The sequence below is a fragment of the Falco cherrug genome, chromosome 2 (genome assembly GCF_023634085.1).
Source record: "Falco cherrug isolate bFalChe1 chromosome 2, bFalChe1.pri, whole genome shotgun sequence".
Lineage (NCBI taxonomy): Eukaryota > Metazoa > Chordata > Aves > Falconiformes > Falconidae > Falco > Falco cherrug.
In genome coordinates, this window is record NC_073698.1 from 25,080,364 (window position 1) to 25,202,712 (window position 122,349).

Sequence of the window (122,349 nt, forward strand, 5' to 3'; positions counted from 1 at the left end):
TTCCAGCAGGTTTGTGAGTCAGGAAGTATGTGGACAAAGACAAAACAGGGAACATACTTGTATTTTCTAAAAGCATTTGTGCAGGTTCCTCACCAAAATGTGTTAAACAAAGTTACCATGGAATTGGAGTAAATGTCCTATTATGAGTTGGAAATCTGAAGGATGGAAACAGAGAGTACAGTTTGATGTTTACTTTCCAGGGTGGAGAAAAGTGAGCAATGCTGTCCTCCAGAAATGCTTGGGTTTACTGATGTTGTTTTAGACAACCATCTTTTATCTTCTTCAATGACCCAGAAAAGGGGGTGTACACTGAATTATGCTTGGATAGTGTTAAACTCCTTAGGGCAGTCACATGCTGTGCTTGTGGAAAGAACTCCAGAATGCCTCACAAAAGTGAATGGGTAAAAAGATAGCAGATAGGCTTTGAAGTAGATCAGTGTAAGGTAAAGCACAGCATTACCTTTCAGGCCTGGAAGTGTAAATACACAAAGTCTTGAAGTCACTGTTGCCAGCTCTGAAATCTTTGGCTCAAACTGCAGCAGCAACCAAAAAAATGCACTGAACAACAGAGATGTAAGGCATCATCAGGAAGAGTACTGAGAGCAAGACAGGAGGCAATTTGCTGCTCTGTGGGAAGTCTCAATGTACTCCTATCTTAAGTACAGCATGCAGCTCTGGTCTGCAAGGACACAACAAATTTTAAAAAGTGTTGAGAAAGATAACTAAAATGATCCAAGGGGAGAGACTGGCAGTCTGACAAAGTAGGGACTGAAAGGGTTTGGATTCTGATTGTGAGAAGACATGGATGAGAGGCACATGATCAAATTTTACTAATCAGTAAGGCCCTGTTTAAGATGAATGCAGAAATAATGTTCTTGACACAATGGGTAGTGGGCTTCTGTTATCTGCCACTGAAGTGGTCTAGAAAATACAGTGTCAGCAGGTTCAAGAAAGGATTAGATAAGTTAGTGGACAACAGGTCCATAAATTGATTCTAAAGGGACTAGACAGGTGTGTACCATCCATATACAAACCAGACATGTTGTATCCCTATCATATACAGCAGCTGTAGATGCTGGGAGCGTACAGTGAACAACACAAAGTAAACATGTCTCCCTAAATAGTATCTCTCTTTTGCTATTCTTGTTTTGTATGGAGGAATCCTATATTGGAAGAAGGATTTGCTGGAGCCAAGAAGATGCTCAATATGAGTTATGCATCTTGCTCAACTTTATTAGTTTCTAACACTACTTATATAGAGCTGATACACATGCATATTCGTAAAGCAGAAATATAATTGGCTAGTAGTCTCTAAACACGCGCGGTTCTCACACCCCTAATTATCATGACTAAAATAAGCATTCTATCCATGTAGCTAATTGTGTTGCTGTGCTTCAGCCTTGTAGTTTGTTACTCCCTATATTCCCATACCGGTCCCTATCTTTCTTGGCCCTGCACCTGCTTTCCCAGCAGCTGTAGCTTGTTACAGCCACGGCCTGTTGGCACAACATAATTACTTGGTCTCAGGATTCAAGAATAGCTCAAGGCTACCTTTCTTGTTAACTTCAGCACAGCAACCTCAGTACAGTTCTGATTACAGGCCTATTCTAATACCAGGCCTGGATTGTGCAGATCTTCAGCGATTCTAAGGCCATGCTTCTGCAGCCATTCTTCTACAATCCTACTACCTCAAAGTTTGCATTTAAGTTCCCTGCATTTGGGAAAACTGCAGGAAACAGCTGGAAATGCAAGGTGTGGGTCTCTGGGAAAACTATGTTGCTGATGGTGGTGCCGCTGCTGGTTACAAAATACAGGGCTAGACAGACTTTTGGTCTGACTAAGAAGGACATTTTCATTGTTGAGAAGATTCTGTGTATTTCTGAGTACAAAGCTTCCCTTGTCACTGTAGTCTGCTATTTTCACACATTCTTTTTTACAGAGAGAAAGCTGTGAGAAGAGTACTGCTGTGTAGGATGTTCTTGGACTGGGATGTTCATCATTGTTGCTTGAACACTAAGAGGTGAACAGTGCCTTCAACACACATTCTGTGTGAAAGATCTGATTTTTGAAGGTCTGTGGCACTGGCTTTCTCTGTATGTCATACTGTAAACAAAACATTTATTTTGTGCAAATATTTTTAATCTTTCTGAAGTATGCAGCTCCTGTAAGTAACATAGATTAGTCCTTACTTTTGCCTGTGCTTTGAGAAAGTGGCAAATCTAGTCTAGTAAAAAGGAGTCTGCTTAAAGTTACCGGTGCCCTGTGAGATGTGGCATTTCATGTGGGAGAGCCCGAGCCTGCCCCGGGGACCGTACCCAGCGCTGACTCAGACTGCTGGGCACAGCTCTGCGCTTTTAGGACTGCATCGAAGAGGGACCGGCTACTTGCTGCTCCCTGCTGCAGGCAGAGTACTGGTTCCTAAGTCTTTCCAAATTATTTTCGGAGCGAGCTCCCGCGCAACACACCTAGCTGAGCCACCACACGACCGTGTAAGGAGGTCTGAGGCGGCCGGCCAGTCAGTCGCGACACTCCGCCAGCGCCGAGGAGCGGCAGCTCCATGCTGCCTCCTGCCGCCCACGGTCAGCGGGCCTCGGCCTCGGCTTGGCGGCGCCTCCTCACGGCGCGGCCGCCCTACGGCCGCCACCAAAGGCCGCCGGTGCGCCGCAGGCCGCTGTCCACCGGCCTCCCTGGGCGGGAACGGGCCGCGGCCCGGCGGGTGACGGCGAGCGGCCCGGCCGGCGGGCGGAGCGGTGTCGGACGGGCTCCCTCCGCAGGGCCGCCCGCGCTACTGCGGCGGGGCGGCGGCAGCCGAGCGCCCCTGGCGTTCCGCGGCGCCTGCAGCCAGCGCGGCGCGGCGGGGTGCCGCGCTTCGGCGGCGGCGAAACCCAGAGCGGGGCGGAGGAGGGAGAAGAATTACCTCCGAAACGTCGATTTCTGAAACGCTGAAGAGCCTCGGTGCAGGCACGAAACGAAGGGCAGAGCGTAACCGGGGGGAGGCCTCCGCTGCACGGCACCTCGCCCTGCTTCTGGAAGCGTTCAGGGCTCCAGGCGTCCCGACCGGAGCTGAAAGCGTTAACGTGCTGCTTTATCTGCTCCGGCACTTAGACGGAGCGAAAGACTTGCATATGAAGCACTTCAGCACTCTAGTTACTTTCACAGTTACACACCTGGCGTGGCAATTTCAGTGGCTGTAGGAAGGTTCTGACTTTTCCAGCGGTCTCTAAGTCTCACCGCACAGGCGTGCGAGCGCTCCGCAGGAGGCAGGTGTGTTCCCCAGCCTAAAATTTTGTCTCTCGCTGAGCCCAGGTAGATGGCAGTGGGGGAATGGAGGGGAAATTGTTCAAGCTGCATCAAAAAAATTATAACCCGGACTGCAAGTGTGGGATCCTTCTTAATAAGAAGTAATACAAAACTGTCAGGCAAAGTATTCCACTCTCTTCTGCCTGTGCGGCAGTACTTTTGTTTTCAGGAAGAGCGGGACAAACATAATTCACCCAGAAGTGTGAACAAGGGGAGTTTGGGGGCTTGAAAAGTGAGTTCTATGTAGTAGTTCTGGCGGTTCATCCTGGCAGGACTGATGTCGCCTTTAGTAGAAGACGGGGCTATTTAATTTAGTTTAGAACCCGAATGAAAATAAGGCAAAGGTGGTTTACAGTGTGTTTAGCAAGTTCAGAAGCCGTGAGGGAACTTGCTTAAGGATTTTAGATACTAGTTACAGTGTCTTGGCTAACATGCTGGTTAAGTATGTTTCTCACACTGGACAAAGCCCTGAGTATATTTCAACAGACCCACCGAGGATGATTTATGTTTTCAAAATCATAATGCTCTAAACACTTCCATGTTCTCCTGATGTGTCATTCATAAATGTAGCATTTTATCTGTGGCGGTGAGAAGATATTACATCACTTTTCTGTTTGCATTTTCCTGTGCGGGCGGCCCTGAAACTCTTGCAGTTACTGAAGCAAAACCAAGGGGTGTGATGAGCGATTTCTGCTGGGTTTTCTGCTCTTTCTCCGCAGTTAAGCAACTTAATTCCTTACCGTTTTACAGTAATCCCCTAGTAATTCGCATTGTTTGAGGGAAAGACTTATTTCACTGATTCACGCAGTGCACATCAGCAGGTAACCGGCCGCAGTTCATCCTCCAGCCGCCCCGCCGGCCCTCTCTCGGTCCGGGCCGTCGCTTTATCTCCTGTTCACGGTCTCTGATTCTGTGAGTGCTGCAGCTTGGCGGCCGGGACTGCTGAAGTAAGGTGCTCGGCCAGCCGGGAAACCGCGCCGCCGCGTTCCCAGACCTCGTTCCTCGCTTTTGGCAAGGCTCCGCACGGCCCGGCGCGGCTGCCGGTGGTCTGCCCGCGGAGGCAGGCTCCGTCGTGGGCTTCCCCGGCTGGAGGGCGAGGGCTGGACTGGGCCTCGGGGCGCGAACACGCGTGGGGAGGGGTCGTGGCTTTTAACATCCCACCTCTCCCCCGGGCTTCGCCGCCTGGCAGCGGTGCTCCGCGGCTGCCGGCGGCGGCGGCGCGGCGGGCCGGGGCGCGCTGGCCGTGGGGCCCTGCGACCGGTGGCTCCGGCCGGTGCCCGCGCCGTGGCGGCGGCGGGGGGCCGGCAGGGGGCGCTGCTGCCCCGCTCTGGCCCCGCTCGCTTCCCTCGGCGGTTCCATTGGAGCAGCCGGAGACAAGTTGGCGCCATTTTGAAGCCGACAGGGGGACCGGGGCGAGCTGCGGAAGGGGAGGGGGTTAGAGGCGATTGGCTGCGGCTACGGCGGCAGCTCCTCTCCGAGCCCGGAGCAGCGGCAGCGCGGAGCGGACCCGCCTGGGACCAGCGAGGAGAAGCGGCTGCGGCGGGGTAAGGAGCCCGGCGCCTCGGCCACGGTTACCCGCACCGCGTACTCGCTCCATTTTCCTTTCGCTGTGGCGGGGGCGGGGGGCGCCCGCTCGGACCGAGCTCCGCGGCTAGCGCTCGAGGAGGAGCAGGAGGGGGGGCGAGACCTCCCCTTGGCCCGTGGCGGAGCCCCCCCTTCCCATCCCCCTCGCCCCTTAACGGGGCTGCTCCCCTCCCCCTTTCCTGTGGCCGGCGTCACAAATTAAATTTGCCGCCCCCCTTTTCCCTTCCCCCCCCCCCCCCCCCCCCCCCCGCACTCCCCCGCACCCCGGGCGCGGCGGGGCCCCGCGAGGGGGTGACCTTGGCTGGGTGCGCGCTGCCCCGGGGCCTGGGGGTCTCCCCCTCCCCCCCCAGGTGGCCCGGCGGGTGGTGTCGCGCGCTCCGCGCCGGTGGCTCCGGGCGGCGGGGGCGGGGGGGAGGGAAGGAGGGAGGGAGGGAGGGAGGAGGCTGCTCGCCCGTTGTGGTGAGTGATCGCGGCTCCCTCGGGTGTCCCCTCCCTGCCCCTTGCAGCCGGCCTAGTCCCCGCTCGGGCTGCGCCGGGGCTCCCGCCGCCTCGCGCGGCTGCCCGGGCTCGGCGAGGGGACACCCCCCGCCACCCCCACCTCCCCTCGCCGCCCGCTTCGGTTTTTCCGCCCTGCACTTCGCAGCGATCGTCAGCCGGGAGGAGCTGGCGGCCGTTAAGGACCTCGGTTTGGTGGGTCCCTACTTCTGCGAGCCCGTTTCTTTCATGCTGCCCCCCCACCCCCCGCTTTCTTTTTCCTTCCCACTTTGTATCAGGCTCTGTTAGAAAGCGCTCGGGAAGGAAGGGGGGCGGGGGTGGGGGGGTTTGCCGCCGCCTGGTAGGTGGAAAACTATGAATTTTACATCTGAATTGCCAGATGGGGAATGGTTAATTTATAGGTTATGTATTGTTTACGTTGAGAGCCTCTGGTCAGGATTCTAGGTCTGTAACTTCATCCTGCTGCAAATAAATCACTATCTATTCTTCAAAACAAATCAACAATTAATGATGGTGAACAATCCTGGAAAAATTAAACGGCAGCAGAGCAGCTCCTAGGGAGCTGGATTTTGCCGTGCAAGCCGCCTTCTGACTTCGGTGCTTGCCTCCTGTGCCGCTGCTTGCTGAGGGCTGTGATAATTTTGTGAGCCGTTCTGTTCTCCCGTTTAACACAACTGCTGAAGTATTCTCGTGTCTGTCTTTGTTTTGTGCTTGCTGGGTAGGTGCTGTGGCTGTAGTTGATTTCTCTTTGCTGGGGATGGAATGGAAGGGAGCATTGAAAATTTGAGTGGCTTTATAGTTGAAAGCGGGTGTCAAATCACATTTTGGGATGGAGATGAGATGACGTGCATTCCTTCGGGTTTTCGCCTTCCAAACTAGTGGAATCGTTCAGTTTTCAGATGATAGAAATTTTGCTTGGTATGTCTCGTATGCAATACAGATACGCTCTAAATATTATATATACTTATGTCAAGAGATACATTCAGCTATTTTGCATCTTTTTGAGGTATGCTATGCGCAGACCACCCTAAAAGAAAACTGATAGTGACAGACAATCAGGTAAGGTAGTTTAACGGAGGTGTGTGTATCACGTTCATCACAGGCATTTGAAAGTGTGCACTGGAGATGAACTGGAGCGCTGGAGAAAGTAGTGCAGTACTTCAGTACTCGCATGACATCTTGTGTCTGTGTTTGAAGCAAGGTTGTACTTGTATTACTGTGAGGTGGGGGTGTGTGGCGTGGTTTTGTGTGTGGTGTTTTGTTTGTTTGGGATTTTTTAATACAGTTCTTACACAGTAGTGTTGGTTGTGTGTCTCTTGCATTCCTATTGCTAGTTGCTATATGGATTGGATAAACTGTAGTTCAGCTTTTGATGAAACAGCTAAATAAATCAAATTAAAATGGAAAATCATATGTGTGTAACACTTGTATGTTCTTTTTTACCCTTGTGTGCCATATAAATATTGGGTTTAGGCTGTATCTCTCAAGCTTACTTAGGGACTTAAATTGAGCAAGTCAGCGAAGTTCATTATTAAGCTGTAATTAAAAATATAAAATCTAACAGTCATTGTTAGCATTTGGAAAAGCATAGTAATGAAATATGGGCATGACCTCAGGCGTTATCCATTTTTGGCTCTAGAACAGGAGGCTTGGTTACGTCCTGTAGATCAAAAGAGATGCATTTTCTTTTGGGATATGTTGCTGTCTACCAGGCTCTCAGGTTATGCATTTTTCCCCTCTGTCTCTTTCTTCAGTCACACAGTTTATATTCATACAGAAGAGCAAGAGATTGTATGGGCTATGTGTAGAAGCCTTTTAGTAAGGGATTTTCATTTAAAGATCTTCGGAGTAAATGTGTTTTCTTCTAGCCTGACTTTGGAAGAGGTAATAAAGGCTACTTGTTGCACAAGGAGAATTTTCATGGGAGCAATGAATAAGAAGATGTGAAGCTGAACAGTAATAGCATGCAAAGTAGGAAACGGAGGAAAATGTGATACTACAACTCATTGTTTTTCTCTACCGTTTTCATTCTAATATCCCTTTCTCTTAATATTTCTTAGTCCAAATACATACCTTTCTCTTTCTTGACACAGTCTTCCTCCCTGCCTTCTGACAAGTTTCTTTATTAGACCCTAAAAGTACTTCTTGTGTGTCGTACACTATCTTGCCACTTGTCAGTACCATACTCCCTTTAACAAGCTTCTAAAGTAACAGTGTGTTTGCTATTAGCACATAATGTCAATACTGCAACCTGAAATAATCTTTGGAAAGACCGAGAGAGTATTGGAGGCTTTCAGTTTTGAAATTGTTTGGTAAGGGAAAGCAGAGATTTATTTTTTTTTTAAAGGATGGGTTAGTGTGATGATCTTTGGTGGTGAAGTGTTATGTTGATTTACCAAATCTGTAGACCTTCTGGAGTATTTGAATAGCATTGACAGATCTTGGAAGGAATCATGCGCAGGCTTTAAGAACTGCAAAATATATGCTGTAAAAAACCCCACCAATCTTCTCCTTGCCCTCAGAGGTTGAACATCTAAAAGTTAAGACTGTGCAGATATGTAAATGATATGCCTATTGCTTTTCCATTGGTGACATCTTCAGTTGAATGTGGTCTTGCAGAAAACTTGATATTTCTGCTTAGTTTTGATACTTAAGTAAAATATATCAAAAGTGAACTGTATAAATGAAAATGAATTTCAGCAAGTTAGTGGTTTATTTCAAAATCTCTTGGAAACATTTTGGATTCTACAATAAAAAATTAATATGCATATTTACTGTAACACATCAAACTTGAAACAATTCCATGAAATACAATTAATATTTTAACTTCATTTTTAAGAATAAAAATGTTAATGCTGCCATTCTTTTTAAAAGTTATTACTGTCTGTTTCTGCATATACTGGTTTTCAACCTCTTCTAAAGTGTGAAGAAGTCTTTGAAATGGGTTCCAAGGATTAAGACCTCCATTACTTTGTCTCCATCTATGGAATTTACTTTTACACATCCCACCCTAAGCAGTGGAAAAACATTCTGCATCACTCTTCTTCTTTTATATTGCCCGGTCTTCAGCTCTGTTGTAGCAGCTCATGACAACTTTGGTATTAATACGTTTCAAGAAGTAATAATAAAAACCCAGAAAGCACGATACTTCATCAAGAGCAGATGGGCATGTTTGTACTAATCATCTTGTGTCTGTCACCATTTATATGGTAGTACCGTAACCAGGGATCAGGACCCCATCTGGGATTTTCTAATTTAGACCCTGTTCTTTAAAGATCGATTCCAGACAATACTAACTGTGTGTACTTTTTCTCTGACTTAATTAGAAATCCTGGTGGATGCTTCTGCTGCTGGAATGAGACACTTCACTTGCACGCTCTTTAATGGGCAAAAAAGACATGAAGTTAGCAGTCAAAAATGTTATTGTCTTAATTGCTTCCATTGTGTGGTCACCTAAACTACATTTTGTATCTCTTTTAAAGAGGACTAGATTCAGCTAAAACTTAATCACTTAGAAAGTAACTGTTGAGTGAGGTTTTCCACCTTTTGTGTAAATATATGCATTAGTTGTCTGCAGCTATCAAAGCAGCCTCTGGTTCTCTGTGAGACACCTGCAGTGTATCAGCATTGTAGCTCAATTCAGCATCAAGAAAGGAGGGGAGGAGAAAAAATGAAGATTTTTTTTTTTTCATAGTTATCCACACTGAGTACGTTCATGAGGAAATCTTAAAAAAAATTACATCAAAACTTTATGTAATCTTTGGGCCATCTTGAGTTTGACTGTTCACTTTGCTGCTTTGTTACTTGGATACAGAGTTTCGATGAAGACAGTAAGATTTCCAGGACATCTTTGTTTGGCATTGCAAATGTTAGATTTCTGCTTTTAACAAAAAAGAGCTGAGATGAGTTGTCAGTTATGAGAATTGAGCAGAAGATACTTCATGGAAACTTCTTACTGTATTTAGGGATTCCCCTCCAGCATTTACCTACTTAAAAAACTTGATACTTTTCTTGGGGAAGATCTACAGAGGTGCTAGGCAGCTTGCCATTACGTGTGATACTGTCTCGGATAATTATTTTGTTATTTGACAGTTCAGTATGAAGCATTGTATGTTGTTCATTATGACTTCCTGTACATAGAAACAAAGTGTGTGGAAGAGACTGAAGCTTTTTGTGCCATCAAGTTGTGAAAGCTTTTGTGTGGGACAATGTCTATGGACACTGTGTGCCACCCAGTGCTTTTCAGAGGTTTAAGAGAGGTAGATCGTGCATGCTTAATGCATGGCATATAATAAAGTTTACGTTGGGTTTTCTTCCTTTGAAAGTGTGAACTAGTCAGAATAAGGCTATAACATTTTGTGTTCCTGTTCTTTTCAAAATAGAAGAAAGTATAGATAAGCTCAATGATAAAGTCTTCAGATTTGTGAGGGAGTTTTGCAGAGGGATAGCAAGTAGGAGACACATTTTTCTTCCATTTGCCCGGCTTAGATTATGCAGTCTGTAGTTCTTGGAAGCGTTTCTGCAGCTGAGGGAATTAAGAACAGTTTTTCATGCATGTACAATTTTCGGGAGGAAATAGTCTGCGCTTGACTTGAGGTAGTGTAACTTGGGCAAGACTTTCAAAATGCTTCAAATGTTGCCTATGGTAAGCTCTCCATTAGGTTCGTACAGTGTTATATATGAGCATGTTTAGAGATACTTTTTATTTTTTAATGGGTCATTGCCCCCTTAATCTTCTCTATTACATACAAAAATGCCTTAAACCAATATTCAAATAAAAATTTCTTTGTAAAAATAGGAAACAGTTTTAATTCATTTCTGACCTCTTAAGTACATGTCATGGTGGTATTTAGTTACAATTTATATATAATTTTTTCAACTTGCTGTATTTAGGAATTGGAGCTGTGTATCAAAGTTGGCTGATGTATTTTCCAAAAGCTGGAAAATGTGAAATGAATTGACTGGGGACTGTGGGAAGGGAAAGCATATCTAGTGGTTTGGGTGATTGAATGTCACTTTGGAATACTGGAATTCTTTCTTTCTATCAGTTTCTTGTGGTCCCAGATAAGTCTGTTTAAACCAAACTCCCCACAAGAGCTTATTAGTAGAACATTGATTTCCTGGGAGACAGTTTCTAGACCCTGACTACTTCTGCATGGCTCAACAGAAGCTTTAGTTTTGGACAGTGCTGAATAACATGGTGTACTTTAAAGTTGTGCCCTAAATTTCTCTAACAGTGCAGGCAAAATTGGTGGATAGTTCTTAAATTTTAGCCTGTAACTTGGGTTACTCGTCTATAAAATGGGAAGGATACCCATATTTATAAAAAAAATTAGTGTAAGTGTTGTGAAAACAAGTTAATTATTATGGCATGCTAACGTATTACAGTGGTGAGTCCTGTACAGAAGACCAGTAGGGGATTAAGTCTCTCTGGAGCATGGTTGAAATAGGATGTAATAAGGGACACACGTGAAATTACAAGGGGAAAAGTTGAGTAGCTTTGCTTTGAATGAGAGAATTTCTGTGGTGTGGAAGAAGTTAGTGAAGGGTCAGGTAAATCAGCTCCTTTTGTGTGTATTCTCTTTAATGTTGTATAAGAGACATTAAGAGTTAGCAAACATGAGAATTAAGAACTGATTTTGCAACTATTTCCATGCTTTGCTGTTCCTTTTTAAGCAAACTTAGTAAACAAATTCACTGTATGGATGTGCTCCTGCGAGTCATTAGGTTGTAACTTTTAGCTACGTGTAGCTACTACTAATTAAATGGATGGAATGGTATTAGTAGCAGTATGTTTTTTCTCTTTTAACCAGAGGTATGAGAGTGTTTCAGTGGATGCTTGCAAGTGCTTGTTGTTGGTAGAAAAGCAATGTAATGTATGATGATTGCATGTGGTACTGCAGGCCCTGGGAAGGACTGACTTCTGCTGGATGTGCATTCCCCTCCTGCAGCAGATTTTTCTGCTCTGGTCCTTCTGTCTAGTTTGTCCTCATACCTCTTCAGGCTTCTGTTTTCAATGCTTTGTTGTCCAAGTAAATCCTACTTGCTTTCTCACCTTGTTCAACACTTAAACGTCCAGCCTTGAGGTTCCTAAACTGTGGTGTATGGAGTTTGGGGGTTTTTTTGTTTGGTTGGTTGGTTTTGTTTTTTTTTTTTTGTTTGGTTTTTGTTTGTTTTTTTTTTAACCCACATCCCCCCCCCCCTTAAATTTGTGTTTTGGTTGAATGCATTTCCCATAACCCCTAAATCCATAAAGCCCTAAATTTGTCTGATGTAGCTGCTTGTTCCCTGCAGCAGAGTTGGTAGAAGTCAGTGTGTGCATACCTCCGTTGTTTCCATGCTAAACTGAGCTTTCTGTCTTAAAGACTTAAGACGGACTGCACTTGAACTGAGAATGTGTTTGAGGTGTGGACAATTCCGGCTTTTTCTGCCAAAGAAACAGCAACATCTGGTTGTGAGCAGACAGGTGGATTAGTGATGGATTCAGTTGTCAACAGGAATTACTAGAGGCGTTTGTTAGTCTGGTTTGGCTATGTTAACCTTCTAACTTCAGGGGAATCAGGAGAGAGCAACCCATAATGTGCACGTGAACAGTTCTTGTGCAGTGGTGGAAACTCTCCGAATTATTTTATTATGATTGCATGCCTACAGTCATAGTGCAAGCAGCTATGTTTCTTCATTAATACTTCAAAGTTTACTCCTTTCAATTGGAAAACCCATCCTTTTAACAATGAGTAAAGATTAGTTTCTATTGAGTTTTTGTTTACAGTTATCTGCTATAGGTGTTACTTGTGTCCTAAATGTTTCTATTTATGGAACATAATCCAGAGGAGATTGTGTAGGGGTTTTGTTGGTGTTTTTTGTTTTGTTTTGTTTGTGTGTTTTTGGGGTTTTTTTTTTTTGGTATGTTAATGATGATGTACTTTTAATTTCTTTACTGGGTAGATTTTTGTCCTCCTTGGGGGGTGGGGTGGTCTTGTGGTATTACAAGGAAGCAATCCAGCCTGGTAAAATGAGGTGTGTGTCGTTACTATGTATCGGCACAGATCTGAGCCTGAGCAAAAGTACAACCTACACACTAGTGCACACAATGAATTTGGCTGTCACTGTGCAGTGGTATGTCATGGAATTTCTCAAGTTGGAAGGGACTCATAAGGATCATCGAGTCCAACTCCCTGCTCCCCACAGAACTACCTAAAACTAAACCGTATGACTAAGAGTGTGGTCCAGGTTACCGGGTGTGGTGCTGTGATCGCCTGGGGAGCCTGTTCCAGTGATCTAACATCCTCTCGGTGAAGAACCTTTTCCTAATGTTTGATCTAAACTTCCCCTAGTGCATCTTCATTCCATCTCCTTGTGGAGATATCATTCCTAACACAAATGATAAGCTGCAACTGAAGGGTAACTAAATATTAAACATGAATTTCAAAAGAGAAAGCAGACCAAAGAGTTTGAAAATTTAGTACGGGGAAGGTTAGTGTAGCTTAATAGTACATACACTCCTGTTTGTACCTATGCCAGGATTAAAATGCGTTAATGTGTGTAACTTTCTGAAAGAAGTGTGCAAAGAAGATAGAGCTAGGTTCCCTTCACTAGGCCCAGTGACAGGGCCAGAGGCAGTGGGCACAAACTGAATCACAGGAGGTTCCCTCTGGACACCATGCGACACATTTTCACTGTGATGATGACCAAGCAAGCACTGGTACAGGTTGCTCTGGGAGGCTGTGGAGTCTCTATGTATGGAGATGCTCAAAAGCCATCTGGATATAGTCCTCAGCAACCAGCTTTAGGTGATCCTTCTTGAGAAAGGGGGTTCGACCAGTTTGACCTCCAGAGGTCCTTCCAGTCTCAGCCATTCTGTGAAAGCATAATCCACTGGGCTAAACAATTATAAGGGAAGAATAACTGTATTAGAAGTTACAGGAGTGAACAGGTTATTGGCAGAGTTTACATGTCGGTCAAGCATAGAGATAAATGTCAAGGGTAAGTTAAGACTTTGCAGATAGAAGCATCAAAAGAATTTTCAGCTTCAACTTTTTTAAGTGATCTTATTTTTAGGCTCATGTATGATAGCAGATGACTAGACTTTGTCACTTGAAGTTTCTTCTAGTCCTGTGGTCTTAAAAAACTAATGCACTTAGCTCACCTAGTTGCGGTAAGTCTTCATCTAATTTGTGCTTTGTAATTACAGTTATGGGTTCTTCCTCTGTCTTCAGGGACACAATTATTTTTTCAGTCTATGGTTTTCTGTCACTTAGAGTTTTGTGAAAAGCAAATAAAAATGTTCTGCTTAGCTAGGGGAAAAAAAAGCCAAACTGATACAAATAGAAGTTGTCTACCCAGATGGCTTGTAAAACACCCAGTTGAATGTGATTTTGGTACTAAGATTTCTGTATGCAATCCTAATATAAATGTTTGTTTCTAATTCATATTGATTAGGAGTGGGTGTTGTGTTGATTAGCACAGCATCTGACTTTGTAGTGCAATACCCATTCTTTCTTTTAGGTCATAGGATTCAATCCATCCCACTAGTGTTTTTGTTGATCTTTAGTAATTCTGTATTGAATTATTTGTCATAGGGCGTGAGGCATTTAATTTTATGGTTTTTAATGTTACATGCAAAGTTAGGAGTGGAAGGGAGTTCTCATTTATTTATACAAATTCTGATTTGTTACTCAAGCAACGTTATATAGGTTGTCCATCTGTGAAATTTTACAAAATGTTGTTTTGCTTCTGTGGTAGCATGCTAGTATTCTTAATGTATGGGGTTTTTTTTTGTTTGGTTTTAATACTTAGAGAAAAAAAACCCCAAACCCTAACAGACTTTCATAGTAAGGCTCAAGAAGGCATTTTTTGCCAATTAAATGAAATAGTAAAATAATACCAAGTGTTGTTTCCTCGGCAATACAGTGATTAAACTTGATCTGTATGTAGTGTCTGTCTGTAGTTGTCTTCTGCATTCTGTCATGTTCCCCTTATTTTCCCCATGGCTTCCATGCCACTCTTGTATGTTTTCTTTTCTCCCCTTGTGTATAAATACTACAGATGTTAGCCTTCTGAGGTTATGTAATGCAAGATAGCTGAGATTTTTTTGCTACTTTTGTTAGTTATGCTGTTTCGAAAATAGAGTTAATGTAAAGGAAAATAGCAATTCCTGCCTCCTTCCCCCAATTCTTTTCCAGCTTTTGGAGGATAGAAACAAATAATTCGTCCGTAACTGTAGCTTCCCTGCTAAAAGAAGGCTGTGTCAGAATTATGGCCATAGACTAGTGAATCTGTGAAGTTTGGGTGTCTAGGCTGGTTGTCAGTTCTCTTGTTTTAGAGTAGCAGTCTAAGAACTTTTTATCAGCGTTTCTGGTGATTATGGTAAGAGAAGTATTTTGTAGAGTGAAAGGTCTCCTTTTTCAAGTAACCACTCATGTAGCCTACAACAGCAAGATACTAATCTCTTGTATACTGATAAGAGTTCTGTTGTATTCTATTTTCATGTTTTGCTTCAGTTACCGACTGGAAAGTTGTTCCAAAACTTTAAAAAGTAGAAGTCTGCCTCTAGTAATTGGTTTTTTCTTCGTTGTCTGAGCTGTTTATCTTTGTGTTTTTGTCTTATGGTGGTTCATTTTCTTTGGGTGAGGTCTTCATTTACAGTGATTTCTGCCCCTCTTCCAGTTAACCTTCTGACTGTCTCTTCTTGTTGCCTCTGTAGATATGCTCTCCTGATGTAATAGAGTTTACGTGCTCTTTTTCTGTTTAAATTATCTCAATGATAGCTGCTGGTAGCTGTACATAGTATTCCAAGCTGGTTCTTGCCAGTACTTTAAAATCTGTGTTAGATGTTGAAATTTTGGTTTTGTGGGGTTTTGTTTGTTTTTTGAGGTACCCTCTCTAGAATGAGTGTTAGCACTAGTGTATATTCTTGTGATTTTCTGTGTCTGGACCTAGGTATAGGACTACCCTTCGGCCCCCAGTTTTTTCCTCTTGCAGTTAACTTTTTCAGACTTGTAGTATATGTTCTTGTTTGAGGGTTCAAATGCAGTCTGTATACATACAAATATTTCAGTTTCTCTAATCTTTTCTTTCAGTGTTTTACTGCATCCATCCCTGTATGATTTCCAATTTAATGCTTACATAATAAATGGATTTGCAGTGTAAGGAAAGAGCTTATTGTTTATCACACACTGATCAAACATAAATTGTCCCAGGGTAATATGATAATCTTATAAGTTACGTCTATCCCTGTATTTAAAATTCTTACTTTAGCATGCAAATATTCTTCTGAATTCTTCAAATATTATTGATATCAAACTAGTGCAGCTGTACTGGCAGTATTACTTTTTTGCTGTACATTATTAGTGACAGTGCTGCCTTTATTTTCTTGTACTACACTTTAATTTTTAAGTACCTTTTGAAAAGGTTTTTATACCACACTGGTTCATGAATTCTCAGATGGTGTCTGTGCAGTTCCTTTGATTTGAAAAGGTGAAGTTCCTAAGTGTAGACACAGTAACTTCTGAGTATACCTGTTACCAGTTGCCACAGGAATGGAGTTTTACCTGCTGTTTCTTTGAAAATGGGTATTCAGCTGGCTTTTTAGGGTATTTCAGTATCTTCTTGATACACAATCATTCCATGCAGCAGTATTTTTTTTTTTAATTATTTTTTTCTTCCTGGTTTTAGCTGTTGAAAACAGCTTGAAACTCATTTGTTCCTTTGGCATGGACATTGCCTGTGACCAGCATGTTGGAATTGTATACATCTCCAAATCACTTCTTCTCTTAATTTGTGCCTTTCAAAACAGAGACTTAATTTATGCATTGCTTGTGTCAATTTAATATAAACTTTCATTGTCTCTGAATGTTGGCAAAATTGTATCCTGAGGGATTACAGATTGATATTGTTTGTGAAACAAGTTTTGTCATTGTATATAGGCTGGAGAATAACCTATATCCTGACTAAGTATGACACAGAGTAGTTCTGGTCCTCCAAGTATATGCACATGGCTTTTTTCACAGAAGAGTTGTTTTTTATTCCAAGTTTCCCACTGAGAGCAGTATTCCCAGATGCAGTAATAATTAGTGAGGAGGCTCATATGGATGAATTTCACTGTTTCTCCTCGGTATTGTATAGCTCAGACATACAGATAGAATGTTGTGAATGTTTCTTAACTTTCTGAAAGCCACCTGTATTGATTGTGTTGGTGTCTGTGATAGTTTCATGTGGTATTATGGAAGCAGAGTTATCCTATAGCTGATCCATGTGCTGTTGGTTCATAATCTGTGAAATGCCAAAATATGTCCAGAACGTTTATGCTTATGATCTTAACTGATACTGATAGTTCACTGAGTTACACTCTCTGATTTGCTGTATAAACAGGATTGCAAGTGTGTCCTTTGACAAATATATTTTGGGCACCAGTATGTCAGACTTCTCACCAGCACCGGAAAGGCAGGGTATCTCAAAGCCATCCCCTAAAAGTAGCCAGGTGAACATGTCAGAGTGAGGTAATGAATGAAATGAGTCTTCATTCATTAGTGGTGGACTTTAATGGGCTTTTGTGAGCTTTACAGTCTTGCTTAATTCTCCCTGAGTATCATTGTAATAATTAAATTACTATGCTTTATTCTCAAATCTTGTCAGTGTTATTTCAAAGTGTGCCTTCATGCGAAACACTTGATTTCAGTTTAATACTGATTAGTCTGAGTCTTCTGTATGAGCAACTGAGTTAACTTTCCTGGTTTTATTGCAGTCATAACATTAGCAAGAAGGGTGGGAGAAGTCTGGTTTCTTGAGTTAGTTCAATATATGTACTTTAATTTTAGTCTTCCTTAGACCATGACCATACTGTAGACTCAAGTTTGTTGGTTTTTTTTGGGACTTCATTCTTTTCTAAACTCTATTCAAATTGTCCTGCCAAGGCACAGACATAATCAATAAAGACAATTTTTTTAGGCTTTATTATTAAAATCAAGAGTCTGTAGAGAATATGTGTATCATGGCTTTTCAGAAGCTTTGGGCAGGTTTTCTTGGGGGCAAAGAATATGTTGTAATGCCCTTACGGTAAAGAGTATTCTTTTCCTAAATGGGTATTTGTATTCTAGGGGACAGGGAAACTAACATCTTTATAGGCAGCTCTGTCAGATTTGTGTTACATTGAATTGTTTGCTTCATTTGGATTTATTCTTGGATGTGGTTGAGCTATTAACACTCAACTGAAGGTGCTTTACATAGGGTATATCATATAAGTATTTCAGGTTTTTCAAAGCTGATGTGACTGATTTTTTTTTTTGTGTGTGTGTGTTTGTTTTTTTTTACTGGAGACAATCAGGAAAACTTAAGAAGTGTTAGCAGCCTGTCTAACGTAGCTAAACTTCATAGTGTGTGATAGTGACCTTTAGTATGTGAGAAGGTTTCATCCTTTGAAGGGTAAGGTGAAAAGGTCATTGACAAAAACTTAATGGCTTTTTCTCAGACTTAATGAAACATAAGCTGTTCTTTGTGCCTGCCTTTCTCCCTGCTTCTCCTCCTGGCTGGAAGAGTGTTCTTTACACAAAATCTTCTACATCTGAGGTGTACGTCCAACACTACATTTGACTTTGTGAGTGTAATGATATCCTGCATATTAACAACTCCATGCATGCATTCTTTCCCCATTTCTTCAAGGAATTGTATTTTTGTAGAGTAAAATAAATTACTATAGGACTAAGTGTATTAGGTGAAAACTGTCATGCTCCTGTCCAACTAAATTTTAAGTTCAAGCCAATTTGAATGACTTACTGTACTTTTTTGCAATATTACCATTTCTGTTATTTCACATGATTTGTGTTTGTTCTTAAGCACTCTGAGGAATGGTCATAGTCTGCTTGTTACACACTTTTTTTAAGCTTTTGTATAGTATGCTTGTGTAATATGACTACCTAACAAGCAATGAAGTGGAATGTTTTCCATAGTATTTTGCTGACAAATAGGTTGCAGACGTCTATTTTACTGACATCATATTTTGTCAGCCTATACTCTTTTCCACTTTATGAAACAAATAATGATACTTTTTTTAAAAAATAATTAACCAGTATTTCTTTGTTCAGTTATGTTTTTTGCCCCTTTTTCCTCAGCTAGAATCTTTTGCTGTAGTCTTCCAATTTTTATGTCCTTGCCGTTTCTTTTCCTGCAGCCATACACAGATAAAAGAAATTATAATTGTAGTGCCCACAGTCCATTTTACTTAGTCTTGGGTAGAAGTATGAAAGCTGAGATCCCACAATAACAGCAGGGCATGTTTTTCCTTAGGCTGTTGATTGATTTTAGTGGTGAATTCTGTTATGTAGTTTCTATTTTTTTTTTAACAGGGTTTATTTCAGTGAAAATGCTGTCTTGTAAATGGGGAAAAAAACAAGTTTTATTCTTGTCGTATTTGCTTTTAATCATGTCTGAAAAAATGCTGAAATTTACAAGGTGGGTCACTTGTATCTTGCGGAAGCTGCAAGTGTCTGCAACACCACTGGAGAGAGCTGTATGCTGAGATAAGTTGGTACTGGATAATGTCTACTTGCTTAATCTTTGGGAGGCTTTAAGTTTCAAAAAATATTATCAGCAGAGATAGGGACATGCCTGGGATCATTTCCTAACTGATGGTAATGGTGAGTACTATATTCTATGTAAGTTGCATGAGGTTTTTTTAGTGGCCATATGCTGACTTTGGTATCGTGGCTTGTCTTAATGCATTCTTTGTTTTTGTGTTAATTCTTTTCCTGAATCCTCTTGCACAGTTGCTATGTGCACATCTTTTAATTTGCCACAAAATATTTACTTAACATGTTAATAAAGAAACTTAATGCACTTTGCCATATTTTCTAATGAAAGGTTGAAAAAGTGTTTCCTAATTTAAGCTGGTGTTATTATTTACATACTGACTGTCAAAGGATTGCCGTTAATGAGACACTTGTGGTAGCACCCATTACTTTTCATGTAATTTGCCTAGCTGAGAGTGTTACTTCTGTTTTACAATGTGGTTCTTCATTCCCAAAGACCTTTAATTAGTGGCTTCTGTAAATTCTTCCTGTATCAGTCCTTACTATGAATAGTGCTGCCTTACAGAAATACGAAGCTAACATTTTCTTGGTACTGTGAATAATACTAGTGTCTTGATTTAATGATAGTGAAGTAAACAGTGTAACATAATATAATGTTTCTAAAAGAGAATGACAGTATTCACCTAGACATTATATCTGAATCAGTATGAAAAATGACTTGGATTTACATGAGTGCACTTGGTCCAACACTATAAAGTTTTCTGTTGTACTCAACAGCAGAAAAATAACTGCCAAGTTTCAGCTTGGAATGGCTTTTTATAGCAGAGTTATAACTCCTTAGCAGTAGATTTATTATGGAAATGGATTTAATTTAGTGGCACTTACATAATGAAAGTCTTTCTAACACCTAAGTCACTTGTCACCTTGATCAGTTCTTGTCAATCAGCTACACACAGCAGGAATTTATCAGGATGTAAAATTTTTCTGCAAGTGGCTTAAATCATTAATTTACTTGTGTTTTATTAATAATTCTGCTGAAGTAGAAAGATGCCTGCCTCTTCCACTGCTGTAAGTTGCTGAGTAATCTCTTCAGAATACCTTGCCGCATCTTTTGCGGAAATTACAGCTTGATGAATTTCTTCGTACATGCTACATTATTGAAGCGAAGTTAGTGCTCTCAAAGTATTTGTAATGGTTTATATTTATTCATACAAGGATGTGACCTACTGAGGATGCAAAAATAAAAAAACCCCTGGATATAAATAATCAAAATGACAAGCAGCATGTTGACAGAGGAACAGAGCTTTGTAGTGAACTCTGTATTGTAGTTTACAAGATGAAAAAGATTTTACTTCCTCGGAATTTTCTCTGAGACAATTGAGGGAAGATGTTCTTGGGGCTTCTAAACTGTCTTTGTATTCCTGATGGAATGGCCTGTGGCAATGAGAGGCCACTGGTCATACTGCTTGATTGTTGATGAATATTTGCAAATTCTTTTTGTTGGCTACACTTTCTTGGTGGAGTGATATGAACTGTGTAAACGTATTTAAGTATCTACATGTTGCCTGTTTCTTCTATGCCAGCAATTTATTAAATTCACTTAGGCTTCTGACAGCTTTGTGAATGTGAAGAAAGTGTTATTTCTAGTGGCTCATTGTAAAATGTGTTGCAAATATAGATTTGGAAGTGTAAGTATTTGTATAGGTCAAATTTATTTAAGCTTTCTTAAACTTCATGTGCATAATTTAAACATACTGATCTTGAGATGTAACTAGATAATTATGTATAATTCAGTGGAAATTCTGAAAAATAGGAGTGATGATGTTTGTGAAGTTGATCACTTTTTCTGGTGATCTTCTGTGTCTTCATGTTTGGATTCTGGAGATTTTAAAGAGGAGGCAGTAGTAAGGCAGGGGACAGACTTGCAAGGAATATAGGAGTTGATTTGCTAAAGCTTGCTTCTTCTCTTGGAAAAGATTTCTACAAAAATATCTGAAGGATTAAGATTTAAACACATGTATGGATCTCTGAAGAAATACTGTTGACTTGACTTCGTGTATGTTAAGGCATAGTTTGTTTAATGATTAGCACAGTTAATTAAATCACTGTAGGCAATGTGAACTGTCATCCAAACAAAACACAATTAAATGGAGTGTGGTTTAAGTCCTCCTTTTAGATCATTGACTTAACATCCTCTTAATGATATTTATTGACCTATTAAATATATTACGTAGGTACTTAATGTGCAAGATACCCATGTTTTATTTGCATGTGTGCAATCTGTATTTTGTACTATAGAGCAAGTAGAGTATGTGTAGTTAAACTGTTTATAGAATACGATATATACGATAAATCATATGAATACTGAATCTTTTAATATTTAATATCATGGTGTCCTTGTTTTCACTAGGATAGAGTTAATTTTCTTTTCAGTAGCTGGTACAATCCTGTGTTTTAGATTTAGTATGAGAATAGTGTTGACAACACACTGATATTTTCACTTGTTGCTGAATGTTCATACTGAGTCAAGGACTTCTCAGTTTCTCGGGCCCTGCCAGGGAGAAGGCTGGAGGAGCACGGGAAATTGGTATGGGATGCAGCCAGGGCAGCTGATGTGAACTAGCCAAAGGGATATTCCGTACCATAGAACATCATGCTCAGTATATAAAATGGGGAGAGGGGGTTGGCCAGGGCCGGGGGATCACTGCTTGGGGACTGGCTGGACATTGGTCAGCAGGTGGTGAGCAGTTGCATTGTGCATCACTTGGTGTTTTTCCTTTTAAATTTGATTCCTCTCTCCCTTTCTCTCCTTTTCATTACAGTTGTTGTTGTTACATTTTATTTTCAATTATTAAATTGTTCTTACCTCAACCCACAAGTTTGACCTTTTCCTGGTTCTCCTCCCCATCCCACTGGGAGCAGGGGTTGTGGTGGGGCAGCAAGTGACTGACTCTGTGGTACTTAGTTGCTGGCTGGGGTTAAACCACTGACTGTGCCAGTAGACTTAGCTGGAACTGAGTAGCTATTGAGTTCTGCTAATTATGTACAGAACAGCTCATCTGTAATTTTTTTATTTCAGTTTGACCAAATTTTGGCAATGGTACTTTTTACTAATTAGCTATGTTTGGAGTAATGAATTGTTCCCCATCTATGGTCTGGCTGATAATCATAATATTACATTAAATATGATCTTTTGATTTAATTTTTGTCACAGGAGGTGGATGAATAATCCATCCTATTTTAATGTCCAATAAATGCAACTTCCACTTCTGTTGCTTTTCCCATGCTTTAATTTTCTTGTTATAATTGTACAAAGAGTAAGTATTTTGTCTTCTTTCTGTTTCTTTTCTTGTACTGGTTTCTTTCACCATCCCACCTGTATAATTTAGTTTTCAATTTGTCAAACCTTTTTTATACACAACACTTCTCAGTGTACCTCTACAGACTTGCTCTTGGTTCCTGATTTCAAGTCTTTCAGGTTACAGTTGCAGCAGTGCTTCTGGAGCTTCTGTTTTTAAAAGAAGTAGTGCCTAGACATCTTAAGAAGTAGTGCCTAGACATCTTAAGTCCTACTGTATCATCTCCTTCTGTATAAGGAGTTGAATTTATATTTTAAATGGTATCTTAGCTTAAGATATGGGTGGGGTTTTTTTTGTAGTTTTTGAAGTATTGACTTAGCTTGTAGTACTGCTTATCATAACCAAAGCCTGACTGAATCATGATTTTTAGTCCTATGTGTTAGGATTAGCATCTGTTTGTTATGTATTTGTTGAAGTTTCTCGTTATATTTATCTCTTTTTTTGTTATTTTGCAACAGCAGAAGCAGCACACATCTGACCAATTAGTTAGTAAGCTTACATACTGGCTGGTGCAAAGCATCTCAGTGCCTGCTATGTTTTCTTGCCTTAAAAAAGGTAGGCATGTGAGTATTTTCCTTGCCTTCTGATTGTATATATGGAATAATGCTGCATTTCTGAAAACAAGGGGAACTTCCAAAGTTTCAGTTCTAAATTTTTTTTTTTAAAAAAAAAGTCAGCTGAGTCTCTTGTTGAATCTTGAAACTTTCATCAAATTGCCCTTTTCCAAAATGCTTGTCATCTTCCAATCTATTCCAAAAGAAGACATAGCATCTTTAAAAACAGGTTCAAAAAGCTTTTTGAAATTCAGTTACTAGGTATCACCTCACTGACTTATGGATCTTCATGCTTGAACATGTTCTAGATAAGCTAGCCTTGAGGCTGCTGTTCTTAGCTGTCAGTCTTCCTTTTCTTTGACAGAAGTTAACTGAAACAGCTGGTGTAACTGTTATGTGAAGTCACGGAGACTTTCACTTGGCTAGAATCAGGTTAAAAACAACCCCTCAGAAAAAATCCTAGATCCTACTACGTGTGCAAAATAATTATTTTGACAGACCTGGGTATGCACAGCTCTCCTGGCACGCCAGGAGAGCAGAAACTTCTAGCAGTGAGATGTGGCAAGCTAATTCAGTTTTATTTAGGTGGTGGTTGAAGTGATAACTGTTGTACAAGGAGGTAGTTTAGCACTGAATTTGTTGAATGATAGATTTTGTTTTTTCCTATTTATTTTAAATGATTCCCCCTGTATAGATAATAGTTTTAATCCTAAAAAAAACTTTCAGAAGTCATCTGCAAATTTGTATTACATAGATCACAAGTTTTTAACCTTCCTAACTAATAGGCTGTTTCATTGAACATTTTTTAAATTAATTTTTGATCCTATAAGATATGCAGTATTAATGCCTATTTGGTGTTTTCTATACTTCTGAGAGGGATAAGTTATTTTCTAACCTTGGTTTGTTGCTAGGTGCCCACCCAGCTGCTCTCTCACTACCCCCGCTCAACATAATGGGAGAGGAGATGTGATGAAAAGCTCCATGGGTCAGGATAAATACAGGGAGATCACTTTACAACAGCTGTCATAGGGAAAACAGACTTGACTTTGGAAAGATTAATTTAATTTCTTTTTGAATGAAAATAAAGCAGGATGGTGAGAAATGGGGACAAAACTAAAGATGCCTCCCCAACCCTGCTTCTTTCCAGGCTCAACTTAACTCCTTCATTTGTGACTCTTCTACCTTCTTCCTTCCCCACAGAGTGGTGCAGGGGATAAGAGAGAAGGGGTTGGGGCAGGCCACAATCCTTCAGCTTTCCCACTCTTCCCTCACACTTTTCTTCCCTGCTGCAACGTGGGCCCTAACCAAGGGATTCAGTCCTTCGCAAATGTCTCCAATGCGTGTCCTTCCCACGGGCTGCAGTTCTTCAAGAACTGCTGTAGCATGGGCCCTTCTCATGGAGTACAGTCCTTCAGGAACAGGCTGCTCCAGCATGGGTCCCCTGCGGGGTCACAGGTCCTGCCAGGAGCCTGGTCTGGTGTGGGCTTCTCTCCACAGGCTGCAATGTGGGTATCTGCTGGCATGGTCTTCCGTGGGATGCAGAACAACCTGCATCACCGTGGTCTTCTCTGTGGGCTGCAGGGGAATCTGTTTCAGTGCTTGGAGTACCTCCTCCCACTCCTTCACTAACCTTGGTGACTGCAAAGTTAGTTTCACTCACATTTTTTTCAATTCTGTCATAGCTGCTGTGCAGCATTTTTTACTGTTTCTGAATTATGTTATCACAGAGGTGACAGCAGTGTCACTGATGTCAACTTCGGCCAGGGATGAGTCTGTTTTGGAGCTGGCTGGAACTAGCTCTGTTGGCCACAGGGGCAGCTCCTGGTATTTTCCCACAGACACCATCCCTGCAGTCTCCCCTGTTACCAAAACCTTGCCATGTAAACACAATTCAGGTGATAAAATTTCAAACCCAGACCTTGGATACCACTTAGGCTCAAAATCTTGGTTGCATGTCAGTTGGACATACTAGCTGGTTAGTTCAACTTGACCATAATATATGAGATTCAGTCTTTGAATTATTTCAGAAGATGCTCCAAATAGGACTGTATCACCATGTTCTAATCAAGTTTCCACTGCAGTTAATCTTACGTGACAGCTGTCCATCACTGCAAAAGGGGAGTTTTGTTCCCCAATTCCTTTGGTTCTTGTTCCTTCACTTGAGTTAGCTTTGATGCTTGTCACATGCTTTTCAAAAATAATTAGGCTTGTATGTCTGAGTTGATGAGTTTGATTGGTCCAGCAAAGCATCTGATGCTTTTATACATTCTGGGATTGAGAGGAGCAAGACTCCCTTCTGCTGTGATAAGCTGTTAAAATTAATTTAGCTGTGATAACATCATCCCGTCTGAAAGCTAGAATGGAATATATGTGTCAAACAGCAAGAAGCGTGCACGTGGTTATGTCTTTTGTGCATTTTTGAGAAGTTCTAGGCTTACAGTCATGACGATGCATTAAGAAATAAAACAGGCATGAAGGTGGCATCATATTTTCCTGGCAGTATTGGCAAAAATTTACTTTAGTAAGTTCTGTTACATCCCAGGTTTATAATTATCTGTTTTTACTACAGCTGCAGGTATGTAGCACTTGGTTCAACTGTCGTGGATGTGTAAGTACAGAGGAGATGACAGAAACAGAGTTACATATCATGCCTGTTGAATGACATCTGATATGTTCATTCTACTCATATTTTCTTCACTTCCTACAATAAAAATGTATTGTGCTGTATGTATTCTTTACAAAAGTTACTTAAATATCGGTGGTAACTTTTTGTTTGGTAAAAGATTAGTAAAGATTAAGCAAAATCTGTAATTTAGGTTGTTACTATGAAATGTGACTGAAGAATACAAAACATGTTGGGATATTTTCTGGGGGTGGGGGATGAGTATTTTTCAAGTTCTATTTCTCCTTCAGTGTAGAAGGACCTTAGCTGGGCCAGTAAGTCTCACGGCAGGCTACACCGTCTGGTTACGGAACATGCTCCTAGCTTTTCTCTTCTTGTGGATTATAGTTGATTTTTATTCCTGATGTTAATCGTTCTGAGAAGTTCGAAGTGTATATAGATCCTCCTTGTATAGGAGGTCAGTAGGAAGAAAATGCCTGACTTGGAATTCACAGTTCAGGGAAGTGGTGACTGTGAGGAAGTGTTTCAGACTTTTAAATGAGTAAATAAAAATATCAAGGCAATGGCAAAGAAGTTTTATTTCCCTTGTTGCATCCTTGACTTGTAACTGCCCTGGTACAGTCTTTTTCTAAAGTCCTAATTATCCCAACACATGCTGTTTAGTTTTTTTCACCATCTTTTGTATTAATTGCTTTTTATGTTAAGTAAAGCTTTCAATTCAGCTATTTTCTCTGCAGCAGGAACTTTACATAGCTTAGGATGGATTTAGGTGGCAGTCTGCCTTTGTATCAGTTTAAAGGGAATGAGAAACAGAGTAAGTTGTTTTCATAAATGGAATGTAGGAAAAAGACACCCTTGCTTATCTGCAGTCTTTTGCTTGAAAACTTGGCTTTATGGTGTAGAGGAAAGACTTCCACTTGGTCTGCTCTTTTCCTGTCCAACTTCATTTTCTTCTCTGGCAGTATTGCCAAATTAAAATAAGTCATGTGTAACAGTTCAACAGCACTGCTATTTAGGCTTCTGGGGGAAATTGTGCTCTATTTAGTTGTTTGGAAAAGACAACTTCAGATGTCTGTTCTCAGTCTAAAAAGCCAAGCTGGCTAGAATTTGTTATTTCCAAGTGGTGGAAACAGTTCATACAGTAAGATAAGATTCTTGGTTGCATCTTTTCAGTGTGAAGATTAAATAACTTGCAGGAGTGAGGAGTTTTATATTTTTTTTTCTGTTGTGTACTTGAAAGTTTTATTGTAATATAGGACAGTCTATCTGAATATCAAAACCATTGTGGTCTGTTACAATAAAGAGTACAGAAAAAAATCCAAATCTTTTGTCCAGTTTTTTCTTTGTATGGGTTTTGTTGGTACACTTCTAGTTGCATTTTGTTTGTAAAAATGGGACAGATAACGTTGTTTAGCTAGTTTATGTTTACTTTGACTTCTTAATTTTTTTCCACAGTTTTAAAATTGTGAAATCATGGCTCATTCCAAGACGAGAGCCAACGATGGAAAAATCACATATCCTCCAGGAGTCAAAGAAATCTCTGATAAAATATCTAAAGAAGAGATGGTGAGAAGGCTAAAGGTTAGTAAGCAAGTAACTGTTTGCAGATTGAGGTTTCTTCTATACAGCATTTGATGATGCTATTACTGTATTTTCTATGTGAAAGGATGATTTCCTTTGGGCTTTACCTTTTCTGTGCTCAGAAGGAGGAACTTGTTGACCATCATGCCTTCTGTTCTACCACTTTCTTGAAGTGACTTGTCCAAAAATGTTTAAATGAGTTAAAAAAATCACAAATGGAAATAAACTATATTAATTTTAAAAAGTATTTAAATTTTATTTCAGTTCATACTGAAATAAAAAGTCAGTTACTGACATAAAAGTCAGTACTTTTAGAGAAGCAAATACTGGAAAACATAGAAAGAGTCATAATTTTGGAAAAAATATGGATGCCTCAGAATACATTCCTTTTATGCATTTGTGCTCTTTGGGTTGATTATAAAACCCTTTATTCTTATTATTTTAGCCTGTATCATAATGAAGGTATTCTTTGATTATATTACATATTTCTGTTTCCTGAATTTCTTGACCACTTTTTTTGGCTGAACTCTACAGGAAAGTTGGAGTGATTTGAGTGATAACTATGTTACTGTAGTTCTTTATCTACCCACGTATTCTCACAAAAAGACAGGCCTGTTAGTATTGTGCAGAAGCAATGCCTGCAACTTGGGCTTGCCCTGTGGAAAAGGAGGGAACAGATGTGGGAGAGGAACCTTAAGTATTCTAACAGCTGGAAGGGCTTAATTTGGAGTTTATTTTCATAAGAATTAGTCTTAAGCCAGTTGGAACTACTAGTAAATGAACAAAACCCCAATAAAACTCCAAAGCACAAGGCTTCCTTGTGCCCTTCCCACAGTAACCTGTCTGTGCTTTGGGAACTGGGCTGCTAGACTGTAGTTGATATGCTGCATTCTATTATGTTGAATAGAAGGAAGGCATTTATGACGTCATGTATGAGTGACCCCTAACAGAAGAAATAATTAGTTAGTGCTTGCTTTTTTCAGCTTGTGAAACTGCACACAGTTCTTACACTTCTTTTCCCTATAATTTCATTTTTCGCCTTGAATCCCTGGTCCTTTCTGCCATCTTGACCTGTCTTGCTGGAGAAGTGTATTTTGCAGGACGTCCTGTGTTTCTTGTCAGCTATTGATTCTGGCTGTGCATTCAGGTAGACAGGCAGGGGAAAAACCGCATAGTGTTTCTTTTATGAAGGATCAGATGGTCTAGGCTACACAAGTGTATTGACCTACAGTTCCAGGTGTTAAAGAGCAGCAGTTGATAAATAAGTGAACTATTAGTCTCTTAATTTCCATGACTGCCAAATTCATATAAGTATTGGGGAAGAAGCAGCTTTCAGTGGATTTTATTTTGATTTACATGAGCAGGTAGTTTGGTGTTTGTTGGTGACAAATGTATTCATATAAATACAAATTATTTGGAAATCTGAGAAAAAAATGGAAAACATGCACAGTGAATTTCTGTATTAGCATAACTTACCTGGAGATGGTGTGGATCAGAAATGTATAAAATTTCCCAAGTTATAGTAGATTTGGAAAGGAGATAGAAACTAAATGGTCGGTCATGAAGTAGCACTGAAGACAGAAAAAAGGTGATAAACACTTGGAAATGATTAATAGCGTGAGAAAACTATTTTTTCCACAGATTTTTGTAATACACAAGAACCAAGGCATCATCTAATGAAATATATTAACTTTAGGCCAGCAGTCTAATAACATAATTTTTCATAGGTTATAACTAAGCACCAAAGCTTATTGTAGAAAGATGTAGTGAAAATTGAATGGGTTAGGAAATACAGACCACATCTGGAAGATGAAGTATTCGTCATGGCAATCTGTGTGCAATTTTAGGCTCAGGATTCCTCTAACCTATTGCTTTGTGGGAAGCTACAAAGTTACGCAGTGAGAACTAGCTTGGTTTTCTACGTTTTACCTTAAGCACTGTGACAGATTGCTCTGGAGACAAGATGACTGATTTTTGTTGTCCTGACCAGTATGGAAGTTCATGTTGTCAGGGAAGAGAAACTGAAGGTTCGTTTCTAGAGTAGACAAAAATCATAACTTGTTGCAAGTACTCTTGTGACACCTGTATATTTATTCATTACCTTGTTGGTTATGTAAGTCTAAGTATTTTCCATAGAAATGAAAACAATTCTGATTTTTAAATTACTTTTGGTAGTGTGTAAGAGTACCAGTGCACTTGAAATGATTCATCTGCTGTCTGCCTGGGAAGGACTTCATTTTTCTTGCAATGGAACTTATGTGTGTATCTAAGTTGCTAGTTTTCTGTACCTTTTAGTAAAGGATTCTTATATGGTTAAAAACTTCACTGCTGCGTGATCCTAATTATGCAAAGTCCTTTATTTTTTTAATTAAGTATGATTTATTTCTACCTGACTTAAGTATAGTAAATTTTTTGGGCAAAAACCCCAAACAAACAAACTACAGCAAAGTGAAAGAATTTGTAGTGTTTTAGGGCTGTGGGGGTTTGGGTTTTTTGTGAGGAACTTTACTGATATTGTTATTGTAGAAAAATATCCTTTCTTGCCCTGGTGAAATGGATGAGAGTTTTGACTTTAATTCACAAGACTGTATAATTAAGACTTTATTTACATTTTGTTAATTTTAACAAGAGTCAAACTCCTTAAAATAACTCTGCCTTTGTGATTCCAATAAGAAATTGGAAAAAAAATGTAATTACTTCTTGTCAATAGGTTTTTCTTCTCCAAACATTTCTTTAAATACAAGAAGCCTTGCCAGCTAGCAGTTACTAATTATGGCTTTTCTTGCTTTTGTTCTGTTTAGGGTGTTAAATACTTGGTGTCCAAGACTTTTTTTTTTTTTTTTTCTTCCATAACTTCAGTGTACTGGCTCTTAATAATAATAATGGCCATTTTAGTCCTGTTGGGTAGCATGCATGCTGCTGGGCTGCATTGGATTTATATATGCTTCTGCTGAAAGTGCATGCTCTGCTTCTGGGCAGCACAAACTTGTCCTCAGAGCAGTAGTAGAGAACAACTTGAAATTGAAAGAGAATAGAGGGAAAATAAATTGTAACCCTGAGTACTTCAGGGACAGATAAATATTTTAAATAAAGTTTAGCTGTTTTCTCAGTTTTTCAGTTTATGGCTGTAACAGTGAATGCAGTTGTAGTTTTTGAATTGGCAAATGATTATATGGTTTCTCAAAAAGATATGTAAAGTACTACAGCTAGGCTTTCAGTAGTTCTGCTGACACTGTGTCTTGGAACAATTGGTAGAGGATGTTACTAGGTCCATCTGTACCCAGAAAAATAAGATGCTGGTTACTCAAATGAGTACTGCTGCATTGCTAATAATGCTTTGATAGAAGCTGCACAAAATCAGAAAAGGAACTTTAAGTAAGGACCCTGTTACACAAAGTATTTTATTTTATGTACTAATGTCTGTCTTTTTAGATGGTTGTGAAAACTTTCATGGATATGGACCAGGACTCTGAAGAAGAAAAGGAGCTCTACCTAAATCTGGCTTTACATCTTGCTTCAGACTTTTTCCTCAAACATCCTGATAAGGATGTACGTTTGTTGGTAGCATGTTGTCTTGCTGATATTTTCCGAATTTATGCCCCTGAAGCTCCATACACTTCACCAGATAAACTAAAGGTAAATTGAATTTATCTTTTTTTCCACACCAGGTTTTAAAACTGAATGATTGATACAATTGATTGACTTTTTTTTTTTCCTCCCTTTATTTCTGGTTCAGCCTACACAATCTGAAGTTTTTATTTGATTCTGGGATAGGGATGTTTGATCAGGTCAAGTGTTCATCATTGGAATCGATATGTAGTACAACTTTCAGTATCTTGTAGAGTTTTGGATTTATATTGAAAATAAATATTCAACTGTCATTGGGATTTGCAGGTAGTGGTCTGTTACTTTAAAAATACTGATATGTCTGTAGCTTTTATCATAATCTCTTCCAAGATAGCTAATTCCTTCAATTGGGAAAATACCTCTGCTGTTTCCAATTGAGCTACCAAGAGATGATTACTGTATTTTTATAGATAAAGGCTTTATTGAAATAAAGAAAAAGTATTTTTGTACAGAGGATAATGATGCCTGATGTGAATTGGAAACGCTACAATTATAAACATCACTGATCCCACTAGATGGAGATGGTTGATAAAGAAATGCCAGGTTTGAAAAGGTGGTACAGATCTGCCCCATCTGTTTCAGAAAAATTAAATTTTTGATTGTTTGGTGTTTTTTCTTTTTTACTTTTTAACAAAAACTAGAAATCTAACTTTTTTTCCAGCTTACAGCTTACGAAATCAAATTACTTCCCTTACGCAGTCTGAATCTGGAGTGATGAACTGAGTCTTACAGAAAATCTTGCAGGGGAAACCACTGAAAAATGCATACTTGTTCTGTCTCCCTGATTTAAGACTGTGTAGGGCCTTTTTTGTTTCATTTTGCAGTTTTTGGGGTTTTTTCTACAGTAGGATAAAAAGATGGTTGTGGTGGAAGGTGTATCTGTTATCACTCAAGAAGAAATCACTCAATTTCTGATCTAGTGATTGCACCATAAGTGTTTTGTAAGTGGGACAAATGGTATGCTTTCAGCTGTAGTACATCCTTTGTTACCAGACATACTGGAGAGACACCCAGGGATTTCTGTTAGATATATTTTCTTATTTCTGAATTGTTGCACCTCTGAATAGATACTTACCTAGTTATCTTATTGATTGCACCATCTTCAACTGGCGACAAACATGAGGCTTCTCTCTGTGCTATATGTATTTCAGTCTTGTTTGAGACATCCTGATATCTACTTCAGTTTTGAGTATCTTTTTTCCTTTGCTTGTTAGGCTTAGAGGTTTGGGGTTTTTTTTCCTCTTTCTGAATTTGGCTAACAGATTATAATGGTCCTCTTATAGAATTTGATTTATCAAATGCTACTAAGTTTCAAATGTTATAGTATATAATATTGGAAGGCTTACGTTACTCATACTTGCAATGTAAGCATACTACTACTACTTGGACAGAGCTCTGAACAGACTAGGAATTTTCACTGTCAGCATTCAGTTCTGAATTCTGAAATCTGCACGGTTTGTTAATGCAGATTTCTGAACACATTTTGAGAAATAAAGACAGGACAAACAATAGAGACTTTGCCTTGGGCTATTGAGGTAGGTTTTTGCAAACCCATTTCTGCTGAAGGCAGCTTTTTTGGTTGCAGGACAAGCTCTGGTACAAAGTCAGAGTTTCCTCCACTTTATGAGAGAGGTAAGAGGAAGAATGCTTCCTCTTGAGTTGTATCTTGGCACTATTTTTACTCAGCATTTAATATTAGATCCATGTTGAGTCTTTTCTAGTATGTTTAGCACCAAAGTTAAAGATGGCAAAGGGAAGTGTTGAGAAGGATAATTTCTTGAGAGGAGAAAACTTAAAGAGTTTTTGCCGTTGCTTGAGACTCTTTGAATCTCTCTAACTTACGTATTGTGTGAGGTACTGAGAGAAGGGCTCAGAATTTCAGGTTTCCCTCTTTTATGTGTATCTGCAGTGTAAATCTTACCTTCCTCACTGAGTGTTGAAAGAGTTTTGACGACAGTGATGGAAAATGCCACAAGTAGGCTAAAAGCAGGACTGGAGCAAAATTGCTCTTCTGGGATCTGGGAACATCTAACTTCAAGGCCCTCTCAGTCTGGAGAAAGCCTAGAGCCTAGATCTGATTTTCTGTGGGGAAGATGTTCTAATCACTGCTGTTTGTCAAAGAAAACAACTTGGACAAAGGGACTGTGTCTGACTCAGCTGAAATGGAGACTTTTAAGGGTGTATATGGTAGCATACCTCAACTGTTTGGATTCGTTCTGTGGTGAAACCCCTGGCTGTGATGGTTACTGAAGCTGTTACATGGCTAATTGGTATTGATACAACCATCCACAGAAACACTGAATGTTCTTCCTGAAGTTGAAGTGTAAGCTCTCTTGTTTTTAGAGTCTGGGTATTAATGTAGACTTGCTTTATGGAGTCTGGTGTGAAACCATATTGTCCTATTTGTGACAGTGTTGCAATTTCTTAGTTGCAGCTACAGTTTATTTTATCTGGTGTTTGGCATTTATAAATGCATATTGAAATAGTATATTCTGTGCGCTCAAAAAAGGGAAAAACTTTGGGTCATATTACACTAGATACTAAAAATCCGTGAATACTTTTGAGTTGGGTCTGTCTTGCTTCCTTTAAAAGAGGAATAGGAAAAGATAAACAAAATGAGGAGTTAACTGCTCTTTTTTTCAGATGATGCCATTATTTATGAAGCATTGAGATGCTAGACATATTGTACACATGCTACTCATCACTGTATCAGATCTGAACGCAGACATTAATAAGTACTTTGTAAATAGGAAGCTTGGTTTTGGTCTCAATAGGGTCTTCGAATCACATGCAGTAAGTGCGTGCTGCATACTAAGCCGGAGGATAGAAAGTAAAGATACTTTCTTTAGTTTTGGTTTTGATTTTTTTTTTTACTTTTTAGTCTTTTAGTTAAAGTCTTTCTTCAGATACTCTTAAGAGATTCATCTGTACAAGTAAAGTTTAACAGAATAATTATACCTAGGGCATGAGTTCTAAGATGAAGTAGTCTTTCTATTTGGCATTGGTCATTCTCTTGGATGCTCCCTTTCTTCTTTAATTGCATCTAATCCTTCACTGAGATTCAGTTTGTATGTCTTGTAGATTTTATGGCATCTTCTGCTATATCAGTTTCAGAGATGATGGAACTCATTTTGGGTGGGTTCATGGCCTGCTAGTGGTTCAGGCACTAGCAGGGGATTATTTGGACTGGCTTTTGCCTGTGGACTGAATGCTCTTTAGTGGTTGGAGTCTGTTAGATGTGTCCGTTGAACTGTATTTTTGGATTTAATTTCAACTAAAGAGTCTAGCTTGGGTGCTATGTAAATGATCAGAAGCATGAACCAGTGGTTCTTCTGATTATCCTTAAGACTTCAAAGGCACAATTGATCCAAATTTAAACGTTAATGTAGCGGTATCTCAGAACAGTGTGCTTGCTCTGCATTTTTGCCAAGAGATGATGATGTTGAGTGTAATCTAATTCTTGTTTTTACCTAGAACCACAGTGAGTGCTCAGCTTAATGATTAGGGCTGTATTTTGTGGTTGTAGCATTAGAAGAAAGGAACATCATCCTTATCTTTTGTCCATCTCCTTATTCTTGGGGGCAGGGCTGGGGGATGAGAGGAAATGTTCCTTTGAAAACATAGAAGAGCTTTCTAGACTATTTCTAGGATAGCTTTTTCAGGTGTTTATTATGGCAACTTTATACCTTTTTATTTGAGTTAAACTTAGATTGTTAGATGAAATATTACAGATATTGTGGTTGTGAACACTGTGTCTGGTCATATGTACTTCTGAATCTTTTGATTTAATATAGTAGTTAATGAATTTCCAGCTGTTAATTATCGGAATGTAAAAAGCATTTTAAAAAGGCACCTTCCTGTGTGTTTCCAATCTGTTCATAATCGACTGTTGCTTATAACCTATATGAATTTACTCTGTGTGAGACTTTTTCTGAGTAAGTCTTCTGGTGATGAGAATTGATAAAAGAAGCAGGAGAAACATGGTTTATTGGTTTTTGCAAGAGATGCGATCTGTGTCAGTAGCATGATAACTGAGAAATGCACGAACAATACACTGTAAACATATAACGCTTGTTGGAAAGCTGCAGTTTCCTACTGCAGTTTTCCCTTCTGTTGAAACCTATTGCAGTATGAGGTAGAAATGTAAAATTCATTGTCCTTCTGAATAATCGTTTGACTACTGCAGCATGTCAGCCAGTTGCAGCTCTGTTTGTCAAGCTGAGCATTTTTCTTTGGAAAATAAAACCTTTTGCTTCCTTAAAAAAAAGTTACTTTCTCAACCCTTTGAGGAAACATGAGGCATTTTAAAATTACTCCTTGACATTCTCTATAATGTTTTTGTAGATAGTCTTCTTTTGGACCGTGAAGTAGCGTGTCTGTTACTGCTGCATATTTTGTAGTGAGTGAATACTACTAGTAAATTTAAAAGTTAGTTATTTTAAATTTGAAAGCTTCATTGCATTTGCTTAAATAGCTATCACTTCTTTCTTTTCAGGATATATTTATGTTCATAACAAGGCAACTTAAAGGTTTAGAAGATACAAAAAGCCCCCAGTTTAATCGGTATTTTTATTTGCTTGAGGTAAGCTTCATAATTTTTTCATAATAACTGTGAAATGTAATTTTTCAACTTTATCTTGTATTAACTATTTATTTTTTTCCCTCCCCTGTTCAACACAGAACATTGCTTGGGTCAAGTCTTACAACATATGCTTTGAGTTAGAAGACAGCAATGAAATTTTTACACAGTTGTACAGAACACTGTTTTCAGTAATAAAGTAAGTGTTGTCACCCCTTATTAATTATGTTATTGTGTGGTTGAGGTCAGAAGTTTCTAACCTAGCTGTTTGGTCCATTGTGTGACTTCTAGCATCAACGAGCTTAGTTTTGTAATTCAGCTTAACTGAAGGTAGCAGTATAAATATAACAAGCTGTCAGTTTTGCCTGTTTTAATTAAACAGACACACTGCAAATCATCTTTTTTTTCCTTAAAAAGAATTACTTTGGTTGTCTTTTTACTGTGTTTATTTGATTCCATTCTTGAATGGTGCAATAGGCAGTTCTAAGGAATTTGGAGGATAATTGCTAGAAAAATAAGAGCCAGAAAATAGTGGACACGGGAAGGTACTGCTAGAGATCATCTAGTCTGTCCCCCTTGCTCAAATCAGGTTAGGTAGAGCAGATTGCCCAGGACTGTAGTAGCATGCTGTGTTTTGAGCATCTCCGAGGATGGAGACTCCATGGCCTCTCTGGGCAACCTTCTAGTGCTCAATCACCCTTACATTTAAAAAGTTTCTCTTTCTTATGTTTAAACGGTCTGTCCTGTATTTCACCTTGCACCCATCGCCTCTTGTCCTGTCACTGGACACCACTGAGAAGAGTCTCGCCCTGTCTTCTTTACTCCCAACATCAGGTATTTAAACATAATGATAAGTTCCTCCCTAAGCCATCTCTTCTCGAGGCTAAAAGAACGATGTCAGCTCTCTCAGCCTCTTCTTGTATGAGAGCTGGTCCAGTCCCTTAATCACCTTTGTGGCCCTTTGCTGGACTGACTTCAGGATGTCCGTGTCTCTCTTGTGCTGGGAAGCCCGGAACTAGACACAGCACTCCAGATGAAGTCTCGCCAGCGCTCAGTAGAGGGGAGGGATGTTCTAATAGGCTATCTTTTCACGGTAGGGACAGATACAGTCCTCTTAACTCTCTTAATAAAGTAGTAAACAAAGAGGGCATGAGATTGAAGAACTTTTTGGAAAATGGCATATGCACCTGAGAAATTAAGTATTTTGACTTCTGAGAAAAATTGTGATTTGATTATTATATTCCATGTTGTTTGACATCACCGTGGGGAGTACTCTGAGTGAAAGTTGTACTTTATATGAATACTACACTAAGAATTCTTGGTTTTAATTTCAGCAACGGTCATAACCAAAAAGTACACATGCACATGGTTGATCTAATGAGCTCTATCATTTGTGAGGGAGATACTGTGTCGCAGGAACTTCTGGATACGGTGTTAGTTAATCTAGTGCCAGCACATAAGGTAAGACTTGAGAGTGTCTTCATTTTTTCTTTTGTAATTGTGTTTTATTGGATGTATGTATTTAGATTTCATTGAAAGAATAGCTGTATCAAATGTGCTATTACTTGAATCTTTTCTTAGCAAACAAATAATTTTTAATAGCCAGAAAATTCAGTAGTTTCATTGCTTTGATTGACTTGCCATAAACGGAAGTATCAGTGGTCATAGTAATCTAAAAGCTTTAATGTCATGTGAATTTGTACACAGGTTTTTTTGTGTATGGTCAATACCTGTACAACTATATATACAAGACACATATATGCTTTGGAAAATTTTTAATTAGTGCAATGCTGTATCAACAGTTCAAATTAACATGCTGCCCTGAGTGGGAAGGAAAAAGCTATGACTGCTGATTTGTAGTTTGTTCTATTTTATTTGAGAAATGTTGACTTGGTGTTATTGAAAGCACATTGCTATGTTTTTTGATGCAGCATTTATGTTCAGAAATGATGGTGCCTGAAGAGCCCAAGTGATGGCTGTCTTTATTTTTTATCAAAACAAAATAAAAAGTGTTGTAGAGATGAATTGAGGTAAAACTTCAGACTGTGCGTGTGTGTGTTAGGACACGTAAATGTTTAAAAAGCAAGGAAGTCTGACAGCATTGTTCAGAAAACTAGCTGGGTCCTGCTGGAATCTCTTGGGCCACAGTGGAGATGACGACTTGTAAGTTGTGTAAGACAAAAAGGATTCTGGTAAACTGTCTAGGAAATATGCACTCAGTTGGATTTTGGACATTTGAGTGTCACCTGACAGCTTTTTCTAAGTGTGTTCAGGAAAGGGCTAACTGTATTTACACTTTTTAGAAATTACAGTAAGCAGTAGGGTTAGTGGGTGTTATTGAAGAGATTTTTTTTCAGCATTTTTAAACTGTGTACCTAACGCACTCTGAAGAATATAGCAAGTAGTGCAAGGTACTATGCCTTACTGCAAGCCATCAATTTCAGTAAATAAACAGCACATAAATTCTATTGACAGTGAAAGACTAAACGTTTAGTATAGATCACTTTTTAATATTTTTTTTCACTGGAAATGTTTTAGCTATGTCCTTCAAGGAGTCTTGTACTTTTGTGCCAGGACCAGACTGAAATTTGTGCAGCTAAAATTCAGATTTACGAAGTAAAGCCTTGGAATACAAGAAACAAAAGCAAGATTATGCAAAATACTTTAGTCTGTGTTTTCTCAGTTGTTAAGCATCTGTGTTTCATTGTGTCATCTGTGTTCAACTTGATTTGATTGCACTGTTCTTATGAATCATGTTTAATAAACTGATTTTGAGTTGAAGAGTTTGCATCCTGCTAGATTGGCTATAGCATTGAAACGATTCTGGTTTATAGTGGATTTAAAGTTATTAAGGATTTTAATAAAATATTGGGGTTTTTGCATTTTCTTCTCCTTTTTAAATCGAACTTGGTCCTTGGATAGGATGGTAGTTTATAGCTTGCTTTCTAACTGAAATAAAGTTACATAACTTTAGACCACATTCTGAGTACTTCTACCTCTGTTTTAATTTTGTTAGCCTTTTTCATATAATGAAAAGAAGCTTCTTATATTTTCCTATTTTATCTCAGTATTGTCATACACTGTTTATTTAAAAATTCAGAGCTTACATAGTCATCAAACCACTTTCTGTGGCTACTAATGTCATGCTAGAAAAATAAAATGAATTCAGAGTGAAAATTTTTCCACTTGTGTCTATTTGAGCACAAAACTACATGGGAGTTTAGGATAAGGTCCACCATAAAGGAGAACTAGCTGTCCTAGCCATTAGACTGTGCAGGCTGTGGGACAGGAAATTGAAAAATCAGACTGGCCACCAAAAATGGAGTAATGGTGAGTAGGGAATCCTTACGTAGCCAGGTTACCTGGGGACCAAAATAATGTTTTTGATGGAGCAGAAGGAGGATAGCTCTGTTACTAGCTCAGGTTTGAAAATTATTGGATGAAGAGGTTGGCGTAGGTACAACAGCCATGTTTGTAGCAAGTGACACAGGCAAGCAATGTGTTTTTAATATAGCCAGAAGGAAGGTTGTGCATGTGAGGGAATGTGGGATTCCCTTGTGAATTGAATGACTGTATTCTAGAAAGCAGCGATAGAACTAGTATGAATTCTTGTGTATAAACAATTGTATTGGGTAACACTGGATTGAAGACTTTGAGGAGCTTAATCCACATAATTTATCAGAGGAGCAGTCTGTAAGTGCATGTTGGGAGCAGAAGGTTCCAGCAGCTCATACAGTTTTGAATCCTGGATACTGAGGTCCAATGGCTGAAATTCAACATTAGACAGATAGATGCAAAAATTATATGAATAGTTTTAAGAGTTGTAGTAACTAACTGAACAGTTTACCAAGGGTTAACTCATACTTAATTCTTAAAACCAAGGTCACTGTTTTTCCAAGGAGGAATGCCAGATATGGTCCATAGTCCTGAGTAGTAAGTCTAATAAGCAACAGTGCTAGCAGGACAGCTGCAAAATCTCAGGCATAAGGAGCGTATGCTGGGGACATGACATACTATTAAATGTCTGTCTATCATATTTGGTAGTTGCTGAAGTAGTCGAAGCTACTCCTAGCTCACTTGAGTTTGTCATCCATCTCACTTGGCCAGAATAAAAGCCACATTGATGTAAACCTGTGTGAAAGTGACTGACGGTGGTATCACAAAACAGGTACATTAGAGTATGTACAGCCTTATATATGACAGGTATCAGACAAGTTAAGTTTACTGTTTTATTGACTTGTCTGACCATGTACTCTTAATTTCTGTGATGTTTATTTTTTCCTTTTGTGGCTTCTCTTTTCTTTTCTATGAACTCAACTGAAATTCTTCAGATAGGGTTATATTAAGAGGGAATGAAATAAATAGTGGACTAAACCCAGAAAGACCAGAAGCAAGGGAGGAGGTAGTCAATACGAAAAGGCAGGAAAAAGCAATAGTTTTACTTTCCCTTTTAATTTTTAGATTTATAAAGCCTTTTAGATTATAAAGCTTTTTAGATTATAAAGCCTTAATGGCAAAACTTGTAAACAATTTTGTGTTTGTGCAATGTGTTGGAAGGCAAATTGTACTTTATTTCCTTAAGCATTTACCAGTGTTCCATTTTCAGCCTCAGGGATACTACGAGGAATCCATATTGCACATCCCACATGCTTTACCTGATTATCTTTTTGAAAAAGTGATATTGACAATCAAATTCCTACCTGTCTCTACAAGGAACCTGCTTAATTTTTGTTATCTATCTTAGCAACACTTCAGCTGAGCTTTTTCTTTGTCAGCCATCCTTAAAAACCTGTCACTGCCCTCCAGCAGAACTAGAGAATTTGTTAGAACTGTTTTGTCAAGTGCTCTTGGGTACAAATTCTGCTGTTGTGCCATCGATAATAAAAATAAAATCAAAGACCCTTTTCAAATTCCAAGAAAATAATATGTTAAAGTGTATAGGTTTTAAGAATATTACTTTAGATACAGACTTAACTTTTGACTTTACTCCTAAAGTTGTAAAATCAAGAACTGGATTGATGCTGGCTAGTCATCCTTTTTGAGGAAAAAATAAGAGATGTGCATTTGTTTTCTGTCACTGTTTTTTTTTCTCTTTTAAAGGTTGAGTACAAATTATTTCACTCTTAATTTCTTTGAGTTGTGTTTAATTGGACATTGAGGGACAGCTGGAAAAAGTAACAAAAAAATCAGTGGGTGTACATTTGCATGACTGGCAACCTCATTTCACCAGTACAACTGAATGTTGGCTCTGCGACAAACTGTCCTATCTATAGATACACAAAAATGTCTGTGCCATGCTGTCAGAGAGGTTGCTATGACTTCTTGCATCTTGCAGTAAAGTTTGTCATTCTAGAGAAGAACAAGACATGAAAAATTAGTTGACAAAACTCAATGTCTTCTGGAAGTGTAAAAAGCTTGAAACGCTAGCAATACATACACAAAAATCATGGTAAGAGTTGAGGCTGATGAAGATGGTCTGTTTTCAAATGTTGTTGCTGGAGCCCTTCTAAGTGTAAAAAATGTTCTCCTCAGTTCGTTAATGTTCTTTTTTGAAAGAAAACTGGAGGTTTTTGGGGGGTGAAGATCTGCCTGCGTCATCCTCTAAGTCTGTTTTAGATGTTATTTGTAACTGCTCCATTATCTTGTAGATCTGTGTTCTGCCTTTTTATAGGGGGTTCTTTGGTTTGTCCTTATCAATCAATACTTATTTCTGCTTTTTCCTTCAAAATGTAGTACTTACTAATAATTATTTTAAACAGTGTTGCCAGCTGATGGCTTAGTTTCTACCTAATTCAGGACTCAAAAGCTTATCCCCCCTGGGCACTTACATGCTTTTAGAAGCATCCTGATTAAGATTGTTGTCCCCATCATGAGAGCTTTCTTAAATCATTAAAAGATCTTGAAATACAAGTCAGGTTTTTTTGTTTTTTTGTTTTTTTCTTCTAAATGTATTGAAAGATTGAAGAGAGGATAATGATAGAAGAGTTTACAGAGGGGAAATTTGTTAAATTAGGTCTTACTCTTACAAAATTTCTCCTTCAGGCAAAGTTTCAAGTAGCTTTATGGATATTAAATTATAAAGATAGGTTTGACGTTTTGTAAAAGATCTTTGAACCTATTTGGTGATGGTCTGGGTTGCTCCTGTTTTCATTTCAACTAAGGCGGTGCTGCTTTTTCTGTTTCAGCTTTTATCCTGAAGCTGGAAAAGGGAGAAGAAAACTTCCTTGTGTGTTTTTAAGACTTTTCTTTGGCATTGTTTTTTTCAGAAAGTTTGGCCCTTGTTATCAGCACAATTAAATCAAGTAGATGAGGCATGGAAAAAATAGCAACCTTTCCTTAGCCAGCTGTGATTTAGACTATTCTTTAGCTTTGCAGCTTTTCTTAGATATATGCAGGATTGCAAATAGCAACTTCTAGCATTTATCTTGGGAAACATGAAGGTTTCAAAATGAACTTCTGTGAAAGATATAAGCTGAAACTGTAATTAATACGAATCAAAACAGATCTGCCTGTTGGATCTCTGCACAATCTGCTGTTCCAGCTTGTTTTATACGTAAATCAGATCTTGCTCGTGATCTAGAGTTCACTCTTACCCAGGTGAAAGTAGTTTTCTTTGTTTTGGTGGAGGTGAACAGTGGAAGTCAAGAAGGATCAGAGAAGAATTGCAAATGGCATACATTCCTTGTTAGGGTTATTTGCGCCTTTTATTTCCTAACAGTCACAACTTTCACTAAATAACAGGAAACAAATGCTACAGGTGTAAATACCTTTTTTCATTTTTGTTTTCTTAATCGTAAAGAATGATCTAGCATGGGGAAGCTTCTATTTTCTGGGACATGGAACAGCTGTACAATTTTGCAAGAAGACTGCCAGTGTTGACCCTTGTATCTTGATTAGATAAGGCAAGAGGAAATTACAAAGATGCTTACGTAAAATGCTAACATTTGAGAATCTTTCCAGAACTGGGATTTTTATTTGCCTTTTGCAGTGGCTGTGAGTAAAACAGATACTTTAGGCATGGATTTTTGTAGTCTTCTGACTTCAGTCACCTAAAAATTCTATCAGTAGGCAAGTCAAAGACTTCTTTCATTTTATATCAATGAAAAATGTTAATCTGTTCCCACTGCTGTCTAGAAGCCTACAGTTCTATACAGTTTTTGAAGGTACAGACAATATTATTCTTTCTGTGTATCTTCTCTTTTTCATTCAAATACTACAAAGTACCAAGCATATGCAGGCAAAGAAATACTCTGGGTGTGGCAATGCATCTTGTTTGCTTTTCATTATGCTAAAAGGATGTTTTCGTCCTTTTATGGATGAGATCTATTTAAAAAAATCACAAATTGTCCCTTTACACTGTTGTCTTACAAATGGAATATGCTGAGTTTTTTAAAATTGCAAGGAGTAATAAAAATTTGGGGAACTATATTTCTTTAGAGAGACTTTTAGCTATTGAAATACTTTTTTTTTTTTAATTGCAGAGTTTTGCTTCATTCTATGTGTTAATCAAATGTGCAGTGGGTGTCACAAGGGCTAAGTTGCATTTTCTTAAAATTCTTGAAAAAATATTTGTGATACAGGAACTGAAGAAAGGACGTAGCAACTAGAGCGTGGAGAATGTGTGCTGGGAAAGGAAGGAAACAATGATAGAGCAATAACCCACTTAGACCAATGGAGGGATAGGAATGCTGGGGAATAGGGTAGGGTTTGTGGTTTTGTTTTTTTGTAGTACAGTTTCATTAGTTTGTATTCTTTATCCTTTTTTTGCTCATGAACTAAAATTCAGGCATTTTTCTTTGCTGTCTCAGACAAACAGACTGTGTGGCTTTGTAAGATACTATGGAGAGGCTGTGATGGTGGTTTACAGGTGGTTGCTTGATGCAAAGACAGAATTGTACTTTCTACTGCAGCCCTGTTCAGAGTCTTGCTGCCATGCTGGCTGTAAATGCCTTGATGTTGCTTTATATCACTTTCATGGTTTTGAGGGAAGCTGATGAAGAGGAGCAGTAAAATACAGGAACTGACTTCACCGAGTGTCAGGCTTAGACGGGCAATTGAAAAGTAAGCCCTGATTTTCCAGGGAGGAGTTTTCTCAGTAATATCAGTGCAGACTATCAAGCTCTGTTTGGGCTAGGTTTGTTTTGACTGTATTATCTTTACTACGGAAAGTATAAAAAATAACAGGCTGTTTCTTTAATGCATTTACCAGTGTATTGTAGCTTTAAATACTTGTATTTGTTTTTAGGATTAGTGCATGTGCTTAAAACTTTTCTGTTTCCTTTGTTTTTTTCTTCTCCCCCCCACCCCAGAATTTAAACAAGCAAGCATATGATTTGGCAAAGGCTTTACTAAAGAGGACAGCGCAAGCAATTGAACCGTACATTACTAACGTAAGTGAAGACTGCAAAACAATATGGAAATCTATACAATTTAAACTGAACTGTATTACAAAAAGAATTAATTGCATATAGTCAAATAGGGCTGTAAAATAACTTTTTACAAACTCTCAATTGCTCTTTGTGAGAATGAAGCACTGTGTAACCTGTTTCTTTGAGTCTAATTCTTTACCATATAGAAACTACTAAGCCCATAACAGTTACGATTTCTAAAATGCAACGCATAGTTTGCTGTCTGCTGTCTTGGGAGACGATGCACTTCAATCCTTGATGTGACTAGAAGACCAAATGTATTTATATGTGTTGTTCTGATAAAAGTATATAAACACATTGTTCCTGTCGCCAAATTATTTTTCTAGTGAGGGGCTGAGACTGTTTAGAAGCGAAGGGAAGTGAAGATAGAGCAGAATTTTAATGTCACAGGAAAAGAAGAGGAAACAGAATCTAAGAATAGATAATAAGGAAAAAAAATGAGTGAATTGAGTATTGTAGCCAAGGGACTGTAGACATCACAGATACTGAAAGAGAAGAAGGATGAGAGGAAGTAAAGATCAGACAGGTTTTAAGGAAGTCTGTACAAGAAGAATCTTCCTCTTATGGAAAATACATACATGCAGTTTTCTGTTCTTAATTTCCCACAAGTGGGAAATATGCCATCTGGTTTCTTTGTTTTGAAAGTTACTTTCTTTCTTAAAATGTATTCAAGACACTGTAGGAGTTGGTCTCTTAACCAGGAATATATACGTTCCAGGCAACTTTGTATCCAGAAAAGGAAAACTTCTCTGCGAGACAGTATTGAGTCTGTTGTTGCTGTACTCATTATCACTAGAAACTCTTGACTTTCTACTGCATCACTTCCTGGGGTTCACTTTATAACCTTAAAAAATGGTAGCTTTCATGTTTTCAGTTTCTTTACTGACATGGTTAACCTCCAGGTACAGAGAGTCGTGATCATCTGTCCCAAGTTTAGGAATAGGAAACTGAAGTGCCAGTCAGGTGTATTCTGTTGCCTTTGTGGCAGGTGGAAATAGTATAATTTGTTTAGCCACACTTGCGTATTGTTTTAACCCAAAGAGAAGAAAAATCTTCCAAATTATGACTTCCCCCTTATGAGTAGGGGGTAGCATATTCCTCTCTAGTTCCTTCTTACCCATGTATTACGAGAGGATATAGTTGAAAGTAGTGTGGAATTAATACTTTGTTATAAAACATTTTCTTTAATGGGAAGTATTAAGTTTTCCTCATACCTGTCAAGTTTACTAAGAAAGAATAATTGCTTTACAGCTGCATTATTCTGCTTGTAAACAAAAATTCTGAAACAATCCATTACGGATTCCTACACTTATACTTACAACTCCTAACCTGTCAACTGTGTAGTATAGTAATTAGCTAGTTGTTTCAGCCTTGTTTTGACTAAATGTTAGAATCCTTTTACAATGATTCTTCTCAATAGTGAAGTAACTCTAAATACAGTCACATTAGAAAAAGATGTGATGCACTGGAATTCGTCTAAACTTGTGTTTCTATAGTTCACCACAGCAGCCCTACAAATAATTTAAACACCAGTTCTAGTGAGTTTTCATTTACATGTAATATTGAATATGAACCAATGGTATTTTAAGATTTCTGCTACAGAATCCTGATCTATGCCCCCCCCCCCCCTTTTTTTTTTTGTTTTCTTAATAGTGAAACAAATGTTGTAAGATTAAATGGTAGATTTAGTGGTAGACAAGCACAGAATTTAGAAGAATGTATATATGCTCTTGTTACTGATGTATACTCTTTTATTTTCCAGTTCTTCAATCAGGTCCTCATGCTTGGTAAAACATCCATTAGTGACCTGTCAGAGCATGTGTTTGACTTGATTCTGGAGTTATACAATATTGACAGTCACCTCTTGCTTTCTGTTCTACCACAGCTTGAATTCAAACTTAAGGTAAACATTTCTTATCCTTTCTGTATATTTGAAATGTGTGTGCTTTGACTGTTAATGATTTTTTTATTCATCAGATTATTTGGCATATAAAAATAATTATATGTAAAACATAGATTCTCTGCATTGTTTAAAGGAAAACTAATGAAAGCCCTCAAAAAGAGGAATTTAACTTCAAATATATTAATCTATGGTGCATGTATGTATATGTTTGGGTTGGTGGGGTTTTCTTTGGCTTGTGACTTTCAAGCATAACTTGATTTTTTTTTTTTTTTTTTTTTTTTTATCACTTGAGAATCTGACCTGTTTTGTTCCTTGGTTTACTGTAGTATTTCTTGCGAAGGACTTCAGTATATTGAAAGTACATTGTGCTGCTAGCTGTTCATAGGAGCTACATCTGTTCAGAATAGTGAATTCTGGCAGGGAAAAGTTGGGCTCTGTGTTAATGGAAACTGATGTACTGACAGTTTTGTCCAAATAGAAGGTCCGCAACAGGTGGAAACACATGGTTAGACTCCACAAATATATCTTGTATTCATTGCTGCAGTGACTTTTATGATTTTTTTCAGGCTTATTTCTTATGCCTGAAAGATAGCTGGTGCTAGCTATCTACTTTAATAGGTATTTTTCTTTTTGAATTCCTATCAATCTAGAGTGTCTCCATTGCTTGGAGAAATTCAGTAACAGCTGGTACTCCCTTTATTCTGCACTACTTCTTCCACAGGGTTTCTGTGGAAGTGGGGAATTTGATTAGTTTTGTATCACTAAGTTTGAAAGTGATCTGTTACTAAACTTGAGGGCTAATGTGCAGTAGGCCACTTGTAAATTTACATGTATTTTTATTATTGAGGACAGATTTTAGGTTTATAGAACCTTTGGCCTGTTTTCATTGCAATGTTTATTATCTTAGTGGCTTGTTAATGCCTATTATTTTTTCACTAATGTTGCTAGGCAGGCACACTGCACTTGTTGGATGAGTTGTTTTTTTATGGTTTTATCTTTCCATTCACATTTCTGAAAGAAGTAAAGCTCAGTTTACTGCTCGCCGTCTGTGTCTTAAAAGTAGACCTTTTTCAGCCTTTAATTCCTGTTCCTACAGATGGTGAGCAATTATCATTCTTACTCCAATAAAAAGTGTATTTCTGCAGCTGAAGCTGTTATTCAAGAGATTTAATCTTAACTGCTGCCACATCTTTTCTTTTCATAGCCATAATAGCTGTAACCTTTCAATCTTTAGATCCATTTAAAACTGCAGATTCTTGAATTGTGTTCCTTGTCCTTCACTGATTATCATACTCTATTTCAATATGAACTTCTTTTTTGTGTCCTATTTTACCTTTGGAATCAGCAAGTTCAGTAGCCCAACACTGTCAACCTTTCTTCTTTCCCATGCCCACCCTCTCCCCACCAGGAACAACTTCTGGTCTCTTCCTTCAGCTGGGTGATTTCAGCCTTAAGCATTTCCATGTTTTCTTTGTACTTCTTAATTTACAACATATTCTTTCATGTTTGCATTTCCGTTCTTTGTTTAGTATACTATATTTAGATGATGAATGTGTATTTGTTGCTTCTTGTCTCTTTGATCCTTAGTGTAGTTTTCTTCTTCTGGTCTGAACCATTGAGGGTGGTTCACGTTTGTCATTTGTAAGATCCAGTTTAACAGTGTTTCCAATAGACATGTACATTTTGACAATTACCATCTTACTGCTCTTATTCCTTGGTGTCTTGTTGAACTCGGCACAGTTTGTAGCTGTTCTGAGAGCATAGTATAGCTTATGTTTGAATAGTCTTGTTGCTTCAGATGTGTGTTCTTGATGCCTTAAGTTGTAAGGACAGATAATATATACTTGTCCTGTTGGCTGTCAAATGTAGCTTGACCTATCTTTTACAGAAAAAAAACCAACACCCTTCTATTTGGAGTAGGATAATTCTGGTTTAAACTCTTGCGACACTGTAACAGGTTGCCCACAGAAGCTGTGGATGCCCCATCCCTGGAGATGTTCAAGGTCACGTTGGATGGGGCTTTGAGCAACCTGGTCTAGTGGGAGGTGTCCCTGCCCATGGCGAGGGAGTTGGAACTAGATGATCTTTAAAGGTCCTTTCCAACCCAAACCGTTTTATGGCTCTAAATGAGTTGAGAAGTCTGTAAGATCTTTCTGTGGTTAAAAGGGTATTTTGAAGATGATTGTTCTGAAATATTAATGAAATATGGTCAACCTATGGGGTTTTTTTTATGAGATCAACACAAGTTTGTTCTTTATGCAGGCCTGCCAGTAATAATTAAATACTTTCCACTCCAACGATAGCTGTGGCTTTATTATAAACAACAGCAGCTAGTGTCAAGCATTTTTAATTCAGGTCTAGCTTAAATAGTATGTTAGTGTGTTAAGAAGAGAGTGTAATTTCAATGAAACTCAAGAGTGCTTATGGTAGAAGGCAGCTAATATTTTGCTGCTTCGAATGAAAAGAAACTGGACAGCAGTATCCCTGTTAGCTTGATGAAACCTTTGCTCAGGTGGGTGGTAAAGGAGAAAAATAAGCTTGGCAGCCCGTATTGAAATACGGGGGAGAAGAGATGTCTGAACAAAGGTCAGTTAAAGCTGATGATATAATAACCGGAAACTTCAGTGAGCTCTGTATATCTGCATATCATATCAGAGCTTGACTAGATGATTTTGGCTTTTCTGGGTTTGGTACACAGTATTGTGTCTTTATCCATGCCCATAGTTTGAGCCTTGTATTCTGAGCTCACTTGCTATGGACTCTCTGCTAGCTACTTAAGTAGAAGTTTGTAGGGTATATTTAGGTCGAATGTGTAGTTTCACAGGGAGGTCCAGTTTTTGTTCTATGAGATTGTCTGATTTGGCTTTTGCATATACAGGTGTGATGACAGAAGTGAAGTACTAGGGGCAAATACTCAAATCATACTCTTGGAAGCTGTGGCTATTTCAGCTGCTGAACTGTCAGTTTTGAGGAGTGAAGATGTATCAGAATGGTTTCATCTTGCATGCATTGGACACATGGAAGTGGACATATGATCTGTGTTTTTCTAAGATAAATTGGGTAATTGCTCTCTGTGTTTTTGAAAATGTGCATTTTCTTTATAATTGACTTCAAAAGCAGTGATTAAAAAAAACCACTTTGGCCAGAGGAAGTAGACTTATGGTAGACTTATCTGAGCAAGACACCAAGTGTTCTGGTTCACTTCACAGCTAATGCTGTAAATCTTTTATTTTTATTAAAATTTTTTCATTGTTTATTTCAAATATTTATTAAAATATGTTCAGGTGCAAACTTCGCAGGTTCTGCCTGAATATGAACAGAACCCAGTATTTTGGAACATTTCAGTGAAATTTAATTTAAAAGAAAAATCAGTTTCTTAAAGGATTTTCTGATGTTTTGCTGTAGTTTGAGTCATCTTTATCCAAGAGCTGTTCTTTTTAAATTTTTAATGGTTACTTTCACACAGATGCTAAACAATTTTTGAAATTTTTTTACTGGCCCTATCATGTAAAGGCTCAAGAACAGTGAAGGTCAGCTCAGTAGGGCACAGGACTTTAAAATAAATCGGGAAATAATAATTAGGCTGTTCTGTATAAGAAAAGAATGATGTGACATGGTATTTCCAAAGGCAAATATTATAAACTTGATTACTGATAACCTGGAAAAAATCTCTTTGCTTTTTCTGGATGTCATTTGGCAACAAAGTGGAAAATTACTAGCCAAGCAAGAGAAGATAGGAATTCCTAGAAGAATGATAATATGGTTAAAGATTTCGAAGGATCATTATTGAGAAACTCCATCTGTATGTTCTAATGGTCTACGTGTTTTGGTTCCTGTTAATGAGTACTTAAAGAGAAATACAGTGTAGTTCGTCCATCCTGCCTGCCTTCCTTTTTACTGGAGATGCATCAAGAAGACAGATGTTCTGGTCCTGGAGCCATGTGATTACTGACAAAACCTGTTTGGTGAATGGGATGAGTCCTTGAGGATAGACTTTCCAGCTGTGCTTCTTCCACCCAAAGCAAAATGCTTGTTTGCATGAATTAATTTGTAATAACATTGCTGAGACTTGAGATGTACAAACCAACAGGATGTCGTCTGGAGCAACTTGAAATACTGAGCTGAATATAAAAAGGTACTGCTGCCGATGGAGAAATATTTCTGAGCTGCCTGCCTCTTTGGTTCTGTGCACACATTCCTCCTATGATTCCTCCATCTTCTTGTGCTTGGTACTCCTGGGAGCTTTTTCACTATACTTTATCCTGAGGACAGTAGGTGCTGGAGAATTAAATGTCATACCAACCACCTTGCTGTTATGTTAATATTCATTTCTGGAGCTCAGTGGACTGATGCTACCGCCACCAAGCATAATCAGCCAGTAACTACTTCGAAGTAGATAGAATTGTTCTGTAAGTCTTCTGGTGACAGATCACCTTTAGATAACCTTTTGCCTTTAAGACAAGGGAGGAAAGTGAGTGGAGTTGTCTAGACATGTAGGTGGCTTTTCAGGAATTTTTAGGGCATGCTGAGAACTGATGCACATTTTCTCTGGGAGAATGTGGAATTGTGGTGCTGTTTAGACATGCTGTGCTATCAAGTCTTCTGGACTCTCTCTTGAGTCTGGCTCATCTAAGATGGTCTTTGCTTGTCTCGTGTGTCAGAGAGATAACTACCATTATCAGGTGCCAGCGGAGGTTATCTGTATGCCATTTTGGTGCTGTCCTCTTAATCACCTTTGCATAAGAAGGAGCTTAAAAGTACATCTCTGGTATGGAGCAAACGACACATTTTGGTTCCATTTAGTACTTGGAAAATGGGGTCTGGTAATTCACTGGGTCAAGTTGCTGAACAAATTGTTTCTAATGCAAAGATTTGTACATAGAATACAGTGCATGGTGTTACAATGCCGTATTGGAAAAACTATCCTTCTGTCTTGGAATACATGCTTCAGTGTGGACATACCCCTTCTTGATTAAGAAGGGCTCTGCTATCTTTTTTGAGGGTTGTGTGGCTGTGGTGATGAACAACTTAGCCATTGTTTAAAATTCACATGGTGTTGCAGAAACTGGATCTCAGTGCTTCTTTGCTGGAAGCTGTTGGAGTTTCAGTGGTATGCTGCTGTTGGCAGTTCATATGCCCAATGTCTCCAACTACCAACCACTCCAAGTAATCATCTACAAATATCTGTGACTCTGCTTAGTGGGAGGTCATGTCCAGGCGTCTCCCATGAATGTGCTTGGCTTATGGTGAAGCTGTATGCTGCCTGGGCTTGAGAACTATGGAGTTCTGTCTGAGGACAGACCGAAATCTGTGAAGTCTGTTGGATGTACTCCTCTTTTACGATTGCAAGGGCTGCCATGCTCCCTCCATAAATTCTAGTTAGAGTGAAGACAGGGGGAAAAAAAAAAAAGGTGCTCTTGGTCCAGATTGTTCCAGTTTTGAGGACCTTCTGTTTTTGAAGGATGATGAAGGCTCTCTGCATTCTTAAGTTGTTCTATCAGGGATTGTTCATGTTTCAACCTGACCTTAGGGTACTCAGTCTCGCAGTATGGGTGTTAGGTGTTTCTCTGATAATGATCCTGTTTCTCTAAACTTCTTCCTGGTATCAGCAACTTTTCCAGTAGTTGTATATTCTGTACATGAAGCAGAATTTCCTTGTAGTGTCTTATTTCTTTGTTTCTAAACATTTTGCAGCACGTTTTGAAAATGAAGTAGTGGTGGTTTCTCTCAACAACCAGGTGAGCTTCACTGAGTAATCTTCTCAGCCTTCCGGCTGGTTGAACTGCCTTGTTCTCAGCCCCTGTGACCGATAGGAGTTTGAGGATGTGAACCAAACATCTGTGACTCATTACCTGGCAGGATCCAAATCCCTTGCTCTCAGTCTCCCTGAACTTCTTTTGTACTCTTCATGACAGGAAGCCTCTCAGTTTATCTTCATGAGATCAGGATCTTATAGAAGTTCTAGACTGTCTCTTTGAGTGGGAAAAATCCGAGGGCTTTCCTGTCACTGACCAAATAAATTTTTGACCATGCATGGAACTTGTGAGAAAGCTTAGGTACCTCAGTAACACTGTTGTGCATGTTTACTATTTTGGATCTAACCGGTGTGGCCACCTAGTGTTCAAGCACCTTGCCATTTTGCTACAACCAGTGACCATACAGTTTGGTCACAATGCCAGGTAGTTTTAACTGCTGTAAGAATTGTACATGTTTATTTAGATGAAAAATGAAAGGTTGCTGGCAGTAACTGGTATTCTCTGAAATGTGCAGCTTTTGAGTGCTTTATTCCCTCAGCTGCTTTTTCTGTCCCGTCTGTCCCAAGAATATTTAAGTATGTTTGAAGAGAATTTAAATGCAGTCAGGTTTGTGTAGTGCAGACTAGAGGCAGGGCAGGAGGTTGAGAGGGGACACATGCTCAGCAATAAAAGCAGAGGGGAAGGAGGAAGGGGATGATGTTCATACTCATGGTGTTTGCCTTCACAAGCAAGCACTGTGCATGCTGAGACCCTGCTCTCCAGGAACTGGTGGGACATCTGCCTGCCAATGGGAAGTAGTGAATGAATTCCCTCTTTACTTGTGCACCCAGCTTTTTTTTTTTTACCTATTAAACTGTTGTTATCTAGATCCATGAGCATTTTAGTTTTCCTTCTGTTTTCCCTCCTTCCCCTCTTTGTGCAGGAGAGGAGAGTGAGTGAGAGGCTGGGTTGGGTGTTTGGCTTTTGGCCAGGGTCAACTTGCTGCATCTTTATATTTGTAAAGAAAAATCTCGTGTTCTCATGTGGCAGAAGAGGAGTAATGTTAAACTCTTAACACTCAGTGAGAGCTGTGTCAAGTCATAGTTACTACTTCTGGTTGTGGTGTTTTAGGGTTTTTTTTACCTAATTTTGGAAAGAAGTCTCTGGGATTAGCAAGGGAACACACACTGAAATTCATCTAATTTAATCTCTTCTGAGGATCAGTCATTTGTACCTGGTCTTGGCATTTTAAGACACTGTGTTTAGAGATCTAGCATTGGCACAGAAGCATTATTGGTGTAGGAGAGAACGGATGTAAGAATGTATTGTTGTGTGGGTCAGCTTGTAAAGGAAGCTGATACTCCTTCACTCACATTTGAATTTTAGAGATTTGTATTACTGAAACTGAATACCACTTCAGTGTTCAGGAGAATGAAAAGCTCACAAATAGATTATATAGGAAATAATCATAAATGGTTTTTATTTTATCATCTTGCTAAGCCAATATGATGCCATGAATAAAACCAATAAAAATGTTGCCTTCTGTTATTGTGGTGCTGCCTTTCTTCCTGGATATGGTAATTAAATTTTTTGGCAAGTTTCAGATCATGTGTCTGCTTCTATTCCCAAACTCCCCCAGATCTTCAGTGCTGCCTGTTTTTTTGGACTTGGTAGTGATAACAATCTGACCAACTTAGCTGTTGTTAGTGACAGACCCTAATATTTTCTCAGTAGAGCAGCTGCCTGTGTGTTAGGAGCATGTATGGGGAAATGAGAACATCAGTGTTCAGCATCAATTTTTATTGACAAGTCATTATGCAACCATGTTAGGCATAAAGAGTGCTGGGTCATACCTAAGAAAAGAGGTGAAGTATGTGACTCTTCAAGTAGGGAATGTCTCATAGGGTAGAGAAGGATTAAGATTTTTTTCAGTTTGATAACCTTTTTTTTTTCTTGTTTTTTTTTTTTTTTTATTGTTGGTTGGTTGGGTTTTGTTTTGGTTTTTTTTTTTCTGCTGTTTTTTGGTTTTCCTCAGAAAAAGTAGTAGAGATTAAAGTAGAACAAAGGAGACAAGACTGTAGCAGTGACACATTCATTTAACAAGAAGTACAGGTTGATTTTTATACCTTTAGGAGCTTATTTAAGAATGTTTCAAGGAGACCAATATCTGGGCCCAAATTTAGGAAGTACTAAATAATACTCTTGATCCATAATCACAAATATTCATTGTTTCTACAAACAAGACTAGAAACATGCGTGGGTTGTCATATAATTGGATAAGTGGCTAATACAGTGAAAACTTCTTCTGCAGCTAATTCATTAAGGATGTCTTTGTTGGGGTTTTTTTTAATGCCTTTTTGCTTTCTTCTATATTTCTGGCTGTGTAATTAAGTAGTTGAATTTTTAGTGTACTCCTGACTCCTCTATCCCAATCCTTCCCCACCCTCTGGGGTGTCTTGCTCTGGATCTGTGAGGTTACCTAGAGAAATTCAGAGATTCTTAATGTTTTCAGTACTTTGTTGGTTTAAGCAGGTGTAGGTGGGATGTGAGTAATGGCGGTTGTACTAACGTAAGCTACAAAAAATTTTAAAATTTGTAAGCATGAGGGCACAGAATGAGAATTCTGTAGCATAATGAACCTTAAAAGCTGAAACTCATCAAGAAAAAAGATAGTTACTACAGATAGGAAAAGGAGGTTGTAGATGGCTTTCAGTAATGTAAATCTGAATTTTAGTTGGAAAAAATAGTCAAATGCAGACAAACATATTAATATATTTACTGTTAATGCTGCTAATAATACTAAAGTGTATTTGGAAGAATTAGTCTTTTTTAGTGTAATGTATCAGTGTTAGATTTCTTCGTTCTTAACTTCTCCACCTCTGTTACTTTAAAGATTTTACAAATGCTTTTACTGTTCTTGGGGAGCTGCATTAAAAGGGCATACTGGGAAACTTCAGCCCATTTATGGTATTGAGTCAGGAGAAATAGTTGGTCTTTAAGACTGTGGTGTATTAGAGAAATCTGACAGCTACATCGTGCTCTTACTTCTTGTTCACATTCAAAAGATGATGTTGAACTAATAAGAATGTCAAAGATGGTAAAAAAGAACAGTATTTTAAACAATCCTTGTCTTTATTACCAGAAAAAAAAAAAAGACTGAAATAATAAGCAGTGAATAATGTCTAGTAAGTATAAACTAATTTTTAGCTACTCCCTTTTCAAAGAAGTGTTGCAGCCAGTTGTTCTGGTTTTCTTTAATAATCAAAAGAAAATTTGGTGAACAGTAAATACGTGCTAATTGCACAAATGTTAGCACACATTTTTGAAGTATGTATTAAGCTTCAAATGCTGTGTGTTTTATTAAACAAGTGTAGTGCAAACCAGTGAAAATAAAAAAAAATTGAAAAAGGCCTTGTTTTATCTCTGTCAGTCCTAATTTTAAATATGAAAGAAAAGTAGCTGTTGTAACTCAGCATTTTTTAATATAGGCTTAAATACAGGACCAGATCCTTTTGCATCTCAAATCTTGGGTACTTCATCTGATGTTCTCTAAAAACTTGTTTTCAGAAAACTTCTTTTTTTTAACTAAATGTTTGCACATAAAGGTTTACAGTTCTCTAGAATATTGCTTAATTACAAACAAATGTAGAATGAGTTTTGTGGATTTTGCGTTGTATTTGAATTTATGTATGTTTGTATAGGCACATATCAGATTTCCTGACAGGATCAGTAATCTGTAAACGAGGGTTAAAGATGTATGTTTCTTGTGTTTTTCACTAGGCTTTGTTCACATTGATTTTTGTCTCTAAGTGTTTTTTTGTTTCTACTGCCTTTATTATTTTGTCTTCTCCCAATAATAGCGAGGGTTTTTTTTCTTGAGATATACACATTTGTGTACAAGAAAAATCTGTTAAGCTGTATGATGATATTTCTAGAGGTGTGTAAGTATACTAGTGTAGAAGCTGTACAAAACAGACCTGTTTTTCTGAGGTTTGCGGGGTTTGTTTTATTTTTTAATTTAAAAAAAATAATAAATATGTTCATTTTCCAGAGCAATGATAATGAAGAACGCCTGCAAGTTGTAAAACTTCTAGCAAAAATGTTTGGGGCAAAGGATTCAGAGCTGGCATCTCAAAACAAACCACTTTGGCAGTGCTACCTGGGGAGGTATGTGCTGGTTTACTTCCCTTCCTGGGAGGGGAAAAACATTCAATGAAGTATAATTCAACTCTTTTTTTTTTTTTTTAAAGTGACACAGCTGAGCACGAGTTCCCTCTTGCTGCTTTATCTGAAATCCAACAGATAATGTTAAAGTGATTATTATATACACATCATCTGTATCTGTGATTCTGCAGAATGAACAATTATAAATAATCTTTTAGTTCTTTTTTTTTTGCAACAATCTTTGTGGCCATTGTCAAGAAAAAGGAATAGTTTATTTTAATATAAAAAAGTTTATTTTAATTTGAAAAATAGTGAATTTATTTTTTAAAAAGAAATTTTAATTTCTTCACAAATGAAACTATTCAATGATGGAATAATCCTAAAACAACATCAAATGACATTTGTAGCATCAGGTGATAATAGAACCGGTTTTGAGGCTTTTATTTACAGTATTTGTGTACTGGTTAAAATTTTTTTTTAATGGTAGGAGTGCATTAAAAGAGGTATGCAGTATTTACAATGCTGCAAACACTTAGTCTTTTGGTTTTGAAAAGTTTTGCCAGTTTGAGATAGAAAATATAGTGGGAGCTTATAGTCAGGAGAAAATTAAGTATGGATACTATGATGAAAATGTTTTTTACTTGAGTAAATGAGGACAAACTCTATAAAATATTATAAATGCAGTAGTTTATAACTGGTTTTGATATGATTGAATGCATGATTGAATTTTGATATGAATGAAGTCCTGAAATAAATGCTGCTTTTAAAAGTACAGGGAATTTAACTGAGGGAAGGTCTTTTGCTTGGAAGTATATAACTATTTAAAACATTGCATCTCATAAAAAAATACTAGATGTAATTGGGCCCAAAGGAAAATGCTTCATTGTCTTATAATGTGAAGCAGTGTGAATACATGCAATCTGTTTTTCATAATTACTGTTTTCAACTAGTTATGAATCACATACGTGTATTTACTTTTTTCAGGGATTTTAACTAAGCTGTAATAGCTGTGTTATGAAAGGAACCATTCTTAAAATCTCTTGATTTTGAAAACATAGCTGGTGTTCATTAAAAGTTATTCCTTAAAACCTCTTTTGTTTGATAAAGAATCATTTACACAGCAATAATGTCCTAGAATTTGATTTTTAATTTGTTTAAATCAGAGCATTTTGAGGATAGCTTGAAAATGCATTTAATTTTTCAAAATAATTGTGTGTAAATCATTACATCCATATTTTTATTTTAAAATTACTTAAAACTAAACACAAGAAAATACTAGTTTTCAAGCATCAAACCTAATTCAGTCTTTTGAAAGGAAATATTATGGAAGCTGAAGTGATCCATCTCAAGAAATTTTTACTAGGCTAGATGCCCATCTGCTTGCTGTTTGTCATACAGTTTAAAGAGGGGACTAATACCACAGACTTACAAAACTTTCAGTTGCTGATACATGCTTCGTGGTTAATTATGTGGAGCATTACAGGAAAGATAGTTAAAATACTGTCAGACATCTTTCTAATGAATAGTTGTTGTCTGCCTGGGGGATTTTCTTGTGTATCAGGTGAGGATATTTCCCTTCGTGTTCAGAATGTGAATTAATAAATGAATGCAGGAACTTTTTCTTAAGCTAAACACAGTCTACTTAGTACTGTGAAATCAGAGATGTTTTATGCATGTTACTGTGCATGGGAGGCATAAAAATGTTTTTGGAGGTATTTGAGATTGTGTCGAAATAAACTAATTACTGTGGTAGAAGTGATGGGGTTTTTTGTTGTAATGCATTGTCTTGTTTCTAAATAGGTTTAATGATATCCACGTACCTATTCGTCTTGAATGTGTGAAATTTGCAAGTCACTGCCTTATGAACCATCCCGACCTAGCAAAAGACTTAACAGGTATCAGAGTTATTATAATGCTAAAATACAATTTTATGTCTCCTGGAAAAGTCGGGAAGGTTAGTTGTAATCCCGAGTAACATTGTCAGTTGTTGTGGAGGACATAATTGGGGTTGGGGTTCTAAGTCACAGAGTCCCTGCTTTCAGTGCTGCTAGGGGTTGTACATAAAGAATGCATTAGCCAAAGAAGTCACCCTCTTACAGTAGTTGCATTCCCAACTGCTGTTGAAATGAAGCACCATAGGATCAGGCAAAGGCCGCCTGGCTAAACTAATGGTCATGGCATTTGTTAATTAGGGTGCAGTTCCACAAAGCTGAAACGTGTGTTACACAGCCACTGTCTGAAACATGACAACAGTCCTTGTGACTGACTACAGTCGTTAGTTCCTGTTCCTTCAGATCAAACAAAGCCTGTAATTGAAGACCTCTGTAGGAAGAAGGCCATGGCATAAATAGAAGCGTTTAGTATTCCTTGCTCCTGATGTCTTAATGAAAAAAGTGTAAATAGAATTGGTTGGTTGGGGTTTTTTTCCCCTCATAGTCTATATGTGGAGATTGTATCCCACTGATCAGTAAACTCCTACTTGTAATTTTTGGAGGTTATATCTTTGTCTATTTGCTCTAAGGAGGGAATTTAAAGAGCTGTTAAGTGCATGGGATTGGTGGCCTGCTTCCTGAGTGTTTGTCAAGTTAGTTACAAATACAGGCAAGGTAGAGTTGTCCCATAGTTACTGGCATTGTTAAGCCAGCTTTATTTAAAAAAAAAAAAAAAAAAATAGTAGTAAGCTTCTGGACCTTTCCTTGATGGAATGGTAAAGATATTTCCTTTTCAATTATCAGAATTGTATTTTCAAGGATTTTTTTTTTTTTCATTGCAGAAAGACTTTGTGCCCCCTCTAATGGTATCCTCTGGGAAATGTAATTTTGCTTGCCCCTCCTCTGTCTCCCCACAGCACTCATCAAAGTCAAATTATTGAAAAATTTCCCTGACTCACTGGTGTTTGACATCAGAACTGTTCTGTGCAGTGGCGTTGTTCTTCATTTGTTTTAGTTTACTATGTGATCCTGTGGAACAAAAGTTTTTAAAAAATGTCTTATTTGGATTTTCAATTTCATAATGTCCATAAGTGCAAAGCTTTATTTCTTGATGTGCTCTTTTAACACTTGTGCTGGTTACTAGAAATGTTAATGGCCAGTATTTCAGATGAGACTTGAAAATTTTCACTGGTTATTGAACAGTAATGAGAACAGCGTTCAAAGTAAACTTTCAGTGTTTCTTAATGTTATCAATGCTTCACTGATCTATGCTGTGTACAGTGATCTTAACTTTTGTGTGTGTTTTCCTACCCATTTGTGTTTCTAAATTAACCTAAAATACGTACTTCTAAAAAAAATAATACGGACTTTGCCATTGTATTTGTCATATTTCTAAAATGACAATAGTAGCTAACATGTTTGACACAAGCAGGAATCTTAAAATTTTGATTATGTAAGATCATTGAGGCTACCAAATGAGCAGCAATGGGCCAAAATAGTCTAGGAAGAATTGTTTTAAGATTAATAAACTAGCATGTGTCTGAATAACCATTGTAGCCTGGGCAAAGAGCATGCTTTCGAAGTATGTCTCTTGATTTGTCCCTGCTTACAATGGTTGTGTGGTGCTCACTGTGGAGTGTTTCTGAAGTATGTGAACTAGATTCCTTGTGGATAATAACAGAAATTATGGCCAGGAGCGCAACTAATGTGCTCCAGCAGCCACAGAACATGGAGTCTGCGGGAATAGAGTAGCCTCTAGCCTGAGGTAAGACTTGAAAATATATACATTTTAAACTTAGCAGGTTCTCAGCACTGTCCGTTCTAATCTACAGATGCAATTCTGTTTGGCTATGGTAGTTGCTAATGTAGACATAGCCTAACTGTTGTAAGAAATAATAGAAATAAAAATGTAAACCCATAACTCTTTATTTCCATTTTCTTATTTCTTATAAGACCAGAAATACAAATATTTGATACTCTAGGCAAATATCAAGTTCTACTGATTGATTACTTTTCAGTTAAAGAATACTATTTGTTTCTTACTGTTAATGCTCAAAACAGTAGAGAATCATGCTTTCTGCCTCTGTCATTTGGGTATGTCTAGGGAAAGAAAAGTAGCTGAAGTTGTATACTTACAATGAAATAATAATTTTGTTTTTTTCCAGAGTATCTTAAAGTAAGGTCACATGACCCTGAAGAGGCCATAAGGCATGATGTTATAGTATCCATAGTTACTGCTGCTAAAAAAGATCTTTTGCTTGTCAATGATCACCTGCTTAATTTTGTCAGAGAACGAACACTGGACAAGCGGGTAAGATGTAATTAGTACTAATAATGGCTGTGAGTTGTATTTCTAGACTTTGATTCGGCTTTTTGAAAAGCAGTGCTTCTAAAAAATGCTGAACTATAATTTTAAAATGATGAATGAAACCCAATATAATGCAAAACATTTTGAAGCTGTCTATTTAATGAGGCATCTTTTGCCCCTGACTGAAATAGCACATTTTTCATTGTGCTATATTTCTAAGATACTATGCTTAGGGTAAACCCCCCAAAAAAGGCTGAAGCACAACAGTGTTGTTCCAGTTGTCTCGTTCTAATAAAATATCTAAGTAAAATGAGACCCTCATAAAACTAACATTTTAAAGAGATTTTGCAAGCAGGTTTCGTGATGTAGATTACTGATGAAAAGTGTTCCACCATCAGATGTAGCTAGTTTTATCTGCTTTTAATTAGGTCATTGGACAACTACAAATCAGTGTAGTAGCTTTCAAATTTTAATAGTCTTTAAATTTAGTTCAGCTATGTTTCATTACTTGGCAAAATTTATGAGGTTTGCTGCTTATGTTAAAGTGCGGTAAACAAGGTTGTTGATTGCAAATGTTTTAAAATTAACACTATCACCTAACTTTTTTTCATTTGGTGACATGCTTTCCCCTGTTGCAGCCATAATACAATCACAAATATTCAGTATAGACTGTGAGAAAGGTTGTTGGCTTAAATTTGTAAGAATTCTAAATTCAAGAGGCATACTTGCATTGTTGTTACTGATGGTGAAAGGTTTAGCTTAATAGATATGATGCAATATATGTCCTAATGAGAAAGTGTTGAACATAGAAATCGATTTAACTTTTCTGTAAATAAATAGTGTAGACTATGAAATTCTAAAGTCTTTCCAGTTTTGAGTTTTCAACTGCTAAACTGGGTACTATTACTTTTTCTGAAGTGGAGAGTGAGGAAGGAAGCTATGATGGGACTCGCACAGATATACAAGAAATACTCATTACAATCAGAAGCAGGAAAAGAAGCTGCAAAACAGATATCATGGATCAAAGATAAACTTCTGCACATATATTATCAAAACAGTATTGATGACCGGTAAGTCAGTCATGAAAGCTGGGTGATTCTGTGAATAAGTGTGGTAAGTTACTATGCAGATGTTTTGGGGTTTTTTATTTGTGCTTAAATACAGACAAGAAGGAGACTTGATAATCCTGTATTTTGTGATCCAGTATGTAATTTTATAACACTGCAGCCAAATGTTGTCCTGTGTTTCCTCTACTTTTTTTTTTGCCAAAAATTATTCTAATGGGTGAGATAGGTCAGAATGTTTCAAAATTTTAGCTGTACTTCACTGCTTCAATAAAGGAGGCTTTTGTTTATATTCCAGTACCTGGCTAATTTTTATGTTAAAATTCAGTAACTAAAATTGCTGTAACAATCTTGCTTTAGGTTTGCATGTTGTGCCTGTATGCTTTAAAGATCTAGTACAGGTAATGACAATGGTTAAGGCATCTCACTCTTCTGTACTATAATAGCCGTGAATTAGAGCCTTGTCCTGGGTTTGTCGTGAAAGCAGTGCCTCTGTCATACCAGCTATAGTATTGTATATGATTGTTTGTATTGAGAAATAGATAGTTGCTGATGAGGAACTAGTTTGGGAACTAGTTCAGCTTGACTAATCAAGGGTGTCTTGGTGGCTTTGGATATGAGCCTTTGGCCTTATCAGATACAAGTGGCATTGCAAACTCCCACAAGTATTTTCAAAAACTCGTGGCTTCAAAGGTTCATCTTCAAAACAAGCAATTATTTTGTGGTACCATGGAAGTAGACAGAACTGTTTGGATCTTAAGATCAAATCTTGCCTGCTCATGTTTTTCTTTAACTTCAGGATCTTTTTAAACTGGCTGGGTTTGGGGTTTGACCACAGGTAACTTATTATTTTTTTACCTATTTACTCCATTCTGTTAATGTTGACCTCAATTTGCAAAAGTCTTGGGACTTCGTTGCAACGTAGGCTTAGTTTTCCTTTTGGTTTTTCTTCTCGGTCTTTCCTAGGTAACTGGCAGACCCCAAACCACTCTCTTCCCCTGTTTCCAAATAAGGAGCTTCAGTGTTATAGCAGAAGCTTTTAATAATTCCCTTGTGAATGTACCCACTTTATTTTTTTTTTTTTTTTTTTCAGAAGCAAAAGAAATGGGATAAACTCAGCCCTTGGGGAAGGGGTCAGGGAGGGGTGGAAGGAAGTCAACTTCTTCTGACTAGTACCTCAGTTCTATTTCTGAGCTTCATGATAATGTGTGATACAATCAATGTATTTCTTTTCTTATTTTAGGTCCGTTAATTAGGGTCAATTCATGAATGTACCCTGATACTAACCTGTTTTGAAATTCACTGATAGCATCTCTTTTGGGCTGATAATCAAGAGACATCCTTCTCTTAAAATCCTCTGCTTCCTGTCTAGATTGATACTGTCCTTAAATGTCCTACTGCCAACATTAATGTTACATCTTCCGTAATGATACATTTTTGTTTATTTATGCTGAATTATATTGGAAGATAAGTAACTTGACCTTTAAGTTTTTTAATAAACCCATCTTTATATGCAACAACTGATCTCTGGATTGGTCTAAGAATATTTGAATGAGTGTTTTAGTAATTCAAGACTGCTTTCTTCCGTTACAGTTTGAGTTTCTTAATCCTGTCTTTCAGATTGCTTGTTGAACGCATCTTTGCTCAGTACATGGTCCCTCACAACTTGGAAACAAACGAACGAATGAAATGTTTGTATTATCTTTATGCAACACTGGATTCAAATGCTGTTAAGTATGTGCTGGTTTTGACTTACAAAATTTTTAATGCAGATACGACTGTAAATTAGTTTCAAATTGTTATGAGTAGCCTAAGCCAGTGGATGAAAGTAGTTTACAAACTATCAGAAAATAGACTGTAGCAATAATACCTATTTTTCAAGTGGGATTTTGGAAAACAAAAACACAAACCCAAAACTAATAGGGTGTTGTCTAACAAGGTGTGGTACCTTTTGACCATAAACAGCTAAAAAAAGTAGCGTCAAAGATCTGGAAAAAAGCTTGAGTGCATGTCAGTCCTCTTATTTCTGAAAAGAGATAGCACAGATAGTAGCATTCACTAGCCCTAGATCGTATCTGATGAATTCTCAATTAATAATTCCTTGTTGTAGTAGCTGGGATGACTTCAGAGTGGGAAGGAATTAACTGTTTGTCTTTCCTCCTTCAGTATGCATTTTACTTGTTACGTGCCTTCTCCGGCTTGAAATGGGTACATACACATGAATCTGACTGTTTTTGCTGCTGTAATATTCACGATTTGACTGAATTGAGTTGATTTTACTTTGTTTTTCGTTTAGTAGTACTCAGTCACTTGAAAATGTGGGGGGGAGGGGTTCTTGTGAGGGAGACTAGTAACAAACTAAAATTAAGAGTAGTATATTAATAAACAGTTACTATTCTAGTAATTTTTAGTATAAGCTAAAAAAAAAAATAATTCCAAGTGGATTCCTTTCAGCACTTATTTCAGGCAACAAATAACTTCAGAATTCTACAGTTCTGTGGATTCTAGATTTTTTTTAAATGAAGCTGTGATTTTATTTATATGGCTTATTTTTCTTGGAAAATGATTTTTCAATCGTGTTGAATAGCTCTAATGCATCTCTTACAAGTCTAATCATGTCCACTTTTCACAATTTATTCATCTACTAGCTGCTTTCTGCATGCAAGAAAAACATTGTTTTGATGATAAAAATCTTAAACATCTGCTTTAGCCCGCTGCTTGGAATGTTTTTAGAAGAGTGATTTCAGGCTTGTACAAATGAGTTCTTTATGGGCCAGACATCAGTTACTTCCTACTTTCTTTTAAAGGCAGTTTAGTTAAGCATCTGAAATTAAATGCTTCAAAATCTCACTTTGTTCCACTCTGATATGACTAATTAAAATTTCTGTATCGTGCTACTAGGAAACATTTAGCCTTTGCTCACACAGCAATGAAAGTTCAGGGGATGACCACATTTCTGAGTCTGAAGTTGAAAAAAATGTAAAAGCTCTTATTGGACAGCTGTGTATTTGAATAAATTATTTTGATTTTTTTTAAAATTTTTTTTAGAGCATTGAATGAAATGTGGAAGTGTCAAAATCTGCTGCGACATCAAGTAAAGGATTTAGTTGACCTAATAAAACAACCCAAAGTGAGTTCAGTTTATCTTTATCTCACAGTGAATATGCAGTTTTACTTGATATGATGTGTTTTAATTCCATTTCTTTGAGTATCAAGCTTATTTTTAATGACAGATAGAAAATACTGTTAAAGTTAACTGATACTCTGTTAGACTGCATTTGCAGTAGGAAATGTGTATGCATTTTGTTAGTAAAATTGAAGAGAACGAGGTGTTACAGAAATTTTAGAAGGATTTTGCCAGTCATTTGGTACTAAAATACTGCTCCCAGTGTTTGAATTGCATCTTGCTAGGATTGTTCTGGCTCTTGAAAAAGGGAAAAATCAGCACATTATTTTTTACTGCCAAATCAAGTAGTTGTGAAAAAGTACCTATGCACCCTAAGTTCTTATCTTATGTATGATTAATAACATTCAGTAAATCGCAGTATTTTTACCCTAGCAGGCTACTTGTTTCTCTTCCCTCTTGGAAACTTACTAAAAGTTGTGGTTTTGGAGATACCAGACTACAATTGAGTTTTTGTTTACAGATTTGCTCAGAAGGAAAAAATAAACATTTATTGAGTGTTTGAGATATTATCATAAAATAAAATTCAGATTTATTTTATTTTTATATATGTACATACTCATGTTTGGGTGGGGAAAAGATCATAAGATGAAATTCTGGCTATAATATGGAATGTGATTAGAACTTTAAACTCTTTGCATTAAAGTCATCTGGTTCTTTTTTAAACAGGAATTATATGTAAAGTGTTGCTATGCTCACAGTCGTATATGTGTGTGTGTGATTTTTATTTGCTATGTGTGTATATACTTGTATACCACAGTAAATTTGATAAAGTTTTGTCTGAATTACCCATTTGCTGGAGTTACCTGAACCAGAAAGAGTGGGTAACTGTGTGGTTGGATTACCTGATGTATTTGCTGAGAAATGCTACTGTTTTTCAGACAGAGAGGAGACTTACCAAGTCAAAATTAATCCCTTACTGTTTCAGTCCTGATTGCAGGTGACATTCATAATTTTGATTTAGGGCATTTAAAACATGCTGTAATGTTGTATTAAATGCTAAGTGCCGTAATTGCTGGTACAGTACTTCATTGTGCCTTGGAGACTGGGTTGAAATATTTTTTTATATACTGTTTTATAGTCTTTGGTGTAGTTTAAATACACTTACGCACTTAAAACCCGAGTTAGGTCCTTTATATTTTCTGTATTTAAGTTGAAAGTGAAATTTCAATTTTTGTTTTCAGGGAAATGTAATGAAACTTCTTTTGTCAATTGTACAATATCAATGGATATGGAATTAAATATGTAGGTTTTGATAAATGTCAGCATTTGCATTCAAAACAGTGTATGCTACTGACGCGTTTGCATTTGTCTGTGTGGCTTTCATCCTATTTTTCACTATTGAGTGCTAATCCTCTACACTTAAATGTTACTCTTTTGAGTAAGAGGACTACATGGGAGAACTTAGGAGGCTTGTGATGGAGATGCTGTTCTGGGTAACAATCATTTTGAGTCAGGGAATTTTAATGAATTTAGTTTATTGTCAGTTAACATAGACTTCTAATTATTCTGGTATTGAGAAATAAAAGCAAACAAATAAACACTTAGAGAACAGCCTTTGGCTTCCCTCTGGATGCCTCTCACCACATGCTGTGCTTGGCGCCTTCAGTGAGGCGATGGCAGCACAGGAGGTGGGGTTCAAGGCATGGTGGTTCCTTTCCTTTTGCTGCTCCTTGTTTCTTACTCACTGCTGCAGTGTGGGTTCCTCTGCCAGCCACAGTCCCTTGAGAGTCACACTTTCCCTGGTGTCTTCCTCTTTTAAATATTTTTCTCAGAAGCACAGTGGGCTCCTCTGGTCAAAGTTTTGGTGGTTGGTGGGCTGGTTTGGTGGTTGCAGAGCTAGCTGAAAGCAACTTTGGCTGGCACAGGGCAGCCCTTGACCTCTTCTGCACAGGTCACCCTGGCAGGCCTTGGCTACCCCAGACCCTGCCCATTATGCCCAATGCAAATGCTTGGCTGTTCTTAAGTCTTATTTCTGTGATGCTCCTTGTATGGTTTATTTGGGGTTTTACCCCCAAACTGGTAATTAATTCATATGATTAAATCATTGTGTTTAGGATGAGTGCATTTTCATAACCAAACTGAAGGGACGTACAGTCCAAGACAGTAATAATCTTGAGACAAGTAGCCATTCAGGGCTGTAGAAACTTTGTTTTCTTTCATGAAACAAAACTGAAACGAACTAGTAACCTTTTAGAATTAGAATATGACTTGGTGTCACCATATATACTTTCTCACTTCAGTTTAATTTCTCCACTTAATCATTATAGCTTAATTGTTGATCGATTCTCCTGTAGATGTTATTAGATGTTATCCCTGTAGCAAGCATAGGCATTGTGAGAACTCTGAGATGAGGAGGAACAGGACAAGAAGCAGAGTAGAGAAGTTGCCACAGGGAAGCTTTTGTTAGGTACTAAGGAAAAAAAAAAATTGCAGTAGGGTTTATCAATTAGGGGAACAGGTAGCCCAGAGAGGTTGTGAAGTCTTCATCATTAAAAATGCATCTAGATGAGACCTGGAGCAAAAAGTGATCTAAGTTGGCCCCGCTTTGAGTAGGCAGTTCAACCAGGTGACCTACAGTTGTTGCTTCCAACCTAGATTATTCTGTATAAATCCTTGAACTTTTCCAGTCTGCTGGTTTTTTTCCTCTTAGAAAATCTTTTTGCTGTTTAGTGAGACTCTTCAGGCATTCTCCTTTTTTCCCCCTTCAGGCTCTTCCTGGTGTAAGCACTGTTTAGAAGAGTGAAAACGTTTAAGAACTTTATATTTCTGCCCATCATAATTTCTCCTAATCTGAGACAGAACAGACTTCAAACTTGCCTTTAGGATGAGTTACTTTTCTGAAGAGCAAAAACCATAAATCACAGCTCCTCTTGTTTTCTTTTGCAGCAATGGTATACAGTTAAATAAAATACATAAAATTGCTTGTTCACATGTAGGAAAGTGGGTAACTGCTGGTTTGTCTGTATTAAAATACAAGCTTCATTTGCTGCAGGTGCTTCCATATCATGAATGTAAGATAATGTACTTAAAGTGCCACAGTAGATCTAGAAAAATAAATCTTTCTTGATCATCTTAAATCTGTTGTTATTCGGTGAAGTTATACTACTAGAAGCTAAAAGAATACTTCTAAGTCAGGTTATTTCATGTTTTGCTTGAATGATTTGTAGTTTACTCAACGTAAGGTCTGTTTTAATGGGAACTTTAGCTAATACTCGAAGAGTTAACCAGTATTGGAAGACCAAACCAGTCAGAACTAAAGAAACTTCACAGTACAGTTTTGGTATTTTCCTTATGAGTTGCAAGAGGTGTGAATATGGAGATTCTGTATCTGCTGACATCATTATTTGAAAGCTGTAAACCAGATTTTGTTTCTGGTTTTTTTTGTCATTTCTTGTCTGAACATACTTGCTCAGCTGTGAAAGCCAAAAGCCCCCAGAATGGTAGCATTTTTCGAACACTAAAAAGCAATGGCAAGTTCTGCAGAAGTACTTAATGGGAATTTTGTGCCAAGTAGCCATGTCCCAAGACAGAAAGGATGTCCACTAAAAATATTGCTTGTCTTAATCTCGTGCTGTGTTTTTGTTATACTCTAATCTTTCTGAGGTTCTCAAACATCGCCAGATTTCCCACAAATTTGCTAATTAATTTCCTTTTTTCCTTAAAAAACCTGTGTGAATACATTAGAACTCAAAATCCTATTTTCTTTCATTGTACTTAATCAACTGCAGCACAGAAATTTACTCTTGACAAGTTGAAGGATACTCCTCCTGGAAATAGACACTTCCCTGAGCTTACTGTAATGAATTGTAATTTTGATATCTCTAAAGCTTGATATGGCTTGTGTGAACCTTATTTGAGATCCATATGCAGATTTCACTAATGAAATGCAAATAAATGAGATGTGCCCGAACAAGACTTTAACCTCTGTCTTCAAGTTTTTATAAGAAAACGTTAGTGTCTACCTCGTAGCATTTTTTTCCTGATATAAACCTGATGACAAGGCCTACTGTAGGTCTGTCTTCATTTGCCTCATGTTGAGTCTTTTGGTAGGAAGAGTTCTTTTTTGGAGGTGAGCCTCCTTTCTGAGCTTGATATTTTCTTGTTTGTAATTTTTAGGCTTGTCCGCTGTCACTTTTGTCTGTCACAAAGGGAGTTCTATAAAAGACAGTTCTAGCAGTGGTTGTGGCTGAACACTGTTCTTGAATTTGAATACTTTTCAATGGAAGCTTATTAAGTGTGGTTGTGTTCCTATTTAAATATTTTCTCAGAAGAATATAATTTGATCATTGTAGCCCATAATTGATACTATTTCCATGTATTTGGGAAGTTTTGCAGACTTTGTAAGTTATGTCACTGAAATTGATCTGTCTTTAGTCACTTGGCAAAAGAGCAGTTTCCTTTATGGTTTGGAAGCTGGTGGGTCTATATGCTTTTGACAACATTGCTGTAAGCTTGAATTTTCTTTTGGGTTCCCATTTTCATTTTACTTATGAAGATTTCAGAGTTGTTTAACAGCACTTAATAGATGTTATGCAATGAAAGATTTCTTTTTTTTCTTTCTCATTTTGTCCACCTTAGAACACTTTTCTGAAGATGATTAAGGTGTTATCTTCACTGTATGGTTAAGGATTCCCTCTGTAATTTTTACTCATAATTCCTTAATATTTCAAACTTAAGTGTAACTCCATAAAGCATCCGAGTCTGTAAATATTGTGGATTACAGCTAAAAGTGGAGGAAAAGTGTCTTGGGAAGTAGTTTTTCTAAGTAGTAGGTGATAACATTGTAGAGACATATGCTTATTTGTTAGAAATACAGACTTATAAAGAAAACATACTTGCTATGTAGTTTTGCCTGGCTGTGAAATTTGTTGGGTTTTGGTTTTTTCTTCTTCCATTTACTTAGTGCCAGAATTAACACTTAAGGTGGACTTTACACACGGAATTTGAAACCCCATATCAGAATTACTGACAAAGGAAAATAAATGACATAGCCTGTTTTGTGTAATTTACTTCGCTTGTAAGGTGCTGTTGGATGATGACAACAGCCCAACAGTCTCACTGAAATCTAAGCTTCCCAGATATCCTGAAATGCCTTTATGTTCTCATTTTTTCTGTTGTTGTCATGGTCCCTGTTTGTTACTTTCACAATCGCACTGCTATTGTGTACCTTCCATATTCAGCTGAACAGAGATAGCACTATTGACTTGATCCTTTCCTTACAATAAGGTAGGAACTACTACTGAGACTATTTAGAATCAATACCTGAACAAGAAGATTAATTTCATGCTTGCTGTTTGTTTTATATTTAAAAATAAAGAAGCTTTAGATGGAAAACAGTTACAGAAATAACCCATTATTGCTGTTCATCAGTTATATAGAAGACAGAAAAGTAATAAAAATATTTTATGTAAGTGTATGTGAGACGGTGATACTGTAGGCATAATCTACCTTTTACTTCCTGTAACTGTCTAGTGTTAACTTTGCAGTGGTGGTTTTGACTTCTGACATGCTGCTGTGTTAGCAAAATGGGTGCTGACTTGTTGATAATGCATAATGGAATTTTGCTCAGTCAGTATTTAGGTGGAAATACATAATGTGGAATCATTATTTAATTCATTTTTCTTTTTTGACTTGCAGACAGATGCCAGCAGTAAAGCTATATTCTCAAAAGTGATGGTTATAACAAGTAAGTCAGTTGAAGTATTTACACTGTCTTAAAAACTATTGTTGAACTATATTACTTTATAAAGTGTTTAAATTAAGCTTTAAAATTATTTGAGATAAGCTTATAAAAAGTTTTGTAATAGGTAACATTTAAAACAAATCATGATAAAGCATATGGTAAACATCATGTTTAAGGACTTAAGACAACTGTAGGCGGAACTGCTTCCTTACTGTAAAAAGTCTCCAGTCACGAAGCTTATCACATGACATTTCAGCTACACCTCTTGTAGACTAATTGAAAATCTAGATCTAGGATGTTAGTGTCTGCTTTAATATTTATTATAGAATATATATTAACTAGGAGGTGTTAACTAACCCGCTAATAACTTACAATACCAACACCTCAAAGACAGGTAAGTGCTGTTGGGAGAATGTGCAAGAGCTTGGGTTTTAGTAGCAGGGAAGGCACTTCGGAAACTGAAGGACTTCTATGTAATCTGAACTCTCAGCAAACAAAAAGCTGCCAACCCCAAAGCAACGCTTCTTGTTCCATCGAGCCCACCGTGCCAATAGTATTAAACCCAGTGATCAGGTTTACAGTGAACTTGCTTCACAATTCTGAAATTTTGTTTTTGAATCAACCTTTTATTGTTGGTTTTTTAAATTGCCAACTGTTCTGGCACAAAAAGGTACTACTTAAGGCTGTGTATGTTTTTGAAAAAATGTGGAGGAAAAGCTGAATCTTGCTGCTTCATTGGCAATGTTCCAAATGCTTTTTTCTCTTGTTTATGATATAAAATTTGATCAGTTTGTAATTTTTCTGATTCTTTTAGTTCTGTGTCACCTTATTAAAAATAATTAGTACAGTAAAACAAATACTTAGTAGAACCTGTTTTGAACTGTCCTATTCAGTTTTCTGCACCAACTTTGCTTAACGTCAGCTGTACCAAAACCATGAAACATCTTAAGTAGGATATTAATACTTTGCCAATAAATTCACTTGCTGAAATATAAAATGTAAAAATGAAAGTAATATGTAGTTTAAGCAATGCATTTTAAAAGCTTTTTTAAAAATGTTGATAGCTGGTTTGAAGCTTATGTTTAGTGAAGGGGTAATTTAGCAAAAATCCCTTTTTGACATTTTTCACACTTGTCATATCAGGTGATCTATGTACAGAGTGTATTCTTTTGTGGAATATAGGCTTTGCGTTCTGCAGTCAACTTCAGCTGTTAATGTTACTAACAAGAACAGCTAGACTTGCTGAAAAATTAGTGTGAAGCGCAAGGAAAGCAAATAGCTGGGAGAGGTCTGTGGATACACAAATTTTTACAAGTTAGTGTCCTCCATAGATATGTCTGCACACGTTAAGGTGTTTTGTCATTTGGCCTTACCCTCAAACCCCCCTTCTTTGTTAACTTAAACACACATGGAAACCTTCTTGTTGTGACATTTCAAACTTGTGCAATTTACAATACTTATTAAAATAAATAGTGATTTCTTTTGCTTATTTAAAGGAAACCTTCCTGATCCAGGGAAAGCTCAAGATTTCATGAAAAAGTTCACACAAGTTCTAGAAGATGATGAAAAAATAAGAAGTCAGTTAGAAATGCTTGTAAGCCCAACATGTTCTTGCAAACAGGCTGAAGGATGCGTGGTAAGAATTGTTCTTCAAATATGTGAATATTTTTGGAACTGAATTGGTTCTAAATCTAATTGAAACTTATATTGCAGAGGGAAATAACAAAGAAGTTGGGCAATCCAAAACAACCAACAAATCCTTTCCTGGAAATGATAAAGTTTCTTCTTGAGAGAATTGCTCCTGTGCACATTGATACTGAATCCATCAGGTATTTTTGTGTGTTACTGGCTGTAGATCACAGGGTTTGAAATCAGGCTTTCTTATTTTGCCTTTAAGCACAAGCAGTAATGGATTGGGTGGGTGTGGTGTAAGGCCTGGTGACCTGCAGTATTTTCGTCTGTTTCCCCTTGCTTAGAGGTTTTTGTGTCCTTGTTCAGAATGTAGCCACAGAAACAATTGATTTGTCATTCAGCACAGCCAGGACAACCTGTCAGTAAAAGTACGTCTGTTGCTGATGGGCAAAGTTCTGTTTGTGACTGATGTACTTTAAAAGAAATTTCTGTCCATGGCTCTTCACTGAAGCTTTCCACCCAGAATATTAGCTCATAGTGACATAAGCAGTAATTCAGCTGAGGAAGTAAAGGTTATGGTGATGATCAAGACTTTAAGGAAGAGTAAGCCAGTGAGGTTGCGGGGGAGGGGAAGCAATTGCTGAAATGATTATTTAGCAGCTGTATTTGAAACGTGTGGTCCCTTATTGGAGATGACTAGTTCTAAATGCTGATAAGTTCCTACCTGATAATTCAAACTATAGTAATTGACTTTTAAGTACTTGAACTTTTCGGTTTCTGCCTGTTATGTATGCAATGTAATGGAGCCATTGAGATTTCACTTAAAAATCTGTTTCTGTTCTTGAATTAGGTACAATTTGTAACTGGATTTCTAATTTAAATTTGAAAATACATTGTTCACATTCACAGAAGCAATATAAAATGTGTATCTAAAGTAATATTCGCATGTGGCACTAAGCTGTAATGTTTATTTCACATTCTGGCTACTGACTGACTACTGTACAGTATACAAGCAAAAAGCAGTAGTGAAATGCACATAATCTTGCCACTGAATTTGTCTTCTCCCGTCTTTGTAAATTTCACTGAAATTCATCTTCATTTTTGAGACATACTCAAAAAAAGGACTTTTTTCCATAGATGGTCATTTTTGTCCAACTAAGGGCAGGAAAAAAAATATCTGTTGGAAGTCTGGGAGGTCTGAGTAGGCGGCTTCTCCTTTGGTTTTCTATCAGTTGGGGTGTTTTTATTTATTTTTGCTGGGGGTTTCCTTGGTTTTCGTTTGGGATAATTTTTTTTTTTGTCTCTAAGTATCATTTACAGGATGTACTGAAGGAATATTGTGAGTATTGTTCAGTTCTTGATAGGGAAGCTGCCTACGCCACTCCAGAATAAGATCATTTGGATAATCACCATTTCCTTTCCCAGGGTACAGTGTAAGAAAAAACCAGGCATTACTGTCAAGGTGAAATATGCAGGAGAGACAGGTCTTTTATATTTTTCATCAACTCTTAGCACAGCTATTTAATGGTTTGTCTGGGATTTTTTTTTTCTTTCGGTTATAGGCTAAACATTGAAAACAGTTATTTTTCACCAATTATGAAGAATCCATAGTAGTTAGTAACCTCACCATAATTCTTTCCTGAATTTGTTGCTTGCAGTGCTCAAATTGTCTTCTTATTTTGGGCATCCTTCTGGAGTAATTTGTATACACTTCTTAATGCAGGATAGATAAACATTCTTGAACTTAATGCTTCATAAGCTTTGTTTCAGATAGGAGATGAGGGCAGCCATATTCTGAATGTAGTTGACACATTTTACAACAAGCTTATGTTTTATCTTTTAAATAAATTCCTTTAAGATTTTATCTTAAACTTACAAAAACAGTCATACAGGGTGGAACTGCGGTAAATACAAAGCCATGTTTTGTTTTCCTCTTCAGTGCCCTTATCAAGCAAGTAAACAAGTCTATAGATGGAACAGCTGATGATGAAGATGAGGGTGTACCTACTGACCAGGCAATCAGAGCAGGTCTTGAATTGCTTAAGGCAAGTATACTCCTGGTGGTCAGTGAGCATGTGAAACTCTCTGAAGCAACTTTGTTAAAATAAACTTGTAATTAGCACTCAATATCTTTAGTCATAAGCATGAGGTGGCTATCTGGAAGAATACTGGTTTGCTGTTTGTTCTCTATGATCATCTTACGTGGCACATAAGTAAGGTTATTTTAGAAATCATTTAGAAGGTTTTCTGGTAGTCAGAAGTAGTTGAATATGTGACACCAGTAGCTGAGCTTAGTTTATTGGAGTGTGAATTTAGTGGCTTGTGACTATGGTTACAGTACTTCTGGAACTGTACTTGTGTATCAGTATAATACTGTGTCTCCTCTGAGTTCCTCATAAATTGGGATCTTACCTGTTTCAACTATGTGTAATCTTTGAGACTCAGTTAACATAGCAAACCCATCAAGATGCATTCCTGGAAACACTGTACAAAATTTCTTACTCTGTCCTCCATTTTTCGTAGGAGGAAAAGGGCTGATTACTGTGTTATTTACAAATACTGTTAAAAGCGTGAAACTTTTTAAATGCAACTACACAGGGCTTTTTGTTTCACTTAGTCTCTCTCAAAGACTTCATCCTAGAAGTGCTATGCAGCGTCAGCTTTGCCTGTACTTGCACAGGAAGGTGCTTGTGCCATAGTGCCACCTCAGTTATGTGAGTGTTGGGGGCAGTCCGGCTGTGGGTTGACTTTCAGAGGCCTCAAAATCTAAAGGACTCCCATACTGAAGTTTTCAGAGTATCTTAGATCAACTGAAGCCTAATAGATTCATCTGATAGCATGTGACTCTTTAGCCAGATATGCACGTTTAGTTAAATGTACAAAAAGCCAGTAGCATAAAAATTAATCTGAGTAAGAATGAATCATGTCATGGAGGACTATATATGTCAAAGGTGGTTTCCAGGTCAGTACTTACATATTGATATGAACTGGCATGACACATTTAAGTAAGAGAAGTAAGGTTGCCCTGTAGAAAGTGATTTGTACATCGTGAGAAGAATTCGAAAGAACAAATGTAGGAGTCCAGGGAAGAGAATGCCATACAATAATTGGGGAGGAAGGTAACTTGGTGAAAATAGAAAGCTGCATGTGAAGAAGCTCCTAGATTTTGAGGATTATTTCTTTGCCACCAGTCAAAGTATGATATGGAAAGAGGCTAATAATTAACAGCCACTTAAAAATCAAGGCAAACTTTCAGGGAGGATCAAATAAGGATTTTTTTATGATTTTTTTTTTTTCCCTTAACATGGAAGGACTGTTATACTTGAAAACAGAGTCCAAGAATCTGAAGGAGAGGTACAGGACCTAGTAAGCTGCTGTGGAAAGCTTGAGGGACTAGAGACCGTATTGGTATTACTGTTCTAGAGATAGGAACTTCACTTCGGAGTACAGCCAGTTGTTCCACTTGGCAAACAAGCATGAAGCCTGGGAGCACACAAGCTGGATTTCTTTTGGAGAAAGAAAATTATGAGTTGGGCTTCAGAAGTGCATTTATTTGAGTTCAGTCATTCTAGAAATACCCTGAAGTAAAACCCCTGAAATGTCAATATTACTTCTTTAGCATCAATTGTATTTCTCCTAAGGCCTGCTTCTGTTGTAACCCAGTACTTGCTAATTTAGATGTAGCCACTGAGAAGTGCATGTTTACAATCATAGGAGAAGAAATTGAGGCTGGAGAAGTAATTTAAAAGTGATGAGATCATGTATAAAGACAGAGGAGTTTAGGAGGTACTATTATAAAGTTGGAAAAACTGAAAATGTGGATCATGTGACAAGACCAGGCAGAGTATTATAAATATTCCAGTATGGCAGTGGAAAATTACTCTTGATGGAATGTTCTATATAAAAGGACCTTTAAAAAATATTAACATGGCTTTCCTCTTATTTTGGCAGGTACTTTCATTTACGCACCCTATCTCATTTCATTCAGCTGAAACTTTTGAATCTCTGCTGGCTTGCTTGAAAATGGATGATGAAAAAGTGGCAGAAGCTGCATTACAAATTTTCAAAAATACAGGAAGTAAAATTGAAGAAGACTTTCCTCATATACGATCGTAAGTTGTCTATCTTACTCTGTTTGAGCAGTTCTTTCCTATATGGGATTTTGGAAGTTCTCATTCTTCTTTTGGCATGCTATAGTATTATCTTGCATTCCTTAAGAAGAAAGTGTTATTTCAGGTAAAATAGGGAAGAGATTTTGAACGACTTTAAAATGCACAGCTTTTTGAAGAATAGAAGTGAAATGAATATATCCAAAGTAGTGACAGCTCACATGTCACTGATAGTACTATAATTTTTATCATTGCCTTTCAGTATTACTTATGCTTTTTTCCTAAATTAAATATATGGCAATGTAAAAACATTCTTTGCAGTTTAATGGGGATGTGTAGGTAAGAATATTTTCAAAAAGAGCGTTCAATAACTTGTACAGATAAAATGTTTTTTTACCACATGATATTTTATCAACAAAAACGAGGGGCTTTTTACTTGCAGTCCATGTAAATAACCTTTTTCTTGTTCTTTCTTTCTTTCTTTTAAAGACATTTTCTAAACAAGGACAATTAGCACGTTGCAGAGGTGTTGTGTTCTTTATATGTATATTTATATATTTTTTAGCTTGATATTTTGGAAGATTTTCAATTTGTGAAAAGGTACTTATCTTTTTGTTTTTTTTAAGTGCTTTGCTTCCAGTGTTGCATCATAAAGCTAAAAAGGGACCCCCTCGTCAAGCCAAGTATGCTATTCACTGCATCCATGCAATATTTTCCAGCAAAGAAACGCAGTTTGCACAAATATTTGAGGTACAATTAAAATATTTAAGTTAGTTTTAATTAGTCTTTTACATTGCATATGTAAACTAAGAGATGTAGTGGCAATTTATATGGGAAGTTGTATCAAATTTAGAAAAGGTATTTTTCCCCTTTTGTTCTCATACAGCTTGGCCTGAAGAATAGTAGCGGAGGGTGGTTTTGTATCCCATGATCCATCATGTTTAAGGTTATGTATTTTAACAGACGATGGAATAACACAAAGTGTTGGACTGTGTGCTAGAACCATAAACTATTTGTTGAAAGAGGAACCATATACCACTCCTCATCTTTGGGACTGGCCTGGAGTATTCAAATGGTTACAGAAATCATGCAAAACTAAATTATGATAGAGGCTACTTAAATAGATTTTATAGTTATAAGTGCAAATGTACTTTTTAATTAGTACCCATCAGCCTTTTATTTTGAAGGCTGAATCAGAGTCCATTATTGAAATTGCCATCTTGAGATGTAGTATGCACACTTCAACAAGGAAATGTGCTTTTTAACCCATTGTTTCATAAATGAGCTTGAGCTGCCACTTCTTGAACTACGCAGATGTGATAAACATTTTGTCTGTCGTCTTGGTTTTTCTTTTAATTTGTGGGAGACTTGCCAAGTTGGTGAATGTGTCTTTAAATGATTAATAGTTCTTTTAAAACTATTTCTGAAATAGACATGGACAACATTGTACAGAACTTTCACACACACACACACCTCTCAATAGATACTAATATATCAGTAATACCTGAATTTGTTGCCTTTTTTCTAGCCACTGCATAAAAGTCTGGATCCAAGCAATTTTGAGCATCTCATTACACCGTTGGTTACTATTGGCCATATAGCCATGCTAGCACCTGATCAGTTTGCTGCCCCTTTGAAATCTTTGGTTGCCACTTTTATTGTTAAAGATTTGCTAATGAATGATAGGGTAAGTATTTTTAAAACCTCATATTAAGATTCTGCTACTCCTGTAGTATGATAATCAGCAAGTACTTGTGGAAATTTTGTAGCTTGTTGGTTCTACTTTTTGTATAGGGTTGTCTTTCGATTTCTGTATGTACTGTTGGACTCAATTGAAAAACCACAGTACAAGAATAGAAATTAGTACTAATTTGGTAGTCTTTACAAAAGCAACAAACGATATAGCACAACATTTGATCACTCATGATTTGACTTTTGTTAAAAATGAGAAAATTGGTATTGACTTTGCTTGCCTTGAGCAAGCAAGTTGTGATTTTCATTGTTGTTTTGGGGTTGATTGAGGTGGGTGTTTTTGGAAGTATAGCATGTTTGAAACTGAAGTACACTGTTTAAATGGAAGACTGAATTTTAATTTTTCCAATACTTCTGTATTGATAATGATTATAAAGTGAAAAAAAGAACTTGTGCATTGTCAGCCATTGTTTAGGGAAAGATTAACTGGCTAAAACTGTGCTTCCAATCTACTGGATATGGAAACTGGAAATCATTTTCAAAGCAATGGCTATTACACTCTAAAGCAACAGTTTTCAGGAACAACAACAAAAACCCAAACCCTTTACTACTGCTAAATTTGCTGATACTTCAATAGCGAGGCAAGAGCAGTATCTCACTTCTGTAATCGTTACTTCTATAAAATACAGAAGGCATAAAGCTAACCAGTGAGTACTGCTGTATTGTCTTCAGAAGCAAACAAGGAAGAGGAGAATACAGCAGGTTTCACTGAAGTGTAACAGTAGTAAAACAAAATTAACATTTGGTTTAGCTTCCAGGGAAAAAGACAACAAAACTTTGGGTGCCAGATGAAGAAGTGTCTCCTGAAACACTTGTTAAAGTAAGTAGCACTTACTGTATTTTCCTGTGATTGTGTTTATATTACTTAATCTAAGGAAGTTAAATATCTGGATTCCTAAAGCTGTCAACTGCTTCTCTGTTTCTTTGTCACCTTTCTTATCAGAATACACATTTTTGGATGGCCAGAAGAAAATAATTTGCTTTTGGGAGCATCTGCTTTTTTTGTGTTTTTTGTGTTGGGTGGTTGGGGTTTTTTTTTTAGGTTTTTGTTTGTTTGGTTTTTGGGTTTTTTTGTTTGTTTTTTAAATAAACTGATATATACACTTCATTGAATTTTTATTGTAGCTTTTTGTAGGCTTAGTTTTGGTGTGCAACACTTAAGTAGTCCAGATACCACAGTTAAAGCAAAATTTTTTTCCTTCCTGTTTAACACAGGAGCTAATACAACAAAGACTTTGTTTAAAGTCTTCCCTTTTGAATTTCTAGGACATTCTAAGAAATTTTCAGTGCTGTTTTGGAATAAAATAAAAATTGGTTTTGTATTTGTCAGTTTCCTCAAAAGAGTAAATGTGTTACATTGCTTTTCTCTGTGTACAGTGTGTATAAGATAAAACCTGGATTTAAGGGGAGGGGAAAATGACTTTAAAATGGTGACCATATTGATGGAGTTTTTACTTCAAAATGTCATCTCAAGCTTGTTCTTTTTTAGAAGCAAATTTATTATTACATTTTTCTGGACTTGAATAGATACTTTCACTGAATTTTCCACTCAATCAGAAATAGACTTATACTGTGAAAAATGTCCTGTGTCTGTATTTGTTTCTAAATGTCTTTTCTTTGGAACAGGGATAGATTATGATTTCACATTTTCTTTCAGAATTAGGAAGGTGCATGCACTTTGCAGTATGCTGTTTCTAAGTTAATTATAGCAGTCATTTACTTTCCAATGCCTTTTAAATAAAGCTGCTTTGATGGTTTTAAAAAGTACTTTGCCTTCTCTATTGAAGTTGTTAAACTCTTTGTAGGATACCTCCTCCTCTGCTGTTTTAGTAAGTACTTTGGTTTCCAGCTTGATACAGAACTCGTTACTGGAAATGCTCGGATGTGTTTTGAGTTGATTTGTTAGCTTTCTATTGTTTGACTATCACAAGGATATTTTCCATGTTTGTGCAATTCCATAGTTATACAGTACACTCCAAAAACTGTTAAAAGAATGAATGTTTTGATTTCATGAACTGCTAGTTTAAAGTAGAATGATTTCGCTTCAGTGATTATATATCTTGAAGTAGTAAATACTGGTTTTTCTTAATTTTTTAAATGATCCTTAAAGCTGTAATAAAAGCGCTAAACTACGCTTTTATGTTGATAAAATTTTTCATACAATTGGCTATTTGGAATGGAATTGGCTTATAGAAAATCTTAAGGCAATTTGAAGTTTAAGCTAAGCCTGAAAACTGTTAGAAACATTTATTGTCCAGTGAAAATTGATTTGCAAATTTAATTAGCATTTAGTACCACTGAGAAGCCTGTATTTAATGAACGCTTCAGGCCACACCAGTAGTTTATAAATGATTTCTCTATGACAGTGTATTTTTCTTCTCTCTGGTTTTAAAAGCCTCTCTCCCTTGTTAACATAACTGTGTACCTAATAGTGATCTTAAAACTAGCAAGTTTAAGTATGACAGGGGGAAGGACTGATGACGACCAAATTTTAGTATTGTCCAGCCTAGCAGATATAGACTGATAACAGGCTAGCCTTGATTTTGGGTGCTAAACCTTAAATGAAATGATGTGTGTACAGAAATGTTGCAGTGCAGTCTTAAATATGAATTGGATTAGTCAGTATATGAGTTAGACTTGAATTTCTACACGTGGCATGTGAGTGCCTGCTCTAAAGCAGTAATCTCTCTTGACGGTGACTAGTACTAAATAATTCTGTATATACCATGCAGTGGATTGAGACTTAGTGGTAGCAGTGATAACTCGCTTCCTTTTGTGTACGCTGCAATATAAGACTTCTCACCCTTTTTCTCTGACTGTGCTTTAAGCGGGCATCGTTTCATTTTTCACTACTGCACAAACCTGCAGCATTTGTGGCTTTGAAAACCTCAAGCAGTAGAAAACTGAGCTAGCAGTTGCCATAATGTTGATGTAATAGGAAAACAGTGTTTCTAGGATCACTGTGTGGGGTGGGAGCTTATTGTACTACAGCAGAATCATGATGATAACCTCCAGATCAGAGAAAAAGGTTATAGATTTCTCTTGATTATTTTTAATTGTCAATCTTAATCTTAAAAATTAATACTTACTACTGACAGTTTATGTAAAGCTAGTCATTAATTACAGTTTTCTCATGTGACAAGACATCTGTCACATTGTAGTCACTATCTCAGAAAGAAATTATAAAGTCTTACCACTTTTGCTTGTATTTCAAGCACATGTAGTTCATGGTATGCTGCTAAGTCAAGTACAAAGCAGCCGTTTGTGGCCTTTGGTATGGTTCTGACCCACATTGTATTTTGAATTTTTCGATCTTTTCACGTTATGTATAATAATTTTGAATCTTGGAAGAGAATTCTAGGCTCGTAGGACACAAATTGAAATGAGGTTCAGGCTGGTTGTGAGGAAAAAACCTGAGAACAGTCAGGTGATGGAACAGGTTGTGAGAGGTTGCAGGTTGCCAAGAGCGCCCATACAATCTCCATTCTCAGAGGCTTTCAACACCATAATGGGTACAACTGAGACCAACATGGTGTGACTTCATAGGTGACCTTCCTTTCAGTAAGAGATTGGACAGGAGACCTCCTGACAGCCATCCAGCTGGGTTATCATTTGATAGTTATCCTATTTGGCTGCAAAAAAAAATTAAAATATGAGGGCAGTGCAAACTCACATCATGTTTGTTTAACTCTTCAGGTAGCCGGAAGCAATGACTGGGGGTATTCTCATGCCCTGTAGTAATTTTATGGGAATGCTTAATTCTGAAGGGTTGCTGGAATGTTATCACATCATAACACCAGCAAAGAAACAGGGAATAGTGGGGTCAGAGGAGAATTCTGGAAGAGCTTGGATTAGGACTTGCTGTGTGGAAGGATGACTAGAATAGATTTGGACAGTAAAATTGGGGGAAGGGAATTGGTGGGGGGCGGGGTGGTGGTGGTAGTATTGAAATTGCTCAGGAGCTGACCAGAGATGTTGGAGCCCAGGATGGCATGTGGCTGTTCCCTGGCTGAGGATGTCATTTACTTGAGGACACATGGAGTTAGCATGTTTCCGTCCTCGCAACAAGTGGGAGGCACTAATGGGTACAGTACTGGTTAGGACATGAAGAAACTGAATTGGTAAGCTGTCAAAGGAGCTGCTGCTATTCGTAGTATTCATTTTATTATTGTTGTTATTGCTATTAAAATCTTCTGGTGGATACTTACTGCTGTTTCAGTGGAAGACCTGTTGAAAGCTAGGGCAAGACAATTTCATTTCTGTTTCTGGAAGTCCATTTGCATTTTGAGTTCTCAAGTGACAAACATCCTTCCTCTTGCTGATGTTCTTCTGTGGGTGGAGTAAATGGGCTACAGTGCTAAATAATAAACTCATGTATAGGTGACAATCCTCAACTTAGATATGAAGGAACTGTTGTGATCAGTTTGTTACATGGATCAACTGTATGATGAATTTCAGTTGGTGATGCTGTGAATGTTTATATAAAAGCATTAGAACTGCCTTTCCCCTTAAGGAGAAAATTTCAAGTTACCATGTGCAAAAAGTGTGGGTATTTTTTTTTAATTACTATTTTTTTTTTAAAGCTTTTGGGTTTTGTGTGCTGAACTTCAGGGTTTGCTGTTTAGGTTTGTTTTTCTTGTTTCTCTTTATTCCCCAAGGATGCCTGTGTGATTCAGATGAGCATTTTTGTTTTGCTGTGAGAATACTCCTCTTTGTTCTCTTTATTGTCTCTGCTCTTATATAGAAGGAAAATAAAAGACCAAAGGGATTCAGATACTGAAACAAACTTAATCTCCATATTCATGCTTAATTTTCACTAAAGAAATGTGAAATTATTTGATGTTTCGTGATAGCTACTGGATCCTTCATACTTTTAGAAGCTTGCCTCAAAACACTTGATGTTTCCATTGGCAAAAGACAAATTATCCTGAGAAACAGGGTTGGAGGCTTTTCTTTAAATAGCCATGAAAGAAATATTCTCTTCCAGGACAAGTTATCTTGATACAGCTTGATACTCTTAACAGTCAAAATGTCTATGAAGTGGTTTTTAATTTACATTTCTTTAAATTTAAACTTATATATTACATGTATAGGGAATGTATAGGCATTGTTTAAGCACAGGAATTACAGAAATACAGGAAGATGAAAATGTGTTGTGCTTTTTGATCCAGTAACACTTTCCTACTAAGTATAAATTTTGTCTATTTCACAGTGTTTAATGGACGTAAGCTCAATTAAGATAAAGTTTTCACAGGACAAAATATGTGATTGCTTAGTAGAAGAAACAGTTCAAACTAACTAAATGTTGTATGATTTTTATTTGCTGTAATAAATGCTTGAGACTTTCAGTGGAGAGTTGCTGTCCAGTGTATGTCTACAGTATTTAAATGATGTTTTGCAGCCTTGACAGGCTTATGTTCATAGCAGCAAAAAGCACTTGGGAAAATACTGTTCGATTAAATTAAGATAAAGATTATTTTTAAAATAAGACTAATATGATTTGACTTGTGCATATCAAAATTTTTTCAGATTCAGGCTATCAAGATGATGGTTCGGTGGCTGCTAGGAATGAAGAACAACCACAGCAAGTCAGGAACTTCTACTCTGAGGTTGCTAACAACAATATTACACAGTGATGGAGATTTAACAGAGCAGGGGAAAATTAGGTATGTAACAGATGGCAACGTTTTGATGTCTGATGATGCAGTGAGGAGAGTTTTAGTCAAAGTAATATTTAAACTATTCTGTTAAACTGCTTAACAATTTCTACATCTTCTTTCATAAGAATTGATGGTAAACTTGGCTAGATTCCTACGCGTCTGCTTAGTCTCAGGTTTTTTAACACTGTATATGTATCTGTATTTTAATGGTTTTATCTTCATTTTATCTCTTTTTTTTCAAAGGGCCATTACTCATATTGCAAGAATAAACTGTGTAACTTCCTCTTCCCCATTGAAAAATAGTTTTAATTTTTTATACAGCCTGCTCTTTCCAATATACTAATTGTTGTGTATGCCACAAGGCAATAGGCAGGCTTTCTAATAATTATAATTAAAAAAAGGCATGTTGCAGTAAGCCAGATGAGAATAGCTAGTACATAAGGCACCTGTGCTTGAAGGCAGATTTTAATCTCTTGAGGCCTCTAAAAATGAAAGGAAGAGGGAAACATGTAAAGAGAATTAAGTCTCAATAATTTGCCTTATAGATGATTGTTAGACAACTTGTTTTTCTGGGTATCTTCTTAATCCTTTGTGGTAGAAGTCACAAGTTGTAAGCCACTATTGGTTGCCAAATATTGAAAATTTATGTCGACAAAAGCCATTAAGGGCATGGATCAGTTGTGCTAGTATGAGTAAAAAGGTTTTAATTTTCAGGTGGAGTGTAATGTTATACAGTGATTATGCAGACAGAACATATGTTGTGTGTGCAAAACTGCAAACCTTAGAATTGTCCAGTATGTTATCTTTGTAGTAGCTCTGTAATCTTTCTTAAAGTTCCTTGTAAATAATTGTTTCATAGTTTTAAATTCTGGAAATTGACCATTCATGATAGTTAGTAGGGGGTTAAGTGGCAACAATTTAGCTTTTCATCATAACTGCTCAAGCATATTGTTGGCTTATCCAGTAGTCTGTGAATAGATCAGCTCTGTAGGTCCTGTGTGTTTGCATGCTTGGAGTGATGATTCCTTACTGTGCACATTTTAAGAAATTTAAATTTCCAACTCTTTGCGTTTTGTTTTGTTTTTACTCTAAACTACAAGTAATAATAGAAACTGTATATAATGATGCAGTCAGTTCTCCATTATTAAAGTTAATGGGGGGCTGGGGATTCGTTAATGGGAGGAGAAAGCTGTAATGACATGTGAGGTTGCTCTGTGTTAGACAACCCTTCAACCCCAGATCTTGGAGCTCTGCTTGGGGGTGAATGATGAGCCAACTGAGAGCTTTATGGGTTAGGATTAAAGAGCCCACTGGTATATAGGTGACATTGTAGTGGGTGTCTGCTGTAGGTCCCCTGACCAGGAAGTGGATGAGGCCGCCTGTGAACAGCTAGAAACAACTTCATGTTCAGCGGCCTTGGCCTCATGGGGGACTGCAACCAGCCCTACCTGCTGGAGGAGCAACACAGCAGCACATAAACAATCCAGGTGTTTCCTGGACAACATCAGTGACAACCTCCTGACACAAATGTTGGAGGAGAAATGGAGAGGTGCTCTGTTGGACCTCATACTCACCAACAAGGAGGGACTTGTTGGGAGTGTGAAGGTTGAAGGCAACCTTAGCTGTAATGACCGTAAGATGGTGCAATTCGGTATGCAGAGGGCAGAAGGGAAGGCAAAAAGCAATATTCCAGTGCTGGACTTCAGGTGGATGGTCTTGGGCTTCTTCAAGGATCTGCTTAGTGGAGTCCCACTGAATAAGGCCTTGGAGGGAAGAAGGGCCCAAGAAAGCTAGTTAGTTAGTATTCAAATATCATCTCCTCTAAGCTCAAAAGTGGCCAAAGCAGGTCAGGCAAATATTTCAGGAGACCTACATGGATGAGCAAGGACCTCCTGACAAAACTCACACAAAAAAGGAGGGATTGAGAGCACCTTGAGGAGGAGAACATGGGGGTGCTGGTGGATGAAAAGCTGGATATGAGCCAACAATGTGCACTCACAGCCCAGAAAGCCAAACATGTCCTGGACTGTGTAAAAAGAAGCGTGGCCAGCAGGTCGAGGGTGGTGATTCTGCCCCTCTACTCTGCTCTGGTGAGAGCCCACCTGGAGTACTGTGTTCAGCTCTGGAGTCCTCAGCACAGGAAAGACATGGAGCTATTGGAGCAGTCCATAGGAGGGCCATGAAAATGGTCAGAAGGCTGGAACACCTCTGTTATGAGGAAAGACTGAGGGCTGGAGTTCTTCAGCCTGGAGAACAGAAGGCTCCTGGGAGACCTTATTATATCTTTTCAGTAGTCAAAGGGGGCTTACAAGAAAGACAAGGACAGACTTCTGAGCAAGGTCTGCTAGAATAAGACAAGGGGTAATGGTTTTAAACTAAAGGAGAGTAGATTCAGACTAGCTATAAGGAAGAAATTTTTTACATTGAGGGTTGTAAAACACCAGATCAGGTTGCCCAGAGAGGTGGTAGATGCCCCATCACTGGAAACATTCAGGGACAGGTTGGCTTGCAGCTCTGAGCAAGCTGATGTAGTTGAAGATGTCCCTGCTCATTGCAGCGGGGGTGCTGGACTAGATGGCCTTTAAAAGGTCCCTTCCAACACAAACCATTCTACGATTCTGTGAGGTGGAAATAGGGAAAAGTGGAAGTAGGGAGAGATTACCTGGCAGGAATACAGGAGCACTCTGAAACACAGGAAGGTCAAAGCCTAGCTGAAATTGAATCTAGTGAGGGATGAGAAAGGCAAGCAGAAGAGATTCTTTAGTAAGTAAGTAACGAGAGGAAGACTAGGGAAAATGTGCACCCAGCGCTGAATGAGGCAGGAGCCCTGGTGACAGGACATGGAAAATGCTGAGGTACTGAATGCTTTTCTTCACCTCAGTCTTTACTAGCAAGACCAGCCTTCAGAAATCCCAGGTGCTGGAGACCAAGTCTGGAGCAAGGAAGACATACTCTTGGGGGAAGATCAGGTTAGACAATACTTAAGCAAACTGGACATGCAGAAGTGTGTGGTCCTTGATGGGCTGCACCCATGAGTGTTGAGGGAGCTGGCAGATGTCACTGTGAGGGCACTCCTGATCATCTTTGAATGACTGTGGTGATTGATAGAGGTGCCTGAAAACTGGAGGAGAGCAGGTGCCTCTCCTAGCTTTAATAAAGGATAGGAAGGAGCACCAAGAGAACTAACTTCAGGCCAGTTGGCCTCACCTCAGTCCCTGAGAAGGTGGTGGAACACCTGGGCTCCCCAGTACAGGAGAGGTGCAAAGCTACTGGAATGAGCCCACCATAGGGCTACAAGGATGCTTAAGGGATTGGAGCATCTGATGGATGAGGGAAGGCTGGGAGAGCTGTGACCCTTCAGCCCAAGGAAGAAAAGGCTCAGTGGGGTTCTCATCAATGTGTATAAATAACTGAATGGAGGGTGCAAAGAAGATGGTGTCAGGCTCTTCTTATTGTTGTGCAGTGACAGGATCAGAGGCAATGGGCACCAACTGAAATGCAGGAGGAACACAAGGAAACACTTTTTCACTGTGAGGGTGACTGAGCACCAACTTAGGTTGTCCAAAGAGGTGGTGGAGTTTCCATCCTTGGAGATACTAAAAAGCCATCTGGACGCTGTCCTAGGCAACCTGCTGTAAGTGATCCTGCTTGAGCAGAGGGGTTTGGCTGGTTGACCTCCAGAGGTTCCTTGCAGTTGTTACTATTCTGTGATTCCCAGAGCTGGATTTTGGGAAGGCTCTAAGCTGCAAGGAGGGCACGTCTCCATTGTTTCTGTTTGGCATCAGCAGTATAGCTTACACAAAACGCACAGAGTAGCTGCTCAGAGACAAATTTTGTCTTTAAGCAGCAAAGGTATTTATTTCGTGCAACGTTGGGGAGCTAGCCGATTTGCACCGGACAAACTAGCTCTGAAGTTTTCAGTGAAAAGTTAGGTAATTTATACAGTTTTCCTGAGAGGTTACACATTTTTACATACATACTCATTTGATTTTGACACCTAATCATTCCATTCACAATAGATGGGATCTAGGTGGAGTGGACCTTTCAATTTTCGTTGTTCAGCGATTTCCTGACTTGATGGTCTCCATATCTCCTTCAGGTGTCCACCTTATCTTTTCTAATTATTCAGAGTACGTTCCTTTCTCAACACAGAGCATCACCCAGAGCATTGTACCAAACTCATCCCAACTAATCTTTTTTTTTTTTTTTTTTTGTAAGACCTTGTTCTGTTTCACTGCCTATGCTAAGTACTCTCAAAACCTGAAGCTGAGGAGATGCTGTTCCAGGCGCATTAGTTCTGCATTGAGCTTGCCGATATCTTGCTGACACTTCCTGACCTTTACTTTTCACCCTTTGAGAACACGATGAGGATATCTTCTTTTTGGAGATGCTTACAGTGTCCATGCTGTGCAACTCTGATATTGCTCCCTCCAAATTAGAGTAAACTTTGGAAAATAAAATTGTCTGTTCAGTACAGAACATAATCTTCTAAAATGTACTTAATCTGATGTCATTTATGTAGAGTCAGTTTTTGTGTTTGTGGCCTGCATTTGTCTTTTGAACAATGCGTAATTCACTAAAGATGATTGAACTGGAAGTGGCAGGTTCAGGAGACATTTGACTTCATGTAGGCTATTAGCCATGTTGTAATCATCTTGGTGTTACTGGACTCATCAGATTACTCTGTCCCCATGCCTCTTTAAAACTACACAGCTGTACTTTTCATTGGCAGTGTAAAGGCATGAGATTATTATTTATTTATTTATTTAAAATTTCAAAGCATGGCTCAGCCCAGAGTGTCAGGTGAAGGCAAGGTTACAAATAAACAATCCCTACTCTTGTTCATCCTTCTCACTTTGAAGTAGTAGGATTGATGACTTCATTGAATTGCTTTTGAGACAACTGATTGCTTTGAGATGTTAGCATATGTAGGTTAAAGTCAGCAGTGTTGCCTTTTTTTTTTTTTTTTTTTTTAAATATTGAATCTTGTCGATAAACTGTATCTCAGCTGTCCTTTCCAGGTTTGTATTTTTGGTTTTCAAAGTCATAAACAGTCCTACAAATTTAAAATTCAAGTTTATACTGATTTTCTGTTTGTGGTTAGGTAAAACAGCTAAGTTGAATCTTGCATATCTTTGTAGTAGGATTTTAATTTTAAACTATGCTAAGCATAAAATAAGGTGTATTTCAATATCAGAGGACACTAGCTGTTGCTGAAAGTATTGATATTAGATACGAACCTGTTTTTTTCCGAAATGCTATCCACATTTTCCTTGAACTGAAGCCTACCAAGAGAAAAATAACTAAAACTTTGGAGCTTAAAACTTTATAGTTCTGTGCTGTAGATATTATGCTACACCATCTGTATGCAGCATTTTCAGAGGTTGTATTCAAAAGTCACTTTTTCTTCCATGGAACGTGGAAAATGCTTAGAAAAATGGACCTGGCATTTGTCCTCTGGAGTAGAACTAAAAATGTTAACTGCTAGTTTGTAAAGTGAAAGAAGATGCTAATGCACTGGATGTGTTTTCAAGATGCATTTATTTGGATTGTCTTTGTGCAGCCAACCACTTTAATTAAGACTGTGTTTTGTACTTGATAACATCTTTCCATGTGATTGCACTTTTGTTCTCGTTTCAAACATCTGGGCTTCAGCAGTAGTAACAGCACTCCAGAGAACAAATATCCAGTTCCATCTTGTATCTCTTAGAAAGGTCCTGATAGGACAAGGTCATCCTTGGCACTAATTTTCAAAATTATTAGAAGTAATCAGACAGCAATTATATCATATAGAAGCTTTTATTTCAGCCTTAATAATTGTGTGTTTTGGGATAATGCGGCTCAGAAGGCTTTTGGCTATAACAGTTTGATCAAAAATAAATCCTCAATTAAAAGTGTCTTCTAATAAGACAGGAATAAGACAGATCTGACTTTCATCTTCAGCTGTAAGAGTAATATACACAACTGTCACTGTCCTTTTCTTCCTTCCCACAGCATGCACACATGCTTGTGGGTATTTCTGTGACACGTATCCTCTGTTAAGTTTTGACCTTTTGTGTGAAATATCTTTGATTCAGTTTTCAGAATTAAATTTTATCACTACCAAGTCTGGGGAAGATTGAAAGGTCTTAGTTTTATCCTTCCCTTTGGCTCAATCACTGTGTTCTTGTAAGTCATTATTGCTCAATTGTCACTGAAGTGCAAAAATTGAATCTTCATTGGGTTCACTTATCACAGTAGAATGCAATTTAAAGTTAAATTTATCATTTTAAGAACTAGATGTTACCATGTTAATCTTCATGCCTTGCTTGAAAGTTAGTGCAGCTTTTGTCCTGTCCTTCGGTTGCTTGTGATCTGTTTGGGTATTCTTGAAATACTGTGGTTTCCATAAAATACTGAAGTGTGTATAAAGCCTAGTTAGATAAATTCTAAGGTTTAAGCTCCTCAGTAGGTATTTTTATCATGCACTTTGTGTTTAATAATGTTTTTTAATCTCATTCTTTAAATGCTTTATACAGTTTTCATGATCATGAGTTTAAGACTAGAGTGTTTGCTCTTCCTAAGCATAAAGAGCAAATAATTAAGAATTTAAACAATATTTGTCCTACTTACATGAATCATTTTTTCTAAATAAGAGAACAACTTGATTCCTGCTCCAGGTTATCAAAGGAAAAAGCTGTGCTCACTATTTCCAAATAGAATTCATCAGTGTTTTAAGTGAGAGTTGCATAAAACATCTTAATTCTTTTGTGCTTGGTCTGAAGAAAGGCAGAAGTAATATACTCAGAATTTTTTTTTTAAGAACAGTATAAGCTCAACTGAGTTTATTAATGCACACATTAAGTGGATATCAGTTTGCAAAGATCATGTGAAGATGCTTTTGATATTCTGATACTTTTTTGATATTTTGATACCTTTGTAAATATGGTTGTAGGTTGTAGAAAAACCTGTTCATCTTTTGGTATGAAAATTAGCAAATGGTTGGAGTGTTTGCTAGGTGGGAGTGCAATGTGGGTTTGCAAGTAAAGTAACAATACTTTCAGCATGTTGAAAATTTTTTCATTTGTTAAATCCTTTTTGCTGTTGTCTTAAAAATACAGTTCACTTAGTCACCTATTATAGATCTAATTAATCTTAGTTTATTTTGACTTGCAGCATGGATTTTGAGCTATCCTTGCTAGTAGTTTGGCAAGTTTGGGGACTAGAAATGTGCTGCCTCTTTGGCAGGAGCCTCCTGCTGAAGGAAATTCAGCATGCTGAACAGAAGTATTTTACAGGCTAAGTGAGGTCTCTGAGGGTCTGTGTGGGCTGTGCTAGTCCAGTGCATGTCTAAAACTGTTTCACATCCCTGTGGAACATTTAGGAAGTTTCAAGGAATATTTTCATTGCTATGATGGCACAAGGTAATAGGTATGTGGTAATAGGCTGCAAAACATAGTGCCATGGAAACTACTTTTGGTTTAAAGTTACTTCTGCCGTTGATTTGGCGGAGTGGGGGCAGCTAAGTCCATAGAAACTCTTCCTTCTTTTTAAAGTACCTGTTTTTTAGCAGTGCAAACTTACTGGGATTTAATTAAGTAATTACATAACTTTACTAATTAACCGTCATAATTCATGTGTTTGTTTTTCAGTAAACCTGATATGTCTCGGTTGAGGCTGGCTGCAGGGAATGCTATTGTGAAGTTGGCACAAGAACCATGTTACCATGAAATCATCACCTTAGAACAGTACCAGCTGTGTGCACTAGCCATAAATGTAAGGAAATTAGGTGGGACTTGTGGGTTATCAGCAAATGTATGAGTATATGTGTTGTTTGTTCTCTATGTTGTATATACTGTTGTTAATCTGATTTTATACAAAATGTTCAGCCTTGGCATGAATTTATTTTCCCACTACATGATCCTGAAAACTGATTTTGGGTGAGAATTAAATCTATAGGACTGGTCTGCCCTGTGGGGGAATCCTAATGTAGATAAATGTTAGAATATTGATAAACCAAGGAATTCAGTATTGATTTCAAGTAATACCCCAGCTGCATTATGACATTATTACATCATTAGAAGTTAATATGAGATGTAGTAAAGTATGTTGGACTGTGGTGACAACAGTGGCCTTCATTTCTTGATACTTGGGTAGAATTTATTTGGAACGCAGAAGTCTGCAAAGGTAGTTGGTATCCTTTAAATATTAGAAGAGATAGGGAGAGGTTTCTCAGTAGATGTTGGAGTTTTCATCCTTAATTTCTGCCTGTGAGCCCATTGTAGCAAAAGGGAAACAACTTCAAGATTGTAAGTAGAAATACAGGTATTCTCTGTGTTCCTGTCTTGTAGATTTAACAAATAGCACAGAAATTGATTCACACCCCAAGAGTAAAGCAGTCGTGGAGGGACTCATGTTGGTGTTACTTGTGCAATTGCTGGTATTCTCCTGACTTTAAAAAAAGTCAAGAAATCCTCCAGAAGGAATCCCTTCCACAAGATACCTTCACGAACAAGAACATTCCATTCTAGACCTTAATTCCTGTGACTGGCTAAAGCTTTAAAAGCTGTAACCCATTTTAAATGTCAGAAGATTTGAAATTGGCATTTAATATTAGAAAATACGAAGTATAGCTCCTGTATAGATATTGCTTACTTTCATATAGAGTATCTTTTAAAGTTCTTAAGTTGTTTGGAGTTGGGTGGTTAGGCTAGAAAAATTGTTCATATACCAGAGTAAGACAGTCTGTATTAGGCTTGTATATTGGTTTGTCAAATGTTTATGTGGATTTTAAGCTTCTGTGTGCCTATGGAAAGGAGCCATTTCTCAGTTCCCAAATGCTATGAAATACAAGAGAAATGGAACAAAACTTAAGCAGATGAAATCTAACAAAAATACAGGAGAAATTCAGTGGTAATAACTGAAGGTCTTTATACCCAAAGCAAGGACTAATGCTTTTCAGTCTTCCTATTCCAAAACCTAATAGAAATGTTAGCCTTGTGTCAAAAAAAATTTTTTACATGTTTTTACATTTTGACAGTTTTTCACAATTCAGGACAACATTAGTAGAGAAGAAAAGAGCTGCTTACTGTAATGACAAATAAGATCTGTCTCTGATCTGGAGAGGATACTTTAGCTGAATACCATTTTACCAGAGTAACCTTGCCAATATAGTATTTGCATGACCTGTTTTCTTCTGGTCCCAGTGATCAAAATCTGTTCATTTCTTCAGTCATTTCCCTCCTGTAGCAATTTTTTGTTTGTTGCAAATGTTAACCTTGCTGTTCTCCTCTACCAGAATTTTTGTTTTGGCTTGCTCTTTAGTATGTTAGGTGCAAGCTCCTTGCCCTCCATTTCATCACTGTCTCTCACTTTGTTTTCACTTTTTATTTTCCAGCAATACCAGTCTTGATTGTGGATGTTGATAACAGATGCTACCTTTGGGTCTAATTCTTAGCTATCCTCAATTTTTGAAAGGGAACTTTAACAGATTAAATTTAAATTTGAAGAACATAATAGGAACATCAACATTTATAAACAAGTTAGTACCACATTTTACTATAGAATCATAGAATAGTTTGGGTCTCAAGGGACCCCTAAAGATCGCCTCATTCCAACCCCCCTGCCATGGGCAGGGACACCTCCCACCAGACCAGGCTGCTCAAAGCCCCGTCCAGCCTGGCCTTGAACACCTCCAGGGATGGGGCAGCCACAGCTGCTCTGGGCAACCTGTGCCAGTGCCTCACCCCCCTCACTGTAAAAAAGCTCTCCCTTATGTCCAATCTAAACCTTCCCGCTTTTGGTTTAAAACTGATGTCCCTTGTCCTGGCACTACAGGCCCTGGTAACAAGTCTCTCTCAGTCTTTCTTACAAGCCCCCTTCGTGTATCGACAGGCCTCAATAAGGTCTCCCTGGAGCCTTCTCCAGGCTGAACCACGCCAACTCTCCCAGTGTTTCCTCACAGGAGAGGTGTTCCAACCCCTGGCTGCTTTTTGCGGCCCTCTCCTCTGGACCCGCTCCAGCAGCTCCGTGTCTGTCTTGTAATGGGGACCCCAGAGCTGGACGCGGGACCGCAGGTGGGGTCTCACCAGAGCAGAGGGGCAAAGTCACCCTCCTTGACCTGCTGGCCACGCTGCTTTTGGTGCATCCACGGATGCAGTTGGCTTTCTGGGCTGCAGGCCCAAATTGCTGGTTCACGTCCAATTCTTCGTCCACCGGTGGCCCCGAGTCCTCCTCTGCAGGGCTGCTCTCAATCCCTTCACCCCCCAGTCTGTACTGGTGGTGGGGATGGCCCCAAGTCAGGTGCGGGACCTTGCGCTTGGCCTTGCTGAGCTCATGAGGTTCACATGGACCCACTCCTCAAGCCTGGCCATTAGTACTCTGCGTCATTAGCAGGGAGACTGAACAGTACGTCTCCCAGTATTGACCCCTGAGGGACAACATTTGTGGCTGATCTACATTTGGACATTGAGTTTTTGACCACAACTCTTTGGAAATGGCTATCTAACCAATTCCTTATACATCAGGTAGTCTATGAAACATTTATCTCGCACAATTTAGAGACAAGAATGTTGTGTGAAACAACATTCAAAGGCCTCACAGAACCCCTGGTGGAGTGACATCGGTTGCTTTTCCCATATCCACCTACATAGTCACTCCACTGTAAAAGGCTACTAGATCCGTCAGGCATGAGTTGTCCTTTGTGAAGCCATGCTGGCTGCCTCCCTGTGGATACCCATATGCCTTGACATAGCTTCCAGTGGAATCTGTTCCACTGTAGTATTGCTTCTGTCATTTTTTTTCTCCTCATTTATTGATATTTCTTTGCCTTTTTTGACTGTCTTACTTGTTTACTATAACATAGGTTGTAAGCTCTGTCAGGACAGGAATTCTGCCTGTACTTTTCACTGCAGCTTCTAATGGATTTTGAATACTTAATAACTTTGCTAGATCTTGAGGTCTTTTGCAGTTTCCTTTCTGCCAGGCTTGAGTTCGGATCCTCAGATGCAGGGTAACTAACGGTTTCGGTCATTTTTGGACTTAAAAGTGGTAGTATATTAATCTCCAGTGGAAACAATCTGTGTATTTTTCTGAGATATTTGCTCGTGTGTGTATGCATACATATATGTGTACGCTTAGAAACTTCAGTATTAGAATCCATTTATTGATGGTAGACACTGATTGTTCTAAAAGTGTATTAATTTTTAACACTCTCGAGTCTAGCCACAAATTAGAACATCCAAGTGATGTCAGGGCCAACTCCTGTAATTTAATTTACAGCAAATTTGCTTTAAATGGAAAGATCAGGAAGCAGATTAAACAAAAGGAAAAGCTTAATTTTTAAGGCCTGTAATGGTTGCTCAGGTTCTGCTATGGCTCCGTGCTGGCTATGTTTATTTTTTTTCTCTGAGACTGCCATTTTGTAGTGTAGAGTGGTTAAAGCACAGAATACCTAAGTGTGGTTGCTAATTGCTGTATTAAGGTTGCACTGGTAAACAGAGACAGCGTGATGATTAAATGCATGTAGTTTTAGTCATTTGTATGACATTGTATTCACGTCTGTGTTTGGCCAAACCTGTAAGCTCAGTAGCAGTTAAGTTCTTTGATCTGCAGAACAAATTTTGATGGCAGGACATCTTCATATTGAAATGAAGTAGAAAATAATTGAGTATGGTGTTAAGTGTTTCAGTGCTTAACAGCTTTTAAGACTAGATTTAAGATCTAATAATCTTTGCTGTTAGAAATGCAATTTTAATTGTGTTTAGAATGAATAGTCTTCTAAAAGAATAAATGTTTTAGATCACACAAGTTTCATTAGTTAAAAAGAATAAATCCCAAAGCTTTCGGTTGCTTTTGTCAACTCTGAGGGTGTTTTAATTGTTTAAATAAGTCTTTGTCCGTTCTCAAGAATCAAGAGCTGTGTCTGAGGGGTACCTGCAGCTTTGCAAATATATAAATAAATATATTTTTTAAATACTTGTAAATTATGAACTTCTGAATTAGCATTAAGTTCAGAGAATTAGCTATGTAAAGTTGGGCTGATGTTTGGGTTTTATTTGTATGCTATAAAAAAATACAGAACTTGGTTGAATTTGGTCCCCCTTCTCAGTGAACTACTGTCGCTGAGCTGAATTTAAGGTTATTGGCAATATTAAAAGATAAAGAAATAACAATCATTCCAATTTGTGCCACAAACACTGTCAGTAGCAATGAACCATACCTTCCTTTGTCCTCTGAGCCAAGGAGGGTATGTTTCGTTATCAATATACCAACTAGGCAGAGGTCTCTTCTAAGATTTCCAAAGGCTTTAGACTTTTTGTCAGGTGATGTTACTGAGCAGCGGAAGGGGGCTATATCTTAGCCTTCTGCTGGGGGCTGGAGAAAGAGGCAATGGATCCTCGAGTATGTCTCATGGTTTGGTTATGGGGTCTTGGGTTGCTTAAGCTATGACTACAGCAGGCACTTCAGGGAATCAGTCCATAGGGGAAGGCTGTGGCTTGAAGCACAGAAGGAACAGTGGGGCCTTGTGAATTTCTTCTGGATTTAATTTTTGGGTGGGAGGAGAAGGAGGCTTGTTTTATCTTTTTGATGCCCTTTGTGAGTTGAGCAGTCAGTGGTACCAGTGGCTAGGCCTTGTGCTTCCTGGTGGCTGGTCGCTGGAAACTCTCTCCAATTCTTTCTGCTTTCAGAACTGTCATTTGACTAAAATACATATTTGTTCAAGTTTAATGTTTTTTCTTCATAATTTGAGAAAACAGATCTTTCCTCTTGACCATTTTTTGTCAGGTTAAATATGCCAAGCTGTTTTGGTGGCCTTGTTTGCCTTATGCTTTTATGTATGCTTTCTTCTGTTTTCTGCACCTGCTTGTTAACCTTCCTTGGCCTGTGTTACTGAATGGTTTGTGATATATTGAACGGTGTCTTAAAGTGTGTAGGTTGTTTTCATACAGAGAATTTTAAAGTTCATATCTTTTCTGTAAATACATTGCTTAATAAATTGTAGAAGTACATTTGCTGCCTTCATATCATTTTACTTTGTGTCACGTGGCAACTATTAGACATGGGTTATTCTCTTTTGTGGTCATTTGTAGTTCATAGGTTTGCACAGCATAATGGAAATCACTCTCTTCAGTGTTTGACCTGATCTTATCTGGTAATTCTGCTGAATTTTATTCAGTTTCTAATACTAATGGTTTGATGAAAATTTGTGGAATTGCAGTATTAAAATCAACACAGTGGTTACTGGTGGTTAAACACTGTTTTGGTGCAGATCTTTGGCTCCACAAAGCAAGTGGTCCTATCGTAAACAATTCAGTTAACTCCAATATTGTGCTAAATTAGGCCTTGGGTCCTAAGTATGATATCTTCCTGTACAGTTTCTGAACCGTAACTCTTCTAATCTTAAGGGAAGCTTCAACTGAATAATTTAATTTAATTGCTTTGAATTGGCATTAATAAACGTTCATACGATTCCTATGTTTCTGTGGCTTCAAGGTCTGAAATTGATTTTGGCATATTTACCCAGGCTTCCATGTTTTATTTCAGTCTATATTACTTTTAGAAAAGTTTATTGTTACCTTTTTGGTTTTGCCTTTTTTTTTTCTTTTTCTTTTTTTTAATAGGATGAATGTTACCAAGTGAGACAGATATTTGCTCAGAAACTTCACAAAGGCCTTTCTAGACTACGGCTGCCACTAGAATATATGGCTATTTGTGCACTGTGTGCAAAAGATCCCGTGAAAGAGAGAAGAGCTCATGCTAGGCAGTGCCTTGTGAAGAACATAAATGTCAGAAGGGAGTATCTGAAGCAACATGCAGCAGTTAGTGGTAAGAGAATAGAAGTTGCTTTTTGGTACAAGTGCTATAGTTCAAATGTGAATGTGAGTAGACTGAAAATACTGATGGTTTTCTGTTTTCATACATAGAATGGCTGTACATTTCACTTAGAGGTACTTAATGAAAACTGAAAATAGTCCAGATTTTCTTCTGAGTTTTTTTTAACAGGCATTTCTGAGATGTTGCAATTTTGTTAAAAGCTGTGCAAATGCTTATGCCTAAGTGTATTGGAAGCAAAGTAGTTTTTCAAGGCAGTTATGTGTACTGTTTGAACTTGCTGGTTAATTATATTGTAAATGAAGTGACAATGTTTTATTTTACTTCAGTAACTAATAATTTGCGACCTTAATGACATAAATGCAGTACTAAATTGTCTTGCGCTGCTATATCAAGTAGCTTCTTATCTTGTCTTATGCTGGCAAGGGCTGTATTTGTAGGCAGTTCAGGCTGAGTTTATGTAATTCTTTCTTCCCAGTGCCAGCAGTCTGATCGTGGGAATGCTTTGTAAGTTATTAGGGACTGATGTTAGCTATTTTTCTTTTAAAAAATCGCCCCTTTTCCCTTTTTACTTAAAGCTACACACATACAGTATGACAACACTGGTATATAGTCATAGGAAAAAGTAGACCTTTATGAAGAGCTATGACCATTTTGTGTAAGAGGTTTTGAAAGTTTATTTCTTTGGAAGAGCACTGATAGTTTGGTCTTTGTGAAATGAAGGGGATTTTTTCATCTCACCTTAGGATAGACTAAACCTGTTCTCTGAATCTGATCTCACAACTGCTGTCAGATAACTGGTTTCCTTTTGCATTTGTATTGGCCATGTCCATCTATGTGTGTCTTACTCCCCTTAGACTTTGATCAGAGAATAAGCCTGTGGAGAAATCCTTTTGCATATTGTTCATTAGACTTGAAAAAGGAAAAAGAGCAGTGCTTTTCTCCCTCCTTGATAACATGTAAAAAAGAAAAATCCAGTTGAGCAAATGCCTTTAAGTCATCGTCAGACTATTCCTCTTGAAAACTCTTTTTAGTTATGTAGAAGTATAAGAATTCTCATATGACTAAAAGTAATTGCTAATTTCCTAACTGTATTAAGAGAGATGCTGCAAAGTTACTGTGAAAAATCTGTAGAAGAAATGGAAGAGGAGCCTGGGTGTGTGTGATTGTTTTTATCCACTGGGACTTCAAAGTGTGCAAGACAATTTCTCTTTCTTGCTTGAAAGACTTGAGTGATGCCATTGATTTGATAGGTACTATCATCTGTGAGGCATCTGGATTAAATATAGATTGCAAGATTTTTTGAGGACTGCAATGTTAACTTTGTGACATTCAGATTTACTAATCTGAGATTGTAACAAATACAATGTCTTGGTCTGTTAGCATCTTTAAAAAAAAAATATTATTGCAGTAGTACAGCTGAAGCACAGTTATGGTAAAATCATATTATTTAAATGTGTATGTCTCTCCCTCTGTCATTCTCCCTACTGGCCATGCAGTAGCTCAGGGTAGTAATGATGGTAGTAGTACCACCTGTGCAAAGCTTCTGCAAAAAAAAATAAAGCTGAGTATCTGCATCTTTGGTTAATGCAGCTACTTTTATGAATCTTTCAAAAATACAATTTTCTGGTGTTTTTTCTTGAAAACTTGGTACAGGTGAGGAGAATATCTTTCAGATATTTTGGGGGATTTCAACGTTTGTTGGAAAGATGGTAAACTTTTGTATACCTTGCCTGAGGAAAACTTCCTAAGGACTAGTACCAGACAGTAAAATGCCTCTTTCCTCTACACTGACCTTTTAACAAGCTGGCAGGACTTACTGTCATGCCTTTTAAATTCTCTAAATGTTACTCATTGTAGAAACTACTCAAGAAGTAACTTTGTTTATCTGTTACTAGTTTCATCTGGGTAAAGACATGTCTTGCATAGGAATCCTTGTTCTCTAAGGCTGGGCTTTTACTTGCAAGTCAGTAAGTGGAAAAATCACAAGAATAAAGATTAATTTATTTTTAACAAGTCTCTTTCTGAAAGTTTCTTTCCTAAATGCTCTTAAAGGCCTGCCATGAGGGGTTTTGGCACACTGTAGTTTTAAGTGCTAGTGGTCTACTGGTTTATATCCATAGAGCCACCCCGCCATTCAGGTTGTGTCTGTCCTCATTAAAAATGAGGAAAGAATGTGTAAATACTTTTTCTTTCTTCCCTTTTTTTTTTTTTTTTTTTTTTTTTTTTTTTTTTTTGGTGGTCATGACAGAGCTTAAATATGTTTCAATATTTGTCCTTTTCCTGTTTTGTTTGGATCTGGTTCACTTTGTTTTCCAGACCCAGCTGGAAGATTACTACTATAGGTATATTAGAAATTGTACAAGGCAGAAATTTAATGAAGAGTTCATGAGCTCTTGGTGAGCATTCTATTGAAGTTGCTAATTAATACAAATAATAGCAGGTTGGTTTGCCTGGGACATGTTTAAGGCAAACCAATTTTGCTAATGTTCTGAAATCATAATTATGTTCTTTTTCTTCCCTGCCACATCTTTTTGTTGTTGGTTTTGGGGTTTTTTTTGTTTGTGTTTTTTAGTTACACAAACAAGTACTGGCTAAAGTGCAGGACAGTGCTTGAATTAGTGAAGGATGTTTTTAAAGTTTAGTGGAATGTCAATTAAAACATTTAAAAATGCTTTGCAAAGTACACTGGATTTGAATTACATAAATATAGCTTGAAATAGAAAGAAACTGGGTGATTTTATTCTTTCACTTTGATGGCTTACAGTCTGTGTAGTAACTAGATACTACTATTAATAATTACATCAACTGCAATGGCTGTCTAAGAGTGTATCCTTGGAACTTGACAGCACTATCTTCTGTGAGCCTTTATTAATTTTGAATGCTTTTCTTGCTATTATGAATGAATCCAAGTATTTTATGTAGTCTGTGCGTTATCCGCATTTACGCAGACTTTTAAGAATGGGAAAGAGACAGACTTGACTTATGCATGGCAATTTAGTTAGTCTTGTGAAATCTACAATAATGACATAACTATTGTGTGCATAAAATAAATTACCAAGCACATCTCATTTGACCACATGTATTACAGATAAAAATGTCAGTATTCTAAAATATTTTTAAATCGTTTTCAAATTTTACTTATATATAGGAATTTACAGATGTTGATGACTTATTCGTAAGCTAATATGGGATAGTTAAAAGCTTACTGAAAGAAAATTTTCCAGACTTGGTCATGTCTTTCATGACCACTGACTAGTTGAAAATTACTTTTTTTTTAATCCCCCTCCCCCCAACCACAGAACCGGGAATTTCCATCCTTTCTTCATATGCACATTCAAGTGTTTATCCATAGACATGTTAATACTGTGCCTTTGCATTTGCCACTCAAGATCAGGTGTGTGTACCATAGTAATATGCACACAACACCAGCGTGCCTTCCTTGCCTATCCTGCCTGTTGCACATGGTACACGTTTAATAACTGAACTGTGCTGTGCATCTTCCAGCTCCTCTCAGTCACTAGACTAGAGAAAGCAGTGTGGATGTTTTCTGCAAAATGCTTTTTGACTTTAGGTGTACGACTTGTCTTTTTGTTTGTCCTTGCCCTGTGGGGTATAACCTCTTTTTTTCATTCTGATTTTCATCATCAGACTTCGAGACGCTGAAGTGCACTCTGCGTAGTGTTGGTTAGCTCAGGAATTTGTTACCTTATGGAATGTGTGTTTTGCAATCATAACTCTGGGAGGGCCTTTGGCAACAAGTGTTACTTTTTGAATCTGTTAGGAAAATGGGCCATCTGACTGTGGTGATGTAGGAAAGACTTTCTCCTGCAGTCTGTGTTTAAGACTACTTGCAGGTCTTGGAGGATGCTAGAAAAAGTTTTGAATGCTTTGTCACGGTTCAGTTGTGCTGCTTTGTTCAAGTGGGATTGAACTTTTCAGACTCAGTCCACTACTACTTTGTTACAGCCTTCATGTTACCTCCTGTCCCTTCTTTAAACAGACAAGGTAGGCTGTGGGTTTGGAGAATGTGGCCATTTGACTGCAAAGACCCTGCAAAGGGCGTTCCTTTCTGTTCTGCTGACCTCAAGTCTGTACACAGCTATGTCCAAAGAAGGAATAGTAGCTTATCCTGCAGTTGTGCTCTTCCACCTCTTGCAGTTAATATGGATTTTGTGATCAATTCTCACTGCTGTTTTTCAGACTGTTTCAGAATGCAGGCTTTGAACTGAAGAAAGGATTGGGAGTAGGGGGTGACTGTAGCTGTATTCTCAAGGTAGCTAGAAAATAGATAGCCTTGTGAGAGGGATACTTAAAAATCTCAATTTTTGCATGCATGAAGCATGGCATATCAACCATCAGATGCAACATCATAAAGAAATGATAGGCCCACATGTGCCTGTACTTTTATCTTAGTGTATGCTGACCTTGAATTTTGTTCTTTCCTTTGTAGAAGAAAAGCCTGTTTCTTAGTATGTAGTCTTTTGATGCATCTTTCTTCTGCTTTTCAGAGAAACTGTTGTCACTTCTACCAGAGTATGTTGTTCCTTATACTATCCATCTTCTAGCTCATGACCCAGATTATGTCAAAGTCCAGGACATTGAACAACTGAAGGACATTAAAGAGTAAGGCTACTTTTAACAGTGTTATTTCTAGAATTAAAAAAATCTCTTTATTCTAAGTGAAATTTTAATTCATTGTGGTACCCTGATACACTGTCCAGTGCACATAACAATGGCAGTTATTTCTGTAAAATATTGTGAGAAATAGTGTATGTATGCTTTTTTAGTGCTCTGTGATATCTTACAGAGGAAACTTCACTTTCGGGCTCCTCCTACCTTCATTTCTTTTTTCCAAAGGAATTAGTTTCCCAGACTTAGACTGGTTCAAATTCATAATAGTAGTAAAACCTAGAAGTTAACCACTTTATCAAATGTGCTTTTAAAATTTTATTCATGGGTACTACTGCATTTCTCCTTCAGGTGCCTCTGGTTCATACTGGAAATATTGATGGCTAAAAATGAAAACAACAGCCATGCATTTATCAGAAAAATGGTAGAAAATATCAAACAGACTAAGGATGCTCAAGGACCAGATGATCCAAAAATGAATGAAGTAGGTGCTGCTTTTTGATTGGAAATCTCATTTAATTCTGGCTTGCTTCTGGAAATGAGTTGCGTTTTGTTTACACATAAACTTGAAAATGTCTTTCAATAGAATTGTGTGTGGGAAATGATACTTCATATACTGCCATAATGATATTTTGTTTAGATGACAATTATTTTCCTATGCTTCACTAGATCTTGGACGTTTGCAAGGGATTTGTAATAGTTTGAAGTCCTTCTGTTTCTGTCTCAGTAAGACTATTAAATCCTAATTTAAAATATATGTAAACTATACATTTTACTGTTTAAATCATCCACTGAAGTGCTTTGTAATATTTAATTTTAAAAGTGCAAGAATAAGCTTATTATAGGAAGAAAAATACATGCATTAGATGTTTCCAGTGTGTATTGTGTAGTGAATGTATCAAACCCTGATCTTTTTTTTGAGGTTTTTTTGCATCATATAATGTGCAGATTTGTCACTTTTCTGCTTTTCCCACAGAGGTGAATTATTATTTTTTTTAATAAGCTTTGTCTTTGAAACCATGGCACATACTGTTCTGAAGCGTAGAAAGATCATGTTAGCTAGCTCTCTTCAACTGCTGGGCCTACAGTGCTTTTGTCTTTTGCTCCTATGTTTTATTATCCCACAGTACACTGTTTAAGATGCAGGCTAATGTTAAATGTTTAAGGTGATTGCTTTTAAACTGTGTGTTCTCATAGTTCTGTGCTCAAAAGATACTGTCTTTTCTAAATATTTGCAATGAACTTCTAAACTTATTTGTTTTGTTTTTAAATTCTATTACTTACAGAAACTGTACACGGTCTGTGATGTAGCTATGAATATCATTATGTCAAAGAGTACAACATACAGTTTGGAATCCCCTAAAGACCCTGTGCTTCCAGCCAGATATTTTACTCAACCTGACAAGGTATACTTGACGTTTAATTTTTCCCTGAGATAAGTCTGTTCAGATCTTTCTTAGTTGTAATTCAGGGGTTCTTTTAATTGTTTTTGTAATTTCAGACTTCTCCCTATTACAGTGTAGTTGAAAATTTATGTGTGTATATGTTTTTGTACACACACTGATTTCTTACCTCCCTGAGATATTCTTGTTCAGGTTTAAAAGTTCAAAAGTGTAAAAGATGTAAAGAAGGTCTTTTGGTATTACTTCCAAAATGTATATATCTTGTTAATCTATTATTGCTTTTTTCTTTTTTCTTTTTTTTTTTTTTCCCCCTCCCTTCTCATCCCCCTACCCTCCTTACAGAATTTCAGTAACACGAAAAATTACCTTCCTCCGGAAATGAAGTCTTTTTTCACTCCTGGAAAGGTATGTATGGCAGGGAGGTTTGGGGGATTTTTTGGTGCTGTTCGTGGTTTTGGTTTGGCTTTTATTCCTTTCTTTTTCATTTCTTTTTTTTTTTCCTTTTTTTTTTTTTTTTTGAGAAAACTGATATGTAGTTAATGAAACACTTAAGTTTAAGAAAATAAATTGTTTCTGCCCAAAAAGTTTATATACCAAATGTTAGTAAAGATGTGGAAAGAGACAGGTAGAAAGGAAAACTGCTGCTGTTTACACCGGGTTGTGGTAACAGTAGGCAAAGCCTGTCGTCTTACTTTTTTTTTTTTTTTTTTAAATATCCATAATATTTGACATTTGACAAGTTCCCAAAATGGTTAATCTTTTTTTCTGTAGAGGACTGCAATATTGCATATGAAGTGACAGCTATGTAAAACGCTAATATAAATGATTTTTAAAAGCACATAAATTAATCTTTGGCAAAGCTCAATACCAGTTTACAGTATCTTACAAGATATCTGGCTGTTCTATGGTTATATTATGGTTATATTTATTCTTTCTAAAAATGCGTGTTGTTGAATGGCAAAGAACAATATTTGTTCTTCAGTAAAACTAAACCCAGGTACTCTTTAGAGTAAAACTAAAGTCTAGTAAAGGAAAAGACAAATTGTAGTTTTTATCTGGATTAATGTGTCCTGTTCTAGACTACAGGAGAACATTCATTTGCTACCTTGCAAAAGAAACAACAGCACTGCATCTTCATTACCCTTAACTTCTATTGAAGCATTAGCTGAAAGCTAGTGACTTACTAATAGAGGAGAAATGCAAGTTAGGAAAAAGCGCACATGTACAGGAGCGTCTTCTTGATTAGAAGTTGAAAGCCAACATTTTTTCATTGGACTATATATCATCACTGTATTGCACATCTATTTGAAGTCCATGTATTAGATAGAGATTCACTTCTTATTGAAAGGCACAGAAGTTTTTAAAAGGAAGCCGCGTGTCTTCCAGTTTCTGATCAGTAGTCAATATTGTGTCATTCAGTTTCTGACAAAAAATTACTGGTAGTTTGTCCCAAACTTAATATATTACACTATGTACTGTGACAATATTAAAGAAGAAACTTGTTTTGTGGTATCGCAAAAAGTCACAGAATCACAGAGTGTTTGAGGATGGAGCTCTGGAGGTCCTCTAGTCCAAAGCTCTTGTTCTCTCAGAGTTTCCTCAAATGAGAAATGCTTCAGTCCCGTCTTCATCTTCGTGGCCCTTTGCTGGACTCTCTCCAGTAGCTTCATCTCTCTCATCTATCCTAACATAAATTCTTTTGAACCCTAAGGTAGCTTTTATTATTTATTATATTTTTATATTTTAAATTTCTAGTGCCAGGTACTCCAGCACCTTTCTTGTTGTTCTGAAATTTTGTAACAAACAGAAGAAGTGTATTTGACCACCAAAAATTTTAGTTGCTTTACCATCATGAAAGTAACATGAATTGTGAGTTGGTCTAGGGAGTCTCATTTTTGGGAATGGAAGATTAGCTTGAGTGGGTTGTTAGTGGGGATGATACAAGCACGGAACAGCATCTGAGGGCAGCAAAGCTTTGAGTGTAGGTTCTGTGGTAAGGGAGGAGCTGTTCGTGCAGCCCTGTTAACATTAGTCCCTCCTTAGTAGGAAGCCCACTCCAGTGTGAATTTGAACATACCTCTTCTTTTGAGCTCTTTCTATATTTTTTTATTGATTAATGTTAAGTTCTAAACTCATAGATGTACATTCTTAAACTGGATTTTGTTCTCCAAGGTTTATTTTTGGAAGGGATATGCTGTTTTTTCTTGTACTCGGTGCAGAGAGAATCTTTGGTGTAAGTGTAAAATTCCCTCTGGCTATAAAAGTATAACCAGCACATCCATGGTGCGTATCTCAGAAAAAGTGACATGCAAAGCTGCTATGATGTGCTTGTTGAACTTTTTATTTTTCAGCTGTTGCTAACTTCAAACATAGTTAAACTTTAATATTGAAATAGAAGACGCATCGTCCTAGATAATGAGAAACATAGGGAATGGTCTTTAAATCAATGTTTTTGTACGTGGGTGTTTGGCATAAAGGTGTATTCTCTTTAGAAGTAACTGAACTCTTTCAGCTCTCTCAAAAGTTAGTATAAGCTGGAGGTATTTGGCATGTCTGAAAGATAATCCAGTTAAATGAATAACCTGAAGCTTACCAGTGTCTGGAAGTTTTGGCACCTACTAAAAGCCTGGCATTTTTAAACCTGTGCATGAAGTATCAGAGTCTTCTCCACAGTGTTTGATTTTTGAGATTCTCATTCATTGCCAGTTGAAAATAGTGTGGTTTGCCATTACAGTTAAGCCAGTTTAATGGGTTCTTTGCTGAAAGGGCTGTCCTACTGCTATTTCTGTTTTGCCAGTACAGATGCTTGCCTAATCCAAATGGTGAGCTGGATCAGGCAGCTAGATCAGCAGAAAGGAAACTGCACAAAAAGTGCTGAAGGGGCTTATTGCAAGGTCAGGTGAGCACCCAGTACTACCAATGAGAAGAGGACAGAATATAAGCATAGAGAGAATACCACCATTTTTGGTGGCAGCTAGCTATTAGATTACAGCTTTGTCAGCTTCCTTTTGGTGTCTGTTGTAACTTTCATATGCAAATGTTTATTGCTTTGTGTTAAAATTAAGATACTGATTGCAAAAAGTGAAATCTGTAAAAATGTAAATACTGTACATGTTAACAATATCTAAATGTGTAGCTTGAAATAAAGGAAATATATTTTTGGTTTCAGCCCAAAGCAGCCAATGTTCTTGGAGCAGTTAATAAGCCTCTTTCGTCAGCAGGCAAGCAGTCTCAATCCAAATCTTCACGAATGGAAACTGTAAGCAATGCCAGCAGCAGTTCAAATCCAAGCTCTCCAGGAAGGATCAAAGGGAGGTTGGTAGACAACAAAGGAGCTTTGATATTTCAAGTATTTGTAATGGAAACTTTGAATTTTTCTAGAATGTTTTCTAAGTGAGAAACAGAATTCTATTATCTTATTTGAAGTAAAGTTATAGTACCATGTTGGTGTAACTGAAACCATGAATTCGGCTTTCTAACCCCAGAAATAAATTTGCTTTAAAAAACCCCAACAACCTAGAATCAAATCACATCCAAATTTGGCTGTAGGATGGAAGGAGAGCCTCATGTTTATTTTATAGAGAGATATATAATCCCCCGACATGTGTGTATGTTTATACACGCATATATACAAATGTGTATGTATGCATACATCTGCAGTTCCTGGCAACCTGGCGGCCTGCTGTAATATTAACAACGTATCATAGACAGTGAGGACTGCTAGGCCACTGTGGTGATCCCACGTGACTTCTTCCTCTCTAAATTCGTTCTGGACTTTGCAGATGAATATGTTTGGATGGTAGATTCCTTCTGTAATAGAGAGGGGAATGTACCGTAATGCTACAGAAGCTGTCTTCTAGTTAGCTGTCTTTAAAAACCGTAGCTTGTTCTGTGTCAATTTTTTAGATTACTCTTTAGTTACTGTATCTTCATATGTTAATTTTGTAACTACAAGTCACATTATCAATTTTCTTTTCCAGACACTTAGGGGTTGTATAGTGCCCACTATTCATACTTTCTCACATTCCTTCAAGACTGTGAGGAAATGTTATGTTTGGAAATAACATTTCTCATTTGGTACTTCTGTGGCTATTTAATATATAGTATCAATTATAAATATAATGTAGTGTTTTACCAGGTGTACTCAACTACATGGAAGAGTTCAAGAGTCCACAGAAAGGCTTATTTATTACAAGTCATGCAGGTTCACATGCTGAAATACATTATTGGCTACAGACAGGTTGGAGTCCAGATTGTTCTCTGTTTCTAGCAAAATGAATCCGAGACCAATACTGTTCTACCCCCAGTTCATTTAAAAAAAAACCAACTAAAATGCTGCACTTGCAGCCTGATATGTTGTGTCATTTTCATGATCTCCCCAGTTCACCTAAGTTAAACTCATTAGCGTTTTGCATGGAGGTACCAAAGAAGAAAAGTCCTGTAGAAGTGATGGTAATTATTTGGTATGCATGGCATTTCCAGTTCAGTCTGACTGAAAATATACTGGCGAGCTTGCATCTGTTAAGACTATGTATAAAAACTGAGCTTCCAATTACATCACAGTTATTACAGATGTTATACTTGGAGTGAGAACATCTTTCTCGGTCTATGCCGTGCCCGGGCCAGGGAGTTAACAGTTTGTATGTTTGAATAACACTTTCCATTCAGTGCATAGCATATTTCTTTTCATTGAAAAACATGCCTGTTGTCTAAAAATGTTGCTTCTACCTGCCCCAGCACAGATGCAATGAAATTAATGAGTATTGGTGTTTGTATATGTCGTTTTATCTGTGGGCCTCAGTGTACCTCAGGAGGTACTATTGTCCACATTTACATAACGTAGAAACTGAAATAAAAATGAAATGTGGCTCTAACAACAGAAACCTGAGGGATGAACTGGTCTCTGAAATTTAGATCTGCCGGTTTATTGCCTAAACCTCGCCACAGGCAGGTGTGCATGCTTTGGCTGGTCTGTCTGTGGGGATCTTTGATTGGTATAGGGAAGTGTATGCAGATCTCTTGAAACTCAGTAAGGTGCTTCTGTTTCAAAAAGCTGCTTATCTTTCCCTGCAAAGAAAGAAAATTCAGCTTGGCTTACCATTGACACCTTTATCCTGAGATTTAGATGTTCTGGCTTGTGATATATGGTGGCTATAGTAGCCAGAGTAAAAGTTTTTTTTCTGCCAGATTGTACATGGTTTAGGAGTAGATTGACTTGTGAAGATTGTTGTTCTTGATATATTTTTTTTTTAATGATTTCCCACTGTGTTATAATAATGAGGAAAATAAATGTTTATTTGTTCTAGGCTTGACAGTACTGAAATGGACCACAGTGAAAATGAAGAATTCACGCTGGCTTCGCCCTTACCAGGGAAGAAAACTGACAAAAGGGACGACTCTGATCTTGTAAGGGTGAGCTGTTTGGTTGCATTGCAGATCTTTCACTTTAAGGACTTTAAAACAAAAATGAATGTGGTGGTACTTGATGTCATTCAAGAAAATATGCTGAAACATGAAACTGAGTTAATGTTATAAACTACTGGAAAATGTGCTTAGTTGGATGTGAAAATGCAATGAAAAAAAGGGTTGTTTGTCTGTTTTTCATAAAATCATTTAGGTTGTAAAGGACCCTCAAGATCAGAGTCCAACCATTAACCCAGCACTGCCAAGTCCACCACTAAACCAGGCCCCTAAGCACCACAACTACAAGTCTTTTAAACACCTCCAAGGATGGTGACTCAACCACCTCCCTGGGCAGCCTGTTCCAGTGCTTGACCACCTTTTCAGTGAAGACAGTTTTCCCAATATCCAATCTAAACCTCCCCTGGTGCGACTTGAAGCAGTTTTCTCCTGTTGCTTGTCACTGTCTTGATTTAACCCCAGCTGGCAGCTAAGCACCGTGCAGCTGCTCAGTTACTCCCCTCCTACAGTGGGATGGGGGAGAGAATCAGAGGGGTAAAAGAGAAAACTCATGGGTTGAGATAAAGACAGTTTAATAGGTAAAGCAAAAGCCACACATGCAAGCAGGGCGAAACAAGGAATTCATTCACCACTTCCCACTGGCAGGCCGCTGTTCAGCCATTCCAGGAAAGCAGAGCTCCATCATGCGTAACGGTTACTTGGGAAGACAAACACCATCACTCTGAGCGTTGTCCCCCCCCCCCCGCTTCCTTCTTCATTCCCCTCTTTTATATATTCAGCATGACATTCTACGGTATGGAATATCCCTTTGGCTAGTCTGGGTCAGTTGCACCGACTGTGTCCCCTACCTGTTTCTCAGTTGCAGGGCCTGAGAAACTGACAAAATCCTTAACTTAGTATAAACATTACCCAGCAACAACTACAAACATCAGTGTGTTATCAACATTATTCTCACACCAAGGCCAACACACAGCACTGCACCAGCTACTAAGAAGAAAATAAACTGTGTCCCAGCCAAAACCAGGACAGTTACTTGGGAGAAGAGACCGACCCCCACCTTCCTATAACCTCTTACACGTAGCTGGTAAGAGCGGTCCCCTGTGGGCCGCCTCCTCTCCAGGCTCAACAACCCCAGTTCCTTCAGCAACTCCACATCAGACTTGTGCCCCAGCCCCGCTGCCCTTCCCTGGACACGCTCCAGCCCCTCGACGTCCCTCCTGCAGCGAGGGGCCCAACACTGAACACAGGATTCAAGGTGCGGCCTCACCAGTGCTGCTGAGTACAGGGGGATGATCACCTCCCTTATCCTGCTGGCCATGCTTTTTCTGATATAAGCCAGGATGCTAGTGGCCTTCTTGGCCACGTGGGCACACTGCCAGCTGATACCCAGCTGGCTGTCCATGCCACCCCCCAGATCCTTTTCCTCCAGGCAGTTTTCCAGCCGCTCTTTCCCAAACCTGTAGAGTTGCGTGGAGTTGTTGTGCCCCAGGTGCAGGGCCCGGCACTGAGCCTGGTTGAGCCTCATACATTGGCCTTGGCCCATCGGCCCAGCCTGCCCAGACCCCTCTGCAGAGCCTTCCAGCCCTCCAGCAGAACAACACTCCCCCCCAACTTGATGATGTCTGCCAACTTACTGAGGGTGCACTCGATCCCCTCGTCCAGCTCATGGATAAAGAGATGAAACAGGACTGGCCCCAACACTGAGCCCTGGGGAGCACCACTTGTGACCGGCCATCAGTGGGATGTAACTCCATTTGCCACCACTCTTAGGGCTGAGCCAGCCAGCCAGCTTCTAAGCCAGCATAGAGTGCACCCACCCACGCTGTGAGCAGCCAGTTTCTCCAGGAGAATGCTGTGGGAAACTGTCTCAAAGGCTTTACTAAGGTCCAGGTAGACAACATCCACAGCCTTTCCCTCCTCACTCACTATGCAGGTCACCTTGTCACAGAAGGAGGTCAGGTTTGTCAAGCAGGACCTGCCTTTCATAACCCCATGGCTGGCTGGGCTTGATCCCCCGGTTGTCCTGTACATGCCAAGTGATGGCACTCAAGATGACCCGCTCCACAACCTTCCCTGGCACCGAGGTCAGGCTGACAGGCTTGTAGTACTCTGGATCCTCCTTCCAACCCTTGTAGATGGGTGTCACATTTGCTGACTTCCAGCTGACCAGGATCTCCCCAGTCAGCCAGGACTGCTGATAAATGATTGAAAGTGGTTTGGTGAGCCCTTCCATCAGCTCCCTCAGTACCCTCGGGTGGGTCCCATCCAACCCCATAGACTTGTGTGTGTCTAAGCAGTGCAGCAGGTCACTGACCATTTCCCCTTGGCTTGTGGGGGCTTCACTCTGCTCTGTGTCCCTGTCTTCCAGCTCAGGGGTTGGGTACCCAGAGAACTTTACTATAGAAAGTTTCTTTACTATAGAAAGCTGAGGCAGAGAGGGCCTGTGTGTGCATTACTTTTGCATTGTACTGACAGTTCCTGTAATCTTTCAAGGTTATCAGTTACAATTTGCAGGATATTGGTAGTATTGATGGGTAGATTTTGCTGGAGCTAGGTGGATGAGAATTAGTCTGCAATTTGTCTCATTCTCAGGGTTTGTTGGTGAAACATTTGGGATCATGTTCAAGTTGATAGCTTCCTTGGACGACTTTTCTCCAATTCAGCATTTATTTTTTTTTTGCGTATGCTTGACTTTTACTTTAAATACAGCTTTGGAAGAATTAATTGAATTAGTTTGAGAATGATCAACTGTACTGGAGTTTTGGAAGAGCAGTTTAACCTGTCTGAAATTTTAGATTGCCTTCTGAGGTTGTAGAAGTTTGTATCATACATGGTTTCTTGCTTGTAGCTAGCAAAGTGATAATACCTCAGTTTTGATGCATTATAGTTCTCGCCTTTTTTTTGTACTGTCCCGTCACTGGTGCTAAGGTCTCTTTTTTCCAGCCAGATGTGTCTTCCTTTCAACAGCGTTAAGGAATAGCAACTGTTACTTCTCTGGTTACCTAGAATACCAAGAGGGCATCATGGTTCGACATTTGATTTAGAATTCAAGGAAGAGTTTATCTGAATAGCCATATGGATTCTGTTTTCTTGCATGCAACTTGTACCGCAGCGAAGGCAGGAAAAAGCTTGGTTCTGAATGCCAGGTATCACAAGTAGAGGTTGCAGCGTGACTTTAAAGCTGTCTGGTTGGTGTTACATGGTCTGCAGCAGGCTTTTAGGGCAGAGTAAGCTAACTAACTGATACTTACAGACAAATACAATGCAGTATGATGTAAAATAGCCTTAATCACTAAGAAGCACATTGCCTTTGCTGTTAAATAAACTGTTCTGTGAGAATAGTGAACCCCAAGGGGTATCAGGATGGTGTCCTTGCTATGCTCTTTTACAGTGGTAGGATCATTCAGGGGAAATTACATGTATGTGTCTCAGAGAGGTTGTGAATGACCACTAACCAAGGCCTTTGAGAGCGGTAGGCCTCCAAAAGTGGTGGCCTTGTCCTTACTAATGGATTTTTGTATTTCTGTAGATCAGTATTGTTAAAGGTTCCTAATGAAGATATAACAAATTATTTTTACTTTCACTCAGATGTAGTGCTTTAATATCTTAATGAAACTATAGACAAGCTAAATATTGTCTCAAGCAGTTTTTACACCTGTATCAGAATACAGAAAAATAAACCGCTGAAGAAAATTGTAATTGTATTGTAGTTCTGAGAGCAGTTCAAATAATAAGAATTTCATATACCACTAGTAAACGATGATTCCTTGTGCCTTAATGATAGTTGGCAGTCTGTAAGTTTTGTTGTCTTTGGGGTATGCGTGAAAAAGCAATGATACGAACAATCGATTTGTTATAATTGGACTTTTAAGAATGCATTAAGGCTGTCCTATACCTGCTGTCACTGCTGTTTTATTTTTTTGACTCTCTGACATTTCTCTGTTCTGTCATTACGTCAGTCTGTTGCATTTTTCTAGGTTGCTTGGCCATAAGCTACTAACTAGTAAAAACATTCTGAATTTTTGTTTGTCTTGAAGCGTAAATAAACATCTTATACTGTGACATCTTGTGGGAAAAGCAAGCTGGCTTATAGCAAAATCAGAAAAATGAGGAATCTTTTGTCAAAAAAATAACACTTCTGATCCTTCCTGTATCAATCTGCATTTCAGCTGTAAAGCTTGAAAAGTCTGGGAGTCCTAACAGCTGCTGGCATGCAATTTATGTTTAGAAGCATTAGGTTGAGTAGGTAACTGACAAAGCTAAGTGATAAAGTGAATACAGTTCAGTATTTAAAATTAATTTTGAAGGCATTTGTATTTCACTTTGAATATGTAAGCAAGCTGCTTAAGGTCATTGGTTCAGAACTCCTTGTTGGTGTTGTGGAGCTGGGGAGCGGATTATAGCAAGCATTAACTGAGAAGCAGAATTTTAATTGGGGAGCAGAAGGGCCCATGTTTTAAAGATCTCACTATTCAGGATGTTTGTCCAGATAGTAACATGTTAGTTCTAAAGTTGTAGGACAGTGTTTAACCCGAGGGAGAAACTATACTTTGTAACTTGCCTACAACTGCTTACCTAGTAAAAGCAGCTGCAGTGACAGATGTGCACAACCACTGCAAAAGCAAATAGAACAGGGAGTAAACAAGGATATCAGTGATCTAGATCAACAGTTTCATCACTGAAGTCATGAACTGACACAAGGTGACATCATTGTTCAAATATTTTTCTTATTTTCTTCTAGTGTAATTATTGTCCTTCAATTTCTTTTAAGTTGGTTTGGGTTTTGAGTGGCATAACTGTCATTATGTAGATTAAATTGCAATGGGTAAATACTAATAAATGAGTGTTTGTATGTGTTGAAATCCAGTAATGTCAGTTTCAAGTAGACATTGCGATGAAACTGAAATTCTGTAAGTATTTAGACTTTTGGACCATGAAATGGTCCAAAATGAATGGTCATGGTCCCCATGAAATGGTGAATTTTTTCCACAAGTAGGGTTGATAGGAGTCTTTCTTCTGGCCCTAATAGCTGCATATTGAAATCTTTGCATTCTTTATGGCTCTTTATTGTGCGCTTAGTGAACTAAAGCATGGAGAGATGAAGGAATAGCTTCTGTTCTGAAACTTATGATTCAGAAAGGGTTCTGCCTTTCTTGATATAATTGAGGGAAGAGACGTCATCCAGAGGGATCTTGCCAGACTTGAGGAGTGGGTCCATGTGAACCTCATGAGCTCAGCAAGGCCAAGCGCAAGGTCCCGCACCTGACTCGGGGCCATCCCCACCACCAGTACAGACTGGGGGGTGAAGGGATTGAGAGCAGCCCTGCAGAGGAGGACTCGGGGCCACCGGTGGACGAAGAATTGGACGTGAACCAGCAATTTGGGCCTGCAGCCCAGAAAGCCAACTGCATCCGTGGATGCACCAAAAGCAGCATGGCCAGCAGGTCAAGGAGGGTGACTTTGCCCCTCTGCTCTGGTGAGACCCCACCTGCGGTCCCGCGTCCAGCTCTGGGGTCCCCATTACAAGACAGACACGGAGCTGCTGGAGCGGGTCCAGAGGAGAGGGCCGCAAAAAGCAGCCAGGGGTTGGAACACCTCTCCTGTGAGGAAACGCTGGGAGAGTTGGCGTGGTTCAGCCTGGAGAAGGCTCCAGGGAGACCTTATTGAGGCCTGTCGATACACGAAGGGGGCTTGTAAGAAAGACTGAGAGAGACTTGTTACCAGGGCCTGTAGTGCCAGGACAAGGGACATCAGTTTTAAACCAAAAGCGGGAAGGTTTAGATTGGACATAAGGGAGAGCTTTTTTACAGTGAGGGGGCTAGGATACTGGCACAGGTTGCCCAGAGCAGCTGTGGCTGCCCCATCCCTGGAGGTGTTCAAGGCCAGGCTGGACGGGGCTTTGAGCAGCCTGGTCTGGTGGGAGGTGTCCCTGCCCATGGCAGGGGGGTTGGAATGAGGCGATCTTTAGGGGTCCCTTCAGACCCAGACTATTCTGTAATTGATAAAAATGCAGTTACGGATATTCTAGCCAATTGTGTTTGACAACAGCTGAGGATACAAATGAGGAAGACATCACACACTTCAGTGTTTTAACTGCTCACCTTTGAAATAATCTTTCTCTTTTGTCTGGCATTTTATATGTATGTATGTGTATTATACTTTTGCAAAGGTTTTCTAAATGGTTATAGTAGACAATCTTAGTAAACAACTTTTGTAACTTGAAGGCTCTTTGTCTTGCTGGGGGAAGTTTCTGTATCTTTTGCATATGTGAAAGTTTATAACGGCAGCTTAATTTTTTTTAATTTAAACATGCAATCTTACCTTTTCAGTCAGAGATGGAGAAGCCTAGAGGAAGGAAGAAAGCAGCTATTACAGATTCAGAAGAGAAACTAAGCATAGACGACCTGAATAAACTGGGTCAAGAGCAGAAACTTAGAGGTAGTCAACGGGGAAGGAAGAGACCTGCAGTTGTTTCAGAACCTGATGAAACACAATGGCAAGAGGAAAAAAGGCTAAAAGAAGATGTAATAGAAAGTGAGGATGAACAGAACAGTCCACCAAAGAAAGGAAGAAGAGGACGCCCTCCCAAAGCAAACAATGGGGGAACACCAAAGGAAGAACCAGTAGCAAAGTCATCAAAAAGGAGCAAAAAAAAACAACCACCAGCAGCTGCAGCAGAGGAGGAGGAGGAGGAGGAAGAAAGGCAAACTGAAAACATTGAACAAAAACCAAAAGGCAGGCAAAATAGGACGCAGAAAAGAACACAGCAGAGGTAAGTCCGTCTTCTTGTAAGCTGCATCTTTTTTATCCTTGGACGTTAGTTATAATTTGATACTTTGCAATTTGGGTCTTCCTCAAAACAGAGCAGAACCATCTGAAACTAGTACAGTTGAATCAGCACAGTCTACGCCACAGAAAAGACGAGGAAGGCCATCAAAAACACCACCATCACAGCAAAAAAAAGTGTAAGTGGTGAATATTTTCTAAATTTGTGTTTAGTGAAAATTAAAAATATGCCTCTGTGCCCCCAAACAATCATTTACTGAAAATATTTCAGAATACTTTAATTGACAGTTAAGAAGATAAATTGCCATTGTTATTTCTAAAATGTCTTCCCTAGCTGCTTCTCCTAGACCATCTCAAATCAGAGCAAGATGCTACGAGTATCTTTAATGCGCTCAGGTAGCATATATACAGCTTTTGCTCTTCTAGGAGAAAAGACTATCAAGCACATGAGGGCCTTGAAGACAAGGCTTTGTTAGGACTTTAAGGGACGAAAAATGCTCCCATTTGTTTTGGATGGGGAGGAAGAATCAAATTGTTACTGTGGTGAAACAGTATCGTGGAGAAATGAGTTTATTCTGATTCTCCTTAGATGAATATTCACTTACTTTCTAATTTGTGGCCTTCTTATTATCCACTTCAATCATTTCCAAATGAATAAAATGTGCTACAATCTATGAAGGATAGTAGCTCTGGAAAGTTCTGAGGTGTATTAAGCTCCAAAATAAAGGTAAATTCTGTGGCTATCTTGGTTTTCTTGTGCCTACTGTAGGAAGCTACAGGTATCTCTACCTTTTCTGTACGCGTATATGGACTATATGTAAAGCAGAGGTGTACAAGTGGACAGGACTTATCCGTCCACTGGTACCAAACTGCAGCTCATGGGACAGATGTGCAAGATACTTTTCCAGAACCTGGTGATACATTACTTAGCGCGCTACTTACACACATCTTCAGTCTGACATACTGTATTATGCTGTTGTTGTTCTAGCTTCTGGGCTTGATTAGCGTCATGTTGATCTTCCTCTGGCAGTTCAGTGTACTGATTTGCCTGTCTCTGGAGATCTTCCATGCCAGAGATCTTTGCTTAAACAGTTGTGTACCCTCAGTTCAGTTGTAGCTTCACACAGCATTTCATGTTCTGGCATTTTGCACACACAATATCCCGACCTTTCCAGTGTTCTGTTTCCCTGGCTCGGGTCAGACCTCTCCTGCTCCTTTACACTGTAACCAGCAGTAGAGGTCCCAGTGCTGTCTGGGTTACTACAGAAATCACTGCTAAATGTGTAGGAACAAGAGTTGGAAGCTGCTACTGCCACGCAGAGAAGACATGCCAGCAAGTTATGTTGGGTGTTGTGCTATGTGCCATTTGCCAAAGGTGTGCTTCAGCGAATACTTAAGTAGCTTCTGATTCACTTCTCAGTGAACTCAGTGTGGTTTTTTGACCCCATTTTAAACAGAAGGTAAACGGTATCAGTACACGTGGTCAGTAACAGCCACATAGCTCTTGTTCATGTGTACGTATATTGTTCCTGGCCTGAGGAGCCCAAGTAAGTTGTTTCAGTGTTCAGAGTTGTTGGGTCTGTTCTAGTTTTCATCCAAAAAACTATTGTGTGTATTTTTTATTTTTTTGTGATCAGATCACCCAAATTTTGACTATCCTTTTTCCAATTCTGCAAGAAGGAGGTGAGACGACAGTAATTCCTCATCCTCAAAGTGCGTTGCAGGCAGACTTTTCTCTGCGTTCTACGTACATATCTACCACAGTTTGAACTGAAGGGAGCTGATAGACTGAGCAGAACTGTGTACCACAAGACAGAATATATTTAATTCAAATGCTTAAAGCTTTCTGGGCTCCTTGGGGATGGATTTGACATAAGAATTTAGGATTTTACCTATGAGGTGATAGTGGATAATGTATTTCTGATGGCTAATTGGGTTACCAGTTAGCACATGTGAACCGGCTTATTTTTGTAATATGTGAAAAAGATGAACTTAGCTGGTGAATAATTCTTCCGTTTCCTTTTCAATTCTGTTGCTTTTATCAGTCTTGGAAGGCTTGAGTTGGGCTAATTTGTATTGTTTCTCAAAGGTTGTCATGTTGCTTGGATGGTGCTGAAACGCCCACTGTACTAATTACTATTTGCAATTCAGAGATTTTATTTTGTATAGATTTTAATGTGTTCTCAGGACTGAAAATTCACACCACATGCATGCTTTGTTGCTGTTAGATGGCAGTTGTTTAGGACCTGTATGCCCCCGCTGGGAATTGAAGTGTGTGTTTGTCTGCCTGGAATGGAGTTTCTGGTTTGATTTTATCCACAAAGTCACTTAGCTCGGGCACACCAAGGCTGCACCCACAGTAAGCAGGATGATTCAGTGATCCGACCCTGAACTGTGCTAATGACCCAAACCAAAATGGTAGTGTGGGTGCAGCTGTGCAGTTCTGGGTACATATTTAGCTGGCTTTTTTTTTAAGGCATGGCAGGGGACTAGTTGTCATTTTAAGCAAATGGGTGCTTTTTGCTTCTGGTTCAGCTCCCATGACTAAGACAGTATAAGATATTGTGGGCTGGTCTGATTAAGGTATTGCTATCCTAACTTTCCCTAGCTCTTAGCATGAGCTAGCTTGGAAGATTTGCATTATTATAGGGTTAATTTCATAAGTAGCAACGTGGGTTCTTCCAGGTCTGTAAAAACATAAGTGCAGTTACTCACATTTTGTTGTGTATAAACTCCTAGTAGAGTGCATCTGTTCATGGAATTGAATAGAAGGTGGAAAAAAAAACCCCAAACCCTAGTATTTGTCTCTGGCTGTTTGGCTTTTCCTGTTCACAGATTACTGTTGTGTCATCTTTCTTTGGCCTGTATTCTGGCATCAAAGAGAGAAATCTCTCTTGTCTATAGAGGCAAAAATTGTTCAACTCTGTATTTCTAGCCCTTTGTTCTGGAAGAATTTGGTTTTCAAATGCTGTTGTCCACCCTCCTAGTTTCCACTGCTTTCATTCCATGTATGGCTGAACTAGATAGGTATGTAAGACAGAAGTATTATATAACATGAATTTTTTAAAGCTGCTGTTCTTGTAAAGTAGAGTGTTTGCTCTCCTGCAGTTTATAAATGTGCAGACCCACATACTGTGAAACTGATCTTTATTTTTCTTCCGATCGTAGCCGTGCGGGACGTTCCAAACAAGCAGCCAGTAAAGAGAATGAATCTAGTGAAGAGATGGACGTATTTCAGAGCAGTTCACCTGTCAGTGATGACATTCCCCAGGAAGAAGTAATGGAAGAAGAGGAAGTTTCCACAATCAATGTAAGAGAAATGCCTGAGATATTCTTTGTGAGTCTTTGTTGTGTCCTTTGTGTATTGATGTTCAGAGAATGATTTCTGTTCTTAGAACTTAGCCTTCCTCCTTTAAAATGAATGAGGTGGTTGTCAACTGCTGCTGCTGTATAGTGACGCTGCACCGTAGTTTCCCAGAGAAGCTGCATTTCTTAGAAGATGTCAGGTTTTGAGTTTTTGTCGAGCATCTTAAATGTTTTGTTCTGTATAGCTTTTGTTAGCTGTCTGCCTGGGAATTATTTCCCAGGTAGCTCATGCCCATTGTTCTCAGCTAGATTATAATAGTGAATAATATTCCTTTGTACAAAACAAACACACAATATGAATAGTACTGAAAATGAGTACAGGATCTTGGAGCAGAATCCTAAACCAATTCTTTTACCAGCATATGCAAATATGTTAAAATAAGTTTCTTTTTTATATTTATTTCATACAAATACATCAGTAACGTGAGTAGTAATACTAAAACCATAACTGAATGCCTTCACGTTTTTGGACATACGTGATGATTGGAGCATCTGCATGTATGAAAACTCTGGAAAAGGAAACTAGATTATTTTTGAATACTTAAAGGATGCAGCAAATGAGGTGATGTCCTCGTCATTAACTGAAACTCGTACCTGTGGTTAAGATGAGTGATGAATGACGCTGTATGCAGTTACTCAGACATTATTGTGAGACTAAGGACTTTTTCCATTATAAAATATATTTATTCTTGGATTTTTCAAACTTCTCCAAACAGGTCCGTCGCAGAACTTCCAAAAGGGAAAGGCGATGAGTGAGCATGTAGTTATCAGCCTTCCCGGTGAAAGCTTTGAAGAATGCGTTTAATGTAGAGCTTGAGACTGAATGAAGCTGTTAGTGCGCAAATGGGGTTGCTGAAAAAAAGACAAAACTTATTTTACTTTTACTGCCCCTGCATTTGCAGTCCCTAGGTCACGAGCTTTAGCCACACACATGTTGATATCATTAACTGTGGATTTTTGTGAAGTGTAATGTGCGCTGGCTTTGTAGACATACGAACTAAAGAAGAAAACTGTAAATAGTTCTTTTTTTAATGTTTCTGACTTCTGAAGTGCTTGTATAGCTTTTATCTGCGGCTTTAAACTGACAGTACCCCACTGTTTATTGGATCTATTGATTTAAAAAAGAACAGTTTGTTGAAAATTGATCTCAAGCAATATCTGTCAGTGTTCATATTTGTACTCTTGTTGACATTTAACTGTGAAAAAAAAATCAGTTGAACAAATAGTGCCACTTTCTTAAGCCGCTATTTGTTGAGAAGAAGAATAAAATAAAAAAAAGTCTTTCCTTCCTTCACGAATTTAACCTAGTGTTTACCTTTAGGCACCTACCTATCATCAGAGGTGCTAAACTACTTTCTTTTACAGTTGAACAATGTTGGATAGAGTAATACAAGAGATGCAAATTGTGAAAGAAGTTGTTTGTTTTACACCTCAGTATTGACGCCAGACTTCTCTGGACTTCTAGTGGCATTGAAAATTCAAAAAGGATTTAAAATATTTTAATTCTAAAAGTGTGTTATTAAATAATGTACTGAATACCCTACCCATTTTATCTTCCCCTATCAGTTTTTATTAATCTACTGTATCAATAAAATTCTGTAACTGAGTTTTTAATAGTCTAGTATGTTAATGTGTATAGATATTTCCTTCTGAACATGATGTTCACAAAGAGCAAATTATTACTACATTATAATATGAAATCTGATATATAAACATTAGTGAAAATACAGTTCTTATTACAATGTAAAGTTAATCACAAAGAAAAATTTTATTGATGCAGTGTGTCTTTATAAACCTGTTCTTGAGAGCCAAGTGTTTTGTATTTTATAGTGAAGTTGCATGTTTATGAAAAATGTGCTGAAAATGGGATGTAATGTTTTTTTGGAAACTCGTATCTAGCAGTAGTATATGGTAGGTTGCCTCATGAGAGAACCTTTTATTGAGAGTTTATTGTAACTTTTTGTTTAATTTTTGGGTTTTGAGCCAAATTTTTTTGGTATGAAGAGCTAAGTTTTTCTTGAATAACCAGCTGCCGATTATTGCAGTCAAGGTATTCAAGATTTGAATGAAGCTCCATTTTTATTTTGTGCTACTATAGAGAGTTTGGGTTTTGGTTGGTTTTTTTTAGGTATAATCTGCAAAAAAATAGAAACGAAATACTTAAAGCAGTATCCTGTATGCAGTTTTACAGTTTACAAACTGTTTTTGAACCAAAATATATAGGTTACTACACTATGCTTAGCCAAGCACAGATTATAATTTCAGGTGCTGTTCTCCCTCTGGTTCCCGTGCAGTTGACAACATGAAAAAATCAGTTTCAAATTTAAGAAAATTTTATCTCGCTGAATAATGGAGCATTTTCATAGAATCTATCAATAAATAAATTATAATTGCAAGGCGGCCTGTAAAGGTTACAGGAAAGGGTAATAATAAAACACGGATTTTCCAGTTTCCAAACTAGAAGATCACAAGTAAAGAAGCCTTTAGAATTTTTTATGATTTTTTTTTTTTTAACCAATGGAGAAAGGTATTATAAACAATTAGATTATTCTGCCTCTGCTTAACTTTCCCTCCCCTCCAGTATTCAGCTTTTCAAAATTTATACCTATGGATAAGGGGGAAGTGCTGCCTAAAAAGGCAGTTATGATTGATTTGGATTGACTTTTAAATAGTTGGCACAACAGAACTTGCTTACTTATGCTTCAGCAGTGCAAATGCAAGTTGTTGGGTTTTTTTTAATGGTATAAAATGATTGAAAGTGAGCTTTATATTTTCCTTTTTGACAAAATTGCACTGAAAACATTTATGGAAGATGTACCTTTAAGTCCATTTTATACAAAAATATGAAAAATTGATGCTGAAACTGCTGCAGACTCTTAAGGCTTTATGTGCATAAACATGATTAGGTTAAACATCAAATATTGATGCACATTACTGATCATAATGTTTAATGTAAATTTAAACACAGTTTTGCAATTTAAATGTTGATTTCTTGGGTTATAATGTGTAATTCATTATTTCTTGAGAAATAGGCACAGCAAATATTTCATTCTTATATTCAAACCTCTTCTAAGTTCATTCTCATCTCATATAAAGAAAATGAATATTTTATGTACTAACATTTTGAGATCTGCGTACAGTAGCTACAGTAGAGTATAATTATGTATAAAAGATAAATTGCTAACATTCAGTTAGCATGCTCTTCTGCAATGATAATGTCAAGTTTATAAAAATGTACTGTATTACATTAAAAGATCAAATTGAACTCACTGTAACAAGTTCCGGTATGAAATTTGTGTAAGATTACCGAAGTATCTTGCTGTACTTTGCAGCAAATTAAGCTTATTTGTGTTACGCTTTCTTGCTGCAGTGCAACAGGAAACTTTCAGTGATCTGTAGTTGATATGCAGAATGCAAACAGTGATTGTAATCTTGCTACTAGTGTTTAAGAGTAATTCACTCTGATTCCAGAAGCATGGGGTTTTTTTTACTTGTCATCAACTGAGATAATTAATATTTAGGGCTAGCTAATCCACTAATAGGAAGAAAACATGAAATTGCTTGAAAGTTCTAGTGTGAGTACACCTCCTCCACCTAGGATACTCCAGAACCCTGTATTAACTATACTTGACTCTGCCAATGGACTTTATTTTCTAGCAAAACTGAACCCTTTTTCAGAGTATTTTGACATTTGCTGTTTTGACATTTCAGTCTATTTGAACATAAACATTGGAGTTTACAAAAGACCCTCATTAATATTAAAGACATTTCCATTGAAAATATGCTCAATTTGTGAGCAACTTGCAAAAAAACCTTAAGACAACCACCACCATTAAACTTCACGTAGAGCTGGATGTGCAGTTTTCTTGCTGTTGTTTGTGTGCATAGGTTTTGACAGATTATCAAAGTCTGCTTTTGTGAACGCACACAGTAGGTTTTGGATCCTGCAAGTTTACAGCACTGTGGCTCTGTGGGCTCGTTCCTAAATGCATTAATCCTATGGAAATACAAATGCAAAACAAAGTATAATGAAATTTTTGAATATTCTAACACTTGTGCACACAGGGCGTGTGATGAAAAGAGCATATATACATCTTAAAACTGTATACCCCAGGCATACAAATTCCTGAGTTTTTGGATGGAAGTA

The 122,349-nt window shown here is 38.0% G+C and overlaps 1 protein-coding gene across 4 annotated transcripts; it reads left to right on the forward strand.

Annotated features, from left to right (window-relative positions):
* Positions 1–4,710: 4,710 nt before the first annotated feature.
* On the forward strand, positions 4,711–119,809 carry PDS5B (PDS5 cohesin associated factor B). 4 transcript variants are annotated; one of them, XM_055701974.1, is made up of 35 exons: positions 4,711–4,844; positions 26,894–27,019; positions 30,452–30,655; positions 35,142–35,228; positions 35,327–35,424; positions 36,560–36,686; positions 43,535–43,615; positions 45,417–45,557; positions 55,344–55,459; positions 57,257–57,351; positions 59,553–59,698; positions 60,614–60,765; positions 62,380–62,493; positions 63,808–63,889; positions 69,584–69,632; positions 71,126–71,265; positions 71,343–71,458; positions 73,201–73,306; positions 75,213–75,373; positions 75,997–76,120; positions 76,899–77,057; positions 77,874–77,942; positions 82,652–82,788; positions 90,414–90,537; positions 96,384–96,588; positions 101,106–101,220; positions 101,578–101,710; positions 102,513–102,632; positions 102,972–103,034; positions 105,799–105,944; positions 107,936–108,041; positions 114,380–114,822; positions 114,914–115,015; positions 118,005–118,146; positions 118,919–119,809. In XM_055701974.1, the coding sequence occupies exons 2-35, from the start codon at positions 26,912–26,914 to the stop codon at positions 118,952–118,954; spliced, it is 4,347 nt and encodes a 1,448-aa protein (XP_055557949.1). In that variant the 5' UTR covers positions 4,711–4,844; positions 26,894–26,911; the 3' UTR covers positions 118,955–119,809. The 4 variants fall into 4 exon arrangements, with proteins under 4 accessions (XP_055557949.1, XP_055557950.1, XP_055557951.1 ...); XM_055701975.1 differs by having other exon boundaries at positions 107,936–108,035; XM_055701976.1 differs by lacking the exon at positions 114,914–115,015.
* Positions 119,810–122,349: the final 2,540 nt, after the last annotated feature.

Coding starts and splice junctions, on each gene's coding strand:
- PDS5B (XM_055701974.1), top strand. CDS start 26,912: ATGGCTCATTCCAAGACGAGAGCCAACGATGGAAAAATCACATATCCT. Junction 35,229..35,326: donor GGTATTTTTATTTGCTTGAG/GTAAGCTTCATA, acceptor TGTTCAACACAG/AACATTGCTTGGGTCAAGTC. Junction 105,945..107,935: donor CCAGGAAGGATCAAAGGGAG/GTTGGTAGACAA, acceptor TATTTGTTCTAG/GCTTGACAGTACTGAAATGG.